This window comes from Manacus candei, unplaced genomic scaffold (assembly GCF_025592945.1).
Source record: "Manacus candei isolate 608988 ecotype Guabito, Panama unplaced genomic scaffold, ASM2559294v1 h1tg000165l, whole genome shotgun sequence".
NCBI classification, from domain to species: Eukaryota; Metazoa; Chordata; class Aves; order Passeriformes; family Pipridae; genus Manacus; species Manacus candei.
In genome coordinates this window covers 14,265-155,726 of record NW_026138213.1, presented here as the reverse complement: position 1 = coordinate 155,726, position 141,462 = coordinate 14,265, and the positions used below count along the sequence as shown (strand labels likewise).

General features: G+C 45.6%; 5 protein-coding genes and 1 long non-coding RNA gene across 10 annotated transcripts in view; 2 read left to right on the top strand and 4 right to left on the bottom strand.

The window, feature by feature from the left end:
- Positions 1-1,892: 1,892 nt before the first annotated feature.
- On the top strand, positions 1,893-4,281 carry LOC127463525 (uncharacterized). Its single transcript, XR_007900880.1, has 3 exons — positions 1,893-1,975; positions 2,662-2,702; positions 4,259-4,281. It is a non-coding gene; the product is annotated as an uncharacterized LOC127463525 (long non-coding RNA).
- A 19,732-nt stretch (positions 4,282-24,013) lies between these two features.
- On the top strand, positions 24,014-26,362 carry CLDN14 (claudin 14). 2 transcript variants are annotated; one of them, XM_051773065.1, is made up of 2 exons: positions 24,014-24,787; positions 26,124-26,362. In XM_051773065.1, exons 1-2 carry the CDS (start codon positions 24,099-24,101, stop codon positions 26,137-26,139), a joined length of 705 nt encoding a protein of 234 aa, XP_051629025.1. In that variant the 5' UTR covers positions 24,014-24,098; the 3' UTR covers positions 26,140-26,362. The 2 variants fall into 2 exon arrangements, with proteins under 2 accessions (XP_051629025.1, XP_051629026.1); XM_051773066.1 differs by lacking the exon at positions 26,124-26,362 and having other exon boundaries at positions 24,014-24,896.
- Positions 26,363-39,832: 13,470 nt separating this feature from the next.
- On the bottom strand, positions 39,833-54,848 carry CHAF1B (chromatin assembly factor 1 subunit B). Of its 2 annotated transcripts, XM_051773049.1 has the most exons (14): positions 54,809-54,848; positions 54,233-54,363; positions 52,228-52,360; positions 51,992-52,109; positions 50,598-50,701; positions 49,401-49,497; positions 47,914-47,998; positions 46,836-46,929; positions 45,631-45,700; positions 45,427-45,518; positions 44,229-44,391; positions 43,190-43,612; positions 42,324-42,415; positions 39,833-41,870 (listed from the first exon to the last, which is right to left on the bottom strand). In XM_051773049.1, exons 2-14 carry the CDS (start codon positions 54,356-54,358, stop codon positions 41,752-41,754), a joined length of 1,716 nt encoding a protein of 571 aa, XP_051629009.1. In that variant the 5' UTR covers positions 54,359-54,363; positions 54,809-54,848; the 3' UTR covers positions 39,833-41,751. The 2 variants fall into 2 exon arrangements, with proteins under 2 accessions (XP_051629009.1, XP_051629011.1); XM_051773051.1 differs by lacking the exons at positions 54,233-54,363; positions 54,809-54,848 and adding an exon at positions 53,180-54,226.
- Positions 54,849-60,107: 5,259 nt separating this feature from the next.
- Positions 60,108-82,744, bottom strand: MORC3 (MORC family CW-type zinc finger 3). The gene is made up of 17 exons (XM_051773044.1): positions 82,393-82,744; positions 77,635-77,707; positions 76,143-76,275; positions 74,298-74,511; positions 73,355-73,503; positions 72,421-72,568; positions 72,202-72,333; positions 71,895-72,014; positions 71,365-71,462; positions 68,348-68,452; positions 68,128-68,250; positions 67,943-68,017; positions 67,293-67,335; positions 66,156-66,343; positions 64,956-65,802; positions 64,677-64,840; positions 60,108-61,896 (listed from the first exon to the last, which is right to left on the bottom strand). The coding sequence occupies exons 1-17, from the start codon at positions 82,588-82,590 to the stop codon at positions 61,743-61,745; spliced, it is 2,964 nt and encodes a 987-aa protein (XP_051629004.1). The 5' UTR covers positions 82,591-82,744; the 3' UTR covers positions 60,108-61,742.
- Positions 82,745-84,170: 1,426 nt separating this feature from the next.
- DOP1B (DOP1 leucine zipper like protein B) lies at positions 84,171-132,889 on the bottom strand. Of its 3 annotated transcripts, none has more exons than XM_051773032.1 (37): positions 132,595-132,889; positions 129,479-129,653; positions 120,143-120,324; positions 119,862-120,032; positions 117,351-117,540; positions 116,619-116,717; positions 115,491-115,614; positions 114,742-114,842; positions 114,181-114,298; positions 111,432-111,552; positions 110,859-110,978; positions 110,142-110,247; positions 109,866-110,057; positions 108,028-108,721; positions 106,002-106,273; positions 105,660-105,812; positions 104,663-104,763; positions 103,599-103,789; positions 100,097-101,675; positions 99,432-99,543; positions 98,851-99,036; positions 98,572-98,697; positions 97,841-97,975; positions 97,039-97,094; positions 95,796-95,900; positions 95,651-95,717; positions 94,717-94,858; positions 94,422-94,504; positions 94,052-94,161; positions 92,970-93,116; positions 92,608-92,669; positions 91,840-91,968; positions 90,806-90,942; positions 90,438-90,493; positions 89,314-89,463; positions 86,979-87,108; positions 84,171-86,499 (listed from the first exon to the last, which is right to left on the bottom strand). In XM_051773032.1, exons 2-37 carry the CDS (start codon positions 129,614-129,616, stop codon positions 86,239-86,241), a joined length of 6,846 nt encoding a protein of 2,281 aa, XP_051628992.1. In that variant the 5' UTR covers positions 129,617-129,653; positions 132,595-132,889; the 3' UTR covers positions 84,171-86,238. The 3 variants fall into 3 exon arrangements, with proteins under 3 accessions (XP_051628992.1, XP_051628991.1, XP_051628993.1); XM_051773031.1 differs by having other exon boundaries at positions 132,677-132,889; XM_051773033.1 differs by having other exon boundaries at positions 106,002-106,270; positions 132,677-132,889.
- Positions 132,890-136,806: 3,917 nt separating this feature from the next.
- LOC127463522 (carbonyl reductase [NADPH] 1-like) overlaps positions 136,807-141,462 on the bottom strand; it is a 7,595-nt gene continuing 2,939 nt past the window's right edge. Inside the window, exons 3-4 of the mRNA XM_051773064.1 lie at positions 139,231-139,338; positions 136,807-137,785 (exon numbers count right to left, since the gene is read on the bottom strand). Coding sequence (XP_051629024.1) covers positions 137,349-137,785; positions 139,231-139,338 — 545 coding nt within the window. The 3' untranslated portion in view covers positions 136,807-137,348. The remainder of the gene's footprint in view (positions 137,786-139,230; positions 139,339-141,462) is intronic.

The window sequence follows — 141,462 nt, the reverse complement described above, 5'->3', positions numbered from 1 at the left end:
CACTCCTGAGTACATATTGAACACATCTCTGCCAAGCACTAACCTAAACAGAGCCAGCCTGTAATAAAGCCCAAGAAGTTATTAATTCACAGAGAGCAGGTGCTGTGAGTCTGCTCCTTCTGCAGGTTTGGGTTGTGCTGCCCTCGTGAGAGTTTTTCCCCCTCTCATTTAAGTGCTGGGGTAAAACCCACCTTTACAATGCAGTGATGAAGTGAGCTGTAATTAGCAAGGCAACTCGAGAAATGAGGGTATTAAGTTCACACTCTCCAGCCACAAAAAACTGCAAAAAACCTCTCTCCAGCTATTACAGCAGCCAGTGAAAGGGAACATCCACCTTATTAAGATCCAGTGGCTTACATTTCTGCTGGAGGGAAGTGCTGGTGCAGTAACCTGAACCCCACTGCATTATTTTCCGAGCTCTCTGCCAGTGCAGGCTATTCAATTTATTCAATTTAACACCTTGGTGGTGCTCAGCTCCCTGCCCTCCTGCAGCAGTGCCCACTCAGAGCCACGGTGGCACAGCCAGACAAGCACAAACCCTCCTCCAGGAGGAGAAAGTTTCCACTTTTCCTGCCCAGATGAAATTCCACTCGCAGGTGTGGGGTGTTTATTTGTGAGGGAGAGCTAGAGAGGAGTAATGTATACTCCATGAAAGGTCAGGCAGAAAAAGTCTGCTCTGAGAAGCGAGCAGGATGGGGGAGGATTTAGGTACAGGATGAAAACTGTAAAACTGGCTTTAATATTGCTGTTACACTTCCATGGGAGGGAGAGAATATGTCAGCATTTTTATAATAGAGGCAAACCCAATACAAAAGTAAGCCTCTGAGGGATCACCGTGCCTTTCTTCTCTGCTCAGGCTGTATTTCTCTTCTTTTAAGCAATAACCAAACTTCCTTCACAAGTCCTCAGTACTTACAGAAAATCAGGACACAAGGGCATCTCAGTTCCTGAGTCGTATACATAATTGTATGATTGAAATAGCAAATGTCATCAATAAAGCTGCATTTGTCTCTGGCAAGCATTGCCTGTTAGATCATTGCTCAGGACAAACCCACGACCTGGATGTTGCTTCTCCCCCAGAGCAGAGCAGAGCAGAGCAGTTGGGACTGTGTTTGAAAATACACACTGAAGGTTAATTCTGGACTCATCAGCCAACTTCAGCCTCACTTGAGGGAGCAGAAGCTTCTGAGATATGATATTTCTAAGCATTTAATGAAAATAAGCAGCCAGGCAGAGAGAAAACTGACCCTGGAATGCTTCCAGCGTAAGAAAGGCAGCGGCAGAACTGCGTTTACTACCTGGAGTCACCACGGGGATGATCTGCAGGAAACAAGATTTTTAAGTACACTTCTCAGAAAAATGCGTTTGCTTAAAATCCCATCATCAGTGAGGCTGGAAAAGCCCTCCCAGCCCATGGATCCCCCCTGTGCCCCATCCCCACCTTGTCCCCCAGCCCAGAGCACTGAGTGCCACGGCCAGGCCTTCCTGGGACACCTCCAGGGCTGGGCACTCCAAACCTCCCTGGGCAGCCCCTGCCAAGGCCTCACCACCCTTTCCAGCAGGAAATTCCTCCTCCTGTCCAACCTGAGCCTCCCCTGGCACAGCTTGGGGCTGTGTCCCCTTGTCCTGTCAAACTGGCATCTCATCCTATACACCAGTTGTTCAAAACCCCCTCAGCTTCCTAAGGAAAAAAAATACCACAGGTTACTGCTTACAACCCCCTGTCCCCAAATTTCCTTGGCTTAGGTTGCTTTGTTGTCCCCAAAGAGATGAGCAGAGAAAAATCCCTTCTGTTTCAGGTTCTGGGAAGAACAGAAAGCAAACATTAAAAACAGCATAAAGGGACCTGAGAACCAAACCCATACTCACATGAGCTTTCATTGCAGCTACAAAGCAGCTTGGCTTGGCTGAGTTAAGGCTGGAAGACTGGGGAACTTTAAAACTCCTGTGTTGAGCAGAGCCCTTACAAGGAGAGGTAAGTTAATGATATAATTATTATACATGCTAACCCTCCTTCCCCCAAATACAGAAAGACTAAGCCTCAACCTGCTTCTCCCCACTCTCTTCTGCATTTAAATTCCCAATTTAAATTCCCAGAGCTGAGGACTCTCCCAGCTTAGCAACCCAAACAGGTCAGGCACCTCTGTTTCCCTGCCTGTGGCCTTGATCCTAAAAGGGTAAAAGGATCCTTAAAGGGTAAAAGGTCTGTAACAAACCTAATAATACCTGAACTTAATTTCTGGTGCCTCCCATGCTGCACCTAATCTTCCTGAAGTATTGAACTGCCCAAATCCTTGGTGTGGGCTAAAAACACCTGCTGCAAAACTCGATGTTTTCTGTTTGGTGTCAAATTTTCAAGGTTGAGCTAAATTTTGAAGAAGTGGGACACTTGTTCTTCCAGTGTGCTTATGCACACACCTGAAATGAATGTGTGTGGTAGAAAATGTATGTGATTATTGTTGTTCACAAAGATATTGCTGATTTAACTGCCTGTCACTACATACCTGGATAAAGGGTGCAAGAGAAAAAGTTCTTGAACCAGGTACAGTTTAATACCTTTCACTGTAGCAGAAAATAAGAGGAATTAAAACCAACCCCCCCAAAATGTAACACATCATGAGTCTGAGTGAGAGCTGTTGTTCCTCACCCCTTCTTTTACAGGCAGGAGGTGCTGCTGCAAATCCCTGTGTCTGATTGATGAGGTAAAGACAGCTTTTTCCACCTTCATTCCACATGGCTTGACTTTTACAGCTTTAATAATTAGGTCAATATTGCCTTTGCAGTACAATATTTCTGTCCTTCTCCTTGGGTCTATTCTAAGTTTGCTCAGAGATAAAAGAGATGATAATTAATTTGTGTGGAAGAGAAGGCAGATCCTCAAATCCTTCCCTGCTGGAAAGCAAACTGAAGTGTGTGCTTAGCAGTGGTGGTAGCTGAGGGTTTTCTCATATTCCTCCTTTTCCCAAGAGGAAGGAGATGATTTGTAAAAGCCCTTATTATATAGAAGGATCCACTTACAGTGTTTGAGGACGTGAATTCAAGCCCAGGCTGTGAGTTTTCACACTCTTGTAGAGATTCCCTTATTAGCACTATTATTATTCCCTTATTAGCTGCAGGAGTGAGCTGTTTGTAAAGAAGCCTTCATGTGCAACATTCAGCAAGCAATTAGTCACACGAAATCCAGAAGGATTTTAAATGTTCCTCAGCTGGATTATTATCCTTTTATTATCAATTAAACCAGATGGAGGGGCAGGGCTCACAGAAAATTGCCCAGTTCCTTTAGTGTATCAACCTTGCACTGTCTTCAAGGAAAAGCTCTGTAATCATTAATTTTGTGGTGTATTTGTCCTTTGAGGGAGAACTTCTCCAAAATAAGGGCTCATCTCTTCTGCCTTAGTCTCTTGAGCTAAATGTTGGGCCCATCCACACAGACCTATCTTGGGATTTGAGCTGAACAAACACACTGCTTTATCTATGACTACCTGTTTGCAACCATTTCTAGCCATAAAATGAAGTTTACAGTTCACATGAAACAAGCTGTAGGAAGGAAATATTCAGGTTCTGTGCCACTGGCTGCCCTCTTAGTTCCCCTCTCACCACCATCTCACCCCCCCCCCCCACTCCAAAAGCTAAAGCAGTCACAGAGCAGCTGCAAGGAAGATGCCATGAATTTCCAGCTGGGAACTGAACACGATGGGAAACCAATCCAGAAGGTCCCAGTTTTTGCTATGTTACCACATTAGTTTGAGTTTGCTATTTGTGTGGTGAAATACTGGTCAGAAAACAACAAACATGGTAGGAGAGATTTTGTCCAGTCCCTGTTGAATTAAAAAGAATTTTTGGAGTGGACTGCAAAAGATGGATTTAGGACAAATGTGGAACAGGAGAGCATTCAGTGGATGAAATGCAGGGTCAGTCCAATCAGTCACAGGGTTTGCATTAAAGAGTAAAACTCTACTTTCTTGGACTGCAGGGTGAGTACTTCGACTGTTCTCATAAGGCAAGAAGACTTGACTCTCAAACCAAATTAATTGATTAGATCCAAACCACTACTTAGAAGATTCTTGAAATGTTTTTGAACACATTTTGTTGAGGAAAAAGGCAGTGTGAATTCATAAGACAACAGTTATAGAGCAGAGATTGGTCTTTTCTACCCCACCAGCCACTAGGAGAGATCAGCCCTTACTATTTCTTCCTTGCTGTTTTGCAGGACGCTAAAATCCTAATTTTCCCACATTCCCTCTTCACTCCCATACAGTCACTTCCAATATTCCTTATTCCAGCACTGTTGTCTTCAAGTTCTACAGTCCTGAAGGAAAAAGAGATTTCTTTTCTTTTCGTGGTGTCTTCTCAACAGGAGGAGTTGTGGGACTCTGTGTGTTCATCCACAACTCCTTCAGTCAAATCTCCACATAACTGAAAAGAACAACAACAACAAAAAAAAGCTTAAATTTAAGGAAAATAATAGAATTTGGTGTGTGTACTGGAGTTTTTATGGAGTATTTGCTGCTTAAATAACAATGAGAAGCCCACTGTGAACATTTCTCCTGAATCCTGTGGTATGAACTGCTGTGGAAAGGGTGCAGCTCCTACAGTGCTTAACTGTTTTGGAAAAAGTTATCTCCTGTCTTCTGGGATACTTCCACACACAGAGGACTTTTTGTGGGATTTTTTTTTTTTCTCAGCACAAAGCAGAGAAGCCAAGTAAACTACTGAACCCTCCACAGTGGGGCTGTGAGTCAGCTCCAGGGAGAGTCTAATCGACAACCTGTCACCCTGCCCGAGCTTTAGGAGGGCAGGGGAGATAAAGTTATCTGTTCTCAGGGAAAGTGCCTTTCACCTGGCTCCTGATGCCAAGCACATCACGGGGAGGTGGGATACTGAAGTCTTGCTTTGAGTTAAAACACATCCTTTTTTGAAGCTGAGCTCAGGAGTTGGCAACTCCCCCTCCCTTGCACTTGAGGTCTGTGCATTTTAGACCTCCAGATTACTCTCATACATAAAATTTCCAAAAATTTCCAAGAGATGTAAGACATCAAGCCACTGCAATGTGAAAAGGTAAAGGCTCCTAAATCACAGAACCATGAAATGGTTTGGGTTGGAAGGGGCCTTAAAGCTCATCCATTTCCAACCCCCTGCCCTGGGCAGGGACACCTTCCACTATCCCAGGTTGCTCAGAGCCTGGTTTTGAACATTTCCAGGGATGGGGCAGCCACAGCTTCTCTGGGCAACCTGTGCCAGGGCCTCCCCACCTTCATAAAGGAGAGTTTTTCCTAATAATCTCTGTGGATGTTTTGGAAAATGGTAACTGCTGACCTTACTGATCCTTCTTCCTTACAGAGGATGCCTGGGCCATTTCATGATTTTACAGCTGAAAGACAAGACTGCTGAAGCAGGTGGTTTAACTTGACCAGGAGTCCAAAGTAGTGGTGTGAAGTGCTTTTTTTGGCATGTCTGACTCAGGAGACAAGTCTCATGAACCCAGCCATGGCTTCTGAGGGCCTTTTTGTGGTTGTCTCCAGCTCCAGAAAGTATTGCTTGCAATAGTCCAACTTGAAGGTGATGAAAGCGTAATTTACTCAGCCAAGTTCCACACCTAAATGTGAGGGCCACAATTTCCTGGCTGGTTTCAGGTGAAATCAGGTGTTGCTGTTGTTATTTTGGTTTCCTGAAACAGAAAGAGCAGTGGGAACCTCAGGTCCACACCCACCTGAGCTGCAGGAGGGCCCGTCCTTCCAACAGAGGTGAAGCCACAGCTCTTACAGACCTGTTGGTTTCTCCCATTTTGCTTTCTCCCAGTTACTCCCCAAAAGAGAGTTCCTTGCCTCAGATTTCCAATGTTCTTCAGACTGCAACCAGCTGGGAAAAGTGCACTGGAGAGATGGGACTAAGGTTGTTGGGATGGTGGTGGCCCATAACTCTTTGGGGTGTTGTGCTCCTGACTCGTGGTTTGACACAGCCAACAAACAGGAGGGTGATGGGACTCTGAAGAATTTCACAGGTGAAGGTCTGAGAGAAAATCAAGAGGTAGAGGAGCCCAGAGCACTGAGTGCCACGGCCAGGCCTTCCTGGGACACCTCCAGGGCTGGGCACTCCAAACCTCCCTGGGCAGCCCCTGCCAAGGCCTCACCACCCTTTCCAGGAGGAAATTCCTCCTCCTGTCCCACCTGAGCCTCCCCTGGCACAGTTGGAGGCCGTTCCCTCTCCTCCTGTCCCTTGTTCCCTGGCAGCAGAGCCCGACCCCCCCCCAGCTCCCCCCTCCTGTCAGGGGGTTGCAGAGCCAGAAGGTCCCCCCTGAGCCTCCTTTTCTCCAGGCTGAGCCCCCCCAGCTCCCTCAGCCCCTCCTGCTGCTCCAGCCCCTTCCCAGCTCCGTTCCCTTCCCTGCACACGCTCCAGCCCCTCCAGGTCTCTCTTCCATGAGGTTCCAGACCTGGACACAGCCCTGGAGGTCCCTCAGCAGTGCCAGCACAGGGGACAATCCCTGCCCTGGGCTGTGCCCACACTATCCCTGATCCAGCCCAGGTTCCATTGGCCTCTTGCCCCCCTGGGCACACCCAGGCTTGTGTCCAGGAGCTGTCACCAGCACCCTCGGGGCCTTTCCCAATCCTTTCCAGCCCCTCTGTCCCAGCCTGGAGCTGCACGGGGTTGATGTGACCCAAGGGCAGGACCTGGCCCTTGGCCTGGTTTAACCTCCCACAATTGGTCTCATCCCATCAATCCAGCCTGTCCTGATCCTCTGCAGAGCCTTCCCACCCACTCCCACAGGTGGATTCCTTCCAGAGGCAGTGTGGATCTCTTGCTACTGCTGAGGTCCTGTCAGCTCCTACAGGATGCATGTCATGGATCCTTGATAACACAGCACGTCAGCAGCTTCTCAGATTGTTAATTGAGGGTTTCCATGGGTATTTTTGCTCTGAAATGAACCTTACATGGGGTTTGACACTTATGGAAACAGTCACCACTCAGAGAGCTGAGAGTCACTTCAAACCCTGATGGATTTGAAACCTGGCCTGTCTCTGGAGTTCCAGGGAACTTCGTAAGGCCTTTCACTCAGGCCATGCTAAATGTGGACTATCTTGTCCTCAGCACATCCTACAGCTGAGCTCTTGTGCTGGAGGTTCAAATGAAACCCTTTTCTGGGCTCAGAAGACTTTGCCATGTTGAAAAGTCGTGTAACACAGAGAAAAGGCAAAAGAGTAGGTGATTAGTACATATTCGTGTTGTGTGTGTTACAAGAGAATACAATCTGAAAGTGTTAGTTCTGGTATTAAATTGGCTATTTTTGACTCTGAGCTCCTGCTGGAAAGACAGGAACTGAACTGGTCATAAGAGTGGTTTTGTTTTCCTCTTTTTTTTTTTTTTATTTTTTTTAAATGTCTGTAAAATTTACAAATGCTGTGGGCACCCTTATTTACTTCACAATTATCCTGCAAGAGCAGAGCTTGCTCTCTTGGCCACGTATTTTAATTACTGTAATTCTCTTCTGGGAGGCTCCCCAGGCAGTGAAAGATGCAGCCACACAGTCCCAAAATGCCACAGCACAAAGCCTTGCTTTCCCCAGATTTCCTTCCTTGGCTGATATTTGACATCACATCGTGGAGCCTGTCCTGAAGAATTGCTGTTAGGGTGTGGCCAGGAAGATCTGGGCTTAAATTCGTGCCCTCAGAAGGTTTCTCAGCTCTGTCAGGAGAAGTTTCTTCTGAAGGAAATGGGAAATGTGGGAATATGTTCCCACTCCTCCCAAAGGATGACCTTCAAGATCATCAAGTCAAACCATCACCACCACCATGTTCACCATTAAACCATGTCCTCAAGTGCCAATATCCACCTGATTTTGAGCACTTCCAGGGATACTGGAATTGTGACCCATTCCCTCAGAGAGGGAAAGAAGGAAAGGCCCAGTGTAGTGGCCTCTCCTTTGAGACCCAGAAAGCACCTGATGCCCCCAATTCCCAATGATTTCAGCAGCCACTCGGCAACTTATGAGTGATGGTTCCTGCTGTGAGGAAATCCTGGCTTATATTTTTCTCTCTTCGCCCTCAAGTGCACATTCATTTTTGTTTAGCTGGTCCAAAACGGTGCCATCTATTCTGATTTATGTCAGCAACAAATGCAATGCTTTCTGTGCATGAATCTCTTTGGGTTTGCCATCTTCGGGCAGCTGGGGGTAAGGAAAAGTTGGTTTTACTCCCTCACAACTGTGTCTCTCTCTGCAGTTCGAATGAGCTCCATGATATTGAAAATCTACTCAAGCAACATCCTCCTTGAGACTTTGCTTTTAGCAGATTTTTAATATACATATTTTTTTTTTTCTCCTCCTTGAAAAGTGATTTCAGCATCTGGCACCCCCTGGACCAAAGTGGATTGTTCTACAGCTGAACCAGAGCAGTAGAATAGGAGAGGTTTGAAGTTCAGCTTGCTTTCATGCTGTGCCCAGAAGCAAGCCTTGCAACCGTAATTATTGTCAGATAATTTTTCATTTTATCGATTTAACTTTTTCCCCATGTCACTGATTGTCAATAAGGGCTTTTTCTTTCCCCCCCTGGACCACTGGGTGTAAGGCAAAATAACTTGCAGTCTGGTAAACCAGTAATAATTGAACAGTGATATATACACAGATGTGGCTGGTGAGGTTTCAGGGTTATTTTCTCGGTGGAACTTACACAATTCCAGAAGTCTGAATTTGTCATTTGCTTTTTGTTTCGGGGGTTGCACCATTCAGTCTAACAATATGTAATTTTTACAAACAGAATCTAATAGAAATAACATACATCTTTTTTTTTTTTTTTTTTTAAATAAAGTTTGGTAATAACCCCAGACCTCCAGTATTTTAAAGATATATGTAAAGCCCTGGTGCCAGCTACTCAAAAACCATTTAGAGACCAGCAACACAGGATCAGATTCTGCTGCTGCTCCCCAGCACGAGTTGGTTTTTGCTTCAAATCAAGTCTTTCGAGGCTAATTTGCAATCAGATAAAACTCTGGGAGAAAGAGCAGCAGAGCTGGGCCCTGAGTCACCTGGCACTTAGGAAAAATTGAAAAATTCCAGAGGCACCTGAAACTTTCACTGAAGACTGGTGGTCACCAGCAAATAATTATTATAATAGTGGTAACAGTGAGTCTTGGCTTCACTGGCCTTTTACTACTTTGAGTAAGCACTTACTTGCCAGATTATTATTATCTTGGCACCTGATGCAAAAAACCTGTAGTTTTCCATGTTCCTTAAAGCTGAGCATACATTTATTGAATGAAAGCATTTATTAAACATGTGGGGATGGATTCTCAACAGGCATTAAATAACTTGCCTCCATTTGCCAAGAGCTCTTGCTCGTTATGTTTTATTATGCTGAGAACTGCAGGTTGAAAACGGTGGAGAATGGAAAGAGTTGGAAATGCAGCTTCACTGTGAAAAGCCAAGCTGTCTTATATCTCTTGATATTTTCTAGATCTCAGCTTTGTGGTTCTGGGTTGTCTCCTCACAGTTGCATCTGTGCCACAAGGTCCTGGGCAGCACAGAGAGGTTCAATAGGGAATGACTCTCCTGATATAAGAAGAAAGGAGCATGCAATGAAACTGGGATATAACAGGTCCAAAATACTAAGGGAAAAAAGAAGACACTTGATATTAAACACTAATGAAAGAAAAAGTCATTAAGGTGAAACATTAAGGCAACTTCTCAGGGTCAAGAAGTCTGTGATGATCAGCTTGTAGGGGCAGCATTCTGGAAAAGCAATGGAAATGCTTCTCCTGGTTTTACTTATGTCCTAAAGTTCAGCTATTGGCACTGCTGGGACAGACTACAGGTGTGGATGGATCTTTGATCTAACCCCATACAATTTTCACATTCGTAGGCAAAACACTTTTTTTGAAGTGGAAAACAAGAAAAACTCATCCAAAGAGACCTCTGTGCACCGAGACACAACTTAAGCTGTAAAGTTGGTCTAAACCATGACCCAAATCCCCCACATCAGCTGTCTTCAGACACAGGATTTGGTGTGACCCCCTGGCCCACGGAATTCCTGGGTGTAGGGATCTCCTGACTTCAGAATTCAGGCTGGTTACAGGTAGATGGGGCGTTTGTGTTGTCTGGTAAAACTTTGTCCATTCCACAGATAATATTTCTTGATCTTCAGGAGAACAGGGCAAAGCCTGGAGCCCTGCTCAGCTTTCCTTACCCTGGCTCAGCTTCCACAGGAACAAGTGGAAGCGTTTTGACTGGTGAAAGCTTGTTGACTTTTCCCAGCAAGGATAAATATGAGCACACAGCCCATCCTCCTGGCTAAATAGAGGGTGCTGATGAGGGTCAAAAACTAAGATATTGCAGTGAAGGAGCCCTGGGTCTGTGACAGGGGCTCAGAGACACCAGTGGACAAGCCCCACTGGTTGCTGGAATTCCTTCCTCAGCTCAGGTGGACGTCACCAAAGGAAAAGTTTGATGTTGTTTAACACTATTTCGCATTAAAATCATCTGCTGGCCCAAGCTGTGTCCGTAATTTGTTCCCCTCTGAGTTTTTCACCAGCAGAGGTCGGCTGATGATCACGACCTCTGAGAGCTTATTGTTGTCAACAGCGACACGAGAATAATTTGGCACCACCCAGAGTTAAAACCCTGGCCCAGGACCCGCCCAAGTGAACGGGAACATCAGTGCCTGCTGAATTCAGGACTGACAGTTTCCCACCCCTGTTTATTTGTCCCACCTGTGTAGTAGAAATCAACCCAGGCAGGTTTAAGTCAGAAAACATCCAGGGGCAGCTTCTGATGTGAAGCCACAGCAAGGTCACGCAGATGTCACCAAGAGGCCTGGAGGCTTTTGTTACCTGCTTTTTCTTTTTTTTTTTTTTTGCAATAATCACTTTTTTAAAGTGATCCAGCAGCGCTGCACTGCTTTATCTATCAGCATCCAGATGGGCTGCTGCTACTGGGCAATCCTGGAGGATGGTTATTCCACAGCATTTATTAAATCCACAGGAAGAGGAAGGTAACCCGGTGTGCATGGAAACCGGCTTATATCCATACCCTTAATAAGGTTTTAAAGGGGTTGTGGAGAGCCAGGGAGTTCTCCTGGAGAATCTGATACATATTGTAAGGAAAACTTGACCTTTTCATCCTGGGATGGAGCAGCTGCTGTGATCTTCACAGGATGCATGATAGCCCAGTGATACGTGGTAGGATGGAGGACAAATAAAACAGAAAGGGTAGGGATTAGACAGTTTACATCCAAAAAAGCATTAAATGGCCCTTGACAACTCCTGGGAGCTATTTATTGATTCCTTCTACGCACTGCACATTCCCATTAAATGATTTCATTTCCTTATTTCCCCTAATCACGTCGCTTGGTTTTAGAAGCCTCTTGCTCTCTGAGACCTGGGGGTACACAGATAAGTTGGATTTCTCGTGTGGCTCTGCTTTTTATTGCTCGTGAAAAGTTGATACAGTAAAAGTAACTCCTCGGAGCCAGCAGGTCTGGAGCTTTCATCACCGGGAATTGCTGCTCCAAGGAAGCACTGGTGGGTTTAATTGCTGTGTTAGTCTCACTCAGACTAATATGTGGCTTTTTCCAGGCACTGATAAAGCCCTTGGAAGATGTGACTGCCTCTGAAAAGTATATAGACACCTTGGAAATAGTACTGGGTCAGTAATAATAAGACTTATCAGTGCTGTAACAGTCAAATCCTTGAGTTCCTGTAAGAGCTGATACTGCAAATCATCTCTACTACAGGAAAACTTGTGGTACCCTGCTTGGAAACAATGCCTTCCTTTTGTGGGACACTGGAGAAAGAGAGAGGGGATGCTGCTGCAGTGCTTTCCTTTAAAAATAAATTAAGAAAGGTCTTAAGGGGTAGGTTTAGATTGGATTTTGGGAAGAAATTCTTTACTGTGAGAGTGGCGAGGCCCTGGAACAGTGAGGTTGTGGACTCCCCATCCCTGGAAGTGTCCAAGGCCAGGTTGGACAGGGCTTGGAGTAACCTGGGCTAGTGGAAGGTGTCCCTGCCCATGGCAGGGGGGTGGAACGAAATGATCTTTAAGGTCCCTTCCACCCCAAACCATCTGGCATTCTATGACTCTATAATTAACATCTTTTAGGTTGGCGAAATGGAAAAAATCATTCCTTTCTCTGGCACCACTCCCCTCTGGGCCAGGGAAAAATAATCTGCAGCTGCACTGGAACAGAAAAAAAAGAAAGGAAAACAGATACAGAACCTTGGATCTGGGTCCACTGGCTCTGGCTCCTGGGCATGGTGGATCAGCAGCCTCTGATTCCCCAAAGGTCCTTCCTTTGCAGGTATTTACAGATGCACCTGCAGCAGTCAACAGGGTGGCACCAAAATGAGGGAAAAATAAACCTTCAAAAATGCTATTTCCCATTCTTTGGATCACAGTGAAAGTGTCTCCTGTTCCTTACAGTGTCTAAAGTAGGTGCATTCATCAGCAGAGGGAAAGATGCTGGCACGTGGTTTAGGGAGACGTATTGAAAGAAAACAAACCTGCATTGCCCAGTGCTTCCCAAATTAACCCCCCTCATAATCATACAGATTTTTGCAAACCAGGCTCCCAGGAGCATGAATTACTTTCTCCTGTATGACACTGAGCCCTTTGCATCCTTTGCTTCCACGAGGTTTTGTGCTCTTTGTAGCAGATCAACAAGTGACCTGCCCTCGATTAAAAAGATCCTGGTTTCCCACTGCAACTCTTAGTCCTGTTCGTAGGGGTGACTTCCTGGGTGACCACATCTGCTCTGAGGGTCACTTAGGGCTGGTGACACAACAGATCATCACAGGTGTGGCATGGGATTTGATGTGATTGTGTGACTCCTACTGCCAGAGGAAGAGGACGATGCCCTGTGCGAGGTGCAGGGGCTCTCCCAGCTGTGGGCTGAGGGATGTGGCCTTTCCTGTGCTTTCAGAAGTCACTTTTCAAAAAGCCACCCTGCTGTGGAGAGCCAGCAATTGGAGTTTAAATACTGTGAGGGTCTGCTAAGCCCCCTCACGAGGGGAGAATTTTCACCTAAAAAGACCATCTAATAAAAGAGCTCCCACCCCCTGCTCACCCCCAGAAAACCAGCCAGAGCTGGGCACAGAAACCAGTTCTTAACTTGACACACAAAACACTCTGGATGCAAACCAAGAACAACCCGGGTTTGTTTCAAATCGACACAGTTTCTCTTACTCTTTGTGTTACTTTATAATTCCATGTAGACAGAAAGGATTAATTTCCCACTCATGTTCAGGGAATATCCACACAGGCAGCCATTAGGTGCAGTTTGTCACCTGTTTAAATTCCCCCACTCATCAATGGGATGATTAAATTCAATTTCCTTTCAAGTTTAAATATCTCTAAAGATATTCCCCAATCCAGGAGAGCGCTTAAAGCAAGTTGCTTCACCTTAGGCACGTGAGTGGTTCCAGGGATGTCAAGTGCTTTCCTGGGCAAGGGCTGTGATCCAGAGCAGATGTGCACCTGCAACCATGGAATGAAAACCAAGCAAATACAGAAAACTTAAGGCACCAGGGGTACCAGAAACTTGATTGGTTTTGAGGTCCTGCAATTTTGCTCCTGTCTGTGAGGTTTTCAGTTGGAAAAAAAAAAAAAAAAAACAAACCAAAAAAACCAAACCCAAACTCCAACAAAACGAGGGAAATTAGCTACAGAAAGGCCACGTTTCAAAGGCACATAGTTCTTTCAAGTCTCCTGGGGGAAATTTTACACAATCCTACTTTCAAAATAATGTTAAGGTTGCAAAATTGAGCAATCATAAAAGTCAGGAAATTTAAAAAGTTAGTATGTGTCTTTCAATGTTAGCTCAGCAATAGCAAATATATGTAGTGTGAGAAGTTTGTACCTGCGCTCTCTGTGTTAAATTTAAACTTTAAAGTGTTCTTGTTGACCATTAATAAGCAGCATAAACTATATTGGGTATTTAATGTCTGTAAGAGGCATCTTAATTGTAGGAATTTCCTGGCCTTGCAATTCAGAGGGTTTGGTTCTGAAATAAAATGTCACTGCTGCGTTATTTTGGCCCTTTTCTCATTTATGGGTGAAAGTCGTCACGGGGAAAGAAAGGGAGTTTCACCTGTGTTATAGTCACAGCAGAATAACTTTGTGATGCTTAGGAAAAGCTGTGATTTATGTGGTAAGGGAACTGACTTCATCTTTTGGGTTTTTTTTTTTTGAGAAGTAAAGAGACCACAGTGCTTCCCCCTTGCTGGTTTAGTTAAACCTTCCCCCCCCCAAAAAAAACCTGTGTTCTACCTGAATTAATAACACGGAGCCGTCCCGCAAAATGTTTAAAATACAGAATGATATTTCCAGGCCAGATGTAGGACTTTCTCAAAGCTACATGTCGTGGTTTAACTTACCATGAAACCCTAAATGCAGTGTGATGGCAGTGTTTAGATAAGACAGATGTAGAGCCCAGCTCGGGCTTGGTATTGCAGAAACACTGATCCTTATAAATGAGCTGTACCGCGCTCTGGGATTTTCCTGGCTGAGCCTTTCAAACCCCAGGCTAGATTAAATCATCACAGCTGGGGAGAAAATATCAAGAGTTAAAGGACTGCTTTATGAGAGCTGTAAGAGTGTGAAAGTTTCAGGAAGCTAAATAATTATGGCACTCTCTGAGAGCTCCGGGAAAGATGAATGAGTTCGTGGCCGACAGCGTCACTTCTGCTCACGTCTGGCCTGAAAGACAAGGGGAAAAAATCAAAGACTGGGGGGAAATTTCACACATGACCGAAGGCACAGCTACTGGAGGTTAAAATGTGGCAGTGAGGAGTCTCACATGCGCCCAGCTCAAAGGAAAAATGACACCTGGAACTTGGCGCTTCCACCGATTTTATGTGACTTTTGGTGCCCCAGGTCTAGTGCAGGAAGTCAAGAACATCTCGAGCTCTCTGTCAGTCAGTTCTCAGCTGGTTTGTTAATGGAATTAAGCCAGTTTGGGAATAAAATGTGTCTCCCATTAAGGTATGCAAGTGGGAGGACCGAAAACTTTATGAAAAATCATAAAATCATAGAATGGTTTGGGTTGGAAGGGGCCCTGAAGATCATCTCGTTTCAACCTCCCACCACGAACAGGGATGTCATTCCCTAGATCAGGTTGCTCCAAACCACATCCAGCCTGGCCTTGAACATGTCCAGGGATGGGACATCCATGAGTGGGGTTTGCCAAACCTGGGCAAACACAAGGTATGTGTGGGGACCCCCAAGGCAGCCCAGGGGGCATCGGTCCCTTCTCTTGCCCAGCCATTCAGGCTTGGTGCTGTTTGTGCAGCATGTACAGGCATATAGCAATTCAGGAGGAATTTGTTGCTGGAAAGGGTGGTCAGGCCTTGGCAGGGGCTGCCCAGGGAGGTTTGGAGTGCCCAGCCCTGGAGGTGTCCCAGGAAGGCCTGGATGTGACACTCAGTGCTCTGGGCTGGGGGCCAAGGTGGAGATGGGGCACAGGGGGGACTTGGTGTTCTGGGAGGGCTTTTCCAACTTAAATGGAATTCTCTGATATAGGATGTGCTGCTCAGAGACCGCCTGTAATTCAGTCTGGGAGCCAAAATAGCCAAAGAAATACAATAAAAGTTGTGAGAGGGCTGGGAATGGCCTTGCTGTGGGATAAAAGCCTGTTGGGCTGAGACGGGGGCAGTAGTGAGAGATGAAGAGTGACCTGAGTCCCTGCACATGGAAATCATGGGGAGACATCCTGCTGGCTCTGGGCAGCTTAGTTTGAATCCAGCAAAAGGCCTTCCCCTTCCCCCTCCTCTGGCCACCCAGATCTGATTTCAGGTTCTGCAATGGTGCATATTTTCCTCTCTTAGATCTCTCCACAAGGAGCTCCAGCCTCTCCATGTGGGACTGTTAACACCCCTGGGACTGAGCCTGGAGACAGGGGGTCTGGAGGGGAGGCCAGCCATGGCCTCTGGAAAGCCACCAGCAACCCTGGGAACGAGTGGATAACCGAAGGTGCAGACCCCTGGCAGGTTGTGCTGCTGGCAACCTGGTGCATTTGCTTTCACCCTTCCACAAAGTAATGGTTGAAACATTTGGAAGAAGGTTCTGAGAGCACCTGCACCACAGGATAGCACTGAGCAGGAGCTATAAACAGGAGGATTTTGCAATGAGCCAGTCTGAGTATCACCATCCCCTTCTGAACCCGGGCTACGGAATGGCTGAAGGGGCAAAGCCAGAATAAAGCACAAAACACACAACTCACAACAAAGCTGAAATGAAATCGGGCTGAAAACCATTTTAAGCACTATTAAGTAATGCAAATAACACGAGAGTGGGGAGCAGAAGGGGAAGAAGGAGTGAGCCCAGGTGAGACACGGATAATAAAAAAGGTATGATCACCCTCCACAGCTATTTGCAGACCATGCACATTAACGAGGTAATTTGTTTAGGCTGATTCAAGGAAATAGGGCTGGGAGAAAGAGTCTGAGGGTTTGGTTTGGCTCTCGGGGCGTATTTCTGAACTGTGAAGTGTAGCAGACTGTGGAGCAGCCTGCCACAGGAAATGTTAGGAACTCCAAGACCGAGTCATTTAAAAACCGAGTGGCCAAAATCACCCAAGAATAAATCTGGAGGGGAGTTCTCATGCAGGCCGGGCAAGCACAATGATCTCTGGTCATAAATTATAATAAATTACAATAATTCAGATACAACAGGTAACCAGCAAACTGCTCACTTGTGACTGGGGGCACAGAGCTCCAAACTCTGCCTTCCCAAGCTCCCAGGAGCCAAACCCCGTGCCGGTGTAAATCGGTGTGTGGATTTGGGCGAGCAAAGAGCCCGGCCCCGGGCTTCTGACCCTGGAGGCTGAACCAGCTCCATCCTCCGCCGGTATTCCCAGGAAACAAATACTCTGATTTAGCTGCTGGGCTTTGTGTAACCCGGCTGGGCAGCGCTTAATTTGCCAGCTCGCCCTGGCAGGCAGGAATCCCCCAGGGCACCGAGCCCCCCGTAAGTTCTGCGTCACTGGGGCTGAAACCCTTTCGTGCAGATGTTTGTGATCCCCCCTCCCCTTTCATCTGAGGCTCTGATAAAAGCCCAGCCTACGCACAGACTTCCCCTGGTTCCAGCAGATCATGTTCCCAAACTGGACATGGTTGTTTCCAGCAGGGGAGACTTTCTGAGGTTGATTTTTGGCCGCTTTTATTCAGGAAGCAAAAGGGCCCTGCTACACAAACAACTGGATTTTTGGTTCCCATGTCTGCTTTTTTTTTTTTTTTTTTGCACCTCAATCCCAGGCATGAATGCTGAGATAAATCCCCATCTTGTCTTTCCCCTGTGCACCAGCTCACAATAAAATGCCACATGAAGTTTAGAAGGGCTTTTTGGTTTCACTGTAAAACATCAGTGTCTCAAACACTGATAATTCACCCTCAGTTGGAATTATTTTTGGAAGAAAAGCCAAACTGAGCAGATGTGTTTGTGTTTAGTGTTTGGGCAGTGGAACCACCGACCTGATTTTCAGGGCACTGAGTATTTCACAGCACATCACCTTGTCCCCATCTGCCATTCTGAATTTCTTAATTGCTATGCCTGTCATGTTTGGTACCCCCTGGAAATGGAATCTGGCACCTGTGATTTGCCCAACACTCCCCAGGAGCTCTGGGAGTAATTAATTTCCCTGATTACCACCCATTACTCCAGACCAAATGAGGGATGAGCTCTAAAGGGGAAAAAAAGGTTGTTTTATCTGTACCTATACACAACTTCACCATGTTTGTGTGTTTGCAGACAGGCCAAAACTGAGATTACCCAGACAGGTACTAATAACTCCAGCAGAATTTATCCCAAAGCCAAAGTCAATATGTCAGAAAAGAGCCCATTATTTTGGGAATGTTAAACTGGCTCTTCCAGCAGTGTCCCAGAGGCAAACAACCACCTCCCGGGTTCAGTAAACCAATCCCAGTGTAAGGATTGACCCTCTGAAAAGAAATGAAGGTTTTTAGTGTGTGTTTGTTATAATGGTCTTTTAAAACATTAATACTGAATATAAAGGGCAGAATTAAGGAGCCCCACTCCATGTAGAGAACACTTTATAAATGTACCAGCCATCAAATCCCTGTGGATGTTTATTATCATTCAAAACTAATAACTTTGGCTAAATTCACTTAAAAATGAGGCCATGTGAGCTGCAAGAGCTTTTGTTCACTCACCAACCAACCAATTACACATTTACATCCCTCCCTCTGAACACTTCCATCATTTAATAATCAGATATTTTTTGTTCTTTCATTCCTTTTTTTTTAAAACCACAGACTTTCTGGGAGGACACTGAGAGACAGTTACAGATGTGACAAATGATTTTGAGTTTCCCATGTTCTTCGAACTTAAATCTGGCTGGGTTAGAGTTGAGCATCTAAAGGTTCCTCAGGCTGAAGATCCAAAACAAAAACTGCTTGAAATCACTGGGATTGATTGGTCTGGTGGCCCTTGAAAGGTGTGGTCCAGATGAACAATTTCAGAAAAATCTACAAGCACAAATTGTGAAATAAATACACATATAGAATTTTTGGTTAGGGCCCCTTTATCCCTTAACCCTCTTGCCCATTCATGCCCTGCCAATTGGTTTTGGGGTTCTGTGTTGCAGTCCTCATCCCTGAGGCCTGGGGTCAGGCTGGGATCAACCAGGCTGCCCCTATGGACCCCAAAAAGCAGGTAGCAGCCCTTGAGGGCAATTCATCCCAGCAGTGACCTAAAACTCTCTCTGAAGGTTTCTACCTCAGCCACTGGTCTTCTGTAGGACTGAGGTGACAAGACTCTCAAATTTGGGGAGTGAAATTAAGTGGAATTATGTGGATTTCATTCTGTTTTCTTTGTGATCTTTCTAGAGTTTCCAGGTCTATTGATTTTTATATAAATTCAGGGTGAACATCAAACTCTCGGTTCCCTCCTCTAAGAAAAACCCCAAATAACACACCATGAAAAGTTGCACGATTCCACGATGGGAAAAGAATTTGGTGTCCACTCCAGAGTGTTTCAAAGAGAGAGAATTTTAAAGCCAGCAGCAATTGGGCCCAGCCAGGAACAAGCCCTGAAATGAAGGGCAGCACCCACAGCCAAGACAAGACGCCCAAAAAGCTGCTCTAGCACCCATCAGGAGGATCCTGTGCCTGTAGGAGGAAACAATGAGGTGGTGCAAGGCCAGTGGCAACCCTGTGGAGCCACAGGGAAGGTCCTGGAGGCTCCCTGGATCTGAAGAAGGGTTAAGGCTCCTCTTGCACATCTGGCAGAGCAGCAGCTGCTCTGATCCGTGTCAGCCCCTCTGGTTTCACAGAGAGGGGGTGGGAGTAGGTGTAGGATCAGGGTTGGTTACAGTGTGCCTTTCAAGCTTTTATTGATTCCCTAATCTCCCCTTTCAAAAAAAAAAAAGAAAAATAAAAAAAATAAAATAAAGAGGGGGGAAATAAAGAGAAGAATTTTGCTGGGAGCCAGGAGGGCCTTATTCCCCCTCAGATCTGCCTTCCCTCGCCCACATACAAGGAGGGAGCTCTTCTTACCAGTCAAATTCTTTTTTCCCCTAAAAACATCTGAGCAGGATTGAACAGCGGGAGGGCCTGGGAAGCTGAACCAGCTGAGCTCACAGTGCCAGTGTGTGGAACCTCACTCACCTGCCACCTGAGCATACCTTAAAGCTCTGATCCAGCCGGCACTTAAACATTAATTAATCAGGATGTGTGAGAATTATCAAATAAAACTAATTAAAAGGGTAAAATGAGTGTATATTTAAAGGCCTGGCTCAGCTGAGGCCCGTTGTTCTGCAGCTGGTAGGGATATCTGGAAGGGACAGCCCATCACAACACTTTGCCCTCCCAGCCCAGAGGCTAAAAGGGATTTCTGGAGTTTTTTGAGGGAATTGGTGCGGGATTAGAAGGTGCTGAAGTTAAAACATAAGTTGATAAGGGAAAATACCAAAATTACCGGATTAAAACCCTTTGGCAGAACCTCCTGCAGCCCAGGGGAGGAGAAGCACCACAGCCACAGCCCTCAGGAGAAGCAGCAATTCCGAGGTCTGGAGAAAGGGCTCGGAAAGAGCGGCGGCGAAAGGCTAAGACTGATACGGGTGGGGAAACAGTAAAATGAGAAACAATGAAAGAGACAGCAGTAAAACATGCATCTGTTATTTAATCCTGGGTAAATACCCAGATTAGGGCCATCAGTCTCCACTGTTTATCTGGAGCTTACTTTGGAGCCGTGTCTCCCAAGGCTATCGCAGCTGTGGAAAGCACAGCCGAGGGTTTATCCAGGCTAGGGCTGGTCCTGTAAGGCACACAGGCATCAGGCAAAACTAGAGGTTGTATGGAAAAGTTGTCTTTCCAGCCCTCGTGCTCGTAAAAATAAAGCTGGTGTGACCTGGCAGAGCAAGGAAATTCGGGAGTTTCGGAGTTTCTCTTCACAAGTTGTCACATCGTTTTGCAGTCACTCGGTGCCCAGGTGGGCTTTGAAGGTCATGAGGGTTCATGTGGGCACTGTCTCTTTTTTTGCATTGTTTTTTATCCCAGATTGATGCCATCTTCACTTCCCTACGAAGGCTGGCTCTGGTTCATAGAATCATGGAATCATTAAGGCTGGAAAAGCCCTCCCAGCCCATGGAGCCTGTTCCTGATCCCCACCCTGTCCCCCAGCCCAGAGCACTGAGTGCCACGGCCAGGCCTTCCTGGGACACCTCCAGGGCTGGGCACTCCAAACCTCCCTGGGCAGCCCCTGCCAAGGCCTGACCACCCCTTTCCAGCAAGAAATTCCTCCTCCTGTCCAACCTGAGCCTCCCCTGGCAGAGCTTGGGGCCATTCCCTCTCCTCCTGTTGCTGGTTCCCTGGGAAAAGAGCCCAGTCCTCGAGTGAGAAAAAAAATTTGCCCAGTTTCTAAAAAAAAAATAAAAAATTAACAAACACAACCCATGCAGGAAAAAAAAAAAGGCTTTTTTTGGGGTTTTTTTTGTGTTTGACCAGGTCAACTCACAAGAAACACCGAACCTGATCCCACTGCAGAGGTCCCTTTCCTTGTCTGAGCCAGTGGGAGCAGAGCTGGAAGGTGAGACATTTTCACAAGGCTGCTGATGCTCCTGGAGATAAATGTGTGAAGCTGCTGCTGGTTTTGCCACTTGGCATCAAGGAGGGCAAGGCTGTGGGAGTGGCACTGAGCACCGGGGGCAACTGGCAACTGCTGAGAAAGGCACGTGGAAAACATGACGCCGAGCGAGCGGGGCTAATTAACACTGGTTTCTTAAATTAGAAAGCTTTTAATGGCTAATGGTTAAAAATAACACCTTAATGACAGCTAAAAATAGCTGCTGCCAAGCCCCAGAGTATTCTGACCTCCATTACACTGGGGGGCAACTTCCCATGACTGGTGGTGTAAATCACATTTCCCTTTTAAATCCTGTTCTCCCCGGGATGAGGCTGCAAAGCCTCGTGCCTGACCTTGAAAACCTGCTTGCAAAAGTGCAAGAGGAACCTGGAGCACTCCTCTGGATGGTGGGTAACACATGGATATCATGTGTGGGATGACCAAGTGGAGAGAGGATCATCTCGGGTCGTCCTCACCTGTGGTCACGAACAGGGAAAAATACGGAGGGAATGGGAAACGCTGAGCAGGCAGTGAAAGGTGGTGCTGGAATTAGGGACACAGGAGACCCAAACTCCATTTCCAGCTTGGATGCAGATTTCTTGTGCGAGCTGGGAAGGTCCCTCATCATCCTGCTGTGCCCCACAGGCAGGTCTAGATCTCCCTGATCCTGGAGGAGGATGACCGGGGTAATTCCTCTTATTCATAACGATGTGTCTCACAGGAAACAATCAAGAATATAAAATACTACCTAATTTCCCTTAATGTGTGAACCAAACCCAAACAATCCAGAAGGCAAACATCCATTGAGGACTTCTGGAACAGAAATCAAATATCTCCAGTGACCCCTTAAGCATTTTCTCACTTTTGTTGTGTTCCTCTGCGCTGTGCTTGGCCCTAACCCTGGGCCCTGTCATGTCGAGACACTCTGTGACAGCTGAGAGAAATCCACAGCCTGCTTTTCCCTGGAAAACTGCAGAGAGACTCCATGGAATCCACCTGGAACGATGACTTTGGATATAAACCCCTCTGCATTTGTCTCTCTGTTTGCCAGTGAGGCAAATTACTCCAACAACCACACGAACTCGGTTGTTTTCATTCAGGTGTTATGTGAAGAGTATCTGAAAGGCCAGAAAGCCATAACAGTAGGAAAAATCCTCCCTAAAACCAGGCATGCTAAAGGAAAGCTAGATTTGGGGTTTCACTTCTTTCCTTTTCTTCTGGGAACTTCTTTGCAAATCCTGTCCAACATCCCATTACTCCCCATCCCATGTCTGCACACAGCAGACACACTTCAAATAAAAGGAACATGTGGAAGCGCAAGACCCTCATCCTGTGGCCTGCCTAGCCCATAAAATCCCTGTGCTTTTCAATTTTTCCCTTTCTTTTGGCACAATGCCCAAGGCAGATTCTGATTTGTTTGGGGAGGAGACCCCCCCCATCTTAGAAGAAGGATGAGACACTGGAGAGAGACTTTTTACAGGAAGTGACAGGACAAGGGGGAGTGGATTCAAACTGAGAGTAGGTTTACATTAAATATGAGGAAGAAATTCCTGGATGTGAGGGTGGGGAGGGTCTGGGATAGAATTCCCAGAGAAGCTGTGGCTGCCCCTGGATCCCTGGAAGTGTCCAAGGCCAGGTTGGACGGGGCTTGGAGCAACCTGGGCTAATGGAAGGTGTCCCTGCCATGGCAGAGGGTGGAACTGGATGATATTTAACGTCCCTTCCAACCCAAACCATTCCATGATTCCATGATCTTGTAGTCAGGCAGAGATTGGTGCATTCTGGGACAACAGTCGGAGACAAACCTCGGCACTGATGCCCATCCCAAGCTCTCCCGCCTCGTTAGTGAAATAATGGGAAGTTAAACCAGCTTTCACTTCGCTCCTTGTGCCTCATTCTCTTGTTCCAAGCCCATTCATTAGTTTGGCCAGATGGTTTTCCTCCCTTTGCCTGCTGAGGCCGAGCCCTGCAAAGACCTTCTCCCGCGAACACGAGCTCAGCACATGCGCGGCCTTGGCGGGATCGGGGCCTAAATTCGTTCCCGCTCCTGAATCTCGAGATGGATTTTGATGCAAGAGTTATTTAACATATTAAAATATCAGGTTTCTGCCCACACACGTAATGCATGATGTACCACAGACCTTGCAAGGCAGCCATTGGAACAGACCCCTTAACCTGCGATTTATGCAGGAGGAAGAGTTCCTGTTCCTTGTTTTTCAGCTTGGATTTATACCTGACCAAAGGTGTTGCCCCTCAGAAGCTCCACGACGTACATCTGGTTTCACATGCTGTCCCTTCACCCACAACCTCAAATCATAAGCTGAAACTCCACAGACACCAATGAAAATTATTCCCCTTTGAGCTGCTTTATTAAAATGCAACCTCAAGAAATACTGGCAAGCCAGGAAAGCGACTCTAATCCAATACTTGTTATCCTCTTCCACAGGTTTTAAATCACTCTCTTTGCTCCCTACTTTGAGCAAATACACCCTTATTGTTTTCCTAGTCCTGCTATGACCTTCTGGGAATGTTTTCGTCGGGCAAAGCAACCTGCAGTTCCCTACTTTATAAATCTCCCTCCTTCCAAGTGTTAACACCGGCTAATTCTCCGCTTCAGAAAGGAAATCGTGTTTGTTTTTTTGAAGACTCTGCTGGGAAGGGGAATATTTGCATTTAAAATATTTTTTTTCCCATTTCATAAATTGTCTTGAGTTCTCTTCCCAGCGGGCAGCAAGAAGGCTGTTTATATAAGTGGAGAGGGAAGCTCACTTTTCCCATTGCTCCCACGAAAGTACGATTAACAGCGATAACTATGCTAATTATTGCACTGACCGGACCTGGAATGCACCTCACCGGCCGGAGAGGCGATGGCTTTGGGTAATAATTAACTCCTTTTTCCCTCAATTACCTTTTATTAGGAGAGCAGGAGGCGTCAAAGCAAAACAGCTGCACGTCTTCCAGGAAAAGCCCGTGTTTTCCGAAGGAAACTCGAGCGGAGGCGCCTGATTAAAGAGGAGCAGGCAGGACAAACATCACCATGGCCAGCTCAGCTTTGGAGTTACTCGGCTTCTCCCTCAGCCTGCTGGGCCTGATTGGGACGGTAATTGCCACCCTGCTGCCCCACTGGTGGCGGACGGCCCACGTGGGCACCAGCATCGTCACGGCCGTGTCCTACACCAAGGGGCTGTGGATGGAGTGCGCCTGGCACAGCACCGGCCTCTTCCAGTGCCAGTCCCACCGCTCCCAGCTGGCGCTGCCGCCCGACCTGCGCGCCGCCCGTGCCATGATGGTGATGTCCTGCTCGCTGTCGGCGCTGGCCTGCGGGGTGGCCGCGCTGGGGACGCGCTGCACGCGCTGCGCCGACGGCACCCGCGCCAAGGCCTCCGGCGCCGTGTCCGCCGGCGCCGTGTTCGTCGTGGCCGGGCTGCTCTGCCTGGTGCCCGTCTCCTGGAGCACCAACGAGGTGGTCACGGATTTCTACAGCCCCGTGCTTCCCGCTGGGATGAGGTACGAGCCGGGCCAGGCGCTGTACCTGGGCTTCGCCTCGGCGCTGCTGACGGTGCTGGGGGGAGCGTTGCTGTGCCGGTGCCGCGGGGATGGGGAGCATTTCCAGCCCGGCAGCCTCCGGACTGTTCCCTCCTCCAGACCACCGGCTGCCTACAAGGGAAACCATCCCTCTTCCCTGACATCTGCTTCCCACGGCGGGTACAGGCTGAGCGACTACGTGTGAGTTCCCCGGGAGCGGCCGGAGAGACGCAGCTGCTTCGGGATCTCCGTGCGTGGCACCAGGCAAAGCTGGGAGAACTCCGGATTTACACTTTGAATTCACACCTCAGACTCACATTTCGAATTTACACTTTGAATTCATACTTTGAATTTATACTTTAAATTTATATTTTGGATATACACTTTGAATTTATACTTTGAATTTATACTTTGAATATACACTTTGAATTCACACTTTGAATTCATGCTTTGAATTTATACTTTGAATTTATATTTTGAATTCATACTTTGAATTCACACTTTGAATTTACACTTTGAAATTATACTTTGAATTTATACTTTGAATTCACACTTTGAATTCATACTTTGAACGTACACTTTGAATTCACACTTTGAATTCATACTTTGAATTTCTACTTTGAATTTATATTTTGAATTCATACTTTGAATTCACACTTTGAATTTACACTTTGAATTCACACTTTGAATTCATACTTTGAACGTACACTTTGAATTTATACTTTGAATTCATACTTTGAATTTCTACTTTGAATTTATATTTTGAATTCATACTTACTTTGAATTCACACTTTGAATTCACACTTTGAATTTACATTGCGAATTTATGCTTTGATTTTATATTTATACTTTGAATTCATACTTTGAATTTCTACTTTGAATTTATATTTTGAATTCATACTTACTTTGAATTCACACTTTGAATTCACACTTTGAATTTACACTGCGAATTTATGCTTTGATTTTATATTTTGAATTTACACTTTGAATTCCTATTTCAAATTTACAGTTTGCACTTACACTTTGAATTTATATTTTGAATTTACACTTTGAACTTACACTTTGAATTCACACCTTGAATTCATACTTTGAGTTTATACTTTGAATTTACACTTTAAACTTACACTTTGAATTCATACTTTGAATTTATACTTTGAATTTACACTTTAAACTTACACTTTGAATTTATATTTTGCATTTACACTTCGAATTTATACTTAGAATTCATACTTCAAATTTACACTTCGAATTCATACGTTGAATTTATCCTTCGAGTTCACAAAGGTTGTGACACAAAGTTTACCGCTGTCCATTTCTCCCTCTCTTTTCTTTCTGGAGAAGGGAAGAGTGTGGTTTTATGGGAATAAATACAAAGGAGGCTTCGATATTCCCAGACCTGCCAACTTTCAATCAGGGCTTTGCAGGCAGGTGGTTCAAGGGCAGTTCTGTTAAAAGTGATATTTTGGTTGCAGTTTGTGCCCTGCAACCAGCACTGAAGCAGAACTGGCCACATCTTGTTGTTTTTTTCCAACAAAAGGTGCTGTTTTGCCTAAACCATGGAATTTCGTGGGATACACATGGATTTTCAGCAGTGATTGCCTGCTCGGCTCCTCATTTCCAGAAGGCACGAACGTTTCATCATGACAAGGCACTGATTTTACTTTGACTTCACTGTTTGCTTTTTTACAGCCCCTTGAAACACGAATTTCAGTTGCATTATGACAGACGTGCTTGACAGCCTGCTCTGGCCAATATTTTAAGTTGCACTGCAATGTTTTGACCTCATCAAAATCAAATTTCAGCACGTTTTTTTGAAATGTGCATGGCCAGGGAAACAAACCACCCCAGTGGGTTTTTTTTACAAGTGTCAGTGATAGAGTGAAACTGGAGGTTTGATGTTAAAACATTTATTAAAAAAAAATTAAAAAAGAGAAATTATCAGATATTTGTCCCAGAATGGGCATTTAGCTTTTGAGCAGATTTAGCACTCTGTACAACCTATGCACAGACACTGGAAAACCAGTTTCTAGAACCCTATTCCCCAATCCTATGTAAAGAAATATAGGCTAAGTCCTGGTATTTTTTACCTGAAGTCCTGGCTGAAGGTGCATTAGGGTTAACAAGGATATTTCCACCTCCTCCAGTGGGTTTTGGGGAACTTCCATTCCTCCAGGATTCAGGGCATGGAGCAGCTTCCCTGTCATTCATGGATTGTGATCACTGCCTGCCAGGAACATCAAATCAAGACATTTCCTTCTAAAAATCCTCACAGGATGAAATCATTCCACAGCGTGTCCAAACAATTAAAAATCAAAATCACGAACAAAGAAGCCCAGCCCTCCCATTTTGTGTTATAATCAAGTCCCACGCACATAAATTCTGGGATAAAACCATCCCAAGGAAGAAAAGCACTGGATTCCTGTTAAACCAGAAAGTTATGGGTCTCCCCAGTGCAAAATATGGACCAACACACTGAAAAAAAAGTAATGACAAGACCTGTGAGGTCACTACTCTTAATCTGGCAAAAAAAAAAAACAAAACCAAAGACTGTTTGCTGTTATATTATTACCTTGTAGCACCTCCAGAGCTGGGAGCTTTTCAACATTTCCCCTGATTTCACCCTGAACCTTCCTTTTGGGGCCAGTCACCTTTGCCAGGTGTTTTGTGTGGATTTGAATTGTGGCAGAGGGTTTTCCTGCATTGATAAAGGTTAAAACAACAGCTTTGTTTTTAAAAAAACAAACCAAAATGCAATTTTTAAGCGATTTGCTGAGACCAGGAATAACAGAAAAGGATCTGGGACCAGACTGGGGTGATTTCTGGTGATGTAGAGACAGGACAAGGGGGAATGGCTTCAAACTGAGGGAGGGCAGGGTTAGATGGGATAATAGGAAGGAATTCTTCCCTTTGAGGCCCTGGCCCAGGTTGCCCAGAGAAGCTGTGGCTGCCCCTGGATCCCTGGAAGTGTCCAAGGCCAGGTTGGATGGAGCTCTGAGCAACCAGGGCTGGTGGAAGGTGTCCCTGCCCATGGCAGGGAGTGGAATGGGATGATCATTAAGGTCCCTTCCAACCCAAACCATCCCATGATTCTATGACTGGTCTCTGACACTGCAAACATCTCAGTAACAGCCTCTGAGGTGCAAACAATCCACAGAAAGTGCTTTCACGGTGGCTTTTTGGGGAAGATGGAGATCAGCTGCTCAGAGTCCATTACACATTTTCTGGGATGCCTTTCCAGGAGGGAAGGTAGCCCAGTGAAGGTGGCCAATTACCAAGGGTTTTCCTGTATTTACATTACAATAGATCCTGCCAAGTGATTAGATATCAACCTGAACAAGGGCTTTGGACAGCCATGAATGCTGGAACAGGAGTCCAAGTGCAGGAAATGGGCTGGTGGGTCATTAGGTGGTGTGTTTGCAATATACTGATAAATTAAGTCACTTGCCAAGATGTTTGTGTGGTGGGAATAGTCCTGTGTAGTGCTATTCTTGCTGCACAAAGGCCCAGCCAAGCAGGAGACGTGACAGTAGCAAGAACAGTTTATAAAGCCCTGGCAAAAATACCTGGAAGTGCTCGGATGTCAGTAAAGGCAGGGAAATGGTTTCTTTCACAGGAGGCTGTGAACCAGGAGATCTTGTTCCATTGTAAAACTGACAACAATTTCTTTCTTTCTTTCTCTCTTTATTTCCTTCTCTCTTTCTTTTTCCTTCTTTCTCTCTTTGTTTTTCTTTCTTTCACTCTTTCATTCACTCTTTCTTTCTTTCTCTCTTTTTTCTTTCTTTCTCTCTTTCACTCTTTCTCTCTTTCCTTTCTTTCTTTCTATCTTTTTTCTTTCTCTCTTTCCTTCCTTTCTTTCTGTCTTTTTCTTTCGCTCTTTCTTTCCTTCCTTTCTTTCTTTCTCTTTCTTTCTGTCTTTCCTTCTTTCTTTCCTTCCTTTCTTTCTTTTTCTTTCCCTCTTTCTTTCCTTCCTTTCTTTCTTTTTCTTTCCCTCTTTCTTTCCTTCCTTTCTTTCTTTTTCTTTCCCTCTTTCTTTCCTTCCTTTCTTTCTTTTTCTTTCTCTCTTTCTTTCCTTCCTTTCTTTCTTTTTCTTTCCCTCTTTCTTTCCTTCCTTTCTTTCTTTTTCTTTCTCTCTTTCTTTCCTTCCTTTCTTTCTTTTTCTTTCCCTCTTTCTTTCCTTTCTTTCTTTCTTTTTCTTTCTCTCTTTCTTTCCTTCCTTTCTTTCTTTTTCTTTCCCTCTTTCTTTCCTTCCTTTCTTTCTTTTTCTTTCCCTCTTTCTTTCCTTCCTTTCTTTCTTTTTCTTTCCCTCTTTCTTTCCTTCCTTTCTTTCTTTTTCTTTCTCTCTTTCTTTCCTTCCTTTCTTTCTTTTTCTTTCTCTCTTTCTTTCCTTCCTTTCTTTCTTTTTCTTTCCCTCTTTCTTTCCTTCTTTCTTTTTCTTTCTCTCTTTCTTTCCTTCCTTTCTTTCTTTTTCTTTCTCTCTTTCTTTCCTTCCTTTCTTTCTTTTTCTTTCTCTCTTTCTTTCCTTCCTTTCTTTCTTTTTCTTTCTCTCTTTCTTTCCTTCCTTTCTTTCTTTTTCTTTCTCTCTTTCTTTCCTTCCTTTCTTTCTTTTTCTTTCTCTCTTTCTTTCCTTCCTTTCTTCCTTTCTTTCCTTCTTTCTTTCTTTTCTCTTTTTCTTCCTTCCTTCCTTCCTTTCTTTCCTTCCTTTCTTTCTCTTTCCTTCTTTCTTTCTTTTCTCTTTTTCTTCCTTCCTTCCTTCCTTTCTTTCCTTCCTTGCTTCTTTCCTTCTTCCTTTCCTTCTTTCTTCATTCCCTCCCTCTCTCCCTCCCTTCCTTTTTTTCTTTTTTTCTCTCTTTCCTTCCTTGAAAACCAGCACTTGAGGTGGACTGAGCATCACAAAATCAGACAGAGCCACTGACAGAAAGAAACTCCCTGGGTCATGAACTGGTTGGTGTTTTTGTTCTGTTTTTCCCTCAAGTCCTGGAATGAGGTAACTGGATAAACCACAACAAAACTCAAGTCATTTCTTCAAGAAATGTGTCTGAGTTGACAAATAAGTTCAGTAATTTGAAGTTCTGCTGATCTAAGACACCCAACAATTAGCTGGTAATTAAGGTTTTTCACAGCAGTGTATTAAGATTAATGAAAATTCTGTGTCCACCTGTAAATATCTACTGCTAATTTCCTGTTTACTTTGCTGTTTATCATGGAATTACAGAATGGTTTAGGTTGGAAAGAACATTAAAGCCCATCCAGTGCCACCCCTGCCATGGGCAGGGACACCTTCCACCAGCCCAGGTTGCTCCAAGCCCCGTCCAGCCTGGCCTTGGACACTTCCAGGGATCCAGGGGCAGCCACAGCTTCTCTGGGCAACCTGTGCTGATCTCTCCCCACCCTCTCAGCCAAGAATTCCTTCCTGATATCTGATCTAAACCTACCCCTTAAGACTTTCCCCTTCTTTCTTTATTTTTAAAGGAAAACACCGAATATCTCCTGCTAATTCACAGTTCCCTTTGCCACATATCTCACAAGAAGGTTTGTGTCTGTAAGAATGGTGAGCCAGGCCAGGTGTTTCATGAGGACCAGGAGCAGCTCAAAGAAGAGCTGAAAACTTATCCTTTAGTTTTTCTCCCTATCTAAGACATCACCTCTTCCTTTCATGCCTTGCTTTTCCATGCAGCATGAGGGATATGTTCTTTTTCACTCGTTTTCTCAACAATTATTCATATGTCTTGGTCCACGTGCTCCTATTATCCACTTTTCCCATTCTTACCACCAGATGGGCACCTGGTCACGTTGATTCCCAGTTTAATTTGGATCATCCTTCCCAATTCTTCTGCCCATGGCATCAGAAGACAGGTTTAAACCTGGTGAGGCTTGATCCTGCCCAAGCATAAATCAGAGGAGCTCAACTGAAGTTTCTTCACAGCAGCTCTAGATAAGTTTTCCCCCTTTACAGCCAGTTTGTTAAACAGTTTTCTATAAACTCAAACATCTGAACGGGCTTAAAATGCTCTACAGAGAAGAAAGGCAGGATATACCAACCTCCCTCCTTTTCTTTTTTTTTTTTTTCTGGGGGGAAAAGCTTGTTAATTTTATTTTCTGCTTCAAGCACGAGGAAAACACATTAATTTCATTAGCTGCCACCTAAAAGATCTTCGGTAAGCAAACTGTCACAAAGCAGAGTGAATAAAAAGAGTGAATCAATGCAGAGATTTGATCTGTTAAGAGCACGTGTATATACCTCATATCTATGTGTGGAGGTATCAAAGGGGGAAATTCTGGCTTGATTGACTTTCCCGAGGTCAGGATTTCACCCATAAGCTCATTAATATTGTCGATACTCCCAAATCTATTATAGAGCTTTTAACTAAAAGGCCTCCAGAGCAAAGAGAATCGAAGTCCTGGGAGTTCTGCCCCCTTGAGAGGGATGGCAACCCGCGGGATGTCTGAGGGAGTTCTCGAGTCAAGGACAATCCATTTTACTTTTAAAACGTCCTAATCACCGGTATCGATCGAGGCTCCCTAATGGGGGTGCTCTGGGATCCATCCCGGGCTCGGGAAATCGCCTTTTCCCCGGCAATTCCAGCGGGATCAGGCTGCCTTTGTGATGCGTGTCAGCTCCATCCCATCGCCCTCCCCGTGAGAAAAGGGCAGAACGACAGAATAATCCCACACTTCCACTCCTCCCCGAGCAGCCTGTTGGGTTTATTTGGGCACATTTCAAAGGGCTGAGCTCTTGTCCCGTGGAAAACAGGGGAGAGCAAAAGTCAAGGAGAACCAACGAGCCTTGGAAAGCAGAGCTGGGACTCGGCTGCTCGTGCAAAGAATTGCTGATGCCTTCGGTGCTTTGGAAATAGGGGGGGGTTGAGGTGAGGGGGCTGGTGAGGAACATTTGGGGTTGTTCAGCCTGGGGAAGAGAAGGTTTTGGGGTGAGCTAATTGTGGCCTTCTAGTGCCACAAGGAAGGTGCAGAGAGACTGTTTCCAAGGGCCTGGAGTGACAGGACAAGGGGGAATGGCTTCAAATTGAATGATGGTAGATGACAGTGTTACCCAAACCAGGGCAAACTAAGCCAAAATTCACCTCTACTCCAAACTTACATCCACTTAAAGATATTTCTCATCTTCTTCTTCTTCTTTTTTTTTTTTTTCTAATAAAAGTGAATATTTTTGGCTTCTTTCCACCTGGTGAAGAAAAAGAGTTGTGAATAGACTTTTACAAGGGCCTGGAGTGACTGGACAAAGAGGAATGGATTTAAACTGCCAGAGGGCAGGATTAGATGGGATATTGGGAAGAAATTCCTTCTTAGGAGGGTGATGAGGCCCTGGCACAGGTTGCCCAGAGAAGCTGTGGCTGCCCCTGGATCCCTGGAAGTGTCCAAGGCTGGGCTGGAGCAACCTGGGCTAGTGGAAGGTGTCCCTGCCCATGGCAGGGGGTGGGACTGGATGATTTTTAATGACCCTTCCAACCCAAACCATTCCATGATTTGTCTCATGGAAAACTCAGTGAATGGAAGCAAACGTCTTCTGACAGCTGAATCCAGGGAAAACAACTTGTTCTTTTGGCTGATGATAACGTGGCAGAAACAACCTCTAAACAAATTTGATGATGAAGCTGGTAATGAACTAAATGAATTTACTAATGGGGACCACAGGGTTAGGGTTTCTTCCATAATATTCAGCATTTATGTTAACAACTGTTAATAAATTAGGAGATGAGGGAAGAGAGGGATGGCAGCGAGCCAGGCAAAGGGAAATAACCCTTAAACACCCAAGATCTCCAATCTGTGAAAGAAGGATATGGAGCTCACATTTCCCACAGTTTTGAGCTGAACAAACAAACCCCCTGTGGGTCCCAAAGGGCCTGGCTGCACACAGGAGCTCTGGGGCCTCTGCACCTCAGCCTTACCCTAAATACAGGGGGGAGAGAAGTGCAGGGATGAGAAAAGTGAGGGGAAAGACCTCCAGGGGAGCTCCCTGGAACGTGGTGTCCCATTTAGGGTTGGGTTATTTGTGCCTGGATCATGGAATCCCAGAATGGTTTGGGTTGGAAGGGACCTTAAGGATCATCCCATCCCACCCCCTGCCATGGGCAGGGACACCTTCCACCAGCCCAGGTTGCTCCAACCCCCGTCCAACCTGGCCTTGGACACTTCCAGGGATCCAGGGGCAGCCACAGCTTCTCTGGGAATTCTATCCCAAGCCCTCACCACCCTCACAGGGAAGAATTTCTTCCCAATATTTAATCTAACCCTGCCCTCCTTCAGCTTAAAGACATTCCCTCTCATCCTATTTCCACCTACCCTAGGGAAAAGTCCCTCTCCAGCCTTCTTGTAGCCCCTTTAGGCACTGCAAGGCTGCTATAAAGTCTCCCTGGATTCTTAAATGCTCTTTCAAAACATCCTTTCTTCTCATGGTTCAAGACATCAAAGAGGGCCAAGTCAACAATCATAACAACTTAATAATCATAACTTTTTTACACCACTGGTAGCTTGCTCCCTCTCTTTATAAATAAAGATTGACAAAACACAGAACAAAATTAAAATTTCTTGATTATATGTCTTCAATTTGCTCTCACCACGCCCTTACATCTGGATTTGTCTGAAGGCTTTGAAATACTCTGTGCACCAAGGAACCTAAAACTTTGCCAGACTCATTCAGCCCATCTCTCTAAGTTATAACTACTGATATAAAGGAAAGTCAAGGAATAAACGGCCTGATTTGGTCTGACAGAGTACAAACAAATGAGCTCCTGTGATAAGAACTGAACAGTGACAATTAGAAAAGCTGCTAAGAAACCCCTTTGAGTGGGTTGTCCCATCAGCAGCAAAAAGCTCCAGGGCCCCTGGGAGGCAAAGGGCTCAGTATTTAAACTCAGATACAGATCAGAGAATGAATCATAAAATCATGGAATGGTTTGGATTGTAAAGGACATTAAAGATCACCCAGTTCCAACCCCCCCCATGGGCAGGGGCACCTTCCACTAGCCTGAGTTGCTCCAAGCCCCATCCAACCCTCCCCTAAATCAGTCTGAGATGCCAGAGTTGACTGTCAACAGCAGGGCACAACCACTGAGAGCCCCTGGAGCTGGTCACAAACTGCAGCCTGGGGTGGGGAGCTCAGGGAGAATTATGTTCCAAAGCCACAGCTCACACCTGGGACCCATGGGCAGCTCAGGTGGGGCAGAGCAGCACAACACTTATTTCTGAGTACAGGAATCACAGAATCCCAGAATCACTGGGGTTGGAAAAGCCCTCCGAGATCATCCAGTCCCCCCCTGTGCCCCATCCCCACCTTGTCCCCCAGCCCAGAGCACTGAGTGCCACGGCCAGGCCTTCCTGGGACACCTCCAGGGCTGGGCACTCCAAACCTCCCTGGGCAGCCCCTGCCAAGGCCTGACCACCCTTTCCAGCAGGAAATTCCTCCTCCTGTCCCACCTGAGCCTCCCCTGGCACAGCTGGAGGCCGTTCCCTCTCCTCCTGTCCCTTGTTCCCTGGCAGCAGAGCCCGACCCCCCCCTGGCTCCCCCCTCCTGTCAGGGGGTTGCAGAGCCAGAAGGTCCCCCCTGAGCCTCCTTTTCTCCAGGCTGAGCCCCCCCAGCTCCCTCAGCCCCTCCTGCTGCTCCAGCCCCTTCCTCAACTTCACCAGAAACACTCTCTGTGTCCAGGACAGGATGAATCTGCATCCCAGCTCAGTGCCATCTACAAATCCATCTTCTTTGTCCAAAGGAAAAGAATATCTCAGTGGAGGATGATCTGAATTATCTGCTACACCTGATTTAAACTTCACTGTGCTCCATGGGAGCCAACTCCAACTCAGGTTTCACCTGAATGCCTGTGGAAAAAGCCACCTACAGCTCCCTGTAGGTCAATCCCAGAATCCCAAAGGATGCAGCCAATAGCTCCTTTCCTATTTAAACCCAGTCTGAATTGGGTATTAACTACCTGCTGTGTTTGGCAGATCTCTTATTCCTAAAATAAATAACTGTATGAAAAGTCATAAACTCTATATTGGACTTTTTCATTAAAAAAAAAGAATAATCAAAAAATAAGAAAAAAAAAATCAAAGTACTGTCAGGATTTGAGCAGCCTCACTTACTGCAGTAAATCTGGCTTCCACAGCTGTTCCTGCTGTACTGTGTCCTTCAGCCAAGAGTAGCTGCAGTCCAACATTTCCTCCTTAGGTTATCCCTCACCCAGGGAGAAGCCAAGTGAGTTTTGGACAGGGCTCGCATGCTAGAAATTATGAATGTGCTCTTATTAGAGCAGGTTGCATGTTTTACATTAAACAGCCATTCAAATAACAATCCAGCAAAATGCTTGTGGAGATGAGAGTTACTTTGGCTAAAAGAACACATTTTTCTTCCAGTCTCCATCAAAACTCACCCGTATCTATCACTCTGAGGATCTGAGGACGTTAATGAAGATTTTGCTCAAACTTGGTTGAGCTCCTTCCCTGGTGCCAGATCCTGTTCTCCTGTTTCATAGTTGCACCAGCCCAGAAATTGCCTGGTTCTCACTGGGGACGAGCCTTTTACAGGTTCCACTACAGCTCATAAAAGAGGGGGGGAAAAAAAAGGGGAAAAAAAGAGGAAAAAAAAAAGAGGAAAGTAGCATTTTCTCCTCCTGCCTGCTAAAAACCTGCCTGTGCTGAGCTGAGACCCACAGAGTGTCTCATAAAGTGGTTTGGTTTCATACCATCCCACAATGGCTTGGGTTGGAGGGGATCACAAAGATCATCCAGTGCCACCCCCTGCCATGGGCAGGGACACCTTCCACCAGCTCAGGTTGCTCCAAGCCCTGTCCAACCTGGCCTTGGACACTTCCAGGGATCCAGGGGCAGCCAAAGCTTCTCTGGGAATTCTATCCCAGCCCCTCCCCACCCTCACAGGGAAGAATTCCTTCCCAATATCCCTCTGTCAGTCTGAATCCATCCCCCCTTGTCCTGTCACTCCAGGCCCTTGTGAGAAGTCCCTCTCCAAGTCAAACCCTGAAAGAAAGATTTCCTCTAAAAACCAGAGAATTCCAGTGTTCCAGCAGAATTCCATGCCTTGTTCTGAATTCAAAACCAGGCCTGGCAAGCTGGTTAAATGAAGTTAAAGATTAGCAATGTTGCCATCATGTGGCTGCTCTCAGCAAAGGCTCAGGGCATGGTCCTGAATTTATTAATCACCAGAAAGCAGATTGCACCTGGATTCTGCTGTTAAAATGAAGAGGCAGCAATTGAAGTTGTTGCCATTACAGAATATAATTGGCCCTTTGTTACAGTAGTTACACAGCAAGAATGTGTGTACAATAAATAAGGTTATAACACCCCTTCCACTGTGATTCTTATCCTCGTGGATTCATAGGTCGGATTTAAAACTGCACTGCAAAATTAATCTTGAGTTATCCAAGCAGAAGCTATAAATTGAAAAGTAAAAATCACCTCTCAGTGCAGAAAGAAAGAAGGAATTAAAAAGGACAAGGAGTCAGTTTAGTGCCCTTCACACTTGAAATAGCTTTTAAGTAAATTTTAATGTTCCAACTCCTGAATTAATTAATCTTATGACTGCTATAATAATTTGTGATCTTCAGTAATTTGATTATGTTTTCTCTCTCCACTCCAATCCCTTCTCTGCAGCATCACACCTTCCATACTGACAAGAACATCCAAGGAAAGGAATTCCCACAGCCCACATCAGACAAGTTGGATGTTAGTTAGTCAGCAAGTTGAAAAAAATAAAATTCTTCATACTAAAACTACCAAAAATGAGGCCAGATCCTGTCACCTGATAAGAAATCTCAGCTCCTGGCAGGAAATAATATAAACACCACTTGGATTTGCCAATTTTGTAGGGAAAGAAAGTGTGAGTGTGCTGGAAAACACTCCTAGGTCATTGCAAACTTCCAATGCTATTTGGGAGGTGAGGCCCTGGCACAGGTTTTCCAAAGAAGCTGTGGCTGCCCCTGGATCTCTGGAAGTGTCCAAGGCCAGGTTGGAGCACCCTGGGCTGGTGGAAGGTGTCCCTGCCCACGGCAGGGGCTTGGAATGAGATGATCTTTAAGGTCCCTTCCAACCCAAACCATTCCGTGATTCCACAATTCATTCGGAAAATTGCTTCCCAACTCCTTGGAAAGGGAGAGTGAACAGAAACAACAGTGCATTCCCTGCCATCCCAGGTGCTGGCAAAGCATTCCCCTCTCCTTGGTGGAAGAACAATGTCTGGGCAGTTGTTTCACACACACACACATTTTCCTGCTGTGGAGGATCCAAGGAACAGATTGCCATGAACAATAATCCCTGTTACTGCACTGCCTGCTCTAAATTACACATTGTGTCTGGAAAAACATGGCAGCAGGAGACTCCTTTGTGCTGTTCCTGCAGATCCAAGCAAGGAACACTGATTTTTGGCTCGTTGCTGGCTCCTGACTCTGCCCCCTTGCAATCATCCACCCCACAGCAGAGGTGCAGGGCTTTTATGGGGTCAGGATTCAGAACCCTGGAGCACACAGCCAACACATTCCCCCTCTTCTCCTTGCAGAGTAAATCCATACCTTCTTTCCTGCCCTGCTGTTGATTTATAAGTACATCCAGCTGGTGCAACCCCACTGGTGCCAGGAAAAGGGAAAACAAAAACATCCACGGGCTCCTGCAGCTCAAACTGCCACTTTAAACAAGTTCAATTAAACAGGCCGAGATCCCACAGATAGCCACAGCCATTCCCATTCCAACCTGGCCCATTTCCATCTCCCTGAGCAAACAACACTTCAGAATTCCTTATTTCAGCTTGGCTGGAATCAAAACAGAAATGCCTGCCCAGCTTATTTATTTACTTTTCCTGGCTGAACGGGGGAAGTTTATACTGAGACAAACCCTGACATTATTTATCATCACAATTTATCATCATTTTGCTTAAGATTCACATCATGGGGTGGGGGGGAGGAGAATCCACAGAGGAATTTCAGGGAAATAATAGCCTTCAAAATTAAGCTTTTCTGGTTAAACTTGTAGCAAGGAAAGCATTTAAATGAAAAATATAAAAGACACCCACACAGGCAACAGTGTGTGCATGTCTAGGTGGACTTATGCATAGACTGAACCTAAGAGCAGATTTAAATAACTGGGTCACAGGATAATAATCAGAGCACAAAGAAATCCCAAACCTGAGGATTTTGGGGGAATTAAACACCAACCAGCCCTCACAGAAAAGATGGCAACAAGTTAAAAGACAACCAACAGGTTCTTCTCCTTTCAAGAGCACCAGGATCAGGTTTTCAGTCCCTGGAAGAGCCCCAGTTTATGACCAGCTTCCAGACAGAGAGAAATCTGTGAACCTTTTTAATTATTCATGCCCTAAGAGGCAAAACCCTCTCGGGTTGCAGGCCAAGAGGCCTCGGGGCCGTGGCTTTCTGGGATTTCCAGCTGAGGGAAGGAGCAGCAGGATTCTCAACCAATATCACTTGGGCTGCAAGTGGCTTCCAGGCTGCAGGAAAACGCCTGGCAGATGCTGGGTTGGCAGGCAGGGAAAGGGAAAACTGAACTGCTCCCAGTTGGCACATCCCTGCTGGTGTTGGGGCACCTGCAGCCCTGGCACGGGGGGCAGGACACCAGGGAGGCTCCACGGGTCACACAGAGATCATCAGAGGGCATGGAAGACTTTCTCCTGGATGGGAGTGGGAGGTGGGAGAGCAGGAGGAGCAGGAAGATTCCAGCAGCCAGGTCAGGGCAGCCTCAGCACCCACGGAAATGGGATCAGAGCCCCAAAATGCCACAGCTGAGGAAGGACAGAGCTGCTGGGCGGGGCTCTGGGCTGCTCAGGGAGGAGGAGAATTGGCACCAAATGTGGGGATTTTGCTTCAGGGTTTGTTGCTGCCAAGCAAGGGCTGGGAGATCTCCCGGGCAGGTGTGTCTGGAACAAGCAGGTAAAAATACCTGGAGAATCACAGAATGGTTTGGGTTGGAAGGAACCTCAAAGATCATCCTGTTCTAACCTGCTGCCATGGGCAGGGACACCTTCCACCAGCCCAGGGTGCTCCAAGGCACATCCAACCTGGCCTTGGACACTTCCAGGGATCCAGGGGCAGCCACAGCTTCTCTGGGAATTCTATCCCAAGCCCTCACCACCCTCACAGGGAAGAATTCTTTCCCAATATCTCATCTAAATCTATCAATTTGAATCCATTCCCCTCTGTCCTGTCACTCCAGGCCCTTGTAAAAGTCTTTTTACACAACTCTCTTTTCTTCACCAGGTGGAAAGAAGCCAAAAATAGTCACTTTTTAATAAAATTAAAAAAAAAAAAAAAAAAGAAATAAAGAAGAAATGTCTTCCAGTACATGTAAGTTTGGAGGAGAGATTTCTGCTTCGTTTGCCTTGTTTTGGGCAACACTGTCACCTGCTGGCAGGAGAGTGCAAAACTGAAGTTTTGTGGCAAGAAAAGAGCCTTCCCATCCCAGAAGGGAAAAATAAACCCATCCTGGAAAACTAGGTACTCCTGGGTAAGAAGGATCACCACTGGTGACCAAAAATCCCAGTGGCACCAAACCCCCTCCCTGCAACCAGGACTCTCAGCTTCCCATCCACTTCCTTTCCCCAAATTCCAGTTTCTCCTCCTCCTCAACTCTCTCTCTGCATCCCAGTTCAAATTAATCCATACCTGTGACTTTTCCTCTCCCAGCCACCTCCATTTCCACCTACACATTCCTCCTTTTTAACAAGCAAGGAATAACTCCCTGACAGGAGGGGGGAGCTTGAGGGGGTCGGGCTCTGCTCCCAGGGAATGAGGAGCAGGAGGAGAGGGAACAGTCTCAAGCTGTGCCAGGAGAGGCTCAGGTTGGACAGGAGGAGGAATTTCTCCCTGGAAAGGGTGGTCAGGAGGAATTTCTCCCTGGAAGGGGCTGCCCAGGGAGGTTTGGAGTCCCCAGCCCTGGAAATGTTCAAAAAAACCTGTGGATGTGGCACTTGAGGTTTAATGGTGAACCTCAACCTGGGCTGACAGTTGGACTTGATGATCTTAAAAGCTCTTTTCCAACCACAGTGATTCTGATTCCACACTGAAATTTGGGGTTGGTTTGAACTGCAACAGAAGAAATGTTTGCAGGGGCAGGAAGGACAGAAGGGTGTGAAAAGCAGAAGGGTTTCATCTAACAAATCCTGGTGTCATGGAACCCATGATCAGAGAACTCCAGTCTGCCTCCTCTTCATGATCCTGACACTGCTAAGCAGAAAACACACAGACAATGTAGTTACTTGAAAAAGCTGCTCTTCTTGATGACAAGTTTTTATTTTATGCTATTTAGTTGGTAACAACATTTGTATGCACACTCCCTGTGTTTATACAAAATACAGAGCCTGTTTTGAATCCACAGGCAAGTATCAAACAAATTTTGACCAAAAGGCAGTGGTTAAATAACTACAAGATATATAAATATATATATATATATGGAGAGCAGAAAAATTTAACATCAATAGCACCGTGTCTGGCTGTCTAAAAACTAACCATTATCACACAGCAGGAAGTCTTTCCAGGAGCAGGACAAGTCATGAATCTTTAGCCATCTTAAAAGCTGCAAAATCTATCTGAAACACACCTAAAAAGTTGCAAAATCTATTGGAGACCCATCTAAAAAGCTGCAAAGTCTATTTGAAACCCCCAGTGCAGTTCCCTGTGAATCCATGTGAAACAAGGCCTTGTCAGTTCAGTGGCTCATGGAAATATTTGGATTTTAAGGTGGGACCTCCACATGTTTTTGTTGAAGAGCAAAAGATCCTCATGATTTTAATTAGCAGTAACTCCATCAAGGAAAAGACCTGTCATGGACTGAGAGCTTAAACTGTTACACTGGAGATGATCTTCCCTATTTCTCCCCTTACCTCTTCAAGGACCTGCCCAGAAATTCCAGGACATTCTTGGAAAGGTTGGGGTTGAATGTGGCATTTCAGGTTTATCATTTTGCATCTCCCAGCACAAAAAAGGCTCTCAAGGCATGGATTAACTTTCCTCAGTCGATTATAAAACATAATTCCTAAAGAAATCAAGCCCTGGCTTCTTAGAAGGAAGCTGGAAAAAAATAGGAACTATTTATTTGGAAAGAATGGATGTTATATAAATATAACAGATTGCAGAATTGGGACATAAAGTGGCTGAAAACTAAGCTACCATGAATTTCCTAAGACTCTTTGCTTATTATTGTTGAAATTTCTTTGTAGACAACATAATTCATTTATCTGAAACACTGACACAGGTATTTGTTAATATTTCCTCCCTGTGAAACTTCTATGAGTCACTTTATAAAAGTATTTCTGCTTTTCTAAATATTAGTCTGCTCTCTTAGAAGATGACAGAAAACAAGCACTAATTAATTACACAAAAAAATCCAGGGAAGAATTAAAAATCAAAGAGGTTTAATATGAACACATACATACATTGTGGTGTATTTTATTGGCTGAGGGAGTTAAGTTTTGAAAAAGGAAAAAGGGGGTATTTCTAATGTCTGCACTCAAATCCTGCTGCCTCAGGAAAATCTCCTGCCTGCATTTCTTTTTTAAACACAGAAACTAAACAATTAAGAACTTTTTTTCCTGCTGTTTAATTCCAAACCAGGTCCCCAGAGGGTTTCTTCCTTTTTCCTTCTTGTTTCTTGCAGTTCAATCTTTGCATTTCTGTTGAAGTCATCTCAGCCCTGATCTGTGTTGCACCCTGACCATCAGCTCCCATTCCACAGGTACTGAGGGGAATTATTTGACACTCTGCCCAACAAATAAGCCCAGATGCTGGAATGACACAATTTCCTCTTTTTTTAGGTCTTAAACCACATCAGATCCTATGAATACATTCTATTCTTGTGCCACACAGGTTACTGGAAGACATAATGCTTTGCAAACACGAATTTAAGGACTCTGATGGAGACTTGCAGGTTACTGGATGGCTTTTTAAATACCCAGATTTCCCTGATTTCCTTAAGCTCTGGCATTTCTTGAAGTCACTTCCCAACTATTTCTTCTTTCTGCAAAAACTACATTCCTGAAACCTGTGTCTTCTACTTGGCAGGTCCTTCACAGTGCCACAGCAACTTTAATTGGGAATTGAGGATTTAACAGCTGCACAAAGAAATGCACTCAGATGTGGCTGCTTTGACTTCAGACTGGGAAGAGCCTGCTAAAAGCTTCTTTGTTTGAATCAGCTCAGCCCTTATTTGTCTGGCTCAGAGGTGGTTTGATGTTCAGGTGCAGAAAGAGGCATTTCCTCAGTCCTGGGACGTTTTGGTGCTGGGGGATTTTGAAGACTGTCATCAGGTGGCAATGGCCTCTCTGAAACAAGCAGACAGGGAGATCATTTAAGGTGAGAAAATTCAGATTAGTGAAGTAAATGGGTTTGCTGAATTCACAAACAATTCAGCACTCACCAAAACATAAAAACAACCCTGGTTTGAGAGAGTCCAGCACCTGAAACAGTGATATGCTGGAAGGATAAGGGTCTTTAAAACCCACATGTAGGACCTGGAGAACATCAAATCCAGGTGAATTTATTCTTCATTTCACTATTACAAAGCCTGTAGTGACATACAGCAGCTGCCCAAGAGCTACCACCACAGTGAGAACACATTTTATATTGTCTAAAGCACCTTTCAAACACATCGAGACAAGGAAGAAGTTTCAGAATTTAAAACCAGGTTTGGGGTTTTTTTTAATAACATAAATCTATAATGGAAAAAACTGATTGGCAAAAGACTTGGCTGGATGTTGAGAGCCACAAAAGCTTACCATGGTCCTGCTCTGAGGAAGGAGGCCCAGGAGCTGTGTCTGTATCTGCAGGGGTGGGTGTATCTGGCTTCAATGAAATCAAGTTTATTCTCCTTTAAAAGAGCAGAAATAGTTCAATTGCTTTATGGACATCATTTCCACAAATATTTTACTTAAAGGTTTAATTCATATAGAACCAGTTAATTGTAAAGGTAGTTCAGATATATTTTACTGCACTTTTCAAATTCTCTTTATATGTTGAATGATCCCATTCCAACCCCCTGCCATGGGCAGGGACACCTTCCACCAGCCCAGGTTGCTCCAAGCCCCGTCCAACCTGGCCTTGGACACTTCCAGGGATCCAGGGGCAGCCACAGCTTCTCTGGGCAACCTGGGCCAGGGCCTCCCCACCCTCACAGGGAACAATTTCTTTCTAATATCTAATATTTAAATACTTAATATTTGAATACTAACATCTGAAGGGTCTCGCCAGCTGAAGGCTTCAGGTACCATTTTTGTACAGACAGTGGGACCTGAAGGCAGAATCCCAGGATATTCCAAGTTGGAAAGGATGCACAAGGATCATCCAAGTCCAACTCCTGGCCCAAGACAGACCCCTATTGCTGCCATATGGCCATGGCACAGCCATCAGGTGAACTCTGCCACTGCCTCACATTTCAGGCAGAAATCCAAAAGCTGCACATTCAGGGTTCAGGAGACATCCTGACCTCCTCCAGAACTGGAACAAAAAAGTTCCACGTCAAGGCAGCTCCCACCAAGACCCAGGGCTGGGAATTTCTGCCTAAACCCCAACCTTTGGACGTGGCACAAGCCCAGCTTGTCTCGGCCTTGGCGTTTACGACCGGGAAGGGCCACATAAATCTCACCTTGGGGCCTTGAAACAGGCCTGTAACGTGTTGAGGGCGATCCTGCGGGGCTGCTTTGCCCCAGTGCTGGGGGGGGCTGCCTGGCTGCTCCTCCTCTCCTCTGAGGACGAGGCTGGGACGTTTGTGGTGCCCACAGGAGTGGAAGGCGAGTCCCTGCTGGCAGTGCTGGGTGTTCTGGGCTGGAGGGTGGCAGGGCTGGGATCGCTGCTCCTGCTGGGAGGAGTCCCCTCGGCCAGCCTGGAGCCTGGGGACGTGGATTTGTGGGACTGGCTCTTCTTCACCTTCTTCTCTGTTGCACCAGGAGTCCTGACACTGATCTGGGGCTTCTCCTTCAGTGGAATTCCCAGCTCATCCTCCTCAAAGGTGACGAAGGAACAGTATCCATCCGTGGAGGAAATAGCCAGGAAGGATCCGTCGCTGGACCTATTTGGGATTTATTGGTTTTCCGTTAAAATTCAAGGCCAGAACTTTTTTTTTCCAACCCTCACACCCTCATGTTGTCCCTGTCTTTTCACCCTCCCTTCCCCAAGTCCATGTGTACATTTAAGCCTTGAGCAGCAGAGCAGGATAACCTGACTGGGTTCAGTTTTCAGCTCCAGTCCTAATTTCCCACATTAAATTAAAAGAGGGGAGTCAGACCAATGACTTTGTCCTACATGTGGACAACCACGAAGCAGGATTGTGCAGATAAAGCAGATTTTGACCAGAGCACAGAAACCTGAACTCAGGTGACTTCCAAAACCTCCAAACAACTTCCTTATTCCCAGTCACACTGCCTGAACAATGAGGACTTTTCATGGGCATCTACCATGTTCATTTTCACAGGGAACTTGCACCTTTTTCCCCAATTAATTAAGAACCATAATTCTCCAGTTAACAGGGCAAAAAAGGGGTGCTTGCTCTTCAGACACTGATGACAGTGACCACACATATGTCACAAATTAAATATAAACCCAGAAGATGCCTCATGGAACTTTGGACAGGTAAAAAGGGAATTTCCCCTCTCACAACAAGCACCAGGAATAGAACAATTACTCACCAGGAAATGTCACTCAGGGTGTGATAATGGATGTTAGAGACATAACCAAAGGGGAAGGACTGCTCAGTGTCATAAAAAAGCACAGAATCTTCTGAGGCCACAGCAAACACCAACCGATAGGGCAGGTTAAAGAGAGCAGGGCAGGATTTCTGACTGATCTCATCTAGAGAGCAAAGAAATGAACACCCTGAGAATTCTCTCTTGCATTTATTGCAAGGTGGTGACTGCAGATATAATAAAGATGATGATATTGATTAGATAAGCACTGAGAAGACAGCACTTGTATAAAATGTCTAATTTAATGTCAAGTACAACATTTCTGTTGCCTGAAGTTTGTGCCCTGTTGTCTCAATTGAAGAGAAGTTGGCAGAAGCTTTTTCCCCTCTGGATTGCTATTATTTTGAAAAGTTTGTCCTATATTTTCCAGCTGAAATTTGTCAGCATATTTATATGAACTTCAGTTTTACAGTCTCCCTTTAGAGGAGCTCCAGAGACAAATGCAGACACTCACCTCCTTCCTTTGCAACACACCCTTAGAAGGGATCTAAAGATCACAATGAAAATACAACAGGTAATCTTTAAATCCTCTAGGGAACACTCCAAATTGACCCTGTAAAGAAAGGAGCAAAGCTCTGCCTTTTCACCAGAGTAACACTGGTCTTGTTAAAATATAAACCCTCCTGGGCCCACTGGGCTCACAATAAGGCTGAACTTCAATCCCCAGGTACGTTCTTGTGCCACTTTATACAACCCTTTCCCCACCTCAGAATTCCTGTTCTGGCCAGTAACACCAGCACTGCTTCAGGTTTGGCTTCCTTGAACAAACATCAACTCCCTGGTGCTTCTCTGATGTGGGTAATTGAGACTGAGAGAAAATATTTCACTGGATCACTCCTTTAGTGCTAAACCAAGTTATTTATTTTCAACACAAAACGCTTAATAGTTCAAGAAAAACATTAAACAGAGCTTCTGTAGCTTGAGAGGCCAAGTAACAACGTTTATCCACTCTATCAAAAGCTACTCACGAGGTGCTTAAGGTGAATTGAGGGTCTCAAGAATCAGGAAACAGCTCCTAAGATGTGGTACAACACTGTCTAAATGGAATGTTAAAAGGCTGAGGCATAAAAACAGTAAACAGCCAGGCTGGCCTTTTCCCATATTTGCTGTAAATTCATACTCCCTGAAGGACTCACAGTACCTTTCTGAAATGCTCCTCTCAACTCGAAGTAGACTGGGCAGCAGCGAACAGCCAGAGTTCCCTTCCCAGGACAAGGTAGGTGACCCACAGGCCTTCCAGAAAGAATCAGGGGTTTCAGGAAACACAGCTCCACTGTTTCAGTTTTTTAATTTTTTTTTTTTTTTTAAATAAAAACACACCTTTTTAATCTTGTTAAACTCTTACCTTTTCAGGTTGTTCCTGGAGAAAACATAGGTGGTGTTGGTAACATTTTCTCCCGATTCCACGCAGCCAGCTGTGAAAATAAAGGGTTACAACGTCACTCAGGAAGGTCCTGAGCACACACCTGATGTCCACAAACATTCAGCTTCTCAGGAATTAGGCTTGTCAGTCGGGCAAAAGCACCCCAATACAACTTAAAAAGGCATCCCAAATGTTTATTTAGCGCTGGTTTTGTTTCCTTTATGTACTTCCCCCCTTCAAAGCTGCTTTTTGGTGCTGCCAGACATCTATAAAAGCAGTGCTTGTACACTGATCCCCTCCTTGCAGTGCTGTTTTTTACTCTGGCTGCAGAATGTTCTTAAGGAAGGACACAAACAAAGAGGGATCAGTTAAAAGAAACCACTCACTGTCCTTTGTTTCTCTTTTAACAGAGTTCTGGTGTTGCAATTTCCGTGTTTCAGTTCAGAAAAGCATTATAAATCTCATTTTTATCGCAGGAGGAAGTCGATGTTATGGAGTGCTAAAGGAGCACTGTGTTTTCTTCAGCAGGGAGAATGAGGAATGGAATTATTAGGATAAATCAGCATCCCTGAGGAGCTGGAAAGCAATATTGAGGCACATTCAAAGTAGAATAGATTAGAGAGGGAGCTGGGGGGGCTCAGCCTGGAGAAAAGGAGGCTCAGGGGGGACCTTCTGGCTCTGCAACCCCCTGACAGGAGGGGGGAGCCAGGGGGGGTCGGGCTCTGCTGCCAGGGAACAAGGGACAGGAGGAGAGGGAACGGCCTCAGGCTGTGCCAGGGGAGGCTCAGGTTGGCCAGGAGGAGGAATTTCCTGCTGGAAAGGGTGGTGAGGCCTTGGCAGGGGCTGCCCAGGGAGGTTTGGAGTGCCCAGCCCTGGAGGTGTCCCAGGAAGGCCTGGCTGTGGCACTCAGTGCTCTGGGCTGGGGGACAAGGTGGGGATGGGGCACAGGGGGGACTGGATGACCTTGGAGCTCTTTTCCAGCCTCAGTGACTCTGTGTTTGTGTTTGGCTCTGACAGTGACCCCACACCTCGTCCCACCCCTCATCCCAGCCCCGCCTGCCAGGAGGGGCCGTGTCCATGTCCCTCCTTCCCGGTGCCACCACAGGTTGGACTCGATGATCTTGGAGCTGTTTTCCAACCTGGATGGTGCTGTGACACCACTTCAGTCCCAGCCCCTGTTCCCAAACCTGGAGTGAGCAAATAGGAGCCGTCAGGAGTGAAGCTGAGCCGCCGGAAGAAGGACTTCATGCTGTCGTCGTGGAACATCCGGTAGCTCCTGGCCTGCAAAACAGGGAAACCAGGGCTGTCAGGAGTGCCATGAAGCTGGAATTCCAGGGAGAGGAAACATCCAGTTGCACAACCCAACTTTTAAAAGGAAATGTTTGAAGGAACCACGGCTCCTCCAAACTCCACTTTCTGCTCTGCTATAAATCCTTCACAGCTAAGAAAAACAGGCCTTGATCCCTCTTCAGCTGAACAAAACACTCCCGGGGCAGACCAGTAATCCAAAAATAGTCAGAACCTGGAGAACAACACTATTTAACAGTCAGTGTGAGGGCCTGTTCCTCAGGCACTTAATTTTAACTCCAGTATTAGAGGTTGAAAGAGAAACTTCTCTAATGGCAAACTGCCTGCTCTCAAGCCTGGTCTTTAGTCTCCATAAAACTCTAACAAATGTTTTCCCCAAGAAAAGAAAAAAGAATGAACAGAAGGAATTAAAAAGGTTATAGCCAGCTTGGAGGTGTTACTTTATTATCACTTAGAACTGTTTTGGTGAAAAAAAGCTCTTTGTTTTCTCTCTTAGAGAGAATTTCCTGAATTTTCCCCTAAGTCATGTTTTTCTTAAAAACCAGCCTACCTTCTGGAAAACTTCAGGCTGCTAACTTTTAAATATTATTGCTATGTCATATCCATGAATAAACTTACAGCTACTTGTAGACATGCTTTAAGTTTTTCCTGTTAAAAATTCACCATACATAGCATTTTTCCAAACCCTTATAAACACTGACAACCAAAGGCATTGTGTGGCTGCTTTGATCAGATTAACCTGCAAGAAGTTTTTGGGGATATGGATTAGGGGTGATCCTGGTGGTGTTGGGTGATGGTGGGACTGGGTGATCTTGAAGGTCACTTCCAACCTTGATGATCCTGTGTTAGTTACACGGATCACAGGAATGGCAAATTCTTGGTTTCATGGAACAGAAAACTCATGGAAAAATATCCCCCAGCACATTCTCTGGTCCCAGCAGCAGCAGAACAACGTACCTCTCCTTCAGCTCCTGATCCAGATGGCATCTTGGTGACATTGAATGCCACCCTCTTGGTCTGGGTGCTGTACACCCGCAGGACCCTGCGTGGGGAGAGCACAGTCAGCTGGCACTGCAACACGGAACCACCCACTGCCAAGGGACCCCAAAACCCACCCAGTGCCACCCCTGCCATGGGCAGGGACACCTTCCACCAGCCCAGGTTGCTCCAAGCCCTGTCCAACCTGGCCTGGGACACTTCCAGGGATCCAGGGGCAGCCACAGCTTCTCTGGGAATTCTATCCCAGACCCTCCCCACCCTCACAGGGAAGAATTCCTTCCCAATATCCCATCTAACCCTGCCCTCTGGCAGTTTGAAGTCATTTCCCCTTGTCCTGTCACTCCAGGCCCTTGGAAATAGTCTCTCTCCATCTTTCCTGTAGCCCCTTGAGGTCCTGGAAGGCCACAATCAGGTCAACCCAAAGCTTCTCTTTTCCAGTCTGAACAATCCCAGTTTTCCCAGCCTTTCCTCACAGGACAGGATCTCTATCCCTCTGCTCATCCTGGTGGCTCTGAACAGCTTCCTTTCACCCCAAGTCTCACATAATGCCCCAGGACCTCCCTTCTCAGTAAATGACAATCACCTGTTAATTAAAATCCCTCTCACAAGACACCACCTGGGGGATGTGTTTTAATGCCTAAATAACCAGTGAATCCCTGACAATGCTTTGACTCAACAAGGTTTGTGAACTACCAGCACATGGATTCATGGAGGAAAACAGGAATGAGCAGCCAGGGAACTGCCAGGCTGTTCCTACCTGTCCTGTGGGTTCCTGCAGAGTGGGAATTCATCTCAAAAAGACAGTGAACTACATCTCTGTGAATCAGGGAATCCCAGAATGATCTGGGTTGGAAGGGACATTAAAAATCATCTGGTTCCAACCCCCTACCATGGGCAGGGACACCTTCCACTAGCCCAGGTTGCTCCAAGCCTCGTCCAACCTGGCCTTGGACACTTCCAGGGTTCATTTCCTTTGGAATAAATGAAATTTGGAGCATATCTCTGTACAGAATGCTGGAACCCCCCTGACTTCACCTCACCAGGACAGTGGGAGCCCAAGCAAACACCAGTGCCCACCCCACCACCCAGCTCTGACCTTCCCTGAGTTATGCTGGTTTAAGATATATTTGGTATCAGCAACAACCAACAACATGAAAACTCATTTCCTGAAGAAAAATTCCTACAGAAGTCCATGTTAAGCTTATTTGCTGCCAAGAGAGGACACTCCCATTCAAAGGAATCATTTACCACAAGGAAAAAATTAAGCAAAGTATCATTTTACTTTCACATCAACCTGCTTACATTACAACCTGAATAAAACTAAAAAAAAGTCACATGAATCTGGTGCATTTCCTTTTAATTCATCCTCCATTAAGAAAGAATATTAATTAATATGAATATTTTATTATTTATGTTAATTAATAAAACACAGACCAGCAGCTCACCTGTCACAGCTCAGGGTTGCAATGTACTGGCCTAGAGGATCCCAGGTTACTCCTTGGACATAACTCTTGTGCTCATTAAATATGGAAACCTTCTGTCCTGGAATTACAAACAGCTTTCAGATCCCAAGCTCAAACGTGTTGTAAAACATTTCTTCATTTCAGAAACAAAACAAGACAAAAAATTAAAGTGTTAATTTGATGGTAGCTGGAAAAACTAGAAGAAATAGTTGCTTTTAAAGTCCAATTTAAGGTTTGTTTGTTACAAAATAACTCCAATAACTAATTTCTACAGGACATCCTGTAACAGTTTGTAACTCAAGGACTTCCAGTCCCTCAATCCCACTGCAGTGAGCTGGGAATGAACACAACTGTTTTGCCTAATGGAGCTTAAAAACAGTCACATCTTGCAAAACAGAGTCTGAATCCTGTATTGCTTCCCATTTTTCACCTAGATCATCAAATCATGGAATCATGAAATGGCTTGGGTTGGAAGGGACTTTAAAGATGATCCAATGCCACCCCCTGCCATGGGCAGGGACACCTTCCACCAGCTCAGGTGGCTCCAAGCCCTGTCCAACCTGGCCTGGGACACTTCCAGGGATCCAGGGGCAGCCACAGCTTCTCTGGGAATTCTATCCCAGCCCCTCCCCACCCTCCCAGCCAAGAATTCCTTCCTAATATCTAATCCAAATCCACCCTGTGCCAGTTTGAAGCCATTCCCCCTTGTCCTGTCACTCCAGGCCCTAAACAGTCTCTCTCCATCTGTCTTGATGGCTCCCTCAGGGACTGGAAGGCCACAAGTTGGTTTGTTGGGGTGTGGAGTAAAGCAAGGAGCTGTTTATTTAGGAGTTCTGGGTGAAAAAATTGGGTACAGTTCATTATCAACACTCCAAGGTGAAGGGGTTATTGATATGTCAAATTGATATTGATGTCATATTGATATGCCTGAGGATAACTATATTATATATATATATTATATATATATATATATATATATATAAAATATATATTTATATATAGCTGGGCTATCAGCCTCACAACACCAGAAAATCACACTGAGAAAAACTAATCACAAAAAACAAACAAACAAACAAACACAAACACAAAAAAGATGCTTCCAATTTTTTGGTAAATCCCACAGGGCACTTCCACCAGCTCTGGAGACGCAAGGGATAAATAAATAAACGTGGCATTTACCTTTATTGACATCCCACATTATAGCTGTGTTATCCACAGAAGCAGAGGCCATGTAATTTCCATCTGAGGTCCAACAAATATCATACACATCTTCCAAGTGGCCTCTGGAAGCCAGAGGAGAAGAAAGCAATTATTAATTTGATAATTAACAGCTACGTGTAAACGAGACTTTAATGCTTTTTTAGGTAAAAAAAAAAAATTAAAAAAAATCAAGAGACAAGTAAAATATCACTGAAATAAAACAAACAACATGTTTTTCAGCTGTTAAAAAATCCCTTCCACGTTCAGAAGGTGGTAAACATTCTGGAACCAGCTAAAGGGCTCCATCAAAACCCATTTTTATTGCTTGTTGTTTGAAGACTTATCACACAGTATGGCAACTTTACATATTTGAAAATTTGGGTTGTTTCTTTGCTTTTAAGAGAGAAATGTTTCTACAGGATCCTGCTGGTACTTCAAGCAATCCCACCAGGGCTTCTGGAATTGTTCTCACACCAACCTCAGCAGCTGCCAAGAATGTTTCAGTTATGGAGAGCAGAGTTACTTTTTATTTTTTATTTTGTGAGAACAGCTGTAGTTCAACTGCCAGTGATGTTTTGATGCCTTGGCCACTGTCAGCTAAATTTACTCAGCCTGAGTATGTACTGTGTATATTTTATTAACTGTGGTACATTTGAAGCAACAGCTGTAATTGCATCAATCATTTTATCTACTGATGCTCTCAGCCTTAATAAAGATCAAAATTTCTACTCTAAAGCCAGTAAAATAAAACTTCACATTTCTTTTATGTATTTCTGTGCTGAGCTCTAAGGGACTGCAAATCTCAGGAACCAATTTCAGAGTGTGTGAGTTATGACTTTCTGCCTTGACTGAAGATGTCATAGAAAAAAAAGTATAGAAAAAAAAGTTAAATACAATAAAATCACAGAATCACAGAAGAGTTTGGGTTGGAAAGGACTTTAAAGATGATCCAGTTCCAACCCCCTGCCATGGGAGAGACACCTTCCACTAGCCCAGGTTGCTCCAAGCCCCTCCCACCTGGCCTTGGACACTTCCAGGGATCCAGGGGCAGCCACAGCTTCTCTGGGCAACCTGGGCCAGGGCCTCCCCACTCTCACAGGGAAGAATTTCTTTCTAATATCTAATCTAACCCTGCCCCCTGCCAGTTTTAGACCATTCCCTTTTGTTCTGTCACTCTCTATGTGTATAAAACATCCCTCTCTATCCTTTTTATGTGCCCTCTCAAGGGGGCCTTTAAAGGACTAATATTAGAGCAAGTAAATATTAGAGAGCACTGAATTTCTGCAGACACTGAAGACTGTACCGCACAACAAAAGCCACTGGGGACCCAAAAACACCGAAGAGAAAAGCAGGTTCACGAAATAACGAGCTACCTTAAGGTTTTAACAACTGCCCAGTTCTCCTTGTTGAGCTGAGCTTCATCCTCATCCTGAAAAACCAGCGGCTCCAGTTCCTTGCTGTCGTTCAGCTTCCACAGCAAAATGACAGCATCTGCAGGAGAAACCAGATGAAGCTCCTCTCTTTCCCCCACTCCCTGTTTCGTTAATGCATTTTATGTAATCCAGCATCACGATGATCCTGCGTGAGACCCACGAGGAGCAGCTCTCACCGTCTCCTCCGGACGCCAGGATCTCTCCGCTCGGAGAGAAGCGCACGACGTTCACGGCCTTGGTGTGCCGGGCCAGGTTGGACAGGAATTCCACGATGGCTTTGCCGTCCGGACCTTTCTCCACCTTCCAGATCTGGTTACAAAAGGGTTACGGGAAGTTTTGAGGGCCAAGGTGCAGTATCACAGCATCAGCAAGGCTGGGAGAGACCTCCAGGATCGTCCAGTGCCACCCCAGCACCACCACAATCACCCCCAATCCATGGCCCCAAGGGACACATCCAGACACCTCTGGAACACTCCCAGACACAGGGACTCCACCACCTTCCTGAGCAACTCATTCCAGTGCCTGACCACTCTGACAGGGAAAGCTTTTTCTTAACCTCTCATCTGAACCTGCCCTGGTGCAGTTTGAGACCATTCCCTCTCCTCCTTTCCCTCGGGACATGGTAGCAGAGCCTGACCCCCCTCCCTGCCCCCTCCTGTGCAATGAGGTCCCCCCTGAGCCTCCTCTTCTCCAGATAAACCCCCCCAGCTCAGCTGCTCCTCACAGGACATGTTTTCCAGATCCTTCCCCAGTTCTGTTCCCTTCTCCAGACACGCTCCAGCCCCTTCATGTCCTTTTGGAAGTGAGGGGTCCAGAAGAGAGCACAGGACTCGAGGTGCAGCTTCACCACTTCCACAATCCCCACTTCCATCAGCCCATGGTGAGGCAGCCGTGCCCCTGCAGCCTAGGGACTCCACAGGGAGCAGAGATCCACCCACAGCCCCGGGAGGAGCCCACACTGGAGCAGGGGATGTGCCCTGCAGGAGGCTGCAGCCTGTGCACAGCCCGTGCTGGAACAGGTTCCTGGCAGGACCTGTGGCCCTGTGGAGAGAGGAGCCACACTGGAGCAGGTTTGCTGGCAGGACTTGTGACCCTGTGGGGGACCCACATTGCTCCTGAAGGACTGACCCCGTGGAAATGGACCCATGCTGGAGAACTTCCTGTAAAACTGCAGCCCATGGGAAGGACTCATGTCTGAGAAGTTCCTGGAGGACCATCTCCTGTGGGATGGACTCCACACTGGAGCAGGGAAAGGTGTGAGGAGGGAGGAGATGGAAAAGGCAGGAACGAAGCTGAGCCTGGAAGGAAGGGAGGGGGTGGCAGGAAGGTGGTTTTAGTTTTCTTCTTATTTCTCACTATCCTACTCTGTTATCAACTGGCAATAAATTAAATTGATTTCCCTAAGTAGAGTCACAGAATGGTTTGGGTTGGAAGGGACATTAAAGATCATCCAGTGCCACCCCCTGCCATGGGCAGGGACATCTTCCACCAGACCAGGTTGCTCCAAGCCCTGTCCAACCTGGCCTTGGACACTTCCAGGGATCCAGGGGCAGCCACAGCTTCTCTGGGCAACTTGGGCCAGGGCCTCCCCACCCTCACAGCAAAGAACTTCTTCCTTCTTTCATGTGCATTAAGAATTCAAAACCTGATAAAGAACTGCCTGATTTTGCAGAGGTGGTTCCTACAGCCACACCTCTGGGGACTTGTGCTAGTCAACATTTTCCTAAGGGATTCTCAGAAGGATGAACAACTGGGAAACAAAGTGTGCAAGCACCAACACAAATGACTGAGGAGATAAAGCTGAAGGCGAACGAAAAAGGCTGTACAAAGACCTCACACTGCTGAGTGACTACTCATAACATGGCAGACAAAATTCAACTGTGAGGAACATGAAGAAATTAAAATTAGTTGTTTCTTACTGACCCACAGGTCTGGGCCCTCCATTAGCACTACTCCAGTACAGCAGCCAGCAGCTGATGGAGGTAATTTTCCACAAATAAGTTTGACACTCAGCAGCAGAACTCAGGGAGAACTCAAGAAGATGATCAAAGGGCTGGAGCACAGTTGCTCTGGAGACACGCTGGGAGAGCTGGGGGCGTTCAGAGTGGAGAAGAGAAGGCTCCAGGGAGACCTCAGAGCCCCTTCCAGTGCCTAAACCCCACCCAAAGCAGCCGAACTCACCCTCACAGCCGTGTCCACCCCCGCCGAGGCCAAGCGATTGATCTTCCCATCCGCCCCGTGCTGGAAGTCCAGGCTGTAAACAGGCTCCTTATTGTGCCACACGATTTCGCAGGTGATGACCTTCATGTCCGCTGAAGAAAACAAGAGCCAAAAGCCCACCTCAGTTCTCGTTCCTCAGGGCTCTGGCCATCCAACTTCCCGCACATTTCGCAGGCACCGCTGACACACCCCGGAACTTCCCAGCAGGATGGTTTGAGAAAGGCCGTTCCTAAAAGTTAGGACTGAGTACGGCTAATGCGCCTGTTTCGGGACTGCAGGACAAGAATATAAAGCCCTGTCTCTCGGCCCACCCGTCCCGTGGGTAGAAAGGCACAAAGGAAGAAAACCCCGCCGGGGTAACAACCCACACAACGCCCGGGCACGGGCGGCCCGGCGCGGGGGGCAGAGGCGCCGCTGGCCGCTCCCCTGAGCCGCGGGGACCCCCCAAAACGCGCTCCCCACAGGTCGGGACCAGCAAACCCCGGTACGGATCCCCGTCCCCACACACACGGGACACATCCCCGCCTTCCCCCTCACCGTCCCCGGCCCGAGCGGCTCCCGCGCTCCCGCCTTTCCCGCCCCCTTCGCCCCCCTCCGCGCATGCGCGCGCCCGCCCCGCGCGCCGCCTCAGGGACAGAGGGAAAAAAATCATCCAAATAAACCTTAAAACTGAAAAAGTCCACTGCTCGCCTCTCCTCAGAATAAGAGCATTTTAGTGGTTTTTTTTTTTTTTTTTTGTGGGGGGGGTGTTTTTGCTTTTGTTTGGTTTTTTTGTCTTTTTTTTGTTGTTGTTTTGTTTTGTTTTGTTTTGTTTTTTTATTTAACCGGCGCCGCTGCGCTTCGCCAGCGTAAACGCCCTGTTCTGTCGTGCAGAATTCCCCTATTCCCGTCCTCAAGTTGCCGAGGAGGAATTTAAATCCCAGCAGCAGAGCGTGTGATGGGAACCTTCTACTTCGTGGAGGTCGAGGAGCCATAAAAACCCCACAGTTTTATTGGTTTTCTCCGTGTTAATACCTAGCATTGGGAAATCGCCCGCCCCGCACCGGTGGTGTTACTATTTCATGCACTTTGCTGCTGAAGGAATGATATGGTTTCATCTTCTTCTCTTTCTTAAGAAAGGAAATATTTCCAGGCAAGGTCCCATTAAGCAAAAGTCCCAAAAATGTGTCCCCCTGGGTGAGGAATTGGGCAGTTCCAGCCTCAGTCACCACGGGGGCCCTGCCAGGTTTGGGCTGGGCAGTGTTGGACTCACAGGAGATTGTGGTTGTGCCAGGGAAATGAGGCAAGAATAAATCCAGGGTTTTCTACAGTTTCCCTGCGTGCTGTCCCATTCCTGAGAGGTGCTGGCCAAGAGGGAGATGGGGTCAGGAAATCTGGAGAGGAGTCTCTGTTCCCTCAGGCCCCGATCTCGACTCGGTGTGAGCAGGGACAGGAGCCAGGGAAGGGCTGGAGCTGGGACAGGGCAGGCTCAGGGTGGATCTCAGGACAAGGTTCTTCCCCCAGAGGGTGGTGGGCACTGCCCAGGCTCCCCAGGGCAGTGGGCACGGCCCCAAGGCTGCCAGAGCTCCAGGAGGGTTTGGACAACGCTCTGAGGGATGGAGGGGGATTGTTGGGGTGTCCTGGGCAGGGCCAGGAGTGTGACTTTGATGATCCTTGTGGGTCCCTTCCAACTCAGGATATTCTGTGATTCCCTGATTATTTCTGCTACCAACACCCGCCTTGCTCCTGAGATGGACCCGGAACAGAGGAGCAGGATTGGAAAACTCAGCATCTTTTCTGACCAGGTTGTGCTGACCCAGCCATAAGGGAAAGGGAGCAGCTGAGAGTGGTAAATGGTTGTGGTGGGAAGGAGCGACGAGAGTCAGAGAGTCCACAAACCATGGGAATTGTTTGTTAAACATGTACTAACTTTTATTAATAGATTTTCTGAATAAAATTATTAAATATATTGCATATATTTCTAATATATTGTTATATATTTTCTATCGTTATTTATTACATTTATCTAGTCTATTGCATTAAATTTATTAAAAGAAAAAAGAAAGAGTAAAAATAAGAAAGAAAAAGAGAGAGAGAGAAAGAAAAAAGAAAGAGCAAAAAGGAAATAAAAAAAGGAAAAAAAAGAGAAGAAGAAAAAAAAGAAAGAAAAAGGAGAGAAAGAAAAAAGAAAGAGATAACAAAAGAAAGAAAAAAAGAAAGAAAAAAGAAAGAAAGAAAAAGAAAGAAAGAAAGAAAGAAAGAAAGAAAGAAAGAAAGAAGAAGAAAGAAAGAAAGAAAGAAAGAAAGAAAGAAAGAAAGAATGAAAGAAGAAAGAAAGAAAAAAGAAAGAAAGAAAGAAGAAAGGGAGGGAAGGAGGGAGGGAAGGAGGGAGGAAGGGAGGGAGGAAGGAAGAAAAAAATGGTTACCAGGAGGCGGTGTTTGTCCAGCTGATGGGATGTTAATCCTGGTCCCAGCATTGATCCACATCATGGGATGTTGATCCTTGTCCCAGCGTCGATCCATGATGGGATGGTTAATCCTGGTCCCAGCATCTATGCACAGGATAGGATGGTTAATCCTTGTCCCAGCCTTGATCCCTACCCTCATGCTGGGATGTTAATCCTGGTCCCAGTGTCCATCCAGCTGGGTTGGTCTGGCCAGGATCCAGCTGGGAAGCCCAGGATCCATCCAGCTGGGAAGCCCAGGGTCCATCCAGCTGGGAAGCCCAGGATCCATCCAGCTGGGAAGCCCAGGGTCCATCCAGCTGGGAAGCCCAGGATCCATCCAGCTGGGAAGCCCAGGGTCCATCCAGCTGGGAAGCCCAGGATCCTGGGGGTTCTTTCCCCATCCTGTGGAAGCCTGAGGTCCATCCGCGGGGGGCGGAGGAGGCAGAGGAGGCCTGGGCGGGCTTCTCCTCATCCATGGCCATGGTCCTGTTCCTGTCCATTGTCCTGTTCCTGTCCATTGTCCTGTTCCTGTCCATTGGCGTCGTCCTGTGCTGCAAAGAGGGAGAGGGGGAGGGAGAGGGGGAGGGAGAGGGAGGGAAGGAGAGGGAGGGAGGGAGAGGGAACTGCTCCCCGGGGGGAGCTGAGATGGGCTGAGCTCTGCACCCCTTATATACCCCTGGGGCAGGGCGGGGTCTGGGATGTCACAAAGGCCTCTGGGCACACCCATGTCCCACCTCACAAAGGGCCCTGGAAGGTGCCCCCGTGTCACAAAGGGCCACCCCCGGCCCCCCATGGACAGCGGGACCGCCTGGACCCGGCCCGGGGCAGCCCCAGCACTTGTGGCCTTGCAGCCCCTCCTTCAGTCCCTGCTGTGCCCTGAACCTTCCACTTCGTGGAGGTCAAGTGGTGATAAAAAAAAAGAGTTGTGTTATTGTTTTGAAGGTCAATACCTAGAATTGGGAAACTCTCCTCCCCACTGGTGGTGTTCACTTTTTGCTGCCAAACAAATGGTATAGTTTCCTCTTTTTTAAATTCTTAACAAAGTGAATATCTCCAAACAATTTCCATTTAAGCAGAAGTCCTAAAAATGTGTCCCCTTGGGTGAGAAATTGGGCAGTTCCAGCCTCAGTCACCACGGGGGCCCTGCCAGGTTTGGGCTGGGCAGTGTTGGACTCACAGGAGATTGTGGTTGTGCCAGGGAAATGAAGCAAGAATAAATCCAGGGTTTTCTACAGTTTCCCTGAGTGCTGTCCCATTCCTGAGAGGTGCTGGCCAAGAGGGAGATGGGGTCAGAAAATCTGGAGAGGAGTCTCTGTTCCCTCAGCCCCCGATCCTGGCTCAGTGTGAGCAAGGACAGGATCCAGGGAAGGGCTGGAGCTGGGACAGGGCAGGCTCAAGGTGGATCTCAGGACAAGGTTCTTCCCCCAGAGGGTGGTGGGCACTGCCCAGGCTCCCCAGGGCAGTGGGCACGGCCCCAAGGCTGCCAGAGCTCCAGGAGGGTTTGGACAATGCTCTGAGGGACAGGGGGGAGTGTTGGGGTGTCCTGGGCAGGGCCAGGGCTTGGACTGGATGATCCTTGAGGGTCCCTCCCAGCTCAGGATATTCTGTAATTCCCTGATTATTTCTGCTGCCAACACCTGCCTTGCTCCCGAGAGGGACCAGGAACAGATGAGCAGGATTGGAAAACTCAGCATCTTTTCTGACCAGGTTGTGACAAGCCAGCCATAAGGGAAAGGGAGCAGCCAAGAGTTGTAAATCTTTGTGGTGGGAAGAAGCCAAAAGAGTCAGAGAGTCCACAAACAATTAGAGAGTTTTATTAAACATTTATTAATTTGTTGTTATTGTTACTGGTTATTTGTTATTATAGTATTATTATTTGTTATTCTATTATTTGCTATTTCTAATTTGCTGTTAATACTGCTTGTTATTAATTTGTTGTGTCTGGGATATCGCAAGGGTCTCTGGGCACCCCCATGTCCCACATCACAAAGGGCCCTGGAAGGCGCCCGTGTCACAGAAAGGGCCATCCCCTGCAGCTGGATCACCTGCTAAATTAGAACTTGTTTTAAGTATTTCTTTTTTTAAGAAAGAAAAAAAGAGGAGACTGTATCCTTTGTTTGGCGGCAAAAAAGTGCACTAAATAGCAACACCACCAGTGGGGAGGGCAATTTCCCAATTCTAGGTATTAACACTGAGAAAAATAATACAACTCTTCTTTTTTTATCGCCCCTTGACCTCCACGAAGTAGAAGGTTCCCATCACACCGCCTGCAAAGGCTGCCGGGATCTAAATTCCTCCTCGGCCGCCTGAGGACGGGAATAGGGGAATTCTGCACGACACAAGACATTTACACTGGCCAAGCACAGCAAGGCCCGTTAAATAAAAACACCCTTATTGTTCTGGGGAGAGGCGAGCACTGGGCTGGTTTAGTTTTAGCTTTATTTCTATGTTTTTGTGGTTATTTTTTTCCCCTCTGAAGCCCCTGAGGGCGCCTGAGGGGGCGCGCGGGGCGGGAAAGGTGGGAGAGCGCGGGGGGGGCAGCCCGTGTGGGGAGACCCACACAGGAGTCTGGGGGTCCCGGGGTGTGGGGAACGGGTTTTGGGGGTCCTGGGGCTCAGGGGAATGGGTTTGGGGTCCCGGGGCTCAGGGGAGAGGGTTTGGGGGTCCTGGGGTGTGGAGAGCGGGTTTGGGGGTCCCAGGGCTCAGGGGAGCGGGTTTGGGGGTCTCAGGGTGTGAGGAACGGGTTTTGGGTGTCCCGGGGCTCAGGGGAGTGGGTTTTGGGGGTCCTGGGGCTCAAGGGAGCGGGTTTGGGGGTCCCAGGGGTGTAGGGAGCGGGTTTGGGGGTCCCGGGGCTCAAGGGAGCGGGTTTGAGGTCCCGAGGCTCAGGGGAGTGGGTTTGGAGGTCCCAGGGCTCAGGGGAGCGGGTTTTGGGGTCCCCAGACTGTGGGGACTGGGTTTAGGGGTCCCGGGATGTGAGAAGTGGGTTTGGGGGTCCCGGGGCTCAGGGAAGCGTGTTTGGGGGTCCCAGGGTGTGGGGAACAGATTTAGGGGTCCCAGGGCACAGGGGAGCGGGTTTTGGGGGTCCCAGGGCTCAGGGAAGCAGCAGCAGTGCCTCTGTCCCACCCCTGCCCGGCACTGTTTGAGTTCCAGAGGGGGTTGTTACCCAGGGGGGACAAAGGGGGTTTTAGCTCCAGAGGGGGCACAAAAAAGGGGGTTGTTACCCAGTCATGGGAGCACATCCATGGATCAACCCCAGGAACTTCTTGACATTCAGCTCAATCCACGCCTCCCCTGGGTCAGAACAGCACTGCTTTTGCCATATCCAGGGCATATCCCAGACTGTTTCCATCCTGCTGTGCCCAGTCTCTGCTCAACACCAGGCTGAGCCCGTGCTCCTGCAACACCCAAAACTCCAAGTCTGAAACGTCAGCCTTTCTGCACAGTATTTATTTATACACAAAACCAGTGCGTTTTGATCACATACAAGTTTTGATCCTGCAAACTCAGATTTATATAGTTTTATTTTTTTACAAAAAATACATTTTAACAAGTAAATAAAAGCCATTTCCATTAGTCCACCCTTCTCCAAAGTGTAAATGTACATTGTAAATTTTTCCGTTTTTAAGATAAGACATGTGCTGTACCTTGCCAGTTGTCTACAAGAAATTCAACCAGAGTCTGGTGAAACAGAATAAATAATGACAACGAAATGGAAAACTACACACCGAGAAACGGAAAAGAGACACTTTTTAAAAGTCCTCCCTAGTTCTGGTACAGCCACCCATTCACAAACCAAACCTTCCCTTTCTGCTTCCTGAAGTACAACAGTCCTGCCCTGCCCTTCTTGGCCTATTTGAACCGAGATCTTAAAAGTGAAACACTGGAAAGGAACCCCCTGAACTGCAACTCCAGGGAACATCAGCTGAGGAACTCAGGACAGGAGCAGTGCCAAGGCCAGAAATGTTGGCTTTAGGAAAAAACACACTTCCTAGGAATTCACATCTTGAACACTTGATTTTTTTTTCCTCTTCTTTTGATTTAGTTTTTATATTTCAGAGCAAGAACCCTTTTTTTTGAATAGCTGTTTCATAAATCACAGGATCAGCCGGGTTGGAAGTGACCTCTGAGATCATCAAGTCCAACCCTTGATCCAACCCCGCCGTGGTTCCCAGCCCATAGCTGGGAATGCTGTCCCCACTGGAACAGCCATTGCTCTCAGGACCCTTTCTTCCAGGAGGTTTGCCCAGGACCATGGAAAAATGGGAACATTTAGAGCACAGAACTGTGAAAGGGGTGATGTGGCAAAGAGGGACTCCCTTACCTCACCTATAATCCAAGATGTCTAAACCGGTGACATTTGGATGTTTTCAGCTCTGGCTCACTCTGTAGTTCACCCCACAGAGAAGGAAACATCCCTCCTTTTCCAAGGGCTCCCATTCGACCAGTTCATCACCAGTTTTCAGGATAAAACCCTTAAGGAATCGCTCCTCTTGTGGTACTAAACCACAAATATCACCCAGATGGCAATGTTTTCACCCATTACTTACATTTCTATCCCATGAAAGCATCAGCCAACATTGCTGGGAGCAATGGAACAATCCTGTGGGATACAACAGCTCTGCCTGGGAAGAACATCAAGGAAGTTCTTTTTTGCATCTCTAAGATATTCCACTACTGACACTTTAGTAGAGGAAATAATCACAAATATTAATTAATGCTCATGGAAGAGCCAAAGTGAACGAAAAAGCTTCGGTAGAAAAGTATTAAGATTCCTAATCGTATAAACATTTGCAAATTTAATTACAAATACATTTCAAAAGCAAAATCCTTAACTCAGTACATCAGGGCTGGTCAGTATGGACAATGTTCCTTCAAGAGGGAGTGAAGGGAACACCCACTGCACCTGTGGGAACATCGAAATGTGCCCAGTCTATACACTCAGAGATAAAACTGGAGACCAAGGGAACAGGCATTATATACATTTTGGAACCTCCAGGAAGGTTATGATGGAAGATCAACTAAAACTCTGCTAAAACAGGAAGATATTAAGTGCTACTGATTTCATGCATTTGTTCTACGACCTGCCCTAGGATTTCATCCACGACATCGATGTCATAATTGACTTGCTGCAGGTCCAGGTCAGGCAGCATCGTGGCCAGAAGTTGTCCAACGTTCACTCGCAGAGAGCGGAGTTTCAGGCTGGGGAGAAAGAATTCCAGAGGATTAGATGGAGGTTTGTGTTCAAACACAGAGTTAGTTCTTTATCTGACAGAGCTGGACTGGAAAGGCTCTGGGTGTGACTCCCACAAACCAACACAAAACTGATGCAGTTCAAACTGCACAGGAGTTAAGAGGTCCAGTCCAAGGCAAAGTGCTTTGCCTTTTCTTTTCCTTTCTTTCCTGGATGTCCCTGCTCTCTCCTATTCCTGATCCAATTCCTTTCAAATGAGCCATCCCTTCTCTCCAATGTTTCCTTGCACCCTCAGATCCTTTATCACCTCCAGGAACCAGTTTTCACAGTGCTGTCATATCCCAACCAACTGGTGGGGAAGTTACTTCCAAGTCCTGCATAGATTTGCTCATTCTTTTATGAAACACAAGTCAGGTGCTGGAAGTAAAAATAAAATGAAATGCTGCTGGCAGATCATTTTTCCTGGGGGTAAATCTCTTCTTGGAGATTGAAAGGGGGCTCTGGAAATTCTCCAGCTCAATCTCTATTCCCCCTACCAAACATTCAGAGCCAGGGCTAACTCAGAGCAGGGTGCTCAGGGCCTTCTTGAGAATGTCCTGAGGTAGAGATTCCACAGTTTCCCCATGTCCTTTTTCCAGGCCTTGACTACCCTCCCTACCCTCACTGTGAAAGCTTTTTCTCTCTAATATTTCAACAGGAATTCCCTGGCTGCAGTTTGTGGCTGTTGCCTCTCATCCCATCCCTGTGCTCACAAGAAGCTTCATCCCTACGGGCTCTCACCAGGCTGCAGGAGAGAGCAACAGGATTCCAAGAGACCCCACTCTTTGTGAGGCTCTTTCCCTCAGCTTCCCCTTCTCTCTCAGGTGCTTTGGGCCCTTCAGCAGCCCTGCTCCTCTCTGCCAGTGTCCCTCCAGGGTGCCCAGAAGTGGGCACAGCACTCCCTGTTTGGTGTCTCAGAGCCCAGGAACAGCGAGGAATCCCTTCCCCACCTGCTGCCTGGACTCTGGCCAGCACAGCCCAGGAGGCACTGGTTTCTCCCACCACAAGAGTGCACTGCTGACTCACATTCCACTCCCACTGCCCCAGCACCACAGGGCACCTCCTCCCAAGCTGCCTCCCTAGGAGTGGGCTCCAGCTTGTTCACCGGCATGGACTTTGCTGGTGCCTGGGTTGAATTTTCAGGTGGTTTTTTTCAGCCTGTTTTTCCTGTTTCTCAAGGTCCCTCAGCAGCAGCTCTGCCCTCCTGACTTCTCTCCAATTTGATGGCAGTGTGAATTTATTGAGTTCATTTTGCTGTCATACAGACCATTAATCCCAGAATCATCAGGGCTGGGAGAGACCTGCAGGGTCATCCAGTCACACTGTTCCCAGCACCACCAAATCACCCCTAATCCATGTCCCCAGGGGCCACATCCAGACACCTCTGGAACACTTCCAGAGACAGGGACTCCACCACCTCCTTGGGACACTTATTCCAAGGCCTGACCACTCCTGCAAGGAGAAAGTTTTTTCTGATCTCTGATCTGACCCTGCCCTGGTGCAGTTTGAGGCCATTCCCTCTCCTTTTTCTCGGGACATGGCAGCAGAGCCCGACCCCCCTCCCTGCCCCCTCCTGTCAGGGAGTTGGGGAGAGCAATGAGGTCCCCCCTGAGCCTCCTCTTCTCCAGGCTGAGCCTCCTCAGCTGCTCCTGCTGCTCCAGCCCTTTCCCCAGCTCTGATCCCTTCCTTGGACATGCTCCAGCCCCTCAATGTCCTTTTGGAAGTGAGGGCCCAGAACTGGACACAGGACTTGAGGTGCAAAAGCATTAACCATTCCTGGCCTTGCTCTTGATCCACACTCTGCCCTCAGTCACTCCAAGAACTGGTTGTTCTTAATCCCTTTGACTACAATGGGGCTGTAGGTGCCTTCCAGGTGGATTTGTTCCACGGTGTTCCCTGGGAATGAGGCTACAGTGACCAGGCTGGAGCTGTGCCTGTCCTAAATATGGGCATAACAACTGCCTTTTTCTGGGCATCAGGAATGCCAACTGCCACAACCTTTTGGACAGACTGCAAGGCCAACTCTCCCTCCATGGGCCAGCTCCTTTTGATGCCTCTCATCTGGTCCCATGGAGGAATTTGTTTAAATGGTCCCTTAATTCAATCACTTCACCCCTTAGATCATCTCCTGGCTCAGGGCCCTCAGCTCATCCCTGCTTCCATGTGCTCTGTGTCCTCTGTGTGTGTGCGGTTCCTATTTACCAAGAGCTGCCAGCTCTCTATTTGTAAGTTTAAACCCTGCTTTAGTTCAAAGCTACACTCTGGACACAATCCAATTCCACAGGACTGGCCTGCAGCAAGGAGTTCTTCCAGGAAAGTTACATTTCAAACCCAAAGACTCTTTTCAGTCCAGTACTGTTGCTTCAATAAAGAAAAACAGACTCTACAAGTGAAGTACAATACACAGCATAAGCTAAACATCACCCTCTTCCCTGCCTCCCTTTTCTCTCCTTGGTCTGCAAGTCATGTCTAGAAATTACAGAACATTTTTGATATTTTAAGAAGTACCAGTATGGCATTTCTACTGTGCCAACCCTGCTCACACAAACCATAAGTTACAGAAACCACTTGATAAAAAAACCATTACTGAGTTCGGAGTCACACGAGGCAGCAGGAAAGAATTCCAAACATCACATTTTATTATACAATTATCAAACATAACCTTCATCAAAACGTTTCAGATACAATAAAACAGCCAGAAAAAAAAAATCTTCCTTGAAATATCATCTAGAAAGAACAAAACTGATACCTTTCTCCATCAGAAAAATTTACAGTCTCTTCTACATTACTGGTGGTAGAACCATTTGCATGTGCAACTGCTTGTGGAATTGAAGCTTTCAGCTGGGCCAGTTCTGCCTTGAGCTCTTCACACTGACAGGCCATTTGGTTTTTTTCCACTTCTAGTAGTTCAATCTGGCAACAAAAAAGAAAAGAAAAAGCTCTAAAGCCCATACAGCACGTTGTGTATTAGAGCTGCTACGAAACAGGCAGTAAAGCCCAGAGATAAGGGAATGTTTTAACCACATACCTCACTTTTGTACCTGTCCCTCTCGATGCTGCACTTGTCCAGCTGCCTGAACACATTGTCCAGCTGCACGGCCATTTCCTCCACCTCACTCTTGCTCTCCCCATCAGCACATTTGCTGCACTCAGTTTTTAGGTTCTGCAGGGTATTGCACTGCTCCTGCAGCTTTGCTATTTCTCCCAAGGCCTGCTCGTAGAGAACAGTCACTTCTGCCAAGCTCCTCCCACTGGCACTTTCCTCCTCACCCGAGGGAACTGTCTCTGTTGACTGGTGGCACATTTCCTTCTTTACATACTTATTATTCATTTCCAAAAGCCTCTCCTCCAGTGTTTGTACCTGTTTGGTCAATGCCTCGCATTTGTTTTGGTACATTTCCTTCTCTCTGTGTAACAACTGCAGCTGATTTCTCAGTTCATTTTCAGTCTCTGCAGGTGTCTCGGGAACACCGTTCACCTTGTGCCGCTCGGTTTCCACCCCTGCCCCGGGAATTTCAACTGGGATTTCATCTTCCACCTCTTCCTTTTTAACCACCAGGCCTGGCAGCTCTGTCTGTGTGGCTGAGCTCAGCTGCTCGCTCCTGGGCTCTGAAGTGGTCGCAGTGCAAAGCTCTGCGGCCTCGCGGGTCTCCTTCTGCTTCTCCTCTTGATCCAAATTGATGCACTCGGTTTTGACCGCGGGAACATCAGGATCCGCTGAAGGCTTGGGAGTGCTGCTCTCCTCTAAAATGATGACATCTTCATCATCATCCTCATCACCACCACCCTCATCGTGGTGGTTGGCTGGTCTGTCGCTCAGTCGGGGTGTCTTCGAGGGCACGGGTGTCGCACAACTCTGCGCCCTCCGCCTGAGGCTGAGAAGGGAAACGTCGAACTGGTCATTGAACCGCACAAATATCTGTTTCAAACCACGTCTGGTGTTTCTCTGAGCACGGTTAAAAACTCCATAACTACAAAGGGATGTCCCCCTGCAGGGGATTTTAAGATGTGCAAAGCCAGAGCGAATCCCTTCCCTGTAAAAACAAGTGCCTGACACCCCCACGCTGAGTCACCACCTTCACACGCTGCTGTGAAACAGAAGACTCAGAATTTCCAGGAACATCCCCACCCCCCCATTCCTTAAGCAGCAGAGCTTAAGGAAAACACCCTGTGGAGTGTTACTAATTTTAGAAAGAAAGAGGAATCTACTTTGTCCAGGTGCACTAACCTGCTGTCAGCGTCTGGATGGAGGGAAGTGACTGATTTGATTAAAATAGGCAGAGATCTTCTGATAGGAGCATCTGATGATTTTGGCAAAAGCAACCTTGGAACAGCTTCCTTTCCACTCACAGCTGTGAATGTTTTGAAGTCTTTACTTGAAGAAACAGATGTTTTTAAAAATATTTCATTATTGATCTATAAGATAACATAAGTTAAGAATGAAAATAAACAGATATTAGTAGGTTCTTCGGAAAAGACTTAAGTTCTCCTAATTATACACCAACACCTAAAATTCTGACTGACATTTATGTATTGCAAGGATCTCCTTGAACCCAGGCTCGGGATTTTGCAGTAAGGAAGCCTAACTAGACTCCACATTGCAAATCCCAGTTTTCCCAGTTCAAAGTCCTGTGCAGAATCCCAGACAAGAGCTTTTCCCAAGCTGTAGCTCTGCCTGAAGTCTGCCCATCATCCACAAACCACAGGACAGACATCCCTGCTAAAGAACCTGCTCATAATTAACTCAGTTTGTCCAAAATGAACAATACTTTACTTCTAGAAATTACTTGTGTGTTTGGGGAGATGTAATGGCAGAAAAACTAACACAGTGAAGTTAAAACAGCACATGTGACATCTCTTCTCCAGGAATGAAGTGATCTTAGGTCAGCACTTCACTCTGAATGCAACCTGAGCTAAATCACACTCATGAAAATTTAATTCTGGGTTGCAATCTACACATTCTCATCACTCAACCACACTGATTTGCATCTGCATTTAATCTGAATTTGAGTTCCTCCTTGCACAGCTGTAGCTGCTACACTCCTGTCCACCCCCTGCCCCACTTTTAAGGGCATCTTTGCTTTCATATCCCCAACACATCCCTCTACACAAAATCCCCTTCAGTAACGAGGTGCCATTTCATAAATCCAGCTGTGAGTGACTGACATCATTTCTACACTACTTGGTGAGAGGCCTTTGCCCCTCTCAAACTCCTTCCTCTTTCCAGTGCTGGATTTTCCATTGTGGGACAGCAAAGATGGGGCATTTGGGGTTTACTCATGGTGAGCAAATCCTGTACAGCAGAACAGGATGTTAAACCAGACACTTCTCCCCAGGGCAGTTTCCAGGCAGCTTCAGGAGTTACCTGGTGGCTGTAATCCAGTCTCTTCCTCAGTTTTTCCCTGTCTCTGCACAGCAACAAGGAAAAAAAAAATATATAAATTAAGAGCTTAGATTCAAACACTTTGCTCATTATAAACCCAAACCAACCCCCACATTTAAAAGCAAACACAATACTAATTATCTCAGCTAGATACAGTACAGCTCTAATTAAAGTATTGTTTACTGAATTAAATTCTTCTGCATGAACCTAGTTCTTATAGCCTGAAGTTGGCTTAACTTCAAACAAGTTCCCTCTCAGATAAAGATTTATTTAAAAAAAATGGAAACCTCCCCCCCAAACTCCCAATTCTAAGATATAAGCCAGCATTAAAATTACTCAAATCAGGATTTTTTCCCCACACACCTTAGCCAAGAATCCTCTTAAACAAAGAAACTGAGATATTCAGCTGCTTCAACGTGGACCTTGAAAGTATCAGCTACACAGACAAGGTCTCCAACCAGCCCTCAGAGTTTGCTTCTGTAACATCCCAAACTATTCCCACGCTGCTAATTCCTATGGAATTAGCGTTTCCTATGGAATTCCTCAGAGCTGGACTTGAGCCCCAGTTGCTGCACCACTCTCCTGAGCAGTTTATAGTGTTGAGACCTTGGAAGAAAGTCTCCAGAACTCACTTTTTCTTGTACGTTTTCTCGTAGGTCGGATGTATCAAATCGTCGTCTTCCGGCTCCTCGGGCACGTTACAATTCCTGAGTTAAGGAAGGGGAGGAGAAAAAAAAAAACCCCACAACACAAAGAGCTTAACATCAGGTGATAAACCAAGAGCTGGGTGTAGGCATCCCCTGGAATGTGGCCTTACCGGAACTGCGGGTCAGGGTTCAGGGAGCAGTACCACTTCTCCGGCAAGTGCTCGATTCCGTCCGGGAGCTTCCGCCACTTCAGGCACGCGTCGCACTGCACCCACGTCTGGTCTGGCTGCTTTCTGGGAGGGAAGAAGGAAAGGCTCACCCTCAGTGAGTGTAAAACAACAATAACACCAGCGTGTAAAGCTCTTGGCTGTTGCAGTGGTTGGTACTCACTGGATCTCCTCAACTGGCGGAGCCAAGGGGTATTCCTCGTTCTTCTTCCTCTTCATTTCATTCCAGTAATCGTTGAGCTTCTCTCCCAGTGCTGCTATTGTGAGTCTAAAAGGACAAGATTTTAAGGGACCACCTTAAATAAGCCAATTCCAGCACAGAAAGAACCTTTAGAAACTCCAATGACAGAAGAAGTGGAGGAACACTCCGATATTTCTACTTGCACCACAGTGCAAAAACCACTCAAAAGGCTTTTTCTTGGATCTTCCTTTTTTTTTGCTTTTTTCTCTTAGAAAGCTTTACAAAAGCTTTTTGCTTTTAGAAAGTTGGAGAAATGAGAAACTCTGTGAAATCATGTTTGTCAGCAAAGAAATTACTGGAAATGCACGTTGGAGAACAAAGACTGAAATCCAGAGTGTGCGATTCCAAAATGCTGATCCTGGACAGGGCACACTCTGAAGGTTCCTCACCAGTTTGGCCCCTATCAGGGAAGAAAAAAGAGCCCAAAACCATCACCCAAGGCAGCCCCTCGCCCTGGGTTTGGCTGTTTCTGTCCCTCCCTGAACTGCAGGGAGAACTCTGCTCCAGGGAGATTGCAAAGCCGGGCTCAGGGCAGGGCGGGCTCAAGTGTCCCCGCTGCTCAAAGGAACAGCCCAGTCTCAGCCAGGGCCATTTGGGGCTGCATTTGGTTCCTGCTCAGGGCTCCTGCTGCAGCTCAGTGAGCACCAGAGCTGGCACAGCCAGCAGGGACAGGGGAGGGAGAACAACCAGCCCCACGGGTGAGGGGCAGGTCAAGGCTGCCCCTCGTCAGGGGGTGGAATTCACCTCCCAGGAACAAAGGGCTGAGGAACCGAGTCAGTCCCTCCCTGCCTGGCTTCTTCCAACGCCTGCACCCCCCAGGGCTGCACTGACACCAGAGTGTGTGCAGAGAACTAGGTTGGCCCAGAGGGCTGGGATCCAGATCAGCTCTGAAGCCAAGCCATGGATTTCTGGGCCGGGCAAAGGAAGCAGCACAAGGGCAGAAAGGAGCAGCCATGCAGGGATGGGATCCCATCCCTCTTGTGGGGAGGCAAGAGGTGCAGGGCACCCCACAGCCACCATGAAATGACAGCATCAGGTCCATGCTTCTGTTTTGGGCTGGAAAACTCTCCTTTGAAAGCCTGGAGCACTCCTGGCAGAAAGACCTTTGGAGAAGCCCTTGCAAGTGTGGTATCCCTGTGCCCACATGACAAGTGTGGGGGAAGATGGTTGCGGGGGGAAACCAGAGAAAAGGGGGAAGTTACATTCCCATGGAAAGAGAAGGTGGGACAGCACTGAACTTACAGGGGGAAATGTAGTTGCTGCTTCCTGCATGGCATGTGGTCAGTACACAGAGAGCATATTCCAAGATGATTCCTCACACAACATAACACAGTCAATAAAAGGTGGAGAGTGTATTTTTAAGAGCAAAGTGAGAGAACTGTCCACAGTCAGTGACAAAGGGATGCAGGGCTGGAGTCACTGCAGCTCCAGTTCAATGTACAGAGAGAATCAAGTGAGTTAAGGATGGGGAGTGAAACAGAGCAAGGTTTTAAAGGATTAACTAGGACAGGGTTGGTACCAGGCTCTGGGAGAAGCTCTGCTTATGCTGAAATATAACAGAGACAGCTTGTTCTGTTCTGCTGACTGTACTGAAGTAAGAGAGAGTAGAAATGACATAAATAAAGATAAGGTGGGCATCTGAAGGAGATAAGAGGGGCGTGAGTCAGGGCAGTTTTGCAAGCTCCAGGAACTAGGTCGGTGAACAAAGAAAGTTGAAAAGTTCAAGGGAGGAAGAAGAGAAGAAACGACCACCCAAAAATCTTGCCAAAAGACCATTCTGGAAGACTCTGCCTCAACTCTGCCTATTATGAATATGATAATTAGATGTAAAAATCAAATTAACATGTCTGTGAAGATGTTGTAACCTCTCATGAAAACTATAAATTACCTGGCTTTTCCCTGAGAACTCGGGAGCTGGTTTGTCTGGTGCTAACTGGCTAGCCCCCCAGTACTGCACGAAATAAATACCTTTGCTGCTTAAAAGACAAAAATTTGTCTCTGAGCAGTTATTCTCTGCCATTTTTGGCATCAGTTCCTCACACAACACAACACACATATTTTATTGACTATATATGGAAGAGTAAAGTGAGAGAACTGTCCACAGTCAGTGACAAAGGGACGTAGGGCTGGAGTCACTGCAGCTCCACCTCAATGTACAGAGAGTATCAAGGGAGTTTAGGATGGGGAGAAGTTTGGGAAGACTCCATCATAACTTCTGGGCTCTGCTGGCAGACTGAACCTGTCCTCTCTCAGAGCAACACCCATTGGGAAAGAACCCAAATTCATGTGTGCTGAAGGATTATCTCAGCTTTAGTCAGCAAGCCAGTATCCTAAATTTCTAAATCCACATGAAAAGCAAGTGTTAGGGGCACGTGGGAAGAGAGTGGCTCCTCCTCTACAGGCACGTGGTCAAAGCAGCCCCAAAAGGAACAGAGAGACAAACCTGACTGCTGGGGCAGGAAGGGACAGGAACCAGCCTGGTCAGTCCCATGAACTGCTAGGGATATGTGGAGTGGGAAAAGTTGGGAAGATGAGAAAAAGGAAGGAGATAAACCCAGAGGGTCATCAAACCTGACCAATTAGTGTTAACAATAAGCAGAACCAAACCTGCTCAGTCACACTAATTGACTAATTATCAAGAAACTGCTGGAAAGCCAGGATTTTGCAACTGCTAAGGATGCAAACCTGAGGGTTTGGGATGTTTGGAAGGGGTCAGGGGAACTCTGCCAACTGCTGAGAATACATGCAGGGGGAAGGAGAAACAGGAAGGAAGGAGGAGGTACACAACAAGAAGGGATAAAAGGAGCTGGCTGAATGTAAACCAGGTTTGCTCAGTACCCACGAGCTTTCATTCTTCCTATTTAGAGAAGCAGCAGCTTTTATCATCAACTATTTCACAGTGAACAGCACTGTTGGACAGGAAACCCAGACAAAAATACCTGTATTCATTTGTGTAGTCGAAGTCTTGTTTGTTATGGGTTGGTTTGAGGAAGTTGCACTCAATGATCCCAACGACACCGACCCCCATGTTGTTTGCCTGCAAGAAACCAAGGTCTGTCAGGAAAATCCCCACACATTCCAGGCCAGTACTGCAGGAGTTTGTCAGAGGTAATTATTAACTAGAGATACAATAGATAAAAAAAGAATTTTCTGGCTTATGACTCCTCTCCAAAGAGAAAAATCTTGATACAAACCCTCAAATAAAAAAAAAATCCTCTGTGCTACCCCTCTTTTTGTCCTGAGATAAGCTCAGACCAATATTTTGTGTATCAAACAGCCTCAAACCCAAACACTGAATCAAGTGCATACAATTTAATACCATTTTTAACAGCTGCACACACTAAAAAAGGTGGTTTTATGAAGGACACATCAATATCCTCGTTTCCATCTGCACCCTTTGTTAAGATGAGCGTTGGAGTGACAATTATTCCTCAAGATGTTAAAATATTTTGGAGCCTTGATTTCTTACCTTCAGCTGGCAGCCAACTCTTTCATAAGCTTTGATGAGCCTGTTTTTGTGGTACATCATTATTCCATAATGATCTTTGTTTCTGCAGTTAAATCCAAAAGTAATTCTTACCGTTTTGGCCTTTGACCAGATATTAAGGAAAAAAAAATCTGTTTAATCTCATGTAACATAAAAAAACAGAGTTACTCTGAATGCTCATTCTAGGTCCTGGAACTTTAGGTTAATTCCTTCAGTTTGTCTTTACCAAAAAAAAAAAAAAAAAAAACCAAACAAAAATACCCCAGTGGAAATATTAAGCAAAGGATACATTCAGAAATTTGGGCCTGTATATGTCACGCTCGATGAAGGCCAAGCTTTTGGAAACCAGCTGTGTTTTCACTTTCTGTCCTCTCAGGATGATCTGCATGGTTGGCTTCAGGTACAAAATACTGCAGTAAGCCTACAAAACACACATGACATTAAAATCAAAAGCACAAACCCCCCAGCTTCCAAAAATAAAGCCAGTTTTAACCGATCTCATACGCACTCGCAGGGAGTAGTCGCTCTCTGGAACAATCTGGTCCAGTCTCTCTTGTTTTTTATATCCTCTTTTGCCCGTTTCATCCAAGTCTTCTGGGATTCTGATGTCATATTTATCCTTGTCAAAGTCAAACTCTGGTTTTTCATTTTTATCTCTAAGAAAAAAGATTTGAAAAACGCACTAATTATGGGGCGGGGAAAAGCTAATACGAGGTAAGATGTGGTGGTGGATATCCCAAAGGTGCAAAGAAAAAAGGGGAATTCCTCTGATCCATAGTGGTTTTCCTCACAGATTTACTAAAAGTCACAAAGTTCACCTGCTCCTTTCTGATATCCAAGGAATACAAGTGAAGTGACAATGAATTATAACTTAACTCTAAACAGGGAACTGCCACTGCTACAACTGTTTAAAAATATATAAAAGCATCAACATACAAGTCAAGGCCAGAAAATGCTGGAAACAATCCCCCAGAGGCAAGTGGATAAGTAAGATAAATACACATAACTATTTACTTGCTCAGATTGCTGGTTTATTTTATGATAAAACAATCAAGAAGTTTAGAAAGGTCCAGATCCCTGCAGAAGGACACTGCTGGCTCTAAGTTTTAAAATCCACTGTTATTTGTCTGTACATCCAAGTATTTTGTGTCTGGATTTCTGCATTCATAATTTCAGAGGTCTGAGGGAACAGATTTGTAATTTACCTGTTTCAACTTTCCTTCTGGCAAAAGCAACAGTACCATGGCCCTTCATGCCAGCTGGAGTCCAGTTTCCCAGTTAGTGCCCTCAGCCTTACTCCACCAAAAATCACCCCCAAATATCCAGTTATTTAATTTAATATCCAGTTATTCCACTAAAAACCAAACCCCTCTGTATGTTTGCACCCACAGAAAGAAAATGCAAACCAAATGAGAGATACAAGAGACCGGGCTTCATCTTACTTTCTGAGATTCCAAATGATAATCCTGGTTCCCTTTTTCCCCATGATGGCATCGAGCTCTGCCAGCAGTTTCTCTTCAGTGGAAAACAAGGAATGTGTCAAGATGGCCTTCAGGCTGTTCTTGGATTCTGCTGGGTCGCTGATCTGTCGTGGGCACTGAGTCAAGGACAGAGACCTGGAACGAGTTCGAGCTTTCGGAACATCGGGAAACTTCCGCACTCGCTTCCCGGGTTCTCATTCCTGATTCCAAGAGAGCAAACTCAACAGCACCATACTGTTGAGCCAGCAATTCTTTTGGGGCAGTGCTGGGGACAGCTCCTCCGTGAACAAGGATTTCCTGAGCTTTTATACACTTTAACTCCTCAGGCCCCTCCTCGACAGTCAATCATTTCATTGTTACAAGGCATCGACATTAATCTTCAGTTAAAGGTAACTCAGACTTCTTTTACTTAAACAGTCTTTGAAATAGTTACAAGACATCAACATCAATCTTAGTTAAACTTCTGCTCAAACAATCTTTGATTAATTTAGCTTTCTAGAGTGCATTTTCATATCTCATTGTGGCAGGATTCATCATCCATCTCTGTTAAAGATTAGACTCAGACTACTTTCACTTAAACCATTTTCTCTTGATTTAGCTCTCTAGAGTGTAATGGCTTCCAAAACTAATTCAAACTACAACTACACAAGTTGTTGACTTTTTAATTCTTGCTTTCCACTTTTTTTTTAGCAGTGTTTAGGAAAGGGTTTCAAAGTCACAAAGTTTAAGCAGTCAGGATTAACTATAAGACTTTAAAGATTCTTAGGTTATAACTGGGACCATCACGCCGCAACCTCTTCCATTCCACATCTCAGAAATCACATTTCCCAGACTATAAAACTAGCCAAGGACATCTCCTGCAGGGATATCACCCCCCACCCCCAGAACCTGCTGGAAGGATATGCTGGCTGGTGAAGGTGACGATGGGCACCATGACGTGCTCTGCCTTGGTGACCTCCAGGAAGGTCTGGGACAGGAGCCCCACGCTCATGGTGTCGCCGTTCTTGGTGAAGACGATGGCGTCCTTGCCCAGCCTCATGGAGCCCGACTTGAAGCCGTTCCCGTACAGCCCCACCGGTACCCGCCCGTTCATCACCGACTTCTCGCTGAAGCCGAAGCTGCAAACGCAGGGAAACGTGGGAAGAGTGGGAAAAATCCCTGTGGAACTTGACACCCCCCACCTGCAGGACTTGATGAATGTCCTGGTTAGAACAGCTGGGACCAGTTCATCACTGTGTGGGTGTAACCCAAAACTGGGTATTCCAGAGCCTTCCATGCCATTGCCCAGAAACTGTTATCAACAGACCATTTACACCCTCTGCCCAGAGCACCCCTGACCCCTCAGGCTGTAAACTGGGTATTAAGAGGCCTGTGAGATAGGAGGGTGCTCCTGTCCTCACACCCTTTGTGGAACTCCCTGAGGGAAGCACTGAGCATTCCTGCCTGAACTGGAGGATATATAATCTTGGAGTCCTGGGACTTTTTTAACCACTCATGGGATCCAGAGGAAGACTGCAGACCACCACTCTCAACCAGACTGCACCAGCACTCTCACCAAGAGGTTTTCCCTTCTCCTTTTCCTTTGGACTCAGGGGGCCCAAGGAACACCACTCTGTTCATGCCCCAGGGTGCTGGGTTATACATTTGGGTTTTGTGGGTTAAAACCAACTGTTTGCCTGTATAATCTGTATTTATTGTATTATTTTATTAAATTGTTATTCTGACTTATAATCTCTCTTTTGAGTTGAGTTCATTTCCCCTGCTGGTTTACCTTTAAACCAGCACAACGAATTAGGTTTAACACAACGAGTTCATCTCTGGTTTTAGGGATTGGGGACTCCTGTACAACTAAACAATGGACAGGGAAGAAAATCCTGGAAGTCACCCCTAAAACCACCACAGGAAAATCTGCTTTCGTCTTTTAAGCATGGAACAGAAATATCATCTGCCTGGAATTAGGTGTAGGCATTCTTATGGGATTCTAATCATTAACTTCACGATAAACACTAAGAAAAGCCCCTAAACCTCTTTTTCCCCCCTCTACTTGCTAGAAAATGTTTGATCCTCAAGTTTCTCATCTGTAGCTACACTTAAAATAAACCAGGAAACTGCACATGGAACAAGGAATTTAGCAAGCTGTTAATGATGGTACCTAACACAAAAATAACTGTTTGAATCCAAGCTTGCTCAAGTTGAAATCTGCAGGCAGAGCAATCTTGTAAAGGATTTATATTTCTCCCTAAAGGAGAAGTTGGGCAGAAACCTCTTTATTAACTGTAGAAATAAAAGATCAGTCCAAACCCTACAGAATATTTAAAGATAAACAGACAAGTCACATTATCATTCATTAAATTATCCACAAGACCTTTTGTTATTAATATTCCAAAGGGGCTTGAGCTGAATCTCCCTTTTTTCTTGTTTGCTAAACAAAAGTAAAGATAATAATAGTATTAATAATTCTCTTTATCTCCACTAATGGGCCCTACAGAGAGGTTGCACAGTGTGTGGGAAGTTAAAGGAGAAGGCTGAGAGAAAGGATCAAAGGAAATTAGGAGATCAAAGTTCTGTGACAAAGTTGTGTGGAAGTTTCTGTAGCATTTGTAGGGTCTGGAGTCTCACTTGGATAATCACTGCCCTTCAGAAATGTTGAGTTTCTGACCCAAAGGAGTGAGTTACATCTGAGAAAAAGGAATAAGCTGAGCACTAACAGAACTAGGAGCTGGAATTCCTACAGAAAGGGGTTCTCCACCTTAGCATTTTGTGCAGCTTGTCCGAGTTCATCCCATTCCCATTGTCAGTGAATGTCAGGCAGATGTTGTCGTTGATGACTGTCTTGTCAATCCAGATCTGCTTTGCATTTACATCAGGGTCATAGGCATTATCTGCAGGAAAAGGAGGGAAAAAAGGCTGGGGTACTAGAGGTAAAAATTAAACAGTCTGAGTGTGAACACGTTTTGAAGTGCTTCAGCTGTCAGTGTTCTAAATTTACTTAAATCAAAATGTTACAGTGAAACAGCTGTATCCAAACCTGGTGAACCCCACCCAATTCCACAGAGATTACAGATGGTTATAAATTATGCAATTATAAAATATATTTTTATTATATAATATTTATTATATATTGTTATAAATTATTATTATTATGCACAGGAACACAGAAGCAGAAAAATGTAGGTGGAGGCTCAGCCGTGAGAATCGAAAATGAAACCAAGGCAAGTTTCTACTTCCATTTGCTGCCCCCAGAGCAGCTGGTGCAACATTTACTTTCTCCCAGCCATGGGGTGGCTCTCCCAGAGGGAATTACAAAGTGCTTCAGACTCAATTTTCTATTGACAGGATGGGAAAGAGCTGCCAGAAACCGGGGCTGCACAAACCTTCCCTGGCAGCAAAGCAGCTCCAAATCTCACCTGCCCTGACACCACTTCCTGGCACTTCCCACACCCTCATCCTGGAATTCCTGAGGGGGGAGAGCACAGGGAGAAGGAGGGGTGGGATGTGATGGCACAGCTGCCTCACTGCCTGTTTTGCAGGTTCAGCTGAGGGTTAATAAATAAATAAATAAACAAACAGCTCAAGCCCATAAAAAGGAATCACAGCTTGGGAGGGTCCTTCCCACAAACATTAGGTACCAATTGTATCCACAGTGAAAAACTTCATAAAATATATTTCAGCATCAACAAAAGGGGACATTTCAGGTACAACTGACAGCTTGGAAGTATTTGGGGTGTTAAAAAAACTGAAGTGACTTAACATATTGTTACCCCCAAAACAGCCAGTCCTTTCCAAGGCCACGTGGTTCTGGTTTCCTCCTCTGTGGCAGCTCTGGCCTTATCTGGGTAAAAAACTCCCATTTTCTTTTGTTAGGTTAATTTTCTCCAGAAGGGAAGGGAAGGAATGTGTGACCAGAGGAGGTGCTCCCTTTGGCAGCAGCAAACTCCTCAATAAACTTGGCAAGTCCTCCCAAGCCACACCTTGATTTTGAGGAAGCAGTTAAATAAGTCTGCTGCTCATTCCCTACCTGTGGAAAAGAGGAACACTGAAGGTATCCAGTTAACTGCTACTCAAAATCAAAGGCAAGAAGATCACCAACACAGGAAAGAAAAAAGGCAACCTGAGTGTGCCAAAAAAATAAGGTGCAAGATTCTGAGTGGTGACAGGATCGACTTCTTCCCCTCCCTACCTGAAGGAAAAAGGTTTTATGACAAGAAAAATCAAATATTTCAAGCTCTTGGTCCACATACCTATGAGCTCTGCAACTGCACTGAAGGGCCAGGTGTGACTGGTGGAGTTGGTGTGCAAGAACTTGGGGCAAAGCTGAAAGAAACCACAAACAAGGGCATCAGTTTGTGCTCCCCAACCACACCGAGCCAGAAAACAGGTTAAATAAAGGAACCCTAAATGAAGCTGTTTTGACCAACACTACAAAAGGCTGTAATTTATAATTTACTTTTTGGATATTGGTGTATTAACATCTTTTCAAGGGACTGTTCATACAGCTCTTGGAGGTGACATTCAGCACAGGCTCATACCATCCTCTGAGAATGGGTTACGTTGTCACCCTGTCCAAGTCTCTTTATCTTTTTAAAAATAACTATTGCTCTATAATGATGCCAGAGGTTACAGAAAACACCAAAGCCTCAGCAGCACACGCTCCCAGGTGTTAAAAACTCATTTCTTAAGTCAGGATTATTAAAACTTGATCTGAACAATGAGCAGCACCCAACACCCTCCATGATTTACTGTCCCTGTCACGGCTCCCTTTGCCCACAGTGACCAAACCCACCTCTCAGACCCTCTTTCAGCACTTTGATCTCATACATTTTACCCTCATTTAGGATCAGGAGCAACCAAAGGCACAGCCACGACTAGAACTGGCTGAGAACATACAAATTAAGTAGCTGTTTATGGGATGTATCTTATAGATTTCAGTGACTAAAGCACTGAAAAGCTCAGATTTACACATATTCCCCCAGACCTAAAGACTAGGAAAACCAGAACTAAATATCCATGGAAGTTAAGGACTTGTCCATGCAGTGTTTGGAGCAATTGTAACTGCTGCAACCAGTGGCTGTGTTTGCATTATCTCTGAGGAAAGTGCAGTTACACTTTGACAAGGCCTTTAACACAAACCCACTGCAAGGATTTGCTTAAGCCCCACTGCCTGTTGATGGCAGGAAAAGCAGCATCATGAACACACCCCCCTGAAAATAGCCCTTGCACCACTGAGTTACATAAAACCAGAATATAATCCATGTTATTACAGATATAAAATCAGAAAGATTATTTTAAAGTACTGTGTACAGACCCCTAATTCATAATTTTTACAGAACTACTCACCGACAACCACTTTTCTGCAGCTAATAAAGTCTAAATAAAACAAATAAAAATAAATAAAGTCTAAATAAATGCAAGACTGCTTCAAACCTCCAAGTTCATTTACCAGGGAAAAGGAATAATGCTAAAAGCAAATTCCAGAGCGGGTTCCAGAGCAGGAGGAGGGTGAGAGCAGCCCTAGTTTTCAGATCAACATAAACTGCCAAGAAGTGTCACCTCGATCCCGAGGTCACAGGAGCACATGACACACTTCCAACTGCAACTTAATCCCTGCATTTCTCCACAGGAGCCAGAGCACAAGTGAGAACAGACAGCACGTTCTTCCCCAGCCATCTGTGCTTTAAAACTCCAGTTTTACAAAACCTGCTCTGCTGAGCCCCAACAGAGACTTGCAAAAGAAAAATTCATGTCAGCTGTTAATGGAAACCTCACATTTCAAAGGATCTTTGGAGTTCTTCCTCTGCCATATAGGAGCTCAGTGGATCCCAAGATCCCTGTGTTTATTCCCTGGTGGCATTTGCTCCTCTCTTTTATAAACTTCATGATTAAAACACACGAGAAACATGGTGGGGTTTTTTTTGTCTGAAATCCCTCCTTGTCAAAACAAACCCACGGACACTGGAAAAACCCCAACCCCCCACAGGGACACACATCAAGGCATTTGGCAACTGCTGAAATCCTGGAAAACCCCAACCACACAGGAGGCAGACTGGGAATGTTGGATTTACTGCAGCATCAGAACCTCAGCAATATGGACTTGGAAAGAAAGTCCGGACTGTGGTTTTGCCAGAGGCACAAACCCACACTTGGGAATGTCACAGGATCACTGAGGCTGGAAAATCCCTCCAGGATCATGGAGTGCACCCTGTGCCTGATGCCCACCTTGTCCCCCAGCCCAGAGCACTGAGTGCCACGGCCAGGCCTTCCTTGGGCACCTCCAGGGCTGGGCACTCCAAACCTCCCTGGGCAGCCCCTGCCAAGGCCTGACCACCCTTTCCAGCAGGAAATTCTTCCTAAAAAGGAAGAACCATTTCCCCTGACCATGAGACAGCACCAAGGAAGGACAGAAAGAACCTCAGTGTCACCAGCACTGACATCATCACCAAGAAGTCCTTTTCCCCAGGGAAGCAAATCCTACACGTGCACAGAAAGCACCTCATTCCACCCCCTGCCATGGGCAAGGACACCTTCCACTATCCCAGGTTGCTCCAAACCCCACCCAACCTGGCCTTGAGCAGGTCAGGCACTAAAACAAGGGCACAAAGCAACACCAGATTAAAAAAATGTAGCCCAGTGGTTTAAGGCCATTATTTTTGCAGTTTTCAGAGCACACCCAGCTGTCAGCAACCACTCCCTAATTCCTGATGAACTCCCCAGGAAATATTTCAGTCCATTTGGCCCCTTCCACTTCATTCATCAATGCACCACTTTAGCTCATGAATAACTGAGGTTCAGTAAGAGTTTGTCCCCTGGTGAAAAGTCACTTTGACAACCCAGTTGCTTTGCCCACTGAGCCAATATACTTTGTTACTAATTGTGTTTTGTTTTGTAATTTCAGTTCTTTCTCCCGAGACCCAGCGCAGCCAAATTCCTTCTGGAGATGCAACCAAACCTCCCCCTCCTTCTAACTGTGCATATTTTAAAAACAAAACTGCCCTGACAGGAGCAGCTCATGCAAGTAGAACCAGCAGATATTTAAGAATAAACAGGTTTTCTCTCCAGAATGACAATCCCAGGATCCCAGAGGTTGGAAAAGCCCTCCCAGCCCATGGATCCCCCCTGTGCCACATCCCCACCTTGTCCCCCAGCCCAGAGCACTGAGTGCCACGGCCAGGCCTTCCTGGGACACCTCCAGGGCTGGGCACTCCAAACCTCCCTGGGCAGCCCCTGCCAAGGCCTGACCACCCTTTCCAGCAACAAATTCCTCCTGAAAACTTCCTGAAGTTTCCTCTCCCTCCCAGCTGCTCTCTCCCAGGAACCACAGTGGGGGACTGATCCAAACTAAAAACCACTCTTAAAATATTAACCTGGATCACTTCCCTGATCTGACTCATCCTGCAACCAACCCAAACTTTTACCAGAGCAACAGCAGGAGGCGAATTCCAGCGTGGGAATGAGTTCCCAGGCCCTCACACTGCCTGTGCTGTTTGTGCTTCTGAAACTCTGGGAAATACTTTACATCTCCAAAGAGCAGGAGAGCCTGTGGCCACCAGCTCTCCCCGTGGTTCTCTGGGTCACAAAGCCTTTCACAAACCTGTTCAAAGCTGTCCCAGCTGCTGCACTTGAGCAAAAACCTACAGAAAGCCACAGCTTTCACTGGAAACCCACGGAATGCAAATTCTCAGCTACCCCTGGGACAGATAAAACCAAAGAGCAGCCTAAAAATAATTCAGAAAGTTAGCAAGAGCACCAGCTTCAGCCTCAATGCCTCACTTGTACCTCTAAGAGTTCGGTGATTTCAACCTGAGAACCATTTTAAACTCTGGCTTCTGTTTGCAGCTGTTTTGCAAACGCTGATTATTAATGCTGATAATTTTTTTTTTCCCCTCAAGGAGACAAATAACGTGTCAAAAAACTTTAACTAAAGGGGGAACAGAACACTGCTCTAATAAAATACCAGACAGAGTGTGGTTTTCCAACACAAGAATTAAAGGCCTGAAACGAAAGTGCACGTTTTGAACTTCAAGCAGGTGATGTTTATAACTCACCTCTAAAATCACGGCAAGTTATGTTCAGGTAATGCAAATTTATACTCAGGTGATACAAATTTATATTCAGGTAATACAAGTTTGTGTTAAGCTAACATAAATTTATGTTAAGGTAATACACATTTATATTAAAGTAATATAGTTTTAGTCAAAAGTTGGACTCGGTGATGTTGGAGGTCTTTTTCACCCTAAATGATTGTGCAATTTAAGCAGCACTGAGAATATACTGATGTTCCTTTTTTCACTCCAATATTTAATTTAAAGTTACTTACTGCAGTGCTCCTGCTTATTTCCACTATTCTCTAAGTAAGGTGATGAGCCAGGCTGTTTGTAAATGTAGGTGAGACTTACAGGCCTTGAGGGCTGAAGCCAGAAAGGCCTGAAAAAACCTCCTGTTTCACCAAACAACCGAAAAAGTCGCTTTAACTTCATTTGTATCAGCACAAACAAGGCAATGACCAACTACCACAGAAGGACAACACTGGTGAAAAGCAGAACAGAGAAGCGTTTCCCTACGCGAACACTCATCGCCCTTCAGGGCAATCAGGGTTAAAATGTAATTAGGCCTCCTGCAACACAAGAGGCGAAGATTTGGAGCTACGAGTTGGCGATTAGAGGTCACTGCGCTCACACGGGCTGGGGAATCCCGACCCCGACTCCCAACCCGCCCCCGGCCCGCAGCGGCCCCCGGCCCAGCCCGGGTAATTTGATTTTCCAGGATTCGAGCCGGGATAGGGGCGGGAGAGGCTCCAAGTCCCCTCAGAGCGACGCGGCGCCCGCGCTGAGGGAGCGACCCCGGGAGGGTCCAAGGCCAGGCTGGCCGGGGCTGCGAGCGCCCTGCCCGGGTGGAAGGTGTCCCTGCCCGGGTGGAAGGTGTCCCTGGCCGTGGCAGGGGGTGGGAATGGACGGTGTTTAAGGTCCCTTCCCCCCCGCGCCGCCCCGTCCCCCCGCACTCACCGCGCTCAGGCGGATCCCGCCCTGTGTTTTCGCCGCCATCTTTGGGCCGCGGCCCCGCGCGCGCTTCCGCCTCCCCCCGCCCTGCGCGCTTCCGGCTGGGAATGGCGGAGTGGGGGACACGGACAGGGATAGGGACAGGGACAGATATACGGACAGGGACAGGGATAGGGATAGGGACAGATATATCGACAGGGACATTATATACGGACAGGGACATATGTACGGACACGGACATATGTACGGACAGGGATACGGACATGGGCACGGACATGGATACAGACAGGGACACGGATATGGATACGGACATGGATACGGACATGGATACGGTCACGGCCCCGCCCGGGGCGGGGCGAGGGGACAGGGAGGTCGGTGCCAAACACACCCACGGAACCACCGAGGGCTGGGAAAGTCCTCCCACGAAATCCAGTCCCCCCTGTGCCCCATCCCCACCTTGTCCCCCAGCCCAGAGCACTGAGTGCCACGGCCAGGCCTTCCTGGGACACCTCCAGGGCTGGGCACTCCAAACCTCCCTGGGCAGCCCCTGCCAAGGCCTGACCACCCTTTCCAGCAGCAAATTCCTCCTCCTGTCCAACCTGAGCCTCTCCTGGCACAGCTGGAGGCCGTTCCCTCTCCTCCTGTCCCTTGTTCCCTGGCAGCAGAGCCCGACCTCCCCCGGCTCCCCCCTCCTGTCAGGGGGTTGCAGAGCCAGAAGGTCCCCCCTGAGCCTCCTTTTCTCCAGGCTGAGCCCCCCCAGCTCCCTCAGCCCCTCCTGCTGCTCCAGCCCCTTCCCAGCTCCGTTCCCTTCCCTGCACACGCTCCAGCCCCTCCAGGTCTCTCTTCCATGAGGTTCCAGACCTGGACAGGAGGAAGAATTTGTTGCTGGAAAGGGTGGTCAGGCCTTGGCAGGGGCTGCCCAGGGAGGTGGTGGTATCACCATCCTTGGAAGCGACTGTGGCACTTGAGGACGTGGTTTATTCAAGGTAGTGGTGCTGTTTGATGGTTGGACTTGACCTTCTTAAAGGTCTTTTCCAACCCTGACAATTCTGTGATTTGGCCCAAGTAGCTGGGCATTTTGGGAATTTTGGTTGGCAGTCCATATCCACTTCCCAACCTCTTCCCTGTGCCCCACACTGTGCTGTGTTGTGCTTATCTCCAGCAGCCAGAACAAGGACATCTGTCCCAGACAGTGCTGTCCTACCTCCATATGGCCTCTTCTCCAGCCACATCCTGTTCTTTCTCACAGTGTCTTATTCCCAACAGTCCTTGGATGGCTCTGTGGCTATCGGTGTTTGGCACAGACACATCAGCCCCTCGTCTCCTGGGCTTCTGCAGTATCTCACCCAACACCCCAAAAGGTTTACAGGCTATGAGGGAAAGGGTGAAATCTGAAAAGCAGCTTTCAGGGAGTTGGAGTCATTTGAACCACACTCCTGCTGCCTGAGGAGTAAAGCCCAATGGAATGGAAGAGTTTTCTCCCTTCCAAAAGAAAAGGAATTTCTCCCTGGAAAAGGTGGTCAGGCCTTGGCAGGGGCTGCCCAGGGAGGTTTGGAGTGCCCAGCCCTGGAGGTGTCCCAGGAAGGCCTGGCCGTGGCACTCAGTGCTCTGGGCTGGGGGACAAGGTGGGGATGGGGCCCAGGGGGGATCCATGGGCTGGGAGGGCTTTTCCAACCTCAGTGATTCTGGGATTGAATTTGGGAGCTTTTACAGAGCCAGACAAAAATTAAAGTCAGTGAGTGAGCAGTGAGGAGAGTTTGAAGAATAAGAACTGCATTTGAAAAGGTATTTCAAAATAACATTTAATATTATTAGAAGAATTACATTCATATATAATTTCGGACACATCACTTAATGCTCCACATTTCAAGTCCTGGGTTGCACCTACTACCTTTTTCTTTCAGGAAAATCAAATCCTTTGGATATTTAAAAGTCTCCCTCTGTGGCTCTGCTGTCTCGTCGCCGAAGTATCCGAAAGATGAAGCTGAGCTTGGTTAGACTGAAAACAAGCAAAGACTGAAAACACAGCAAAGCAAAAGCATTTTCTCTCCTGGTCTTGAGTTCCAGGCAAAAGGGTTTCCAGATTTTATTGACAGTGAAGTTATTCTGCTCTGGCAGGACCAGGTTAGAGCAGGCCAGCCCTCCTTCAGTGGACTTAACAGTGGGAGCATAAGGAGTAAAACAACTTTAGATAGTCCCATATGGAAAAGGAATAAAGTTATGGAATAAAGGAATAAAATATGCTGGAGATCCCTTTGAGCCTTCCACTAGCCCAGGTTGCTCTAAGCCCTGTCCAGACTGGCCTTGGGCACTTCCAGGGATCCAGGGGCAGCCACAGCTTCTCTGGGCAACCTGGGCCAGGGCCTCACCACCCTCATCTCATCAGGATTTTAAGGGAAATATCCAAGTATGGAATGCAACCAGCAGAAAGCTGGAAATAAAACTACCAAATCATCCTGAGTCACAAGAAAATAATCCGTAAAAACTGCTGAGGATATGTAGGTAATGGACACAAACATTTTAAAAAATAACCTGCTCCAATATTCAAGTAATGCCTTCAAAGGGGAGCTTTTCACTTGTGCTCATCCCAACAGCATTAGAGATCATTAATAAATTAAATCCCCAGAAATAATTCACATTCTTAGTCACCACACAATATCACACCTCAGTCTATCACTTTCCTTAACTGTAAAAATGCAGAGTTCATTTAAGTTTAGCACAAACCTACCCTAGTATGATTTTCACAGAGCATTCCAGTATTAGCAGAGTAAAATATGTTTCATTATTTTAGTTTATAATCCCTGGGTGAAAACTTCATCTGCCTGAGGGTCAAACCCACTGCAGAGAAGCCTCCCACATTTGTTGTGTGGGTTTTGAAAAAATAAATCCTGCTGACACTAAACCACCAAACCTTTTCAATTCAGCACTGTGAGGATCTCCCTACCTGTCTTCCCATCTAGGAACAGCCAAATACATTCTTTTGTACAAAAAGTGTTCCTAAAAAAAAAAAAAGACTATTATTTTCATTTTCATGAAGCTGCTGAATACAGCAATTTATATTTTTACAGAATTATCTCCATTTAGTTGCATTTCAGAAGTTGCAAAGTGGCCTGAGTCACTGAAAGAACAAAGCATTTTTTTTTTAATTTAAAAAACTGAACGATTATATTGTAATCAATTCATTAAAATTAAAAACCCCTCAAGTAATGCTAATTACAAAATGTTACAGCATAGGTTTGTCTTTTATGCACATTTTTATCTAGGAATTGCTAAGCCTGGAGGATGCTGTTATTGTACAGAGCTGAAATTACAGGCATGGTAAGGCTGCACAACGTAGGAGCCTTAGAAAAATCCATCTGGTTGGAATTTAGGTGATTTCTTTGGAATTTGGTAAGCTTTAGGCCAAGTTAAAAGGGCTTTAACCTCAGGAAACGACTTATCTGCAAACTGATTGTACACTGACATGCAAGATTAGCTTTTTCTCACCTCTGCCTTCAGAACACAGTTCCAAAAGCAGCTTAAAATACTTACTGGAGGAGTTCCAGGGCCATTGCTACTTTCACCAAGTCAAAAATATTCTCCCCCTTATTTACAAAATGCCTTTAATCCCCCCCAAAGAACACCAGTAAAATACAGTAACTCTGATAAATTACCACCAAACTGCACATTTTCCCCCCCTCCCACCACCACAGGAACCCGAGATTCCTGCTTTTTAACACCATCTCCTGGATTACTGGAGAGCACTCCCAAAATGTAGCTTGAAAGCTGGGGGGGATAAAAAAAGGAATTGCAGCAAAGCTTTCCCTTGTTTTGCTGTTTTCCCACCACGATCCAAAGTGTCCAACACGTGGCTTAACTTTCCATGCTCTCCAGGAAGTCACATTCAACGCTGTCTTCCAGCTGCTGCAAGACCTTGGGGGTGCTGCTGCTTCCAACACAGTCCATGGAGACAGCTGGGGAAGGGTGGGAATTTTGGGACTGGCTCCTGTTTGCTGTAAATGCCCAGCAGAGAGTCTGGAAGAAGGGCATGAGCTGGGTGATGCTGGAGACGGAGCGCAGGGTCAGCAGGGGGAATCTGTGCTTCTTGGGAATTCCCTCAGTGTGGTTTGGTTCCTGGGAGCCAAATAAAAAGAGATTTACTAAAGGTCCTGTCAGAGAGGAGTTGTTTTCACTGGTGGTTGTGGGAAGATTTAAGGGAAAAATGGGAAAACTGCCTCTTGTTCCCTTACACTCACAAGCAGTCTGAAATCCTAAAGTTTGAAAGCAGATGATTTTTAAAAGCCTCATGAATTTTAGTAGAATATCGTGGAATCTCATGGTTTGGGTTGGAAGGGACCTTAAAGATCATCCAATCCAATGCCCTGCCACGGGCAGGGACACCTTTCACTAGCCCAGGTTGTTCCAACCTGGCCTTGGACACTTCCAGGGATCCAGGGATAGCCACAGCTTCTCTGGGAATTCTATCCCAGTCCCTCCCCACCCTCACAGGGAAGAATTACCTAAAAATCTGTTGCATAACTTAAAATCTTATCACCTGTTTAGAAAAGTAAATTAATAGATTAAAAAAAAAAAAAAGAGAGAAGTTTCTTTACCCTGTATTTCATCTTGAGCAGATCCATGATCCTCACAATGTGTGGTCTGCATTCCTGATGGTTTTCTACCAGGTGAGAGGTCACAGGACATGACTCTGTGTCCACCTCTGGGACAAATGCCCATTTGTACCTGAAACAAGATTCCTTGATAAGAAGAAAATCCCTATTTGGATCATACCTAGTTTAGTATAGCCCTGGTTTCTTTCTAGCATTTGTATTCTTTTGCTATTCATGAACAAGTACATTACTACCTTGTCAGTATTTAAAGGCAACTACCCCCAAAACATTCCCATGTGTGTGCAAAGGGAAAACAGCCTCCATCTTTCCCTTCTCCCAGTTTTTCCAGGTTAGGGAACCTCTGAAAGAGATGGTGAAAGATGGTGTAATCCTCCTACCCTGACAAGATCAAACTGTTCTCCCAAATACCCTGAATTACAACATCAACACCTGCAATTTCAAAAAGAACTGAGGCCAAAATGAAGTCTGGGAGAAAACAGATGTGGAATGACTTTAAAGGATAAGAATGAGAACAACGTGGTGTGGCAGGATAGTCCACCCTGAACAGACCTAAAATCCAGTAATGCACACTATGCAAGCCATAGAATCACAGAGTCATGGAATCTGCTGGGTTGGAAGGGACCTCTGAGATCATCAAGTCCAACCCTTGATCCAACCCCGCTGTGGTTCCCAGCCCATGGCACTGGTGCCACATCCAGTCTGTCCTTAAACACCTCCAGGGATGGAGAATCCACCCCTTCCCTGGGCAGCCCATTCCAATGGCTGAGCACCCTCTCTGCAAAGAAATTCTTTCTAATCTCCAACCTAACCCTCCCCTGGCACAGCTGCAGGCCCAGCCCTCTTGTCTTGCTGATGGTTACCTGGGAAAAGAGACCAACCCCCCCTGGCTCCCCCCTCCTGTCAGGGAGTTGCTGAGAGTGAGGAGGTCTCCCCTGAGCCTCCTCTTCTCCAGGCTGAGCCCCCCCAGCTCCCTCAGCCTCTCCTCACAGCACTTGTGCTCCAGTCCCTTCCCCAGCCTCGTTGCTCTCCTCTGGACCTGCTCCAGCCCCTCCATGTCCTTCCTGAGCTGAGGGCCCAGAACTGGACACAGCACTCCAGGGGTGGCCTCACCAGCGCTGAGTCCAGGGCAGGAATCACTTCCTTGGCCCTGTTGGCCACCCTGTTCCTGAGCCAGGCCAGGATCCATTGGCCCTCTTGTCCCCCTGGGCACACTCTGGCTCCTGTTCAGCTTCCCTTTCCTGCCTTTCCTGCCCCATGCAGGCCATCATGCCAGCTGTCAGGCCAGTTCAGCTGCTGCCTTGGTGTTCAGTTATGCTGAAGCCCTCCTGGTTCACCAGACTTGGAACACACATCCTTTTTTTGACCCCAGATGTGACATCCTCACAGATGGCAGATTATTCCATGTACTCCCTTGAAGTGTGGAGCTTCTCCCAGGAAGCAGGGATGCCTCCTCATGGTCACTGCCCAGGGGTTAAGGGAAAGAGAGACATCTGCCTGCTATCTCATAGGGTGACTTATATCAATCTCTACTTAATGATTGTTTCTTCTGCTGCTTTAACAGAATTGCTTTGTTACAGTGCATTATATTATTTTGTTATATAACACTCTACTAGTAGATTTTTTTTTAGCTTTTACATCATGTAGTAAATAATTCTGATTAGGATCTTTCCTCTGTTCACCTGTTTGTTAATTTCTCATAATAAATCATTCATTTATATAAATCTTTGTAGTTTGCCATCATTAAAACCTGTGGGACAAAGGGGTTTAATAGCTCTGTAATTCCTTTAAATTTAAACTGCTAACACAGTCCGGGGCTAAGATGGGATTCAGCCACACCTGAACCCTTCCCTGGATACTAAAATGTCTGGATCTTAAAAGGAATAAGTTATTTATGGGGATGCTGAAATGTTCATACAACTCCATCCCAAACAAAAGGGATGTTTCACAGACTCTGAGTTTACCTTGTAACAAATTAAGAAATCAACCCAGAGATTAAATCAGCGACAACAAAATGAATCCAAAAGGAATTTCCTAATGACAGTGTGAATTTTTATTACCCCAAATTATCAGATTAATGTAGAACCATGAAAACATTTCCAAACAGGGAGGAGGAAAAAGGTGAAGTGGGGAAAAGCCATCCCCTAATTAGTGTGAAATGACTCCTTGTTCCTCACCAATTCTGTCACCATAACTGGAGGAGGAGTTTAGAGAGCAGGGAGTCCTTCCTGCACCTCCACACTCGCCAGCAAGGCTTTGCTTTTTAAAACTTTGCCTGAGCCTTCCACTCTCCCGGGACCCCTGGAGAACAGGGACTTACATTTGGAACAAGTGCATCCTGTCAGGTGGGAAGGAAAGTGCTGTGTCCAAAAATTTGCAGGCTGAGAGGTACAAGGAGAGCTCGTTGTGTGGGATGTCAGACCCGCTGCCATCCCCAGGGCCTCTCTGCTTGCTGATTTTGCTGTTGCTCCTGTGTTAAAATTCAAGAAATGGCCCATTAAAACATGAATTAAAGGTTTTCCATTCACAAGTTTACAAAAGCAAGTACCACTGTCTTTATTCTGGAGGAGATTCTAGGAAATTAATTGTGGGATTAATATGAAAAGGCAGGAGGAGAAAAATAATCTAAAATATACCAAGAAAAAAAAGGCAGTATGTTAAAATATTCAAATGCTGACTTAGCATTTAATCTTATCTTTGTATGCAATTAATAACTATTATTAAAATATATATTAAAATGTATAAATATATCAAATATATTAATATAATAATTAATAATTATATAAACATAACAATTATTATATTGTTTTATATTACATATAATATATAATATTATATTATATATGATATATGACATACTATATTATTATTATAACACATATAATATATATAATATATAATATATAATTATATATAATTATATAAAAATATATAATATATAATATATTCTATAAATAATATACATATGATTATATTATTTTATATTATATTATTATACAATAATTATATTTATATAGTTATCAATAAACATTAATAATCATATAAATATAAATATATATTAACGTAATACTTTAAATAATATATTTTATGTATAAAATATATATTAAATAATTAATATATATAAATATATAAAATATATTAAAATATATATTAAATATATTTTTTTAAGCATCTCACTATTTTAGCTAATATAAAATAATAAGCAAAATTTATTATAACAATACATATATATTATATATATAATTATTATTATAGAATAATTTCATAATATAAAAAAATCCTAAACTATGACTCATCAGCACCAGAAATATAAAAGTGCGATATCAAAAAATCTTCTTGGCTCCTCCCTATCCCAGATAATTAATTAATTAAAGAAATTAAAACTGGCAGATACAGAACAAGCAGCTTTCACAATTTCTCTTTCAGATAAATGGCAACACTCACTTTGATGGTTCCTCTTCCTCAGTTAGATCTTCTTCCAGCTGCAGGAATGTCTGGATCTTAAAAGGAATAAGTTATTTATGGGGGTGCTGAAATGTTCATACAACTCCATCCCAAACAAAAGGGATGTTTCACAGGCTCTGAGTTTACCTTGTACCAAATTAATAAATCCACCCAGAGATTAAATTAGCGACAACAAAATGAATCCAAAAGGAATTTCCTAATGACCGTGTGAGTTTTTATTACCCCAAATTACCAGATTAACGTAAAACCACGGAAACATTTCCAAACAGGGAGGAGGAAAAAGGTGAAGTGGGGAAAAACCATCCCCTAATTAGTGAATTAGTGTGAAATGACTCCTTGTTCCTTACCAATTCTGTCACCATAATTGGCCACAGGGAGGTGAGGTGCTGAGGGGAAATCCTCAACAAGAGAACTCGGAAGAAGAGGAACATCTGGGCAGCAACCAGAGAGGTCTGGCCCACACGGAGGTTCTCGGTCAGTCGTTCTGGGGGAAAAACAAAGAAGTAAAAAAAAAAACCAAAAGAAAAGTAATGTTTTCTTCAATTTGGGAAATAAAAAGTGTAGAATCACAGGATGGTTTGGGTTGGAAGGAACCTGAGAGATCTTCTAATTCCAATCCCCATGGGCAGGGACACCTTCCACCAGCCCAGGTTGCTCCAAGCCCCATCCAAGGTGGCCTTGGACACTTCCAGGGATCCAGGGGCAGCCACAGCTTCTCTGGGAATTCTATCCCAGCCCCTCTCCACCCTCATAGGGAAGAATTCCTTCCCAATATCCCATCTAACCCTACTCTCCTTCAGCTTGAGGCCACTTCCCTTGTCCTGTCACTCCAGGCCCTTGTGAAAGGTCCCTCTTCACCTTGTGGCAAAACAAAATGTTTTGCTTTATCATCAAGTTTTGGGCTGAGTCCCTTCCATTCTATGAACAAAATTAGGATTCAGACAAAGCCTGAAGCTGTGGTGGGTTTACAGTACACAGAATTTGGTCAAAACTGACTTTTAAGGAGAACAACAACAGCTGGAAGGTTGCCACAAAGTAATCACATTTCCAGACCAAAGGCCTCGAAACACAGATTGCTCTCTTTAATGAGGAGTTTAATTTAGAGATTGATAAATTTTATTAAAATTTAGGAAAAATGGAACTGTGTGTTGGAAATCAGGTGACATTCCTTTCTTACAGAATTTCTATCACAGAATGGTTTGGGTTGGGAGGGACCTTAAAGATGATTTTTTTCCCACCCCCTGCCACGGGCAGGGACACCTTCCACCAGCCCAGGTTGCTCTGAGCCCCATCCAACCTGGCCTTGGACACTTCCAGGGATCCACAACCCCTCTGGGCAAAGAGATCTGTGATCCAGGTGGAAGAGGAAGGCAGATCTTACCCTGTATCAGGGGCAGGTAGAGGTGGTACTGGTCGGTCTCCCCGCTGAAGACGGCGAACGCCTGGCGCTTCAGCAGCATCGCCTTCTGCTCAAAGCTTGGGTACAGTTTTAGGGCACTGCTCTGCATGTCTGTGACAGAGAGAACAATTATCTAACCATGGAAAAGACTCCCTGTGATTTGGGCTGAAAATAATCCCCGTGTCCTGAAATCTAAAGGAGAAAAAAACCTCTCTTTTTGGGTCTGCCGGTGGCGAATTCACCTCGCGCTGTAAACCTTGGCTATCCTTCCAAAAGGGCTGAAAAAGAGATCAAAGCTGCTTGAGGCAAATTGAAGGGGTGCTATCCCATCCTTTCCCCCCAAGGACCTATTCTTCCACACCTTCCTCAAGCCTGAATTAGAGGTCAAAGCACCTGACTGCAAGGTTTTCTGCCCTGGCTCGTGCCAGCTCACAGACACCTGCAGACTTAGGCAAAGTCTCCTCCTGGAAAAGGTCACACTTGAGCAACTCAAAATTAGGGCAAAACGTGGATGCAGGAGCCCAACACAAGCATTTCTACAACAAACCCACTTCTGGTGTGTTTCAGACGTGACTAAAATACAGATTTAACTCAGCACAGGCAGTAAAGTTGAGAATGTGGTCAATTATGCTGAATCAGCAGTGTCAGCATTTTATTGCTACATCAGGATATTAAAAATGCACCTGATACCTCAAATGGAAATAGATCCCAAACTGATGCAGAGGTGAGTCCTCAGCAGCTGATACTTACTCATCAAATCTTTAAACATGGTTTTCTCGTGTGTCAGGAGATGGTCAATAATGGATCTCCAACTGCAGGAGATAAAGAAGGGATTAGAGAAACAGGGAAAGCTTTGGAATAGATTCACCTCAGCAAAGATTGGGGTCAAACCTTTCAAACAAGGAAACATTTTCCAAGCATGATTCATGAGCAGACTCGTATGTGGGTTAACAAATAAGACACTGAGCAGAATTAGTGGGTGAGACCCATTTTTAACATTATTCCATGCTGTAAAGTAGTACCAAATGGAATTTTCTTCCCAGTGTTAGCCTTTTCCTTTACAGCCTTTCCTTGCCAATTCAGAATACAAGCTTGGAGTGCTACAGTCTTACTGAGTGCATGAAGTGTCCATCTGGAAAAAAGAGGGATCCATGTACAACTCCAGCACTTCTTTTTTCCAGGCTCGCTTGGTGTAGGCGTATCCACTCAAGGAGCTGAGCAACTGAGCACCAGCACGGAAACTGGGAATGTTGTAGGCACTGGGGGAAGAGAAAAAAAATGATAAACAGGTATTTTTTTAAAGTAAAGTTTATGTATATAGGAAATAAATTTGGGACAGTGGTTTTAAACTGCCAGAGGGCGGGGTTGGATGGGATATTAGGAAGGAATTATTGACTGTGAGGGTGCTGAGGGGCTGGGATAGAATTCCCAGAGAAGCTGTGGCTGCCCCTGGATCCCTGGAAGTGCCCAAGGCCAGGTTGGATAAACTTGGAGCAACCTGGGTTGGTGGAAGGTGTCCCTGCCCATGGCAGGGGGTGGCACTGGATGATCTTTCAGGTCCCTTCCAACCCAAACCATTCCATGATCTCTGTGTCCACTGGCTGGTAACGGGGAGCAGCAGGAGCTGGGCAGACCAAAGCAGTTTGTGCAGAAGCAACTCCCAGTCTGGGGAGGTATTTCCAGACTGGACACATCACAGCCTGTCTCCACTACAAGTGTGAACCAAAACTTCCCTCCAAAAAAAAATTTCCAATACACTTTGCATCCTTGTCAGCCAAACCCTTGGACATCACCCATCTCTCCCACACTTTTGGCTGAAAAACTAGGCATAGGATAGGGAGATATCCTGCTCTTCCTGCTTCCTGGTGGGTCCTGTGATGTGCCCAGTGCTCTGCTGCCCCATCCCAGTGTCTCTCCACATTCCCTGACAAGCACAGAGAGGGGAAGCTTTGAGGAAAGGCCAAAAATCCAGGTGGGAGGAACATCTACAGCTAAACGGGAACTGCTGTCACAGAGCTCAAACCACACAAGGTTGCAGCTCCTGGGGGAAATACAGCTCAAATACAGCTCAAATACAGCTCAAGCCTTATTAGAATGGAACCAAGGAGTGGGAAAAAAAAAAGGAAAAGCAAAAATATAACACTGGGGTCCAAAAAATCAGAGGACAAAACCACGTGTGCAGAGAGAGACCCACCTGTGGTTGCGCAGGTAAGGGAAGACGTAGTAGAGCAAACGTGAGATCAGTGGCACAGCTTTGTCCTTCTCATCACTCCTGTAAACCATGTCCAGAAGAGAGGCAAGGACCTCAAAAAATGAAAAGAACATCTCTTTAAACCCAAAGCTGGCATTTCTGGCAGAAGGGGAATGTGCCACATTCCAGGCTGGAACGTGTGTGCCCACGAGATGCTTCAGGGAAGGTTTGCACTCCTATTTTATCTACCTGGGAAACTTAATGTTTAGTAAGTTAAATTAAACTGCTTAATAATATCAAGGCTTAATAATATCAAACCCACCTCAGCTTAATTATATCAAAACCACCCCACAGATGAGAGGGTCCTACTTACCTCAGCAAGGAGAGAAAGGGCTTGGACGCTGTATATGGAAGGAGCAGAGGCAGAAACCATTGATGATGGTGCCACTGAGGTATCTGAAAGAGGCAAAATAATTCAGTGTTCTTCTTCAGGCATGCCCAGATTTTGCTGTTTCCTAATTTGCCTCCCAAACAGAACTGCTGTTTGCATGTTGGTATCACAGTGAAATGTAAACCCATGCAAACCACACACTATCAAACACCTTGTGCTCTTCAAGGCCTTCAGCAGAGGAGAGGAGGGGGCAGGAAATCACAGAAAACCACTTTACCATTCACATCTTCCATGTTGAAGTCGTCTGGTAAAATCTGAGGCTGAGCTTTCACTTCCAAGTTCCTGCTCAGCCAACTGGTCTGTTCCAGAGAAGAACCAGCCACAGTCCCTACGGCCTCCAGGATTTTTTGGGTCACCTCCTGTAACATGAGCAGAAAAAGTGGCATCAGATGGACACTATCATCACTTGGCATATTTAATTCCCAGGGAAATGAGAAGCTGGTGACTGTAACTAAACCAAACCCCATCTGGCCAAAGCAAAGCAGAGGCCACTTGGGAAAAGGCTGTAAGATGACAAAGCTTTCTGTCACTGTTGTTATTTTGTTGGCAAGTCTCTGAAGCAGAAGTGGAGACTTAATTGCTCTGTTGGCATACAAAATTACTATAAACATAACCACATCTCACCCCCTCAGAGCCAAAACTGCACCCACATAAGTGGTGCTTGAACTGTTGTGGTGAAATCACCACCAGGACAGGAGGAAAATCCTGCTCTGCTCTGCCCCTTCTTTACACAACAGGTGAGCTCAGAGTCATTTCCATTGCCAAACACAGCTGGGAGCTTCAGGGATAATTAGGCCACTAATTTTCCTAGATAGCTTTGAGATTTCAGTATTTACACACAGGAGATGAACCCTTGACATCACACTTGTGTTACGACTCCAATTCTGAGAGAGATCGTTAAAACTACCCAGGGAAATCACCTTTGAAAAGTTCGTGGTTTCACACAACATTTGGACAAAATTTTGTTTGTCCCTCCTGTTTGAGCCTCCCTTATTTACCAGGCCTCGGCCAAAATGTGTGGATGCACATCCAGGCATTCCCAAAAGCACAGGGGAATTCAGATACAAAGGACAGAGCAGGTCATGTCCACTTTTACTCAGATGTACAGTGCCAGACTTAGGAACTGAAAGGTGAGCATTTATCCACTGTACCTGCAAGTCTTTTTGGTCTTTTTTGTTTTCCAGAGTGGGTGTCCTGGTCACAAAGTCATTCAGGGTGCTGTGGGAAAAGCAATTCCCTCCAGGTTAGTGGCTGTACATGTCTGTCAATGCACCTCTAAAGCTTCTCTCTTAGTACCTGAGGAGAAGGAAGTGTCCAGGAGGAGCCAAGTTCAACTGCACAGACTCTTTGAGGAGTCCTAACAAGGGCTGGAAGTTCTCCTGCAGGGCTGAGACAGGCAGTCTGCCAAAAAAGCAACACCAGAACACACCTGAGTGAAGGTGGAGTCATGGAAAGAACAAAAAACAACATCCAGGGGTAACTCCTAAACGTACTGCTTACAGTCTGTTGGACAGTCTGATCTATCCCAGGCTTTCCATGGAAGAAAAGCCAAGTGTGTGAAGAAGAGTTTTGCTCAAAGGAATATTTCCAGTGGACTGCCCAGCCCAGGCTGCAGCCATGGCAGTTTTACTGAATTTAGAAGTTCTCTATCCATTCATTGGGCAACACAGAACAGATGAGGAGAAAGATGATAAAAAATCATAGACATGGAATGGTTTGGGTTGGAAGGGACTTTAAAAATCACCCAGTCCCACTCACTGTCATGGGCAAGGACACCTTCCACTAGCCCAGGTTGCTCCAAGTCCTGTCCAACCTGGCCTTGGACACTTCCAGGGATCCAGGGGCAGCCACAGCTTCTCTGGGCAACCTGTGCCAGGGCCTCCCCACCCTCACAGGGAAGGATTTCTTCCTAATATTCAATCTATCCTACTCTCTGTCAGTCTGAAGCCATTGCCCCCTGTCCTGTCCCTCCAGCCCTTGGAAATAGTCTCTCTCCATCTTTCCTGGAGCCCCTTCAGGCCCTGCAAGGCCACAATCAGTTCCCCCCAAAGCTTCTCCTCTCCAGGCTGAACAATCCCAGCTCTCCCAGCCTTTCCTCCCAGCAGAGCTGCTCCAGCCCTGGGATCCTCTTGGTTCCTGCTCTGGCCTCTCTCCAGCAGCTCCATGTCCTTGCTGGGCTGTTCCCCAGGGCTGGAGCAGCTCTGCAGGGGGGTCTCACCTGAGGGGCACAATCCCCCCCTCACCTCCTGCCCACACTTTTTTGGATGCAGCCCAGTCTTGCTCATGAGATGCCTGAAGTTGCTCCATGAGCATGAAATGAGGTTTTCAGGCTGCACAATCAACAGAGCAATGGAACAGAACATCCCAGCCCTGGTACTCCATGTCTGTGTGGCAACAATGAAGGGACAGCACATTTCCTGCACAAAGGTGTTCTGTGACACTGGGACATGAAGATCAAAGTAAAGCAGAAACAGTGATGCAGAGTGTTCTCCTGACTAGAGTCAAACAAAAAAATTCTCCTTTATAACATCTGACTGACCTTTGAATGAAAGCATAGCTGAACTGCAGCATTGGGATATCCACCAGAGAAGATTTCTGAAAAAGGAAAAAGCAACACCAGAATTATTTGCCATCAGAAAGAAAAAGAAGGTCCAGGCTGTGCAATGCTTGTGTTCAGTGGTTACCACACCCTTCAAGTGAAGCCACTTGTACTCCAAGAGGTGACCAAAGTATCTGTAGAGCAGTTCAGGACAGAAATGCATCCCTGAGTCATAAATGTGCAGCAGCTGCACAAAAATGTCACCGTCCCCTGCACTGGAGGCCCCCACACCTTTTCATTCCCAGCAACTTCTCCAGGAAAATATTGGAATCACAGACTGGTTTGGGTTGAAAGGGATATTAAAGATCATCCAGTTCCAGCTTCTTGCCATGGGCAGGGACACCTTTCACTAGCCCAGGTTGCTCCAAGCCCTGTCCAACCTGGCCTTGGACACTTCCAGGGATCCAGAGGCAGCCACAGCTTCTCTGGGAATTCTATCCCAGCCCCTCCCCACCCTCACAGCCAGGAATTCGTTCCCAATATCCCATCCAACCCCTCCCTCTGGCAGTTTAAAACCACTGCCCCTTGCCCTGTCATGATCTGCTCAATAGTGATGTTCTGAAGAACTTTCTTACACTGAGGGATCAAAACACAGAAATCTACATTCTGGAAAACAAAACTTATTCAGGAGCAAAAGAGAATCCCACACTTAAAAGAGAAACCTTCTAACAATGCTGAGCAGACACACTGGGAAAGATCCAGGAGAGAATATATGAAAAAATGGAATTATCTCTGTGGTTACCTCTTCACCCTTGATCTGTGCTGGTTTCTTGACCACCTCTTTGATAAGATGTAAAATAGTGTCAATTTTCAGTGTGTTAAGGGCACAAATTAAGTCCACAAGAATAAGCTGAGATGCACTGGCCACTGGAAGGATCTGACAAAACAAGACAAAGCAAAAGACAAACCCCTCAGACTCCTGGGCCACACAAACCAGCTCTTTGTGTGACTACCCAAACACCAAAACTTATACAAAATGTACATTACAGAGGTTAAATCAAACACAGACCCCTTTGCCATATACAGGTCTTCTTCCAACACCTTATGAAAACAACTTTTTCATAAAAAGAACAGTTTGATTATGCTAAAATGAAAAGAAAGAGGTTCTGATCAGAATAAATGTTCAGTTCCAGAGAACACTGCAGCTCTGGCCTTTCTCTGGAAATGGAATTTGATTCACGGTCTTGAAAACAGAATTGTCAAACTGCAATCCTAAAATCACAATCCAGTGTTGAAGAAAAAACTGCCTGTTACTTCTAGACTCAAACTGCTACACTGTCCTTTATTTGATTATTTATTTAGGTTTAATTGTAGTCCTGATGCTTTTTATAAATAAGAGCACTTCAGATTTTTCAGTCACTTGTAAGAAAACCCCAAAGAATCAACAAACAAACCCAGAGTTTAGAACTGATCATGCAAATATAACATTTGCCTTTACACTGGAAAACTAAGGGTGCCTTTCTTGAGTTTCACCTTGGTTTTACTTTGACTCCTGTGAGGTTTCTTGCTGTTCCAAACTGCTGCAATTGCTGCCATCAACTGGATTCCAAGTTGGGCTGTCAGTGGATTCAGGAAGTCCAATATTTTCATTCTTAATGTCTGCAGAGGGGAGGGAAGAATAACTAACTGTCAATGCCATCCTTTGTAAGGCAAAGACCCTCTCAAGATATTCAGAAAACACAAAATAAAAGAACTCTGTAAAATGCACTGATGAGGAGGATGAGACACAGGGCAGCTTAAAAGGACTCCTACTTTGGTTGCTTTAAAGTAGACTGAAGAAGAGCCTTTGGTTGTTCCAAAAAAGTCAGTTGGTCTTTTTTGAGAGTCTTCCCTCTTGATGACACTCCAAAGCAGGGACATGGTGTTGATAATGCGAGGCAGTTCTTCCAGGATGGCATTCCTGGCATTCCTCAGGTTTGCAGGTTCAGCTAAACATGACTAGAAAAAAAAAAACCAAAATATGGATATTAAAATACATCATATCATGCACCACAGAGGCTAAAAATTGCAGAGAACACATCAACATGTTATCAACTCAAAAGAAAATAGAAGGGTTTGTTAATGACAGAGCAGAGAAACTACACAGGACTAATATTTGCATCACCAAGAACATCTACTTAAAATTAATTTTCTGCCTTCAAATAAAATTAGGTTCATCCTCTATCCTTAAACTTTGATTTGGTTCAATTTTTGGGGTGTGCTGTGAAGTTTCTTTAAGGTTATCTTTTTGTATAAGTGGTTTGCTACCTCTGTTCACCCCTGAGGAAAAAGGGATGTGGACTCTGCTGACCTGGAGCTGAGTTCTCAGGTGAGTGGTGGGCATTAAAACTTACCTTTTTTGTTGGATTAGGATGGTCCAGAAGGCAGAAGTGACCAATGGTTGTCAGACCTTCCAGAAGGGTTAGTGGGTAATCAGGTGTCACATTTTCTCTCTTGGAAGTTAAGCTTTGGAGGAGGATTAAAAACCCAAACAGGTTAACAGGCCAAGGGCTATTTCCTTGATTAAAAATTCCATTCTTGTTTCTATTCAACAGTTAAAACTGGAGTGACCAGACAGGAATATCAAAACAAAGGATTCCCAGACTATTCTTGGACAACCCCATTTCGTTACTGAGACCTTTTAGAATTTTATTATCCACCTGACTATAAATCTTCAGCATTCAATTACTTTTCCCTACTCCTTTCACTCACTGCCTGTTCTGAACAGCCTCTCTTTTTCTTCTCCAGGGTGTCTCTCCTAAATTAGTCCTCCAAAATCCTCAGTCTTGTCAAAACTGGGAACTTCTTTTCTTGGATGGAAGGCAGAGGGGGACAGGCTGCTGGTTCTCTTTCCTCTCTTCCTCCAACTGCTGCAACAATCCTGTCTCCAGCTCCCCTGGGCTCCAGGGACAGGTGCAGCAGGATTTGGGGATCAGACTGTGGGAGCCACAGTGCTAAACCACGGAGTTCCTACACACTCACTGCTCTGGACAACAAACCCCACCCTGCTGACTCTTACCTGGCAGATGTTTTGGCAGATGCCTTCACAGCTTCGTTTTCATACTGCTTGACAAGCTCATCCAGGTTTTTACAGATCTGTACCACGAATGGTGCCACAGTCCAGCCCAAGGACTTCCCAAAATAGGGCAGGGAAGAGGTGACCAAGCCCACCCAAGTGGGATGCATCCCATAGCCATACTCCGGCTGCAAACCCCGAACCACGGCGGAGACAAACAACCCCTGGGAAGTGATGGGATGTGGATAGACATATTGCATGGCACCAATGGCCTGCTGGAAGTTGAGAGCCTGCTGCCACTCCTTGGAGAGGTCTGGCTGATTCTCCTGCTCCTCGGGGGTCTGTCCGAGGTGGTGCTCCAAGACAATCAGCACCTGCAGGAGCTTCAGCAGCTCGATCTGCAGCGGGTGTTCGCTCCAGATCTGGTCGTGGCCAAAGTTGATCAGGCTCTCTTCCCAGAGCTCCTCCTCGGCACCACGGCCGGCCCCGTCCGCCAGGAGCAGCTCGTAGCGTTTCTGACTGACGTACATGGAGGCCGACAGGGACAGCAGGACGAACTCCTGCACTTTGCACCTCCCCAGCAAGCTGCGGATGAACTCCACGTTCCTGCTCTCCGCCGCCTTGGCCACGGTGGCCAGCTGGGCCACCACCCGGATCAGCACCTCCACGCTCTTCACCTGCACGTCCCTGTTGCCCAGGAGGTCCCTGTGGGTGACCTTGAGGCAGCAGGGGTAGTAGGAGCGCAGGAAGCTGAGGCAGAGGTAGGTGAGCAGCTCTATCAGCAGGGAATGGGGACACACGGTCGGGGACTGGGGCTGGAGCTTCCCATAAAAACTCTGCCCTACGAGAGCTTCCTGGTGGCGAGCCAGGAGGTTGTAGATGAGGTTCAGATGTGCTGTGGAGCTGGTGTCCATGCTGGTGCTGGCCACGGCCTCGATGAATTCCTTGGGGTTGGTTTTGAGCACGGCCTCCAGCACGGAGAAGGCGTAGAGCACCCTCCTGGAGTCGTAGGGCTGCAGGTACAGCAGCATGTGCTTGAACAGAGCCTCCACCATCTCCTGCTTTTCCTTCTGCTGCTTCAGCAGCCTGGAATGGGTGATTTCCTGCAGCTCCAGGTCCACCTCTTCGTCGCTCGACAGGGACTCCGAGGCCTGAGTCCTCTCGGAGTCGGCGCGCACCAGGTTCAGCGCCGCGCTGGATTTGGAGCTGTCGGACAGGAGGGAGTTGAGCACATTCCCGGGATTTGGGGCCTCTCTGTCATTGTCCTCGTTGCTCACCTCCTGCAGCTCCAGAGAGGGAGAGAAGGAGGATGTGTTCTCACTGTCGTGGCCCGTGCTGGTGTCCGCGGACTCCGTGTGCTCGCTGTTGTCTTGGTCACCATCTGCTTCCTGGGACATGATGGGATTACAGGGTCCATCATTCTCAGGTTTTAACTCTGGATCTTTTTCCACTTCTGCCCAAATTGCCTCTCTATCCACAGTAGTAAACTGGCTCAGTGGAAGGTTTTCCTCAGAATTGCTCTCGGAGATGGCAGACTCTTTCACAGGGGCCTTTTTCTTGCAAAGCCAATCATGGATAAAGTCTGAAAAAAACACATTTTTTGGGGTCAAAAAGAGCACATAATTGTCTTTTCCACACATAAAATCATATCACAGTTCGGGTTGGAAGGGATGTTTAAAGGTCATCTGGTCAACACAAGGTGCTTTATATTGAATAAACCATTGCAAGAAAAAAAAAGGTTACAAATCTACTCTGCTCTAGCCTCGTATTAATTGTAAGGAGTGGGGTAAAAAATGGGTTAAGGTAGGAATTATTTCTCTTTTAAAGTGGTAGAGCAGTTCTGACCTACTGTAAGCAGAGAGAACAGGATCCAAACATAAAGCACGTGCTGTTTCTCTTAGGCTGTGACTCCCTGGATGTGACAATTGTCTTTTTTTGTGCTTCCTGAACATTAAATCAGGAGATCAGGAGGGCAACGAGAAGGATAGCATCAGAGAGCTCAATTAATTAATTAATTAATTAATTAAAGAGCTAATGTTCTCCTTGATTAAATGCTGTGGAACAAGCTCTGTGTTTCTGTAGCATCTCATAAACAGATCCCTGTGGATGCTATAAATGGGTGACATCCAGGTATTTGCCAATCCAGACAGGAAAGCACTGCTGCAGACTGACAGCCTGCTAAGAGTCTTGAGACAGGTGACATGGAAGTTCCTTTACACAGAACTTCCAGCTGCTTCTGCACAGCCCTCCTGCTCTGCTCCAGGAAACCACCTCGGCTACTTGAGCCAAATCATGGAATTGTTAAAGTTGGAGAAGACCTTTAAGACCCTCGAGTCCAATCATCATCCAATTCACCACTAAACCACCTTCTCAAGTGTCATATCCATATGTTTTTTGAACACTTCCAGGCATGGGGACTCCACCACCTCCCTGGGCAGCCCCTTCCAGTGTTTAACAACCCTTTCCAGGAGGAAATTCCTCCTCCTGTCCAACCTGAGCCCCCCCTGGCACAGCTGGAGGCCGTTCCCTCTCCTCCTGTCCCTTGTTCCCTGGCAGCAGAGCCCGACCTCCCCCGGCTCCCCCCTCCTGTCAGGGGGTTGCAGAGCCAGAAGGTCCCCCCTGAGCCTCCTTTTCTCCAGGCTGAGCCCCCCCAGCTCCCTCAGCCCCTCCTGCTGCTCCAGCCCCATCCCAGGTCCGTTCCCTTCCCTGCACACGCTCCAGCCCCTCCATGTCTCTCTTGCCATGAGGCCCCAGAACTTGGCATGTTCTGCCCTGCCACATTCCTAAATCTTCCCAAATTCCTGGGTGGCTGGAAATCATCTTCAACTCCAAACATCTCTCTTTGCTTCTCCATCTCAGCTCTGGGATACCTCTGACACAAAGGCTCAGCTCTGCTCTTGCATCAGGGCAGATCTTCTTTGGACACAGGTATTTTAATTTTTCAGAACTCAGCAACATCAGGTGAGGGTTTGTGTGTTGTGTGCCCACACCAGAAAAATATTCCTCACAACCTGGCTGATTGTTTTAATGTCATGCTGAGGGAATCATGGACAAAAAGTATTTGGAATAAAGAAACCTGGGGCAAGACTGGATGGAGAGAGTAAGACCTGCCTGTCCATCCTCCCCATGGAACAGTTCCTGGACTGACAGAGTCACCAAACTGCTTCTGGATTTCTTTTGGTTGCAGACCTAGTTTTGCTCAAGAAGGGATCCTGAAAACAGTGGACATGCAGTGTGGATCATCTGGGAATGGCAAGGAGGAGTGTGGGATGAGATCCCAGAGCAAAGCAGGGAGCAATCCAAACCAACAGACCCCATAACAAAAATGATCATTTAGGCCTTCAACCAGCACGAGCTACTCCTGAACCCTGCTTCAGGCACCACTGTAGGGACTTGGACGAGGAGGAATCCACGGATCTGATGGAAAACAACTGAGGGGAGCAGGATGCCATCACATTTCGGAGACTCCCCTCAGGAATTCAGCCTGATCCAAGAGCAGCTTTACCTGCTGAGTGTTTCTGTTTGATGTAGTGGATGGAGGTGCGCTGTGTCCTGGGATGCAGCAGGAGCAGCAGGATTGGCTCCAGGATCCGGGCCACGTCGTTGAGGGACAGAGCCCGGATGAGCCAACCCTGCGCCGCGGCTCCGATGGCACCGTCGGAGCTGTTCAGGCTGTCCAGGACCACAAACAGGGACCTGAGGGGAGAAACCACGACAGAGACAGCTGAGACCCCCCCCAAAAGGGTTAATGCATCCAGCAAAATCCCAGGAACACACAGGGAGCACAGTCAAGGAAGCACCAGCCAATGGATCACGTCTGCTTCCAACAGCTGGGTCACGCACATCCTCCTGGGCTGAGCTCAGGAACACATGGATTTGTAGGAACGAGGCCACACATTTCCTCACACTCTGCAGGAGCAGCAGATTTCAAAGTTCTTCCCCATATTTATTTAGGAGGAGTCTCATTTTACATCTTCCCCATATTTATTTAGAAGGAGTCTCATTTTACACAAAGGTCTCGTAAAGAGGAAGCAAAACTAAAATAAGATCATTTTTTCCCCTACTTTTTCCATAAGTGGCTGGTGCTATTTTCCTTTTGTCTCGTTTTACACAAAGGTCTTGCAAATACTAAAACAGGCAAAACTAAAATGAGATTATTTTTTTCCTACTTTTTTTCCCCTGACTTTTCCCACAAGTAGCCGGTGCTGTTTTCCTTTGGAAGACAAACCTAACCCACCCCAAGACAAAAAAAAATAAATATCTGCTATGCAGGAACTTGTTTGCAAACTACTCTTCACAAATGAAGCTCTTTCTATTTTTCCAGCACCTTCCTTCATCCAAGAAACCACTCCCTGCACTTGGAGTGCTCTGCAAAGGGAACGGTGCCAGGAAGTGGAAGATCTTCCTTTTGTTCATTGTTTACTCTCTCTCTCTCTCCAGAGGACTCTTCCCCACATCAGAAAAGAAGAGACTAAAGCATGAAATAATGAAATATATAAATGCAATGATATAAATGCACGATATAATTAAATATAAATGCAGTTCCAAGCCAGTGGAAATGGGAAATACCTGTCAAAGGAGCGGTTGTGAGAAGTCACTCTGCTGCCTTGGATCTCTCTGGTCAGATGCCACATGACAGAGAACCTGAACAGGGCCTCCAGCCTTGTCCCCTTGGCAAGGAAAACGAGACAGACACAGATTTAGAATCATGGAATCACAGACTGATTTGGGTTGGGAGGACCTTAAGGATCATCTCCTTCCATATATCTGTGAATGCACAGTGGAAACCCAACAGCCACAGCGTTTCTGGAGCATAAAAAGATGTGCTAGGTACACCAAAAATGTCCTTCAGGACTCCTGTACATGGATATTTTAGTCTTGGTTTGGTATCAGGGAGGTTTAAAAGTTGGGTGACAAGTGGGAGGACATTGGTATATCAGGCAGGGGTGGTTGTGGGGCTTTTTGTTTGGAAGCTTTTAAAAGATTTCCAAATTTTCTCAAGCCTCAAAGTTGCAAAGATACAGGAAAATGACAGCAAAGGGGCTGGGTTGGGTTTTATTGTGCAAGACACTTCTCAAAAATGTACTGGCAGTTGTTAAAGAACTGCTCTGTCATTAAGGAAAGGAATTAATAACTGGCTCACTTTAAAATACAGATTAATCTGAGAACCAAACACTAAGGTGGACAGGGGGTCAACGTGATGATGACAAACATTTACAAGGTATTAAAGTCTTTTGTTGGAGTATGAAGCTTATAAAATCAATCCAAAAATAAAGTGATTTTACACTTACTGGTGGAAATACTGACAAAAATGACAAGTTTTTAGATACTGCAGGATTTGGGCTGAAACTAAGAAAGCCCCAGCACGGACTGACAGAGTTTGTATCCATGGATTAAGTTCAGAAGTAGCCACATGATGAATAAATCCCAGGGAATTGTAAAGGTATGGACAGAATCTGTGAGGACAGAGGGATGATGGGAATGAAGACAGGGGGTGGAAGGGAATTTGGGAAGCACTGGAACAACTCAGCAGTGATGAAGGGGCTTCAGAGGATTGAGGACTCACTTTATCCCTGTCCAGCAGAGCATGGCAGATGATGTCCTCACAGATATTTGCTGAGGGGGCCAGGCAGTGCAGCCTGTAGAACAGTTCCACACAGGGAATGTGGTGCTCCCGAGTCTCCTTGTTCAGCTGGTTCCAGAGCACACAGGCTACTCTCTAGGGAAAAAGAAACAAATAAATATAATAATAATCCTCATCATCCTCATTTCTTTCCTGACTTCCAAGCTTTCCATTGCATAAACACCCCAAATGTTACCAATACAGATTTCCAATTTGTCTGAGAATCGTGGAATTCTGTGAGCCAGAGGTTCAGGGTAGGAAAAAAAGGAGAGGAAAAAGGACAACCTGGTAGAAATCTGTTTTCTCTGAGATCATCTTCAGGACTCCAGGAGCGATGGGAGGGAGGGTGACCATCTGCAGCTTGCCCAGGAAGGGGTTGTGGCTGGACACTTTGTAGCGCTTCATCCTGTCCTCGATGACCAGAGCCAGGGACTGGGAGTGGTTGATCACCTCCAGCAGGGTGAAGATGGACACGTTCTGGACGTAGCAGTCGTTCACACAGCAGCAGATGGTCATCAGGGACCTCAGCCACAGAGGGAAGCTGGGATCACAACCTCCTCGGAAGGGAAGGGAGACAAAGGGTTGGAATAATCTCCAGGTCGGGGGCACGTTCCCAAGAATTCGCCAAGCAAGGTCACAGGACAAAAGAGACAAAAATGACTGCCTAAATCCAAGTATTGTGCTAACATAGAATCACAGAACCAGCTGGGTTGGAAGGGACCTCTGAGATCATCAAGTCCAACCCTGGATCCAACACCACTGTGGTTCCCAGCCCATGGCACTGATGCCACATCCAGTCTGTCCTTAAACACCTCCAGGGATGGAGAATCCACCCCCTCCCTGGGCAGCCCATTCCAATGGCTGAGCACCCTCTCTGCAAAGAAATTCCTTCTAATATCCAACCTAAACCTCCTCTGGCACAGCTGAAGACCCAGCCCTCTTGTCTTGCTGATGGTTGCCTGGGAAAAGAGACCAACCCCCCCCTGGCTCCCCCCTCCTGTCAGGGTGTTGCAGAGAGTGAGGAGGTCTCCCCTGAGCCTCCTCTTCTCCAGGCTGAGCCCCCCCAGCTCCCTCAGCCTCTCCTCACAGCACTTGTGCTCCAGTCCCTTCCCCAGCCTCGTTGCTCTCCTCTGGACCTGCTCCAGCCCCTCCATGTCCTTCCTGAGCTGAGGGCCCAGAACTGGACACATCATCAGTATTTCATAGAATCTTAGTTTGGGTTGGAAGGGACCTTAAAGATCAGCTTGTTCCAATCCCCTGCCATGGGCAGGGACACCTTCCAGTAGCCCAGGTTGCTCCAAGCCCTGTCCAACCTGGCCTTGGACACTTCCAGGGATGGGGAGTCCACAACCTCTCCATGTTTTCCCTACTTCTCCCAGCAGAAAGCTCTTGCAGGACCCCAGCAACCCACATAACTAGTGGCTTTCTGCTTTCCAGTTTACATTTATTCACAACTAGTGGTCAGAGCTGCTGTTTTCCAGCTGCCATTGTCACAGCCAGCTCCAGAGGGTTGCTGATCCAGGGATGTTTTTCCAGCAGCATGGAGGTGTGTCATTCCAGAACCCACCAAGCACACAGGGAACTGGGATGGCTGACATCCAGTCAAGCCATCTTTGCCTCTCCTGAGGGAATAATGCCAAGTCTGCCATGTCCATGCCAAGCAGCACAGCTGACCCATGGAGATGATGGGAATATCACCACTTGGCTAAGGAAGACAGCAGAAATGGGTAGTGAGGTGAGGAAGAGAACCCCATTTTCCAGTTTCTCCCCTCTCCATTCCCTACAAACCTATTTGTCAGCTGGTCTTCAGGCCAATAACTGAAGCTGAGGAATGAGCTGGAATTCCAAGAACAGGCCCTCCAGTTACACAAGATTATTCTTACACATTACATTGGACTCCTTTGAATTCTGAGGGTTTGGGAAAGAGATGGTTTTGCTTCTGTTATGGTTTAGAGCTCATCTGCCTCTAAAACATCTTTTTTTGGGGGAAACACGGCATGTGGACAGTGGGGGATGTACATCCTGAAAATCCTGAACTGTGCCACAGGGTCTTTTCATCCTTTCAGTTACAAGTTTTGTAGTGAAAGTTTCAAAGGAATGTGAATTTGCAAAGCTTGGCAAAGCTTGTGCCTCAGCTGCAGGACACAAAACACACGCTGAGGTGGGCAAGTCTTTAATTCACAGGCAACTTCAGCCCTGCCAGAAGGGTTTTTTACTGGCCCTGGTCACGTGTCTTTGCAAATCCCTAAGCTCCCACTGCTATTTCCATCCTCAAACGCTCAAGTTGCCCAGGAAAGGAATCTTTTCTTACCAGGAACCTCAAACAGAGAGAGATACAACTGTTCCATCTCCTCCTCCGACAGGTAGACTGGGAACGTGGTGCAATCCAGCAGAAGGTGACAAGCTGCAGAGAAAGCTTCCTTGCAGTCACCTTTAAGGGGTCCCAAGACCAGCATCACTTGTTCCAAATCCCACTCTTCTTCCTCCTTTTCCTTTTTACTCCCAGAGTCGTGGTCAGGGAGCAGAGGGCTGGAACTCTTGCTCCTGAAGGGAGAGCCCCGGGCTGAGAACAAGTCTGAAAGCATTTGTTTAACCTGAGGCACAGTGATCTGCTTGGCATCCCAGGGACTCTTTTTCTTGCTGGCACTCTCAGGGAACCTGTATCCATTCTCCTTTTTCTCCTTCCCACTGGGATTCGTTGCCGAAACGCGCTCGTTACTCGTTTCTTGGAGCTGCACCCCAAAAATGTATTTACTGGAAAACTTGGCAACCAGCTCTTGGATGCACAGCAGAGTCTTCTGGATGCTCCCCCCTTTCTTCCAGACATCATCCCTCTCCAGGGTCACTGTGGGCACCCCCAGGTGCTGGGAGAGCTCTGGGGATGAGGCACTCAGACCAATTCCACTGTCCTCTGACTTGAGGGGCTGGAATGGAGCCTCCTCCTCCTCCTGCAGCACTGACTTTGTCTCCAAGGTTATGTCCACATCTTCCTTTGGCACTGGGCTCTGAAACAGGAATGTTCATGTGGTTAATGTGGCACTGGCAACAGAATCTTAAGCTGGGGAACAGCAACCTACTTCCTAAAATTTGCAATTTCCAGCTACTTTTACAAAACCACAGGATCACAGTTATTTCTAAGCAGTTCCATTTAATTGCCTTTAAAACCCAGCAAGTGTTTATATAAACCTCATGCCTGGACTCAGCAAACACCAGTGGGTCTGTGGCTACAGGTACTTAGCAAAGGAATATTTCCTTAAAATCAATGTACCACCAGAACAATGTCACAAACACTGGATTATTTCCAGCCAAAGGCACGCATTTGTTCTGCTGGAAAACTCTGGCAGGCTGTGCTTGTGTGGCTGCTTGATGCCATTTATTCCTCATTCCTTATCATGGGCTCTTGCACACAAACAATACTCCATTGTGTTCAACTGAAATATTAATTGAAAGCCTTGCAGACCTAACCAGCTGTGAAGCTGGGCTTGATTTGGCAACTCAAATTTTGAGCTGCTCCCTGCTGCTGAGTGCCTTTTCCAAAACCATTAAGCTCACACTCTTCTCAAGAGGCAGGATTACAGCCCCAGTGTCAGACAAGACTAAACTCCTTCAGTGCCACAAATAACTCTAACAAGCCAGAACTGAACATCCAGTAAGAATAACAAGGCATCAGATTGCTCTGGAAGGAGCAAAAGAAGATAAGCTTCAAAAAAATCTTTATTGTTGCAGTTCCATATTTCATGGAATCACAGAAAGGTTTGGGTTGGGAGGGACCTTAAAGATGATTTTGTTCCCACCTCCTGCCATGGGCAGGGACACCTTCCACCAGCCCAGGTTGCTCTAAGCCCTGTCCAACCTGGCCTTGGACACTTCCAGGGATCCAGGGGCAGCCACAGCTTCTCTGGGAATTCTATCCCAGGGCCTCCTCACCCTCTTCCTGATATTCCATCTAAACCTACTTTCAGTTTGAAGCCATTCCCCCTTATCCTGTCACTCCAGGCCCTTGGAAATACTCTCTCTCCATCTTTCCTGTAGGCTCCCTTCAGGCACTGGAGCAACAGTCATTATCTAGGTCTTAAGTTCAGAGAATTTGCATTTTAAAGAAGTTATGCCAGAGTTTTAAACACCTATGAGGAGTTCCAAAACACCTACCCCATTTCCACTCCCTGTCTCGATGTCCAGGTAGGAAGGGGGCATTTGCACCTTGCTGAGCACCTTAAAACAGGTCTTTAAGGCATGAGTGAGTTCTGGCAAACCCAACAATTCCATGTTCTCCAGGAGAGACTGCACCATGTAACTGAGCATCTGGGGCAGATACTGAGTCTGCACTTCAGAGTAGAGTTCCTAAAACAAACAAGCAGTGTTTAAAACAGTTATCACACCCTTATCCTTCACTGATCACTGAGGGATAAAGGCAGGGGGCCTCACCAAAGGGATCACATCGAGAAGGAACACCAGTAGTGTGCAGAGCTCTGAAATTGTAGGAGGAGTGCTAATATTTTCCAGAGGGTATCTCATCTCTGAGGATTTGTTTCTGCAGTGAAAGAAAGACATGTTGTTATGGGAGTTTTTGACATCAAAATTCCAGTCACAATCAAAAAAAGCCTTGTTAAAACCAGCACAAAACACTGAACAGCTTTCTGGAGAAAAGGACTTTTAACACAGCAGGATAAAACACTCTGTCAAAACCACCTCAAACTGCACGTGGGATGTTAAAGTGCTGCCAGTTTTCAGGTTAAATCTCTATACATAATCTTATTACTTAAAGTATAATCTTTCTTAGAGTTTAAAAGGGTTAAAAAGAGATGACACAGAATCACAGAATGGTTAGGTTTGGAAGGGACTCTAAAGATCATTTAGCATCTTTATTTTTCTTCAATCTTTCTCCACCTCCCCTCCCAACCCTTTTTCCTCCTTCAGCTGTCGTTTAGAGAGCAATTTCTTCTGTTCTCAGGTTGATAATTTCCATCTAATTGTTCACCTGCTTGCATTATTAAATTATCTTAGGACACAGCTTATATATCTGGCTGGTTCTGACATGTGTTATGTCCCTTCCAGAATTTAAAAGCTTCATTATTATCTCAAACAGACAGCTCTGGAATGGCATTTTTTTAAGAGGACACTATTGCTGGAAAACACAAACACCTGAAACAATCTTCAAAACATCTGGTCATGTAATCCCAGAGGAAATCCGTGCTCAAGGAGGTGATCAACAAATTGACTGTTTTGACAATTTCTGAGGCGTTTTTGTTCTCTTTGATTGCACTGTTTGAGGGGAAAAACAAGGGAGAGAAAGAGCAGATGTCAGTGAGGATTCTGAGAGCACACACATCATAAAAAAATAACATGGATTATTTCAGATCAAACACTAAATCAGGCTGAAAGAGCTGGAGTTGGAGCATCTTTCTCCCAGATGATGCAAATCCAGCTTTGGAAGTCACCAGGCAGAGCTGTGTCACCACCCTGACTCTTGGCTGATGTCACTGTGGTTACTCAACACCCATCACACGCAGTGAACTTCATTTTTTTCCTCTGCTAATGCAAGAGAAATCCACTGTGTGTGGGGAAAAGGGGAAGCCAGAGAAAAAAAATCTCATTTTCTCTACAGGAAGTCACTTTGTTCCGACCCAAACCTTCCTTAAACTGCTCAATTTTAGTAACTTGGCTTAAAATAAATGATCCAGTTTCAGGTCAGGGTTGAAAAACTTGCCATTGTACCTCGCCAGGATGTTGCCACTTTGGTTGTAGCTGAGTTTGAGATCAGAACCAAGGGCATCTTTGCAGTAGGAATAAAAGGCTCTGATAACTTCCAGGAACAGATCCCCAACCACCTGTGGCCCTGCAAGAGAAGGGAAAAAGAACTCAGGAGTTTTATGGCACTGATTCTGCATTACACTTTAGCCACTGGAATAAGGCACCTACAGGAACTTCTACATTAATTTGCAGTTCAAGTGCCAAAAACAGTCTCCATGGCTGTGTCCATAAGGAAAACAAGCAGGTTTCCCAGTACACATTTATCCCAGTAGCCTTGCTCCCATTTTGAGGGACAGAAGCTGGGAAAAATCAGCAAACTGAGGAAGTTCAAATGCCTAAATATCTAAAAAATCTAATATCTAATACCAAATCTAATATCTAATATCAAGTGCCCAAACATCTAAAAATCTAATACCAAATCTAATATCTAATATTAAATGCCCAAATATCTAAAAATCTAATACCAAATCTAATATCTAATATCAAATGCCCAAATATCTAAAAATCTAATACCACATCTAATATTTAATATTAAATGCCTAAATATCTTAAAATCTAATACCAAATCTAATATCTAATATCAAATACCCAAACATCTAAAAATCTAATACCAAATCTAATATTTAATATTAAATGCCCAAATATCTAAAAATCTAATACCAAATCTAATATCTAATATTAAATGCCTAAATATCTAAAAATCTAATACCAAATCTAATATTTAATATTAAATGACTAAATATCTAAAAATCTAATACTAAATCTAATATCTAATATCAAATGCCTAAATATCTAAAAAATCTAATATCTAATACCAAATCTAATATTTAACATCAAATGCCTAAATATCTAAAAATAAATAGTAAAAATGCCTAAATATCTAAAAACAAAGGAGTTCAAGAAGAAAGTATAAGTTAAGTATGTGCTGGCAACTGCACCTGATCTTCAAGGGTCAGTCCTGCTTTGTAATAATTACAATACCCTAAACTTGGAATAATTAAGAAAAAAGTAGGGTATAAAACATTGCAACAAGTGCTTCTAAAAAGGAAAAAAAAAAGTTAAAGTGACTAAGAGCAGCAGAAAAGGCCAAAAATTCTTGTTATGTGTTAGTTTGATACTTTTAAATAAGAGTTGCATTGCTAAATCCATTTCCTAAGGAAGTTAAAGTTTTATTGGCTTAAGGCTCTAGAAGTTATATTTTGTGTGCTGGCTGGAACAGAAAGATTAAACTGGATAATGCAGTTTAGCTAAATATCCCTTATTTAAAAGGGATTTATAATCCCTTATTTGCAGTTCAGATTAACCCTGGCTGTCACTCAGCCAAGTAACACGTGCAATAAGGGAGTGTCTGTTATCTACTTTCTAAATTAACCAATTTATAATTATTATTAATTTAAAATGTAAACAGCCTCAGTCTCTTTGGCATTTTTGCCAGTGAAATATAAGAAATTTTAATGGCAGTAGATTTTTTTCCTAAAAAACCAGCAAAAACCCACCTAAAACCAGCAGAAGGGGACACTGGCACCACTTGCCTTATAAACAAACAACTCCTTCTCCTAAGGTAACATTTATTTCTTAGGTAAGAACTACAGAATCCTCATTTTTGCTGGCAGTGCTTTGATTATTTTTTACCAGGAAATGTGCTTAGAAGGATTTTCCTGACTCAGGAAAGAGGGATAAGCTTCCCAGCCCCAGGAGCCTGCAAAATGAGCTGCCACTCAAGTATTTATTCTCAATACATGAGTTTTATTCTGAGTGTCCAGGCTGACTCAGTGGGAACATCACTCCCCTCCCAGAATGCTTTTAAATCCCAAATATCTGTCAAGTCATTTTGAATTAAGTCTTCATTAGAAAGGGGAACTTGCCCTTTAAAATAGGGATGGGCAGAGTGTCACCCTTGTGGTGCTGGCAGCTGCAGGGACACAGCAGGACAGTTATGGGACAGGGAAGAGGAGTTCAGCAAATGAACTCCAAGCAACAAATTGAGCAAAATATTCAGACAAAGGCAGAAAGGGGTTCTTTTTAACTGCTCCCCTCAGATGGCAGAGCAGGGCACAGAAACACAGAATCACCAAGGCTGGAAATCCCTTCAGGATCATCCAGTGCCACCCTCACCCAGCACCACCAGGATCACCCCTAATCCATGTCCCCAAGGGCCACATCCAGACACCTCTGGGACACTCCCAGACACAGGGACTCCACCACCTCCCTGGGACACTAATTCCAAGGCCTGACCACTCCTGAAGGGAAAAATTGCTTTTGATCTCTGATCTGAACCTGCCCTGGTGCAGTTTGAGGCCGTTTGTTCTTGTCCTTTCAGTTGGGATGTGGCAGCAGAGCCCGACCCCCCCCGGCTCCCCCCTCCTGTCAGGGGGTTGCAGAGCCAGAAGGTCCCCCCTGAGCCTCCTTTTCTCCAGGCTGAGCCCCCCCAGCTCCCTCAGCCCCTCCTGCTGCTCCAGCCCCTTCCCAGCTCCCTTCCCTTCCCTGCACACGCTCCAGCCCCTCCAGGTCTCTCTTCCATGAGGTTCCAGACCTGGACACAGCCCTGGAGGTCCCTCAGCAGTGCCAGCACAGGGGGACAATCCCTGCCCTGGGTTGTACCCACACTATCCCTGATCCAAACCAGGTTCCATTGGCCTCTTGCCCCCCCTGGGCTCATGTCCAGCCCCCAAGCAGTGACCAGCAGTGAGAGGAGCAGTGAGGAGCTCGTTACCTATCTCAGGTTTGTCCAGGAGGCTGATGAGGATGCGGAAGGGTTTCAGGTAAGCCTGGTGCTGCTCCTCTGTATTATCAGACTCGGGGAATTTCTGATGCAAAATCACAACCAAACTCTAGTGAGAAGGAAAACATCAGCATGTTACAGATCAAAGAGAGACTGTCATTTTATTAAGGGCTGAAGTGTTTCTAAATTTGATTTTTGTTTAGGACCGGCTACAAATGGAACTTCGGTTTTCCATCCGGGGCAGACAAATCAATGGCATCTCATCATCTGTTCTCAAGGGCTGGCATTGTTCAGAGAAGCATTTTTCAATAATTCAGGTAGTTCAGCAAAGATGCTTCCCTTTGGTTTCCTTAGATTCCATTTGTATTGTGAGCACATAAATATTGGGATAAATACAGCCCAGCGGGCACCGAGAGAGGTGAAAATACAATCACCAAAGGATGTTATCTTTGGGGACAAAAGTGAAGGACAAACCAAATGGCACATTTGAGAATAATTCTGGACAGTTTGGGGCAGTATTTTAAAGGGTCATGAATTTATCTGTGTACTAACCTCAACCAAAAGATCTTTAGAATATTTCCCAAAGAAATAAACAGCCTGGTCTTCAGAAGTTGTGGAGTCTGGAGCAAAAGTACCACCTTTTATATCAGAGCCTGCAAGAGAAACAGAGGCAGCAGGAGTAGAGAGGCAGCACAGAACACTGAAATCACACTGCACTTTTAACCTTTTCATTTCAACACTTGGCTTGAAACTAATTGTCCAAAGACATGTCTCAGTTTGAGGCATCCAGATACAGCCAGTGCAGCCCATAAATCAAAAGCAAGGCCAGATCCAGTGATGGAATCAGCAAGGGCAGCCTTCATGCAGCTCTTGCCCTGTCCCTTTTAGCCTCAGTTAAAGGAGGCAGATGTGGAGAAGCTGTAGCTCTCTTATCCTGGATAATTAAGCCTGTGTGGGAATTACCAGACTATTACCAGAAGAACAAAATTAAAAGATTGCTCCTTTCAGTCCACTGAGCCACTTCCCAGCAAGCTGTGGATGGGGCCACAAACAAATCAGATACCTTGGGATTTGGGACAGAGAAATGAATTCACCTCTGAAGAGAAGAGCTCTTTGCCAAATGAATGCTGAATTTTATTTAATCCCTAATAAATGGAAAATAAACAACACTTTATTTTATCCTTGTTCGTTAACTACTGAAAAAGCTAACGAGTGCTTAAAAAAAATTGCCTTTTTAAGCATTGATTGTTCTGCTCTCAGGCATTCAGAACACTGATTTATCCCTGGATTTTGGACAGTACCTAACAACCATGCATACAGTCTTCTGTTGAGGGACATGTCTCTCCTCAGCAGTGTCTGGGTTGCTGCTGACAGGATGTAGATGAGATCAGCCCTGGGCAGCAGAATCGTGCTCTCATTGCAGTCCTGGGGTGGAAAACAAAGATATTTCAGCTCTTTGTGAACACTCAAACAAGTCAAATTGTTTTGTTTTGTTTTTTTTTTTTTAACTGGGGATATTAATGTTTTGAAAAAAAGGTAACAAACATCAACAACAAAATACTTTGTATGGTAAAAACCTCAAGAAAGGGAATGTGACACGACTGTGATCACGGAATCATGGAATGGGTTGGGTTGGAAGGGACCTGAAAGATCTTCTAATTCCAATCCCCATGGGCAGGGACACCTTCCACCAGCCCAGGTTGCTCCAAGCCCCATCCAGCCTGGCCTTGGACACCTCCAGGGATCCAGGGGCAGCCACAGCTTCTCTGGGAATTCTATCCCAGCCCCTCCCCACCCTCACAGGGAAGAATTCCTTCCCAATATCCCATCTAACCCTACTCTCTGTCACTTTGAAGCCATTCCCCCTTGTCCTGTCACTCCATCCCTTGGAAATAGTCTCTCTCCATCTTTCTTGGAGCTCCTTCAGGTCCTGGAAGGCCACAATTAGGGCACCCCAAAACATTCTCTTCTCCTTAAGACTTAAAAACATTTGCTGTATTCAAAATACTGCCTGTCCTACCAGGTAAGTTGGGAAACAATGGGAACAACTCCTCTTTCAAGTAATATTTTCTCCCCTAGTCTCTACCAGAAGTACCTTAGTTTAGTGCAAACAATCCCAAATGCTGAAATTCTACTTGAAAAAGCTCAGTATTTATTCCACATGAGTTTCTCAGGCCTAAATACTTCAAGCACATCCCAAATATCACAGAATAACCCCCGTGAAATCACATCTTCAGGCACATCCTTTGAAGAGCCTGAGAAGCAGCAGAGTCTCCCCCACTACTAAAATTGATGGGGCACAAGAAACCACAAAATTCATTGATTTTGAAGGTACAAAATTCAGCTTTTTTGGCAACAACAGAGGTGGGAGCTGGGCTGGTTTCACAGGACACACCTCCCATGTGACAATCCCAAAATAGTCCTCTTACCAAAGCTGTGTAAAATGGGAAGAAGAAGAGAATTGCTTCCAGAGTGTTCCTTTGCACAAGGACATTGGAATCCAATACTGACACACACAGAGACTTGATCTGCAAAAGGGAAACAACAACAGTCTTTTACTCCTTAACAACATTTAAGATACAATCAAATAATCACAAGAAGGAAAGGAAGCAAACTTGGTTACCTGTGAACAATATTTATTTCAAATAAGAGGATAATTTAATAAACTGAGTCATTTAACCCCTGCACCCAAAATGAGTTCAATTTTTGTGGATACTATTAGAAGAATGGTTAATATTTAGGAAACACTTGATTTTGTAACAATACAGAAAATCCCAGAGTTACACCACCAGCTACCAGACAGGATGTGAAGCCTCACAAAATGCAGATATACAGGCACTCTAATTAGCCTTACAATTATCCCATCCCTCAAGTTAACATGAACTACCACCTCCTGAGGATTCCCATGTTACTGGAAAAATAAAAAGACACTAAATTGCAGAATTATCCTGCAGAACTGACTTTGGGAACTCTACATTAAATAGTGTATCACAGAAAAGCTGGTCTTCAACATTAAATTTCATTTAAGTAATTGTATTAAGCAACTTCAAAGCAGGGACCTTTCAGCCTCTTTCTCTGGCTCCAAAATGTTTTTAAAGAGCCTGTTGTTGTTCTGACTCAATGCAGGGAAGGCAAGATAATGTGGTAGATAATGAACTTACTGTGAGCTTGTGATCTGTGCCAAGCATGTACTTCTGCTGCTTCCCAGACTGCTCCCTGTTGATGTGGCTGACCACAAAGAGGGAAGCAGGAAGTCTGATGGATGGACTGACCAGGACACTGCCCCAGAGAGCTCCATAAAACACCTCCTGGCCCATCAGCAGGGAGAGCTTCACCAGTAGAGCATCTGTCCTGTAGGGAAATATATTGGATTTGAGAAAAGATATCTTTGTTGGTTCAGTTTTGCCCCATGCAAAGGCAATTATCCACAGAAGTAGTGCTGGAGCTGATGTAATTTGATGTAATTTAATATCTTTATTAATGATTTAGATGATGGGATTGAATCCATCATCAGCAAATTTGCAGATGACACTAAGCTGGGGTGAGTGTGGATCTACTGGAAGGCAGGAGGGCTCTGCAGAGGGACCTGGACAGGTTGGAGAGTTGGGCTGATTCCAAGGAGATGAAGTTCAACCAGGCCAAGGGCCGGGTCCTGCCCTTTGGCCACAACAACCCCCGGCAGCCCCCTGGGTTGGGCCCAGAGGGGCTGGAGAGCAGCCAGGCAGGAAGGGAGCTGGGAGTGGGGATGGACAGGGAGCTGAACAGGAGCCAGAGTGTGCCCAGGGGGACAAGAGGGCCAATGGATCCTGGCCTGGCTCAGGAACAGGGTGGCCAACAGGTCCAAGGAAGTGATTCCTGCCCTGGACTCAGCACTGGTGAGGCCACCCCTGGAGTGCTGTGTCCAGTTCTGGGCCCTCAGGAAGGACATGGAGGGGCTGGAGCAGGGCCAGAGGAGAGCAACGAGGCTGGGGAAGGGACTGGAGCACAAGTGCTGTGAGGAGAGGCTGAGGGAGCTGGGGGGGCTCAGCCTGGAGAAGAGGAGGCTCAGGGGAGACCTCCTCACTCTCTGCAACTCCCTGACAGGAGGGGGGAGCCAGGGGGGGTTGGTCTCTTTTCCCAGGAACCATCAGCAAGACAAGAGGGCTGGGTCTGCAGCTGTGCCAGGGGAGGGTTAGGTTGGATATTAGAAAGAATTTCTTTGCAGAGAGGGTGCTCAGCCATTGGAATGGGCTGCCCAGGGAAGGGGTGGATTCTCCATCCCTGGAGGTGTTTAAGGACAGACTGGATGTGGCATCAGTGCCATGGGCTGGGAACCACAGCGGGGTTGGATCAAGGGTTGGACTTGATGATCTCAGAGGTCCCTTCCAACCCAGCTGATTCTGTGATTCTATGATTCCATGATTCCATGATTTGATTCTCTTATCTTTGTGTTACCAGCACTGCCCTTTCCTGATCACAGAGACACAGAATGGTTTGGGGTGGAAGGGACTTGAAAAATCACCCAGTTCCATGGGCAGGGACACCTTCCACTAGCCCAGGGGATTTTGTACAATCAGAAAGGAACAACCAAACCCACTCAATCCTTTGTTTCTGTGCACAGCCACTGGAATTGGGTTTCTATCCAAACTTCTCCAAGAAATACCTGCAAACATTAAACCCTGACCAAGGTGCTGCAAAACATTGATGGTGAGAATTGGGAAAAGCTGAATTGGAAGCAATTTCAGCTGATGTCAGACCCTGAAAGGCAATTTTAGCAGCTTGGGAACTGGAAGTTATCCTAAAAATTTGGACTTTGCAAATCAACAGGCTCGATTTTGAAGGCACTGGACAAAGAAAAATTAGAGATGTGAACTCCCCATTCCTGGAGCTGTTCAGGAACAGGCTGGATGGGGCCCTGAGCAACCTGGTCTGGTGGAAGGTGTCCCTGCTCATGGAATTTTAATCCTTAATATTGAAGATCCTGAAAATGTTCAGCCTCAATTCTGAAGAAGAATTTAAAAATCCATCCAAGGCATCTTCTGACAAGATATCTTGGTCTTGCAGAACTATTACAATGAGTAAACTAAAGAAAAGCTTCCCCTTGTAAGTTTTTGCACTTCACAAAGTAACATTTAATGGATTTTAACATAAATTTCTCGCAGTTTATTGTCAGTTCCTGTCTTTGATCCCATCTGTTCAAGGCAAAGAGGAAAATGATGCCCCCAAGAATAGGGAAGAAAGGTATAAAACCAGGATTTGGAAGTTCACCTGCAGTTCCCATTAAACTCACTGCTTCAAATTTAGTCAAATGATGCAGAAATACTGGAAGGAAATCAGCTGCTCTCTTGTGTTCTGACATTTAAATCGAATTTATTGGCAGAGTAGTGGTTTGGGGAGTCAGGTTAATTATTCAGGAGTTCAGAGGAGCTTTGAGAAACAGTTTTTATTCCTTTCTCTCAGCATATTTATTTTTAACCCTCCTTTTTCTCTTCTCTTCTCCTCCTGAGATGAAAATAGAAGGGGAAAGGGTTTTTCTGCTTCAACATCTTTTTGGGACCCACCATTTTCCCACTTTTAGAAGCTGTTTTATCCACTTTTCTGCATAGAAATCTGAGAGAGGTTTTTTAAGAATTCCCTAAAAACACAAAATACTGCCTGTTGCTTTTAAATTAACACTTAATAATAGATATTACCTGTCATAAATTTCTGATCCTTCTTCCAACCCAGGCAGGAGCCCAATGACAAAGGCTTGAAGACCAGGCAGGAGGGACTTTTGGAGAGGAAGAAAATATTTCTCATACAAGCCCAGGAGAACAGGCCTCACTGACATTGCTGCATTTGCCAGCAGAGGAAACAACCCAGAGCTTTAAAAAAAAACCAAACAAAAACACCCAAAAGAAAAGACAAAAATTAGTCAATTAAAATAGACTGTGAAATACTTATGCCTTAGGACAAAAAAAAAAAATAAAATTACCTGTACAGGAATAAATCCTTGGCAAGCCATTTGGTCCCAATGATCTTAAAGATGATTTCATAGGTTTCCAAGGCCTTTAAATGCACTCCACTGGGAAGGGCTGGATGCAAACACTGGGATAATCTTTTACTGATGATCAGCCTTCTTGGCAGGAGAGAATATTTGAGGTTACTCTGAAGAGCCTGTGGGAGAAAGGAGGTGAGAATAAATGGTTGTAATGTAAAAATATAACATGTAGGATGACTGCAGGTCAAAGGTTTCCTATTAGCATGGGGAAAAGCTAAATCCATTCAAGAGTTTTCTGTCATAAATTAATTTTGTTGCACTGAAACAGCAGAATTTGAGTTTTCATGTGGAAGCAGCCATGAACAATCAGTAAGTTTAATAACCACTGTCACTGTCCTGATGTGCAAGTAAAAGATCCTCAGGGCAGGGAATGGTTCACAAAGTGCTGCAGACAGGCCAGGTTTCCAGGGAAAAAATAAAATCTCCTTTCTTTGGAAAGGTTACTCCTTTCCTAGAGCCACCAGGGCATGTCAGCAGGGTAAAGAAGTTGTCCCTTTAATCCAGAGACAATCAAAGAGAGAAGTTGAAGGTCAGTGGCCCTGTCTGCAAACACAAAGAGATGGAAGTTTGGGATGCTTTCAGGTAAATCCTTGGCTCTCCCCAAGGTTGAATCATGGTCTTATCCTCCCTAATTGTTTTCAGCTTGAGAAAATGTTTTGGAAAACCAGCAGAGAGGGGAACTAACCCTGGAAAAAAACCCAAACCAGGTCAGTGATGATCCCAAAGTCACTTGAATGCTGAACACTCGGCAGCAGGAAGAGGAGGAGATAAAACCCATCACCTTCCAGCAAAACCAGCTGTTAAAAAAGAGCTTCTGGTAATAAAATTGACTCAACAACAGTAAATAGAAATATCTCCCCATCCTGGTTCACACACAGATGCCACTGGGAGCCAATTCATTTCCTTCCCTCCCTCCCCTGGATGAGCAGATTTTAATGGGTAATAAAAATTAGAATCCAAGAATCCAGCAGTGCTTGCCACGTGTAACTAAACCAGGTTGTATCTGTGGAGTTACCTCGTTTATACCTTTGATATTTGAGAGATTTGCCCATTTGTTACATGAGTAATATTATTTCAACATTCAGTATTGATATCTTGAATACTTGTAATGACTTTGAAGATTGCTGGGAAGCTGGACTTTGAAACATTCTATTTATATACTTGGCATGTATTTGCCCACACCCTCTGTATATAGAAAAGAAGTTAATTACATAAAAAGGATGCCAGTGGTAAATATTTTTCCTCTCAAGCTTCAGACTGAACAAATATTATCTTAATATTCCAACAGTTCAAATTTAAATATCAATTAGGCAGAAAATGAGGACATTCCCTGTTTGTCACACAGACAATGTGATCCATTAGAGAAATAATGTCTAGAGGTGTCTGGTTTGGCTCCAACATTTCCTAAGGATATGAAGTCAATCTCCAGCATCAAATAAGAACTCCCCTTCACCAAACATCAGGGACAAGGGAGGAAAACATTTGGAATTATGGAATGGTTTGGGTTGGAAGGGACATCAAAGATCATCCAGTGCCACCCCCTGCCATGGGCAGGGACACCTTCCACTATTCCAAGTTGCTCCAAGCCCTGTCCAAGCCCTTGGACACTTCCAGGGATCCAGGGGCAGCCACAGCTTCTCTGGGAATTCTATCCCAGCCCCTCCCCACCCTCCCAGGGAAGAATTCCTTCCCAATATCCCATCTAACCCTACTCTCTCTCAGTTGGAAGCCATTCCCCTTGTCCTGTCCCTCCATCCCTTGGAAATAGTCTCTCTCCATCTTTCTTGGAGCTCCTTCAGGTCCACAATCAGGTCACCCCAAAACTCCTCCAGGCTGAACAATCCCAACTCTCTCCAGGCATATTAGAAACTAGTGGATATTCAGGGATAAATCAGTTTAAACTATTTCTCCTGGGTAACTCAGAAACCTTCCCATGTCCAAATTCCAGCAGGTGAGACTTAACTCAGGACAACACCACATTTATGTTCCTTCCCCTCAGCAATCAGAAGACAAATTTCTGATTTATATACATTCATATATTATATATATTTATACATTATATGTTTATATTTCTATAATGTATATTTATATTATATTTCATATATTTTATATATTCATTTATATTTTATATATTCATTTATATTTTATATATAAACGAGGAATGAAGATTTGAAGACATTTATAATGATACTCATATCATAAATCATATCCTAAAATCCTAATAAAAATGTTGAGATTTTCAGCTTCTGAGATGAACTTTCCATCTCCAAAAACACACAATCTTCTTTTTTGTGGCTCGGGTGGAAAAAACACACAACTGGACACGAGCCACACTTGCCAAGAGTTAACACTTGTCTGATCTTCCAGCAGATAAAGGGATTTTAAACCACTTTCCAATCTCTTCCAAGAGATTTCTTATCATGAAATAAGAGTGACATGATAAGACACATAATTCCAAATGCTTCATCAGCTGCTGGGAGCTGACAGGCAAAGTTCAGGAGCTTGATTTTTAAATATCCTTGAGCTTTCAAAAGTGAAAATCAAAAAAAAGAACCAGTTGATCTGGTGTGGGTGTGGGAACGAGCCTGGTTTCATTGGCACGGGGGGCAGATGAAGATCCCATCCCAAACCAGGGCTTCCAGGTTCAGGATCCAACACTAAAATAACACACAAGGATGCTCAGAGTTGCTTCAATATTGAGATTTAAAGGTCCATTTTTGGACCTCTTGCCATTCTTTGCACCTGTGCCTTACACCAAAACCAGACACACACACACACACAGAGGAATATTTGCATTTCCACAGTCACTGGTTTAACCCCTGCCCTGCTTTAGAGCACCACCAGAAATCAGAGAGATCCATTAAAAATTGATAAAACCCCCATCAAATCAAGTCAATACTTTTATTTAAGCAACTAGAACTCCAGTGCATCCATTTATAAGATTTTTCCTCAGCTAGGAGGCAATTCTTTAGCATCTTTAGTAATGTTTTAGACATTAAAACATTAAAATGACATTTTAGACATTAAAACAGGGCAGGGGGAGGAGGGAGAGTCCGTGATTCCATTTTCCACTGATTCGTTTTCCAAGCCAAAGGAATTCCAAACAGAGCTCCAGCTTCCAGAAAAAACACCAGTAGGAAGTTGGGAGAAATGAGTAAACTAGGAGGTGGAGTTGTATTAAAAAGGGGGAAAAATGTGTATAAAATATGCCCAGTCCTGCATGTTGCATTTGTCCACGGGTGTGGTGAAGTTCCATAAAGCAATGAGGAGGTAATATATAAATATATATTTAAAATATGTATGTTCATACATATATATAAAAATATATAAGAGATATAAATATATAAATATATATAAAATAAATATATAAATATATATAAAATATAAATAAATATATAAAATAGAATATAAACATATTATGGAAATATAAATATATAAAATGTATAAAATATAATATAAATATATATTCTACAAATATAAATATATATTATATATAGATATATAAAATATATAACTATATATTATATACAAATATATGAATATATATAAATATAATAAATTATATATAATTAATATAAATATAAACATATATATTTTATATATTGTCATAAATACAAAAATATATTTAATAAATATATAGTTAAAAAATATATATAAATATATGCATACAAATATACAAAATCTAATATTAATATATATATAAATATATATAATATACAACTATATGAATATATATAATATAGTAAATTATATATAATTAACATAAATATAAACATATTTATTTTTATATGTATTGTCATAAATATAAATATATATTTAAAAATATATAAATATATATTTAATAAATATATAAATATATACATAAAATATATAAAATATAATATAGATATATATTATATGAATATAAGTATATAATATACAAACATGAATATATGAATATGTATAAATAAAATAATTATTTATAATTAAGATAAATATAAACATATATTTTATATATTGTAATAAATATAAATATATGTTTAATAAATATATATAAATATATACATATACATATATATAAAATATAATATAGATATATATGGTATGAATATAAATATATAATATACAAACATATGAATATATGAATATATAAATATAATAATGATATATAATTAATATAAATATAAACATATATTTTTATGTATTGTAATAAATATAACTATAAATATATATTTAATAAATATATAAAAATATATTTAATAAATATATATAAATAAATACATATAAATAAATAAATAAATAAATAAATAAATAAATATAAATATTGTCCTCAGCAGAAAGCAAGTGGTGTTTGTGTCTGTAGTTCAGGCAGCAGTGGGTGGGAAGCCCTGGCAGTCTGAGCTCTCCCTGTGAAGCAACTGCTTTAATTAATGGCCACCCTCATTAAATCTGCTGCAGAAGAATCCTGCTCTTTTCTCCCCTCAAGAACAGCCAGACTGTGCCATGGAGTGTTACTGGGAAAAACAAACAGCAATTGTGCAGCTGCAAGGACTTTTGGGCCTTGCTTTCCCCTTCTGAGGCAAAAAAATATCCCCCCCCCCAGAAACAAAAAATAACAGACTCCTTTTCTACTGAAAGTTACCTTTTTCTAAAAAAAAAAAAAGACTTTGAAATTGCAGAGTAAAGATTAAAACTTGGTGTTGTTATTACAACCTAGGCATGTGCACCCTTGGGTTATGCCCAAGGATAAAAAGCAGCTTGAAAGTGCTCTTTTAGAGCAAATATTATTTATTTAGGGTAAGAAATATCATGGAATCTTGGAATGGGTTGGGTAGGGAGGGACATTAAAGGCCATCCCATTCCACCCCCTGGCCTTGGACAATTCCAGGGATTCAGGGGCAGCCACAGCTTCTCTGGGCAACCAGGGCCAGGGCCTCCACAGCACAAATTCCAGAGACTTTTTAAAAAAACCCCTCCTTTTCTTCCAAAAGCAGGCTGTGGAATCCACTATTTTCTGCTTCATTTTACAAATGGTGCCACTGATCTACTATTTGCCTGCAGCCAGAGTTAAAATGTCTGGAAAATAAATGTCAATAATCTGGATTAAAAACCCCAGGGCAAACAATGCACTTGGATTTTCCCAACTTCATCACATCTCCGACCTCTCCACTGCCTGAAGTTCCCCCTCCCTGACACTTTCATATGTATTTTATATAATGTGCAACCTCTGTTTATACTCTGAGAAGCATTTTGGAGAAGAAAACAATGTTAAAAGCATTCATTGATAATGAATGAATTATTCATTATCAATAATTACTCCTTATTCATCCACCTAAGATGAACCACCACCTATTTCTAGGTTTAAAAAGACACCATCCCTCCAGTTGATCAAGGTATGGAAGTTATTTCTCACTGAAAATGAAGCTGAAACCCTCCTTAAAACACTAACATCCATATTTCCTGCCTGTTTGATCCACCCAGTTGCACCTGCCTATTTATTTATAAATAATAAGTAAATATTATTTATAAATAATAAATAAATATTATTTATAAATAATAAATAAATAAATATTATTTATAAATAATAATGAATATTATTTATAAATATTTCTATTTATAAATAATAACCACATGCATGTTCTTATTTATAAATATTATTTATATTCTTATTTATAAAAATTACTTATATTCTTATTTACAAACCTTATTTTATATTCTTATTTACAAACTCTACTTTCCACTGTTTCTCCTTCCCCATAATGATGCATCACGACCTCAACTACTGAAATTAAAACCCCCCAAAACCTTTCCCTTACAAACTTGGGGTGTAGAATAAATTCCTGCCAATCCTTCCCTCGTGTTCACACCTGGTATCTGCAGCTCTTTTTTTACCACTGCAGGGAATTTTCATCTTCCCTGACCTTAAAAATCCCAGGTCAGCTCAAAAAACGTGGGTCAAACTGCAGTAACTCACCTCAGGCTCCCCATAAAACCTGGGAGGGACACACAGAATTTTAGGACAAGGTTCCTCTGACCTACTTTAAACAGCAAGAGATGAGTCACAAACCAAAAAAAAATAAAAATAAAAAAAATAAACCCCCTTATTCCTCTCCCTGTCTAAAAAGAATTCAAGGTGAAGCTGTCAGCACTGAAGCCCTGTCAAGTTAAATAAAGGTTCACCTCTCTCAAATGACAAAATAAAATCTTTGCAGATCTACAAACTGCCCCATTTAGTTGAACATTCAGATTAAAGTCACTTGGCTCCTCTGGGTTTTTTTTCCCTGGTTCTGGAAGCCACTGTGAAACATCATTTAGAGCTGTAGAAGCAACAGAGAAACTGTAAAAAACAACTTTTAGTTTATCCTGAGTCCAACTGTCAAGGAGTTAAGAGGGAGAAGGAGCAGAGTTGGATCTTTTCAGCAGCAGCAAAAGCTCCAAGGCCACTTGGAAGGATCCAGAGTGGATCCAGAGCAGCTCCCTCTGCTCTTCTGACCTCATCTTTAAGGAGCAAGAGCCTGTGTTGCTTCCTCCAGATCTTGGATTACCTGAAGGATAATTCTACTGAGCTCCTGATTTGTAGAAATAACAGAGAGGTGCTGTGTGTGTCTCAATAGTGCCCACAGGAGGAAAAGCCTCCCAAAATATTGCACCCTCGTGGGCAAGAACATCTTCCACGCCGCTCTGGAAGGAGGGGAAGAACTTCTGGAACTCAACTTACTCCTTCTCTTTTGTCCTTCCCTCTCTCAGCACCTTCACACGTGCTTAATGCCAATTATCCCTGCACATCCTGACACCCAGGATCCTTAATATAACACAATAATTACATTTTTACCATTTTTACTGCTGATCTCCTCTCTCCTGCCCAGCCTCTCTCCCTGCTCGTTCACCTTCACTGCAGGAAAAAATTAGGTTTTTATGTTAAAAACACCTCCCCCAGCACTGCCAAAACCCACCAATATTTATGTTTTAGGATGTAAGAGACCAAGTAATCACAAGAGTTAAGGGAACAGTTGCTGACATCTTATTTCAGCCTTTTGGCAACTCACTCCCCTGCCACATCATCCTCATTTTCAGATAACACACAGACACAGATGAACACTGGGGATGATTTGCTCTACCCATTCTTAAGCTCCTAAAAAGATTAAGTCCATAAAATACCACAGCAGATGGACTGATGGATCAGTTAAAAGCTTTTTCCCTTGGTTCCTACTATGCTGCTCCATGTATTTGGCAATTCTTGCACCTGAATAAGAGTTTGAGACAGGTGTTAAGCAGTTCAGTGTGCTCATCTAGGCCGAGATCAGAGATCAAAGCCTACCCCTCACTCTCATTATTTCATATTTTCCCTTTTGAGAAAAGCATTTTGAAGGCTTCTGGCTCTTGACTCAACAGGAATCATGATGAAATAGTGAAGGTAGAAATGTGCAACTCCTGCTCCAGAGTAACTCCTGGGTAACTCCTGCTTCAGCTTCTCACCTCTCTGAAGAGGGAAAAACATGGTTGCTCTTAAAAAAACCCCTCCATTTGGCAAATGTTACCCCAGTTTTGGATTTTAGCCGAGTTTTTGATGCTCTCACAGTGTCCTGGATAACCTGCCCAGCACAGAGGTGGACAAATCCATCCCACTTTGGCTGAACAAATGGCTCAAAGGGTTGCAGTCAATGGGGTGACATCAAGTTGGTGGCTGGTCACCAGTGGAGCTTCCCCAGGGCTCAGGGGTTTAGGGCCAGTGTGTTTTAATGTTTTTATAAATGATCTGGATGAAGGAATTGGTGATAATATTAAATTCCTGATGATACTAAACTAGCAGCAGCCACTGACTCCCTGGAGGGTAGAGAGGTCCTGCAGAGAGATCTGGACAGATCAGAGAGCTGAGCAATCACCAACTGTGTGTGATTTCATAAGAGCACATGTTGGATTATCCACCTGGGATGGGCTAAACACACAAATTGGGGGATGACAGGCTGGAAAGCAGCACCAGGGAAGAGGATCTGGGGGTTTGGGTTGATGGCAAGTTGAAATAGAGCCAGCAGTGCCCTGGCAGCCAGGAGGGACAACCATGTCCTGGTCGAGGGAGAGGATTGTCCTGCTCTGCTCTGGGGGCACTTTTGGGACATCAAATTATTTGTGTGCTGAGGGGAGGGTGACCAAGATGGTGAAAAGTCTCAGGGACAAGATTAAAAGGGGCTGAGGGCACTTGGCTGGTGCAGCTGGAGCAGAGGAGCCCCAGGGCAGAGCTCAGTGGGGGCTGCAGCTCCTCCTGAGGGGCAGCTCCGACCTCTGGGAGCAGGGACAGGAGCCAGGGAAGGGCTGGAGCTGGGACAGGGCAGGCTCAGGGTGGATCTCAGGACAAGGTTCTTCCCCCAGAGGGTGGTGGGCACTGCCCAGGCTCCCCAGGGCAGTGGGCACGGCCCCAAGGCTGCCAGAGCTCCAGGAGGGTTTGGATGACACTGAGTGATGTGGTTGAGTTTCGTGTTGTCCTGCAGGGAGCAGAGACTTGGACTTGATGCTTCTTATGGTCCCTTCCAACCTGAGCTATTCCATGGCTCCATGAATTCTATGGATTCTCCTTCCCCTTGAAAACCCTGCAGAATTAAGGGTTAGCAAAGACAGCAGGGGCTGTGAGGCTCCATCAGGGAACAACAGATGTTTCCTCCCGAGTTCTGCAGGAGTTGCCTCCTCCCACCCCTATTTCCTCAAGGACTGTAACTACTCACCCCACATACACTGAGGAGGAGTTTTATATCAAGAGAGACCAAAAGGGACACAAAAAACATGCACCTTGTTTCTTGGGCAGGAGGAAAGGACACACATCCCAAGTGTTTTCCAATAAAGCCTTTTCCTTTCTTTCTGCCCATCTCTCTCACTCCATGGTCACACAAAAGACATCACCTAATCAATCATTCCCTCAAATCCAAGGGAAGGGCATGGTCAGGGAAATGGGATCATTAAATACAAGCTTTGAGTCAGAAAAAACACTCTAAAACTTGTGACCTGTTTCATATAAAAGCTTTTCAGCTGCTCTGAAGTGAGTAACCAGCATCCCGAGGTTTCTTGGATGCAAAAATTAAATTCTCTGTACAAAGGGAAAAAAACACCATTTGAAGGAAAGCTCTGTTGGTTTCACCAGAATTTCTCACATTTATATAAAATATACTGCTTCCAATACCCTTTCTTTATAAACTTATATTTTTCTGGAGTGAATTTTTAATTTTGCAAAGCATTAGAAGTCACAGAAAAGTTAAGAACAATACAAATATAATAAAAAAATACAAAAAATTTTTCCTGTACCTTGTTGAGTTTGCCAAGGGAAGATATCAGATCTGCCCATTCACTGGATGATTCAAAGTTTCTCAGAGCTTTCTCAATTGCTGAAGAATAATTCCTGTATCTGTAATCCCCCAGCAAATCCTGCTCTTCTGGATCCATCTTTGGTTCTCATAGCAAGGTGGAACCTCCTGGTGAACTAAAACATGCAAAGAGTCACAAAAATAACCCACATTTTCAGCTCTGGCAAACTCAAAAGTACTGTAAGATAACAATAAATATGCAGAAGCCCTGGCAGAGCACAATAAACAGGTCAGCAGAGCAAGTTGAAACACAAAGTTAAGAGTCATGCCCAGGGAATTATTTTTAACTCCCCAGTGCCTCTTTTGGAAGCTTTGCAGTCACATTTTCCTACTCATGCACCGTGTTTTTCCCCTCCCCTGCACGTGGATGTCCCACAAAAACAAAGGGAAGGATGACAAAGTCTCCCCCACTGAAGGAGGAGAAGGAAATAGTTTTCATAACTCGTTATCTGTGCCGAGCTTTGCAAGGTCAGCGTGGAATGGGAAACATTCCATCTCAAAATGCAGCTTTCCAGAGGAATCCTGCTCAAGGGCCTCTCAGCAGAAGGAGCTCTCAGGGCTCTGCATCTCAACTTGGCAGGAGCAGATGCTCCAGTACCAGACCAAGGTGTGGTGCCAAAAAAGCTCAGCCACGCATTTTAATCTTCCTTATTTCGACAAAAAAAGCGTCCCCGTGTTTTTAGGGAGGAAAAATAAGTTGTTCAGATCTCATTTTCTCATATTTTGCAAGGCATTTAGGTTAAAAATCCAACATACACCTTGGTTTAGAACAGTGGAAAACGAGCACAGTTGGATTTTCTGTATTGAAAAATAATTCCTTCACTCCTTTGTTACCTCTGACACCAGTTCTCCTGATAGAATATATAAAAATATTCTTCTGGAAGATTCTAAATATGCTTAGGTTTAGGAACAGCAGGTTTAGGTCAATCCCTGCTACATCACTGATGGAGAAGAGAAAGCACAGCTCAAAACCAAAATATTTAATGTTTCTGAAAGACATCTGCGTTCACTTCCCTGTGGTTAGAACACAAAAATACACCTATATTCTTTTAGAGCAGGTCTCCATTAACTGCAACACACAACAATAACTAAATCAATAAAGGAGTTTTGGCAGGAAACTCTCAGAAAAATGCCTGATGAATCCCCAAAAGAGAAAGGATTTTAAATGCACTCCCCTGAGGAGGATTCAGCCACTGCCAGTGCAACCACCCTGTGCCATCCAAACTAGATCCACCTCTAGGGGAAAAAAAATAAATATCACACAGTGTCATCAGGGCCAGATTTGGTTGGTTGGGTTTGTCTGTTTGCCTACAGTGAGGGTTTAATTTTTGTTTTTCCCAAGATGTTTGCAGGGCTTCTCGCAGCAGAGAGAGTGAAAAACCCACTGCCCTGCAGGGTAAACCATTTATCTGGGATACAGCTCTTCTTGCTCCAACAAGGATTTAAAAGAAAAAAAAAAAAAGTCAATTCTCCCATAAAACCCAACAAAGTGGAAAATACAAAGTGGAAAATTGCAAGATACTGTCAGCAAAAATCAGGAGTAATCTGATATTAAACACTGCCAGGGCAAGAAATGGAACCCTGTTTCCCTCATCTCATCCAAGTACCTTAATCACTGGATTGTGTTCATACTCTTTAGATCAAAGCATGAGCTAGGAAGTTATTCCAGCAGCTCCCTGCCAAGTCAGGGCTGCTGGCACTTCCTTCAACAGGAGATTTGTCTGGATCCCCTGGAATGGGGCAGCAGTTCTGCTGACAGGACACATCAGATCTGGAAATGCTGTAAAACCACTCAGAGAACAGGAATCGACCCAATTATCAGCAGAATATAAGAGGTTCTAAATATCCTATAAAAATCATGTCCCAGAGCATTTTTTTGAGCATTAAAACCTGGTGTGTTTATCACAGAGTGGTTTTGGTGGGAAGATCATCCAGTTCCACCCCCTTCCCATATCCCAGGTTGCTCCAAGCTCTGTCCAACGAGGCCTTGGACACTTCCAGGGATGGAATTTCTCTGGGCAACCTGTGCCAGGGCCTCATCACCCTCACAGGGAAGGATTTCTTCCTTATTTCTAATCTAAACCTGTTCTCTCCCGGTTTAAAGCCATTTAAGTAAAATCTAATTCGTTTCTGAGGGTAAAAGAGAATGTATTACCCAAAAGAAAAAAAAACCCAACTAACAAAACTTCATTTAGGGGGGAAAAAAAAATGTGTCATTCAGTTCTTAAGACACTGTATTTGGATTTTGCAGTGAAAGGACAGGTAAATGGTGTATTCCCAAGCAGAAAAGCAGGGATGGATGGAATGCTTTGGCGTGGATTGATGGCCATGCACCTCAGCTGCCAGATGTCAGCGAGGTTTGACAGAATCCAGTGATCTAAACATGGCCAACAGATCGTGTTTGGGCTCGGACACAAAGGCAGGAAGATTAAAAACAAATATAAACAGTTAAAAAAAAGCCAAACAAAAGCCACTTGCCGGCGACCTTCAGGCACACCTCCCAAATCCTGGGTCACAAACTTCCTTAGTGAATCCTGATGTTAATAGTTTCTCATCAGCTTCCAGCACTGATGGTAAAAACACAACAAGTTCCACCTCAATACGAGGAAGAACTTCTTTCCACGGAGCGGGGCAGAGCCCTGGAGCAGGTTATCCAGGGAGAATCGCGGAATATCCTGAGCTGGGAGGGACCCACCGGGATCACCCAAGGGTGCCCAGGACACCCCAAGAATCCCCCCCCTGTCCCTGGGAGCGTTGTCCAAACGCTCCTGGAGCTCTGGCAGCCTCGGGGCCGTGCCCAGTGCCCTGGGGAGCCTGGCAGGGCGCGGATTCTCCCACTCTGGAGACATTCCCGACCCACCCGTGTTCCTGTGTCACCTGCCCCAGGTGACCCTGCCCGGGGGGGGTCGGACTGGGCAAATCCAGAGGTGCCTCCCAACCACAACCCTTCTGGATTCGGGGATTCGGGGAGGTGAATGCGGCGCTCCCGAGGCACCGGCGCTGCCCCTCCGGCGTCCCCGTCCCCATTCCCATTCCCATTCGCATTCCCATCCCCACCTGCCGGGGCCGTGCCAGGGAGTCACCCCCGGGACAGAGCGGGATCCCCCTCAGCCGAGTCCCTTCCCCTCCCTCCCGGTACCTGCGGAGGGCCCCGCTGGGTCCCGGGGCGGTGGCGGTGACGTGTCCCGGCGCGGTCCCGGCGCGGGGCGGGCGCGGCTCCCGCAGTGGATCCCTATGGAAACGGCCCCTCTGGAAAACCGCCCCCGCCCGCGCCGCCAGGGCCGCAGCGGGGCGAGACCACCCCGCACCGCGCGGGGGGCGCCATCTCACAGCCCAGTGTAGCACGGCTCCAGGTGTCCCCGTTGCGCCGCGGTCGCTCTCGCTGTCACCCGCTGTCGTTGTTACCCTTCTCTCGGTGTCACCCGCTGTCGTGTCGCTGAGCGGTACCGCTCGCAGCGGATCTCCTGTCACCCCGCTCTCCCCCTCCGCGGTGAAATGGTACAGCCCGATGGCCGGTCGGAGCGCCGGGCGCCCCCTGGCGGCGCGGGCGGGAAGGGCGGCTCCCCCCGCGGCCGCTCCAACCGGGAGAGCCCCGGGAAGCGTCGGGAGCATCGGGATAATCGGCACCGCTCCCTTGTCCCGCCGCACCGGCCTCGGACGGCTTGAAAACAAGGACAAGCTCGGCTGTCCCCGCCCCGCAGCGAGGGCCGTGACCTGCCCTGCAGGTAACGCGAGTGTCAGCGCTTCCCGTGTCCCGGCTGTGCTCCCGGTCCGGCCGGTTTGAGGGAGAGGCGGATTTGAAGGAATTTTGTAGACACAGATTCCCGTGGCGTCGGTTGTCGCATTTATAGCGGGCTCGGGGTCGATATGAGGAGCCCTCTGTTCGCGGCAAAAGGCTCGGGAGAAGGTTCATGTGCGGGATTTGGAACCAAAGGGACGAGGAAATCGCACCTGGGAAGGAAAATACGTGATCCCGCCCCACCAGGATTCAGGGACTGTGGAAGCGTTGCTTAACCTCAGTTTCTGTGCCCTACAAGGATTCATATACTGTGGAAACATATTATTCAACCTCAGTTTCTCCCTTCCTTTCCCTTCCCTTCCCTTCCCTTCCCTTCCCTTCCCTTCCCTTCCCTTCCCTTCCCTTCCCTTCCCTTCCCTTCCCTTCCCTTCCCTTCCCTTCCCTTCCCTTCCCTTCCCTTCCCTTCCCTTCCCTTCCCTTCCCTTCCCTTCCCTTCCCAAACCTTCCCTTCCCAAACCTTCCCTTCCCAAACCTTCCCTTCCCAAACCTTCCCTTCCCAAACCTTCCCTTCCCAAACCTTCCCTTCCCAAACCTTCCCAAACCTTCCCAAACCTTCCCCTTCTCCTTCTCCCCTCCATTTCCTTCTCCTTCTCCCTTCCCTTCCCAAACTTTCCCTTCCCTCTCCATTTAACAAGCAGGCAGAACTTAATCCTGGTAGTTCAAAGTAGGTGGGGAAAAAAACAAAATCAAGGAAAATCCATCTGTTCAGTCCCTCAAGGTGAGAGAAGAGAAACCATTCAGATTTTGATGGAAACTGTTTGAGCAACGACCTCCAGCAAGTGTTACATTAATATACTGTTTTATTTTCTTGAGCCCACCTGCCTTTCCCCCTCCTAGATAGATTTTTGGGATTTTAGGATATTTTTAAATTAGTTTCTGAGGGGTTGCTCTCCCTCTTCAGAAGTTCTTTCCCTCACAAATTCGTGTTCTTTGCACCAGTTGTGTGTGGTTCCTTCCATGCACCAGGGCAGCACTGCCCGTGCTAAATCCTGGCCTTTGGGATGGCATCAAGTCGTGGATTTACTGATGGAATCACTGCTGGAGACAGCCAAGGTTGCACTTTGGTATCCTGAAGGTTCACTTCAAATTCCATGGGGATCTGTTTGGTTCTCATTGGGAAAGTCAACTGCAAATGTGTGTCACTTGTCAGGTGTTTTTTACACTTGTCTGCACGTTGGGTGACATTACAAGACTTGGGATCAATTAAAATTATCCAGGACACAAATGAATTCTCAAGAGTTCTTGTCATCCAGTACCTAAAGGGGCTACAGGAAGGCTGGAGAGGGACTTTGGACGAGGGATGGAGTGACAGGACAAGGGGAATGGCTTCCAACTGACAGAGTATGTCAGTTGATGGGATATTGGGAAGGAATTCTTGGCTGGGAGGGTGGGGAGGCCCTGGCCCAGGTTGCCCAGAGAAGCTGTGGCTGCCCCTGGATCCCTGGAAGTGTCCAAGACCAGGTTGGACAGGGCTTGGGGCAACCTGGGCTGGTGGAAGGTGTCCCTGCCCATGGCAGGGGGTGGCACTGGATGGGCTTTAAGGTCCCTTCCAACCCAAACCATTCTGGGATTCTCCCTCAGAAAGTCCCAGGGCCCTGGCACAGTGTTTATACCCAGCTGATGTGGCAGCAGGCACAGCTTCCACCCCCAAAAAGCCTGGCTGTGTCCTGCAAGAGCTGTGGAATTCCCAAGGAACTGCCTCCCCTGAGCTCCCACAATTGTGAATCCAACTCCTTCACTGTCCCATGTCACCACAGCTCCAGCATTTCCTCTGGCTAACAAATTCCAAAGTAAAACTGGGGAGTGACGTGCCCCCAAAAGAGAAGCAGTAAATCACATGTGGAAGTTTCCTCCAGCACAACAGACCAGAATTATTCCAGCCCTTTCCTAACCCTTAAACTGGACACAAGAACCACTCTGCAAGAGCCAGAATCTGAGAGCAACAAAACACTTCAGACACAGCAGGCACGGGAGAGAAGCAGGGAGGGAGCTAAAAACCCCCAAGGAAATAGATAATAAATAATTTTTGGTTGGACAATGCAGGCCCTGTGCAGAGACCCAGCCTGGCCCTGGCTCTGCTCTCAGCAAACAGCCCTTCCCTGGCACTCTGCCCTGTGCTGTCCCAGCTCTCTTCCCAGGACACATTCCCACTGCCAGTGTCAGCAGGGAATGTGTGCAGCTTCTCCTTCCTGACTGATCTTGGGAACAGCCAGTGTGTTCTGCCTTGTTTCCACCTCCAGCAGCTGAGGTTGGATCCACCCACACAGCTGATTCTCCATCCTGGAATACCACAGCACAGCTGCAAAGGTTGGGAGAACATCTGTCCTCTGTCCTGCTTCCTATTCATTCCACCAAAAAATGTATTATAATCAATATGAGCATGAGAAATGACATTGCTGGCAGCGACAATCCAGCCCAAACCTTCCACTTTGTGTCCTCACCCTGACACAGAATAGGTGGGTTTAACAAACAGCAAACACTGTGAAAGAGCTTAATTTCAAATACATGAAATCATCATGGAATGGTTTGGGGTTGGAAGGGACATTAAAGCTCATCCAGTGCCACCCCCTGCCATGGGCAGGGACACCTTCCACCAGCACAGGTTGCTCCAAGTTTATCCAACCTGGCCTTGGACACTTCCAGGGATCCAGGGGCAGCCACAGCTTCTCTGGGAATTCTATCCCAGCCCCTCCCCACCTTCACAGGGAAGAATTCCTTCCCAATATCCCTCTAACCCTGCCCTCTGGCAGTTTGAAGCCATTCCCCCTTGTCTTGTCACTCCATCCCTTGTTCCCAGTCCCTCTCCAGCTCTCCTGGAGCCCCTTTAGGCCCTGAAAAGCAGCTGTAAGTTCCTCCTGGAGCCTTCTCTTCTCCAGGCTGAGTTTTACATGAAGTTTTACAACTTCACAAAACTCTCCAGGTTGAATTTTACACCTTTTGTAAAAAAACTTTCAAGCCCATAATTTGGCTTGAATGTTAAAAAAAACCCAACAAAACAAACCAACAAACCACATCAAGAAGGAACTTTACAGATCCCGGTGGATACTTAAGAAACTTAATTTGTATTTAACACTGGAGATACTATTTACACAACAGACTGTGGATCTTTCAGTCAAAAACTTTGCACAGGGATTTTGTAAGTGTTGCCCTTAAACCAAAGGCCTGTGAGATTTTTTTTCTTTTTTTTTGTTCCCAGAGAATAGATTTCCATGGGAACTTTTGGAGCAGCACTCGACCTTGTCTTCAAGGAGCTCTGGGCCATGACTCACTTGGCAATTCCTCACAAAAACAATGGCTCCTGGATCCTTAAAAGACCAACTCCTAATCACACTTTGTTCTGTGCTGATAAGCAATTCATAAGCCCACACATATTATTTATCTCCCATGTCCTTCACTCCTGCTCCAGTGCACTTAATTCAGCTTTTTAATAAAGAAACTTCTGGCTGTGCAAGAAATGAACTGAGGGAGAGTTTGATTTATCAGTTCTCTGGTTTATTTTCTCTTTCTGTAGTGCAGAAATCACACATTCCAGCCACAAACTTGGCTGCAGGAAATCAAAATGCATTTTCAAACTTCAGAAATTCTTAGTACCAGAAAAAGCCAGTTGCATGAACACAAATCAGTAAGTAATTATTTCTTGGCATTATTAATAAAAACAACTGATTACATGTTTCTATTAATGGTACATCCTTGCTATTTTTATTTTCCCCTAATTTAATTTTCTTCTGAAAGTAAGGAATGTCTCTACACAGCAGTGATTCTGTTCTGGTCTTATGAGTCTCCCCCCAAAACTGCTCACCCTGAAGCCCTAAAACAACTCACTGTCCTTAAGAAAGAGCCTCAAGAAGCAGCTCTGGACCTCCCAAAGATCTGCTGTGCTCAGAAATAATAAGGCACCTACTTCCTCACCCCAGCTCCATGTCTCCTGTGGGAAAAGGGCTGGCAATGACATAATGAAGAGTGAAATCAGGTACACAAGGTCAGGCACCTTCCCATTCCCACTCTGCTCAGCTCACCAGGGGCGGACAGTTTTCTCGCTCACAAACTGCCCGTGAGGAGCATCAGCATCTGAAGGCAAAAGGGCCAAATAAACTGGGGTCTCAGCCCCTTCCTCGGGGGATTTGGTGGCCTGGGGACCTGCCATGTCTGTCCTCACCCAGCCAGGGCAGCAGGCATTGAGCAGGATGTGCTCCCCTTTCCTGTTTTGGTTTAACAGCCGGGCTTGGATCCTGGACAGGACGGTGACCCCGATTTTGGACACGCCATAGGCGGTGTTTGGCCAACCCTCTTTGTCGTGCACACCTTTCCTGGTGTCCTCCACGAATTTGTTCATGAGCTGCACCAACTCCTCCTCTGTGATGGTGTCACTGCGGAATTTCTGCTGCAGTTCTGGGCTGCAGCGGCCCAGGGCCGAGCAGCTCACCATGCTGGATACATTCACCACCCGGCCTGCAAAAGGCAAAAAAACCTGATTATTTTGACACTTCTTAAGCCCAGCACTGAGGTGGGGCTGCTCTACTGCTCAAATATTTCGTGTGGGCTATTTTGCAGAACTCTGGGAAGATCAGAGTTAACTCCACGTGTCACACATTTCTAGGAAATCCCGTTCCAGAGGTGATTTAATTAAACCCTCAACATCTGTTCCTGGATGCATTTCAGAACAGTTTGCACTTTATACTTGTCCTTCCCAGACTTCTAGCTCCAAAACAGCCCTTTTCTATGGCCCTGAGCAGATCAGCATCACAATACATGCATGTTGCCAGCAGGGAAAGATCCTTATTTAGTAAGTTTGGAATAAAGAAAGGTAGCAAGCAGCATCTCCCTGGAGTGCTCAGTTGTTTTTTCAGAACTCTGGGAAGATCAGAGTTAACTCCAAGTCACACACTTCTAGAAAAATCCTGTTCCAGAGGTAATTTAAGCTGTGCACCTGCAAAAGCTCTCTATCAAATGTCACATAAACCTCCAGGAAACAACCTCTTACAATCTGTAGGTATTTTCACACTGCTAAGAATACCTGAAGATTTCCTAATCCCAGCACAAAAACCTGCAGTGTTCATCTCCCAGCACTTCAGTACAGAGGAGTGAGGCAGTTAATCAGTAAATCATTCATTGTCTCCAACAATGTCTTGCAGTGTTTTCCCTCTTTCTTGAGACTTTCCAGCCATTCAGGTGATGAACATGGGGATTTAACCTTACAAGGCACAGAAATTAATCCTTTCTGTTAATGATTTTATTAACACACTCATCCTTCACCCTTAGTTTAAGAGTATAAGTTGTAATTTTGGCACTGTTTACTCTTTGCCTAGCTGGCCCCCAAAATTCATTTATTCTGTCTTCTTCTTCTCCACCAGGAACTAAAAATTCCCAAATTCTCTTTCATCTGCTTGACTTCTCTTAAAAACCTGGATGTGTTTAAATGTTAGTATAAACTGTAGTTCATTTATAGCAGCAAACACATCTCAGCACCACATCAAACTCAGCTGAAAGGCTGGTTTTAGGTACATCCCTATCCCAGTTCTGTCATCAAAATGTCCCTTCTGAAGCAAGGACAATTTATAGAGGCAAAGATCATGGACAGAACGTGAGGAAGTTCTCTAGGGCTTCACTTCAATCCACAACAAGAACGCAACCAGCTTGAAGGCAGATTTAAATATACACAGCAGAGACATTTTTGGGGTCAAGAAAGGCCCTTTTTGGGGTCAAGAAAGGCCCTTTTTGGGGTCAAGAAAGGCCCTTTTTGGGGTCAAGAAAGGCCCTTTTTGGGGTCAAGAAAGCCCATCTGTCCTTACCTACAGCACAGCCCCTCTTGCTATGCGGCAGTGTCTGACACTGGAGAGGATTTTCCCATTTAATAAGGCTCAAAATTCATACAAAACTATTTCTGTTTCACTTACCATAGGGCTTCATAAGAGGCAACAATTCTGTGCAAACATTCTTGGTTCCAAAAAAGTTTGTCTTCAGTGTGACCTCAGCTTGGACTGCAAATGGAGTCTTGTCCTGAACTTTTCATGGCAGGTGGGAAAGAGGAGAAAAAAAAAAACCAACCAAAAATCAGAATTGTACTGGTTGAATAGAAGTTACCAACCCCCAAAAGTTTATCTTAGTTATTTTTTAAACTACCAAACCTCAAAAGTGTAGCTTATTTTTTTCCCCACTAATTAGAAAACGGGCATATGATCAATTAAAATCTATAAGAAAAGCAACATAATTGACATTAATGAGAAGACCTGGCTCTGCAATATTGTATTAATGAGTTAATTATGTTTTTCACCTCTTCTTAGCTGAAGGTTTTGGCTTTACCCCAAACTGGAGAGCCAGTTGTGTTCCCTCTGCAGGGTCATTTGCCACCCCCCAGGTTGTTTGGTCTTTCTGTCTTTTATATGGAAAAGCCATGGAAAAAACTGCTTTCCTGGGATGTGCTGCCCAACCTGCCCAGTGATCTGCCAGGACCTACCCACACCCAGGTTCTCAGCTGGGGCTTGAAGTCACCAACACTGTAGGATTTGGTGCAGCCTGAATATAGAAACTGCCAAAAAACCCCCAGCCACCCCCAAAACTGAGCAGTACTTGTGTCATAAATCACATAAATCACCCCCTGAAGTGACAGATCTGTGCTAACACATGGGAAAGAGTGGGAATTAGCAGGCAGGAAAAGGAGCTGCCTGACCTATGGCAAAGAGTTATGGCAGTGGGAGAGCTAAAAACCTACACAACTCCAAACTTTTGCTTCCATACCCTCCCCTCCTTGGAGAGAGGAACTTCCTTACACTGCCAAACCCACTTGGATATACTGTAACATCCTACCCTTGCTTGATTTAACAGAATTTATAACTGTTCTCAGAGAGGCTCATCCAGAATAGGACCCACAGCTCCACAAGCATTTCATCCAGGAACAGTTTTTGCTGGACAATCTGGGGTGCAGCACAAAACCAGAATGATAAAATTTAACAGCAAATCTAACCACTGACAGACTGCACCAGCACAAGAAAGAAGGGAAAGCATAAATCCTGGGATGGCAGCAGGAATTTGGTGAGGCAAGAAGCAGGTTTGGGTAGAAACAATAACCTTGGGAGGAAGAATTAAAACAAAAATACGGGATCAGCATCACAGCAAGTTCTTACAGAGATGTTACACCCTCTAAGCTTTGTGTTAGATACTCAGCAACAACCACAAGAGGCTCCTTTATCACATTTCTGAATTGTGGGACATACTGCTGAGTCAGAGTTGGTGTCAGCTTGAACAAAGTCTGGGCTAAACACCTGGAACTGATATTTTAACTGCTGCTGCAATGTTTTAATACCTCTCTATCCTGAGCACACCCTGAAGCTCAGAATTATATTAAGAGCTGCCTCCCATTAAACTGATCAAACACAAGCAATTTTTCTATAAGGTAACGTGCAAAACATACAGTGAGTGGGTTTTAGAAGACCATCACTGCACTCCCACTCCATGAGAAGTTCCATCTTCAGGGGCAGGTGAGGTTTGATCCATACTCCCTGACAGGCCTCCTTAATCCACACTGTGAGCAGAGGAGTCAGCACAAGGCTGGGCCTGAACAGCTCCCTGTCCTAACTGAAACAGGCAGAGAGACTAAAACCAACCAAAACCAACCAGAAAACAGGGTCACAGAATGGTCTTGGTTGGAAAGGACCTTAATCATCCAGTGCCACCCCCTGCCATGGGCAGGGACACCTTCCACCAGCCCAGGTTGCTCCAAGACACATCCAACCTGGCCTTGGACACTTCCAGGGATCCAGGGGCAGCCACAGCTTCTCTGGGCAACCTGGGCCAGGGCCTCCCCACCCTCACAAGGAAGGATGTCTTCCTAATATCCCATCTAACCCTGTCCTCTGTCACTTTGAAGCCATTCCCCCTTGTCCTGTCATTCCAGCCCTTGGAAATAGTCTCTCTCCACATTTCTTGGAGCTCCTTCAGGCCCTGCAAGGCCACAACCAGGTCACCCCAAAGCTTCTCTTCTCCAGGCTGAACAATCCCAGCTCTCCCAGCCTTTCCTCCCAGCAGAGCTGCTCCAGCCCTGGGATCCTCTTGGTTCCTGCTCTGGCCTCTCTCCAGCAGCTCCATGTCCTTGCTGGGCTGTTCCCAAGGGCTGGAGCAGCTCTGCAGGT

Bases quoted from the DNA above. Each gene is read 5' to 3' on its own strand.
- CLDN14 (XM_051773065.1), top strand. From the start codon at position 24,099: ATGGCCAGCTCAGCTTTGGAGTTACTCGGCTTCTCCCTCAGCCTGCTG.
- CHAF1B (XM_051773049.1), bottom strand. From the start codon at position 54,358: ATGAAGGTCATCACCTGCGAAATCGTGTGGCACAATAAGGAGCCTGTT. The intron at 50,702-51,991 runs GTAGCTCGTTAT...TCTGGCTTCCAG, and splicing joins GCAGTTGTTAAAACCTTAAG to AGGCCACTTGGAAGATGTGT. The intron at 47,999-49,400 runs GTGAGCTGCTGG...CTCCCCACGCAG, and splicing joins GCAACCCTGAGCTGTGACAG to GGTCCTGCGGGTGTACAGCA.
- DOP1B (XM_051773032.1), bottom strand. From the start codon at position 129,616: ATGGATCCAGAAGAGCAGGATTTGCTGGGGGATTACAGATACAGGAAT. The intron at 89,464-90,437 runs GTGAGTGTTGCC...ATTTTAACACAG, and splicing joins GAGGAAGAGGAACCATCAAA to GAGCAACAGCAAAATCAGCA. The intron at 86,500-86,978 runs GTAAAGAAACTT...TTTGGCTCCCAG, and splicing joins TGCTCAAGATGAAATACAGG to GAACCAAACCACACTGAGGG.
- MORC3 (XM_051773044.1), bottom strand. From the start codon at position 82,590: ATGTCCCTGTCGATATATCTGTCCCTATCCCTATCCCTGTCCCTGTCC. The intron at 68,453-71,364 runs GTATTTTTGTCT...TTGTCCTTTTAG, and splicing joins GACTACACAAATGAATACAG to ACTCACAATAGCAGCACTGG. The intron at 61,897-64,676 runs GTATCAGTTTTG...CTTTCTCCCCAG, and splicing joins AATTTTTCTGATGGAGAAAG to CCTGAAACTCCGCTCTCTGC.